General features: G+C 37.7%; 2 protein-coding genes across 2 annotated transcripts; one reads left to right on the top strand and one right to left on the bottom strand.

Moving 5' to 3' along the window:
• Positions 1–25,032: 25,032 nt before the first annotated feature.
• LOC113045771 (pancreatic alpha-amylase) lies at positions 25,033–28,819 on the bottom strand. Its single transcript, XM_026206406.1, has 10 exons — positions 28,605–28,819; positions 28,345–28,491; positions 28,060–28,257; positions 27,722–27,952; positions 27,513–27,646; positions 26,443–26,565; positions 26,246–26,345; positions 25,993–26,114; positions 25,424–25,549; positions 25,033–25,255 (listed from the first exon to the last, which is right to left on the bottom strand). Exons 1-10 carry the CDS (start codon positions 28,770–28,772, stop codon positions 25,066–25,068), a joined length of 1,539 nt encoding a protein of 512 aa, XP_026062191.1. The 5' UTR covers positions 28,773–28,819; the 3' UTR covers positions 25,033–25,065.
• Positions 28,820–73,762: 44,943 nt separating this feature from the next.
• On the top strand, positions 73,763–140,482 carry LOC113045770 (collagen alpha-1(XI) chain-like). Its single transcript, XM_026206405.1, has 67 exons — positions 73,763–74,151; positions 78,751–78,915; positions 80,393–80,606; positions 81,456–81,618; positions 91,028–91,153; positions 95,035–95,133; positions 95,789–95,872; positions 96,923–97,225; positions 97,945–98,004; positions 99,163–99,204; positions 99,344–99,406; positions 100,896–100,970; positions 101,384–101,467; positions 101,702–101,758; positions 102,945–102,998; positions 104,018–104,071; positions 104,610–104,663; positions 105,333–105,386; positions 106,139–106,192; positions 106,297–106,341; positions 108,218–108,271; positions 108,354–108,398; positions 109,412–109,465; positions 110,592–110,636; positions 111,157–111,210; positions 112,526–112,570; positions 112,789–112,842; positions 112,933–112,977; positions 113,710–113,763; positions 113,894–114,001; positions 114,345–114,398; positions 116,413–116,466; positions 116,631–116,675; positions 116,769–116,822; positions 116,916–116,960; positions 117,069–117,122; positions 117,680–117,733; positions 118,144–118,197; positions 118,301–118,408; positions 118,591–118,680; positions 120,350–120,403; positions 123,382–123,489; positions 124,096–124,203; positions 124,732–124,785; positions 125,301–125,354; positions 127,349–127,456; positions 129,137–129,190; positions 129,671–129,724; positions 129,804–129,857; positions 129,989–130,042; positions 131,134–131,241; positions 131,345–131,398; positions 131,841–131,894; positions 131,986–132,039; positions 133,848–133,901; positions 134,407–134,514; positions 134,731–134,784; positions 134,919–134,972; positions 136,020–136,127; positions 136,262–136,315; positions 136,687–136,722; positions 136,813–136,866; positions 137,012–137,261; positions 137,414–137,526; positions 137,638–137,706; positions 138,186–138,419; positions 138,786–140,482. Exons 1-67 carry the CDS (start codon positions 74,037–74,039, stop codon positions 138,930–138,932), a joined length of 5,442 nt encoding a protein of 1,813 aa, XP_026062190.1. The 5' UTR covers positions 73,763–74,036; the 3' UTR covers positions 138,933–140,482.
• The last annotated feature ends 3,697 nt before the right edge of the window (positions 140,483–144,179 follow it).

Raw genomic sequence — 144,179 nt, 5'->3', positions numbered from 1 at the left:
TACTGTACTTCCATCTCTGGGCCGTGTTCTAATAATGATAAGGAAGGGTTCTAGTTAAATGTGTCCAGAATTGTTATCATAGTTTTAGTGGCAATATCATAAATGATCAAACAAGTATGGAAAATGTCCAGAATTTTAATTTTAGTAGATTTTTAACAAAAATTTTATTTGTACCAAGGGGGAGTTCTGCCAAAAGGTGGGGTAAAATGCAATCAGCCTGACAAAGCAGTTTGCTTTATACGCTTACAGTAAAATCAGAGTACAGGCAGTTTTAGCTTAAAAATAAAAAAATATAGGATCAAGAATAGAATCAGTAGTTATGAATGACCAAATTATAATAGTTATAGTTAATAGTTTATATTTATGTGAGTAACATGAAATCATCCCATGTGTAATCTAGAGCTATAACGCAATGTGAATATTCGCTTCGCTTTTGGTGTGCACACACCCTTAAAAATTTGGATTATGAGCTCTGTTATCAGCCCTTAGGTGGACAATGGAACCATTAAGCAATGACAAAAGTTTAGCCCAATCATGGAAAAGCGGCTTAAGTTTCTCAGAAAAATGCTGGTTTTTGCAGGAATGGAAGACTTTCATGAGCAAACTCAAAATTTTCTAAATGAAAGCAAATGTTTTGTCAACAAATGGAAAAATCCTCAGAGCAAATAAGTTTCTTGGAGGAGCAAAAACGTATTCAAACAAATGCAAATTGTTTTATAGAAAAAAACTTTCCCTCTTTAGAAAAGTTGAACGCATAGATTTTTGGAGGAACAACATGGGTTTGCACGTGAATATAACGTGTCCCTGTGAGTTAGAAATGTTTTGATAATGGCCGGGGAACACAAAACTTTTGTAAGAGAATACAAATGGAAATGGATCATACATATTTCCATCACCATGTCTTTCATAGTGGGTCAGCCAGAAGCTTCTCATCCCATAAGGGGCTCTGTACTGTATATTAATGTGTGCTTCAGTTAGAGAAACTTAAGTAATCAAAACTTAACTCTGCCCATGTGGGCAATACACTGATAGTTATATTCATACATTTTTATGTTTGTTTGTTGTCTGTAGAGAGCCCTGTATTTCACTTTGCAAGAGTTAGTATCAGAGTTACTATCTTCATAACAAACTTAATAAAATGAATCATATGGCTAACTGAAAATTTAGTGGAACAAATCTGAGTCAATATCACAGATAAATGAAAATAAAGTAAAAAGCTAAAGACCATGTCAGACTGCTCTACTATTGAGATGGTAGTTTTCTGGTCTAGTGCCACTGAGGTCTTCAACTCCGCTTTCAAAGCAGCAGATCGACAGCACTATTGATTTCCTGATTAATGCAGCACACTGCTATGGGCACCGTGTGCTAAGGCACTGTTTTCATTTCTGCGTGATCTCTGCAATGCTGAATCCTACGAATCAAATGGCTCTGTTTGTACTTTCCTTAACAAACTTTAGCCATGCTCTTCAATTAACCCTTCATGCAACATCATGGGTTTGTGGCAGATTAAATCTGCTCTTGCACTGATGAATTAACATGAGGCACTTTGCCATCAGAATCTAAAAATCTTTCAGCACAGTGAAAAGAGAGTGGGCATCTTGGAAGCACTACAGATTACTATTAAAATTATTTTAAGGTCAAATTGTGTGTCGTGTCAATTCTTATACCTTGTTCCTGTTTAGGGAATTGTCATCTGTTATGATGTCTGCTTTCATTTCACTGAGCATACACGGAACAATCTTTGCAAAGTGTTCAGTAGCTAACAACGTTTGTCATAATGATTATGGTCTAAATAAGTTTAAATCTCTTCCAGTATTAGTTACATTAATGTCTTCTTTCCGGTTGTGTCTTTGCTGTTTGTTCTGTTCAGAAGCCAAACAACTTGAAGGAATTATTTTATAGTTCAACAGCACTGACTTTGTGTGTTTCCAGTAGATGGCAACAAGCCTCTTAATGAGCGAGTCACTGACTCATTCTTGGTTGATTCATTCGAAAACACTGATTCATTAGGAACGATTTCAGCTATGGATATGCGAGGCTATTGCACTGCAGCTTAATTTAGAAGTTTTTTTAATTTTTGGAGTAAAATAAAGAAAGGAACTGGCAAAATTGCTTCTAAAATCTAATTTACTCAATTTGAAGTTCTTGTTTATTGAACTGTCATACAGAAAACCTAACAATAGTGTTACATTTTTTGATATACTGTAAATATACTTTTTTGATCTTGTATCGTTAGTTTACGTTACATTATACAGTATTTGCATTTAGATACGACTTTGGTAATACTGTACACTGTTCATATTAAAGTGCATTTATACAAAATATTCATAACATTATTAGATGCATGTTTCCATATCATATCGCCATAAAGGTAGCCTATGGATCAAAACAATATGGCTTGTACCATTCCCTAAGTGTTAAACTGACAGTTGACAAAAACATCTATGAGTAAAATAATATTACAGCTATAATTATTTATATTTACATGTTGTTTGTAACAGAAAACTGGGGTAGTTGTTACACATTTTACTCCAGTGAATATGTGACAACTAGCCCCAGACTCCCCTATAACATTTGTGTAGGTTAAAGTAGACAGATTTCCAGGCACGGATTTCCAAGCACAGATTTCTGTGTCGGTGCCGCAGGGCCATGATGTCTTTGAGGGAATTAATGTTAGGGTGGATGAAAATGGTGTGCTGGGAATGTTTTAAATGCAGGAGTCGGAGAGGGTCTGCATAAAGATATTGATTACTGCTGGGATCACCGGGCAATGAGCATATCTCTGTCCAACAATGTAATCATCCAAACACCAATTGTAATTCACTAGATGCTATAGCCGTATCAAAATGAGCTGCATAATGGAGCTGGGGAGGGGGGCTGACAGAGGCTGAAAATGCATTGGCCCTCAGATGTCCTTCAGCTCATTAAAGTCTCATAGCGCATCAGTTTATTCTCCCAGCTTACAATGCCAAACTAATAGGGAACACATAATGACTATGGTCACAGATATATGTTTAAATATGTAAAATATGGTATTAACATATAGCCAACAGCCACACAGCCATCTGATTAATGTGTTTAATTTCTTTAGAAATATTATATATATATATATATATATTTTGATTAAACATATAGATCACTCATAAATCAATTTAAATATCCTACCCTCATATCATTTAAAACCTGTAAGAACAATAGTAGTGAAGTTTTTTTTAGAATCAGCACTTTTTAGATCGTTATTCTGGTGTTTAGCAACCCACTGGAGATGATTACCAATTGACCAATGATTTAAATTTACATTTTATCAAAGCTATGATTTTAGAAGCCTTGGATTATATTGGAATATTTGTTTTTTGCTTGGATGCTTTTGCATCTCATTTTCAGGCTTGAAAGCTCCCGTCCCCATTTTCTTTGTAACCGCATGGAAAACAGCAACCAGTACATTCTGTAGAGTTTCTCCTTTTGTTTTTAACCTAAGAATGAAAGTTTGCAACAGTGTAAGAGTGAGTAAATGATGTCATAAATTACAGTATGTTCCTTTTGGTTGAATTAATCCTTAAAGTCTCACAAAGTCTAATCTTCACCCTTAATTACAAAAATGTGTCAGTTAAACAAGATTATTTAGACTTTATGCCTATGGAATTATTTGACCTCTGAAAAGTGTACGGGGAGGGAAAAGAGATGCTTGCCTGTCATCAGCTCAATTGATCCCTTGACAGGCATCACCTAACAACAAGTCAATCCAAAAGAGTTGCAGGCAGCAGCGGATTGTCAATACTCAATCAAGAAATGCCTTCTGGTGGTTAATGCTCGGGCTTGATCCTGGATAATAATGATATCCAGCCTACAGGTGAGGGCGAGGTTGTGAAGGTCTATCCTCCCTGGGTGTTCTGGATTGGCAGCAGGAATTAATCCTCCGCACATGCACTCTTCCGACTGCCTCGTGAAACACAAAGTGTGGATTATGTGACCAATGTTTGGACAAGGGGGGAATGATTTCAAGGCTTGGAATAGGACAGAACTTTGCGTGTTTAAAAATGATAAAAGCAAAGTGTTGGCTGGAGAAGAAAAGGCGTAATTATTTTGCTGATAAATGGCAGGAATTTTGGCAAAACCCATAAGATGTTTTATGAAATAATCCTGGCTTGGTGACTGAGAATGGGACAAAACAGACCAGCATGTTCTCAAAGCTATGCTATAGTGATTGAACTATATGCAGCAACTGCTTTGTGCTGCTTACCTTGATGTTTATAGCTTGTGTGTGTTTGTGACTGTGTAGTGAAGCGTAGCTAATCATTTTAAGCATATTGCCCCTTTTTGATGCCCACTACTACATCTAGAAGGCATTTTGTGCCTAGAATATCCTTTTTTTTTTCATATGCTCATCAAATGGCTCTACAGTATTTCAGTAAAATGGCGCCTCTGTTAGTCAGGCCTGTCAAAGAAAAGTAAACAAACCTGAAACGCAGCTGTTCAAACTCACACGGAAATACACAAGAGAACAGAGCAAAACAAACCACCAACACAAATGCTGTAAAGCAGAGATTGTTCTAGAAGTGCTGTCATGCGCTTGAGCATTGGGAGATTCGGGGATATGTCATCTATTAGCACATCCACATCATATTACTTATATACTGAATATATTTATTCATTGGCGGATAATATAGCTAAATGTTTTTACGTTTTTGAAAAAATCTCTTATGCTCACCAAGGTTGCATTTATTTGATTGAAAATACCGTTTTCTATCTGAATATATTTTAAAATGTAATCTATTTCTGTAATGATAAAGCTGAGTTTTTAGCCACCATTGCTTCAGTCTTCAGTGTCACATGATCCCTCCAAAATCATTCTAATATGCCAATTTGGTGTTCAAAAACACTGCTTAATATTTTTATTGAAACCGTGACACGCTACCATTCAAAAGTTAATGATTTAGCAAGGATGCATTAATTCAGTCAGATGGGAAAGAAAATGTTATTTGCACTTTCGTTTCTATTTATTCTGACTAGAATCTGTTTTAAACTTAAGCTGTTTGTGTGACAAGACCATTTAGTTTGGTGCTTAGTCTGCTGCTTCTCAGCACTAAAAGGAAGTCACATTCACCACAGTGCAATGTTGAACTAGACAGCCATAAATTAATTGTTGCTGCAGCAAGGTGCTGTTTCTAGGTAGCATATTGATTGAATGGTTAAGTATGCAAAACATCGGTTACACTTTAAAAAGAAAAACATCACAGTATATAAGAACTGGCTCTGTGATTAATAGCTCCCTCTGCAGGAATATGTCAGCATGGCAAACTGAGTTTGGTTTTACCCATGAACTCTGGAGACTTGAGCTGAATGTTGAGCATACTGTGAAAGCACTAGGGGGGGGGGGGGGGATTTATTTTTGTTAGTTTATCATTAAGAAATTACATTACAACAGAACTTAGCCCACTCATTTATTAAACAGATATCATGGTTTAACAGTATATAGGCAATAATTAAACTACCATTCAAAAGTTTGAGGTCAGGAATTGTTTTCATAAATTCTTTTTTATTTTTATTTGTATTTTTTTTCAGGAAAGACATTTAATTGACCAAAGGTGAAAGTGAATACTTTTACAGTACATTGTTACAGAATTATGCTCTTTTGAACTTTCTATTCATCAATAATCCTAAAAGGATTCCACAAAAAAATATTAAGCAGCACAACTGTTTCCAACATTGATAATAAAAAGAAGTGTTGCTTGCACCAAATAAGCATGTCAGAATGGTCTCTGAAGGATAATGTTACACTGATGACAGGTGAAATAAAATAAAATAAAATAAAGCAAAATAAAATAAAATAAAATAAAATAAAATAAAATTAAATTAAATTAAATTAAATTAAATTAAATTAAATTAAATTAAATTAAATTAAATTAAATTAAATTAAATTAAATTAAATTAAATTAAATTAAATTAAATTAAATTAAATTAAATTTAAAAATGAATAACACAATTGCATTTTTTTCTTTTTGATAAAAAATAAATAAATGCAGCCTTGGTGAGCATAAAATACTTTTTTCAAAAAAAATAATAATAAAAAAAAAATCTTAAGGACCCCAAACTTTTTGAATGCCAGTGCTTATAGCTCATATTCACAGATTTGACAGTGCTGTAGAGATACCATTTCTTATGCACTTTTTCACATTTCTGAGTTTGAAGAAGAGGAAATAGCAGGGTCGACAGTACAGCTTGAACAGGTAAATGAAAGATCATAGCAAATGCAATTTCAAAAGAGCTAAAGTGAAGTTGTTTCCACAAAAGTAACAAGCAAGTAAAGAGCATATTTCCACACCTTTTTCACAAACCAAAAAAAAATAAAAAATAGATAAATTAGAGCAGTCACAGGAAAGGAAAAATAGACACATTTACTGTCACTTCCTCAGCAGCTCTATTTGAAACCGTATGTGATGATAGCATTTTGAAGTTGTGATTTTGTTAATTTTGTTGACACTATGAAATACATTTTTCTTACATCATATGTATCTAATTATATATTCTTATATTACATTCTCAGATAACATGAATAATTATTCTAGCAATTTAGCTAGTTAGCTAACAAATAAACAAGGAAATCAAACTAAAGCAATTTGGTATTCAGGCACCTGCTATCACTAATAATGTGGTTGTCACTAAAGACTATTTTTTTTGTGACGCATGGACTTCACTGTAGCAGTGTGTGATGTTTTACTGAATTTAACCTGCTAAATTAGTGTATAAATGTAAAAACGGTTAGGCAACTTGGTCCATTGAAACAGTTGACAGTTAACTAACGATTGTGTTTTGTGTGAACATCCCACCAGGACACCTTGATCTAGATGGGTAAAATAGCAAAAACAGGAAAGGGCTTTTGCACACTTGGGTGTGAAAAAATGAGTCATATTTACTTTGTACCTTAAAACAGGAACATTTTTTGTAGATCTCTGATATTTCCTGACATTTCTTACTGTGATGTTTTTCCATGTGTTCCCATGATTCCTTATCCTAGGGCCAGAGTGTATCTTCATCTCATCGGGGAGCAGAGCTGTGTCATCTTGGTGGGATGAGATCAGAGCTTGGTCTCTGCAGTGCTGATGCTGCTTCATCTCCTCACCCAGGTGGCATTAACATCAACCAGATCCCTGAGATGGCCTGCAGATGGAACCTCCGCTCATCTGCTGCTCAGGAAGCCATTGATTCTGAAGCTCAGCATGAGTAATGAAGAACATGATCACATATTCTCTTTGTATGCTTTTCCACCGTTCTGTGTGGACGACTTTTAGATTTGGAGTTCTAATGCAGAATCAACACAGTTATAGTTGCGATTTATCATAATTAGCAACCTTTTCTTCCATATTGTGAGTAATCTGAAAAGGAAAAAAAACAAAAAGTATTTTTTTTTTTTTAAATTTGTTTCTATATCGATTACTTGATGATTGGATGGAGGAAGACAGGACTTTGAGATTGTAGTTTATTGTAAGAAAAGCAGAGGATTTAAGTGGGCTAAATGATTGGAGTAGTCAGCCAACTCATAAGAGATTCAAATTCAAAAAAAATGTATTAGATGTTAGCAGTTTTAATCTTAGATCCGTGCTGGTGATATACTCTGACCCCACCCCCCCCCCACCCTCCTTCTCCCCCTTTTATTTATTTTATCTATTATTTATTTATTAATTATGGTTATTTATTTTATTTTATACATATGCAAACCCTGGTTTTGTATATAGTTAAGCTGTGTCACACATGTTGACCATGTTCTATTCTGCAATAATCTTTTATTAGATGTTATAAACATATATATATAAAAAAAGAAAGAAAAAAAAATAGTTCACAACGACTCCAATGTAATTGACCAATAAGAATCAAGTATTTAAATATATATATATATATATATATATATATATATATATAGTACAGACCAAAAGTTCAGACAAACCTTCTCATTAAAAGAGTTTTCTTTATTTTCATGACTATGAAAATTGTAGATTCACACTTAAGGCATCAAAACTATGAATTAAAACATGTGGAATTATATATGGAATTATATACATAACAAAAAAGTGTGAAACAACTGAAAATATGTCATATTTAGGTTCTTCAAAGTAGCCACCTTTTGCTTTGATTACTGCTTTGCACACTCTTGGCATTCTCTTGATGAGCTTCAAGAGGTAGTCACCTGAAATGGTCTTCCAACAGTCTTGAAGGAGTTCCCCGAGAGATGCTTAGCACTTGTTGGCCATTTTGCCTTCTGTCTGCGGTCCAGCTCACCCCTAAACCATCTCGAATGGGTTCATGTCCGGTGACTGTGGAGGTCAGGTCATCTGGCGCAACACCCCATCACTCTCCTTCTTGGTCAAATAGCCCTTGATGCCTTGAATGTGACTCTACAATTTTCATAGTCATGAAAATAAAGAAAACTCTTTGAATGAGAAGGTGTGTCCAAACTTTTGGTCTGTACTGTATATATAGTCTACAAAAAACACACTACTATTCAGTATATATATTTCTGTTTTTCTATGATTTTATTCCTTTTTATATTAAAGCTGTAATTTAACTTAGAGTTAAAATAATAATCACCCAAAAATCCAGGAATGTTTGTCTTTGGATGTGGATTACAGGTAACACATTTTTATAAATAACAACCAGTTTCTTGCACAGACTGATTTCATCAATCCAAAAGAGTTGCATTTCACTTTACAAGACCCTTATCATTAGGAGTCACAATTATTAGTTTTGTAGTCTAAGCATCCGCGCCATTCCATTGTGACGACTGGGTGAAGGAGGAGCAGAAAGCAAGTGTGAGGTTAATGTTTAATGAGAATACGGAGACAATACAAAACTGGAACACAAAGAACGCTGGGAGGTATGCACTGTCCAAGATAGTGGTGAGGAGTGATGAATCTGGAAGGCGGAGGAGAGTAGGCAGCAGGAGAGGGTGACACAGGAACTGCGGGGAAGGGAGCCAAAGGTAAGTTGTGTTGCTTAATGGTGGTTGCGAAGAGTGGACGGGGTTCCGGGTAAGACACGGACATCCAATGCAGAAACACACAGGAAAGCAAGGCACGGGTTACAAACAGGAAACAACACTCTCACGAACACAAGACGCTAGACAAGCCATTATATAGGGATGAGTAATGAGTGACAGCTGTTGCTGATGACAATTAAGGGAGACGCCCACAAACTAATCAGTGCTGACGCGTGACACACAGACTTCACCCACAAAGTGCAAAATAGAGGATGATGGAATACTGGCAATAACAGATAAAGAAAAGGCAACTATGTTGGGAAAGAAGTTTGCCAGTGTGCATAGTGGTGACCATTTAGATGATATCCATAGACTACATAAAGAGAAGGTTCTTAAGGAAAATAGGGATGTGTATATTAAAAAAGATAATGAGGAAAGTACTATGGATGCAGAAATGAATATGAATGAACTAGTGATAGTATTAAATGGTATTAGGAATACTGCTACAGGAGAAGATCAACTGAGTTATGTTATGTTCCAGAAACTACCTGAAAAAGTATTACAGATAATATTACAATTATTTAACAAGATATGGGAAGAAGGTAAAATACCCAAAAGCTGGAAGAGTGCGTTAATATTGCCATTTAATAAACCTGGGAAAAATTCTAATAATGCTGGTAACTATAGACCTATCGCCCTAACATCACATCTATGCAAGTGGATGGAGAAGATACTAGTTAGAAGACTTAACTACACCCTTGAACACAGAGGATTATTTGCACCATATCAAAGTGGGTTCAGAAAAGGGCGTTCCACAATGGATGCGGTTGTGAAAGTAAGCAACGAGATAGAGAAAACATTTAAAATGAAAGAAATAATGAGTATTGTATTCTTTGATATTGAAAAAGCTTATGATTCCATGTGGAGGGAGGGGTTACTAATTAAAATGAATAAAATGGGAATTAGAGGTAAGTTATATAACTGGGTATTAGAATTTCTGTCAGAAAGAAGATTTAGAGTCAAAGTGGGAGCAGACGTATCTGAGGAATTTGAAATTGTTAATGGAATTCCACAAGGCAGTGTTATTAGTCCAGTTTTATTTAATGTTATGATCAATGATATTTTTATGAATCTAGATAGAAGGATTGGGTCAGCTCTGTATGCAGATGATGGGGCCATATGGGTAAGAGGACGAGATGCCATAATGGTGAGAAGTAAAATCAAGGAAGCAATAGGAGAGGTAGAACAATGGTCGTATAATTGGGGATTTAAGCTTTCTACAAGTAAGTCTTGTCATATGATATTTACCAGGAAGAAAGGGATAGATAAACAGAAGCTACAGTTATATGGCCACAATATGGAAACAGTAGATCATTTTAAATATCTTGGTATTTGGTTAGATCAAAAGGGAACATGGAAAACACACATTGAAAAGGTGGAATCAAAATGCAAGAAAGTCATAAATTTAATGAGAGCGGTAGTGGGGAAAGATTGGGGAGCAAATAAACAATCATTAATGTATATTTATAGGGCTCTAATGAGGGCAACAATTGATTATGGATGTTATGTTTATGGAGCAGCAGCTAAAACCCATTTATTGAAGTTAGATAGAGTTAGTAATAAAGCATTGAGGATCTGTGCAGGTGTAATGAGATCAACACCAATTAAAGCAATACAGGTTGAGTTAGGAGAAGTGCCCTCAGACCTGAGAAGAGATAAAATCATGCTTACATACTGGAGTCGCTTAAGTGGATGTGGGTTTGAAAACCATGCTAAGAGCATTATTCAGGAATGTTGGGAGTATAGTTCTTTTAAAGGTAATGGTTTTGGATGGGTAATAAAGACTAAATCAGAGGAATATAGAGTAAATAATATATGGTTTAACTCCCCTACACCTATCAGTAATATCCCTATTTGGTTATTTCCAAGAACTGAGATAGACTTAAATATATTGGAATTAAAAAATGAATGGGAAGAGAGTAGGAAAGGACATTTGGCAAGTCAGTACATAAGGAACAAATATTACAGTTATTTAGATATGTATACAGACGGATCTAAAGATGAAGAGGACAAGGTAGGAATAGGAATATATATACCAACAATGAATATAAGCATTGGGAAAAGATTACCCGATCAGGCATCAGTGTACACGGCAGAGATGATGGCGATTATTGTAGGACTGCAGTGGGTTGAGGAAGTAAAACCAGACAGAGTGGTGTGTTGTGTTGACTCTGTAGCAGCTCTTTATAGTATTCAAAATATGAAATCTAATAGAGAAGATCTAATGCTAGAAATTCAACAAAGTTTATTTAGATTACAGAGACTACGGATAGATGTGAGATTCTGCTGGGTACCTGCCCACACAGGTGTACAAGGGAATGAGGGAGCAGACAATATAGCAAAAAAATCAACTAAGATGAACAATGTCATAAATATACCTCTTGGAAAAGGAGAAGCTAAGGCGATAATTAAAAAAGAAATGTTGAAGAAATGGCAGGATAGGTGGGATGTGGATAAAAGTGGAAGGAAATATTACAGCTTGCAAAAATCTATTAATGCTCAGGGTGTGAATAGAAGTAACAGAAGAGAGGAGAGTGTTTTAACCAGGCTAAGGTTTGATCACACAGGGTTAAATAAAACACTGTTTTTAATGGGCAAAAGTCCATCAGATGAATGTTTGGAATGTAGGTCCAAGGAAGATGTAGAGCATGTATTGCTATATTGTAAGAAATATAGAGATGAGAGGATGAGGCTAAAACAAAAGATAAGTCAGACAGGAAGGAAGTGGAACCTTGAAGGTTTATTAGGCACAACAGGAGATGGGGTAAAGGATACACAGAAAGCAGTTATACAATATCAAAAAAATATAGGGATATACAATAGGATATAGAATTTTTATTTTGTGTGTGTTTTTTTTTTTTTTTTTGTTTGTTTCTTTCTTTTTTTTTTTTTTTTTTTTTTTTTTGATATAAAGTAGTACCAATGGATATAGCTCATGTTACATACTCTGATACAGTAGGTGGCGGTATGCACCTTTAAAAGTCATGGTTGCAATCTGCCAAAAAATGAAAAGAAGAAGAAGAAGAAGAAGAACAAAGTGCAAAACCCAGAGATCATGGTTTACCAACCATGACACCCATGGCTTGCATACTATAATCACCAAGGATTATGGATTCAGCTAGAATGGATCTTTAGTGTTCTACTGAAGAAAGAATGTCAGCTTCTTTAATCCTTGATGCGCTTCCCATATCATTTGTTAGCTAACTATTGTTGTTAGTTCCATTGAACTCTATTATAACAGAACTTTTGACCATATTGCTTTTGTATGTTCTTGGGGTGAGTAAATTAACAGCAAAGTTTCATATCTGGGTGGACTGTTCATTTAATTATGGTTCAGGTCCTAAATAGTCAACTTAAAAATTTAAGACCAGATAAGAACAGATGTCTTGCCTAAATAGCAAAACAGTAACATTTATTCATTGTATAGTGAACAAAAATGTGTTATGTTTGAACATGCTTGAGGACTGAAAATATATTTGCATCAGTAATATAAAGTATTACTTCTACTATTATTATGCTTTTAGTCAAGCCATATATCACAAGCTGATTTCATAGTGCAATAGGTGTTGCTATTTATTGTTTTATGGGTTGGTAAGTCAAATCAAAAGGGCCTTTTTTATATCCATGTTGCACAATACAGAAGAAGCTATTTAATAAGATGACAGAATTTAAGAAATTATTCCTCGATTCTTGTAGTTTCAGAAAATCAATAATCATTATCACCGTGTAACTACATTGTGACCCACAAGCATCCAGGACTCAGCTGATGCTGATGTGAATTATTCAAAAGATAGCTGAAGAGAATAAATAGACTGAATGCCTGACAAGCCACTCCAATCTGAAGCCTGTAATGGGCCCCTAGTGGCTTTACCTCGCAGAGAAGATTTGCTCTGCTTACCCTTCCCAGCTCTGATAACATGCTGTTTTCAAAAACTTGACCTTGGGCACTCAGGCGTAACAAGTCAAATCGCAGTGTTTCAGTCCAGTCGGGTAACGTTTTATCTCAGGATGGGCCCGTAATAAATATTTGAAATGTTGTGGGGACCGCAGTCCAGACTGTTTTGGCCGTCTGATATGTTTGTGTGTGTTTGTTGGATGCAAAGGTTTACTTTACAGTAAATATCATTTGTTAACGGTTTATGATCGAAAACAGGTGCACAAATGGTATATGAGCTAAAGCTTTAACTTCTTTATTGTAAAGATTATGATGCAGATCGTGAAATATTTGAAGATTTCAAACCTCAGATCCTTTTTTGTTTGTGCTATTTGTTAAAGCAGGCCAAAATTCCCAATAAAGAAGCGAGAGTATAAATAAATAAATGAAATAATGAATGCACTAATGGATAAAAAGCTCATAAATAAATAAATGTTCATATTGGGTCAAAGAAAAGATGATAGACAGGTAGAATACTTGTTCAAAGTATTGTTGTCTTTTGGGGAAGCTGCGAAGAAGCAGTTTCCCTGACAACAACTCAGTCATAAATTATTGTGAAATTCCGTCAGTCTGTCAACCCCGGCGTTTTGGAAATGTTTTTTTTTTTTTTTTTTTTTTTTTTTTTTAAGACTTTCAAAAGTATCTCATTACAGACCAAATGATCATATCTGTCACATTTCTGTCCCAATCGCTCAGCTATTCAAAAATTCGGAATAATTTCCAGCAGACACAACAATGACATATCAGTCAGTGAACTGATGACACAGGCAGCACCTCACACAAATATAAAAGTAAAATAATATTCAAAACACAATGCTTAGAATTAAATGGTTATTTTTGCCTTGGACTTCATGCAAGAGAAGCGAACCACATTTGGCTTAGTTTCATGTAGGATTAACACAGGTGTGCAGGAGTCATTGTGAGTTTTCATTAAAACGTGTGTCATCTCCCACTCACCCCCCTTCTTCTCCAGCTTGCCCTGCTGTAACCATATGGACCCCATACAGAGACCTATTATACTGGGAGAGTGAATTAACTTCCAGAAGAGAGATAGTCTGCTTCATGTCTTTTCTATAGCAGATTTATAATCAGCTCTCAATAATGTGTGTGCTTTACCAAGAGATTGTAGACTGATTCATTTCCTCTGCAAAAAAAAAGTATATTGAATATGTTCTTGTATAAAGTACACTTTACTGAAGGACAGAACACACTGAGATAGTTGATAATGGCTAAAAGTGGTGATATTATATTGGAATGTCCATTTTTTTATATGTAATATAATCATGTTTGTGCATTGCACTTAAAAATTTTGCAGAGAATAACTTACAGTATAATGTAGCATAATTTTATTTAGCATGTTTAGACAACATGTTCAGTATTATGTATAGACCACAAAAATCAGCATGCCTTTCTTGTTTTTTCTAGTAAAAATGAAATGAAATAGTAATATAAATAAAAACATTCTGAAGACAAGATATATCAGTGCAGTATCCTTTTATTTGTAAATTGCACTTTGTTTAAAAAAAAGGGGGGATTGTTTTTCAGACATCCTGTCTTATTTTGGTAATAGGTAATATATGATATAATAGGTAGTACATTTTATGTCTGTATATATATATATATATATATATATATATATATATATATATATATATATATGTGTGTGTGTGTGTGTGTGTGTGTGTGTATATATATATATATATATATATATATATATATATATATATATATATATATATATATATATATATATATATATATATATATATATATATATATATATATATATGTGTGTGTGTGTGTGTGTGTATATATATATATATATACATATATATATTTCAAACGTATCTCATTACAGTCCAAATGATCATATCTGTCATATTTCTGTCCCAATCGCTCGGCTATTCAAAAATTCGGAATAATTTCCAGCAGTGTATGATGGAGAAATACACAACATATGATCAGACACAACAATGACATATCAGTCAGTGAACTGATGACACAGGCAGCACCACACACAAATATAAAAGTAAAATAATACTCCATATTCAAAACACAATGCTTAGAATTATATGGTTATTAAATGGTTAATTATATTTTTACTTTTGCCAAAAAATCACCTGCCCTATAGTGGATTTTAGTTGATGGCAAAAATTTCCATTATCTCAGAAGCAAATAGGATCAGCAGTGACCTGCCAGGACAGAATATGTCCCAACACCACTCTCATTCGGGCACCTGTCATTGAGGTACCAATCCTCTTAGAACTAATCAATCAAGCTGCCGGCATATAGGCTCTAAAGAGCAGCTCTTAGCAGAGACATGAACAGTCTTGAGAAATCAAATAAGTGCAGCAAAAAAACTAATGGAATGGAATTGGAATAAAGCATCATTAATCTGAAAAGAACATATTCTGACTATATGGAAAGATGTGAATTAGAGATATAGTTAATTGTGATTAAATAGATATCCTGGAATATCTGGTTAATGTTTGCTGGCACAATCTAAGATATTCAGACAAATGTACTTATATAGTACATATAAATAGCAATAATAATAATAAATGGCATGATGTTGTCACACTATTAGAGGTAAGCAGTCATCGTGGCCATTAAACAGAGCAAAATTTTATCAATAAAACAATTATAAAACATAACAGAATTCAGATTCTTTGTTCAAAATGTTCATTTATGCATATGTAAAGTCGCATATATAATATACTGCTTTAGCCAACAAATTTTATATGTAACCAATTTTACAATATTTGTTTTCCCCAATGACACACATTTGTGTAAATTGACTTCAGATCAGTGTTATTATAGTATCATTGATTATTATAATTTTTGTTGTTGTATTTTACATAAAAAATATATTTATATTTTCTGTTTTCATACTAACATTAACATTTTAGTAAATTTGCTATGTTTTTGTCTTTTTTATATGTCTGTATTTTAGTTGTTTTAATTTCAAATACTGATATTATTATTTTTTTAGATAAAAGCTATTTTACTACAAGAGGATTATTTCAGATACGGGTTCATCTTCAGTTGTTTTATTTATTTTTATTTTTAGTTAATGATAATAATCCTGAATCAAACCCTGATATCTCTCTCTCTCTCTCTCTCTCTCTCTCTCTCTATTTCCCCCTACTGTGTGTGTGTGTGTGTGTGTGTGTGTATATATATATATATGTATATATATATATATATATATATATATATATATATATATATATATATATATATATATATATATATATATATATATATATATATATATATATATAGTATATTTCTTTCAGCTTGTTGAAATTTATATTTTTGGGTGTATATGCACACTAAAAAAAATCTCAAATAATTTGCTTTTAAAGTTGCATGTGTTGGGAATGAGCATGGAGGTTTATACTGGTGGTAAAAATCATGTGGCAGGTACTGTATGTGCCACAGTTTATGTGTGTGAAATCTAAACTGCAGTATGCAGTGCGGTGTTCTGGATAGATGGGTCACAAACAGGTTTTGACATATTCTAAAGCTAGTGGACCGAGCCATGCAATTTTAATGTGTTGTGTTGCCGTAGGGAGTCATATATTATTGAAATATTTCTGTGGGCTTCCCTCTTGTTGAAAATAGCAAATTTGACAAAAACTGGTTGGAGATATAATTTTAAAACTGATGAAGCAGTCAGCATTATGTTTTGATTCATTTATAATGTTTGATATTCTTAAAAAATCAATGCAAGCAGATACTTTGTGATCTATTCCTCTACATGTCAGATACCTTCCATACTATTTACATTGCAATGTAGTATGTAATCTATCAGTGTGTGATCCACTGCTATGTGATTCTGCAGAGACACCTGTCATTGTGCGTCTGATGGCGATGTCATGATTCTGTGCAGAATTGCATTCCAAGTTTGTAATCACATTCTTGGTGACAACAAATAAATAAAGTTTTCCTCCAGGCTATTCCTGATCTACGAGACCCTGTTTTAATCTACCCACCTGCCGATATGCTTTCTGTGATTATACACGTTCATAAATATTTAACCTTTTTTTTTCTTGGCTCCAGTGGTGTCAAAATAATTGATCTGACAAGTCACAAAATAGTTGAGCTAGCTTTATTTGTGGTGTCACAGGTGGTGACAGCATAGACCTGATCTATTTTTGCACAGGCTCCAGTTATGTCAACTAATGATCATTAAAATCGACATTTTAAAATTGACTGTTATTCAACTGGGAGTCACCCCGTGAAATGCAATATTTACAGATAGAATTTCTCCATATATTTTTGGAGTGGTGACAGGCACATAGTGATACTTTTCTAATATCCACACTGTAATTAAATGGACGGTTCAGCCATTAAAGGGATACACAAATACAAATTCTCACCCTCCATTTGTTTCCTTACTATGGAACCAGGACTAAATGTACCAATTTTTTTATTTATTTTTATTTTTTTGGAACCAAAATAACAAAGAAAACCAAACTCACAAGTGTAAACACACCCAAAGTCAACACCGTAATCATCTAAAATCATGTGACCTTTGTGAGAGACGCCAGTGTGTGTCAAGCCACATGTAGTGTGTTTTTTGTGAAGTCAAAAAAGTAATAAAGCATCTGCAATATGTGGCTGTGATTATAACCTGATGGAAAATCATCTCACAGAAGTGTGTGATGGGGTTTTAAGCACATGGGTAATCAGAGCAGAGGCCGTGATGTGGGAGAGGTAGTGGAGGGTGGGCACGTGCTGCAGTACTCATGCTTCCATCTGCTCCTTCTCATCGCAGCTCACTCTGCAGAGAGCTCTACGGGCCCCAGGAGCATTTGGAATGGGGCCCAGGGTCCGCCTCCAACATCGCTGGCAATTACTGGATAAACACATTTGAATTAGTGCCTGTATTTGGACACCATGGTGTTGTCATATCAGCTGCTGTCGGCTGTCAACAAACAGTCCATGGAAACGGCTGTTCAAACAATGGAGAGGGGAAAAGCATGGCTAGACCGTAAAATCTGTTGAAAGTTCCTTGAAATATTTTAGCCACGTGTTGTGTAAATGTTTGAATAGTATTGGTAGGGCATATGGAGATGGGCTTTTTTTTCTCTCTCTATAAAGGGATGTTATGAAGGCAATGACCTTCAATGACATGATACTGGAGGTGATATGAAGACTCTGCATGCCAGATTATGGTATAATTTTGTTTGTAGAATAATGAATTCATAGTTTCCTGATATCTGAGTGGTGTGCATAAGAATGTCACACCTTTATGTAAAAGAAAAAAAAAACTGAAAAAAAAATATATATATAATTAATTAATTCATTCATTCATTCATTAATTCATCCTTTTTTGGAAAATCTTTTTATGAAAGGAACAATATGGTTTTACTTGTTTCTTCTTTCCACTTGATTTTTTCTGGGAATCAGCACCATTCCACCTCCACCTTTGACCCCTGTGTTGATTGTGAATAATGTTGTAGTGTATAAGGATTTTAGGTTTAAGGGTTTTTTTTATTCATATAAAAAAAAAGTAAAATGAAACTTGTTTTTTAATAAAAAAATAAAATAAAATAGTATTGTCACATTTTATTAATTACGCTATAAAAACACTTAATAAGGATAATTATTAAGTGTATTATTATTATTATTATGATTAGTAATAGTAGTAGTATATTACTTAAAAATACTATTATTATTATTTTGATATAGTACTTTTTTTGGCTCAACCGCAGTACTGGTGGTTAAAGTGGTGGCTCATTTCTAGGCTTGATTGTGTTTAGGGGCTTCAGTCTAATGTGTAAATGCTTAGTTTTTTTTTTCTTTTTTCACATACTTGTGGCTCAGTGTGTTTTGTGAGTGGCTAAACCACCCCCAGGACACGTCTAATGTCCTGCCCCTCACCTCACTGGCATGTGCTCTGGTTGTATTGTAAACAACGGCATCATTAATATCCCCTTATCAGTTTGAGCCTGATCAAGAAGCAGAGGATGTTATTGGAGAGGATCGTACAAAACCTGTGCAAGCACAGCTTTTAAATGGTAGGACTCATTTATTTGTTTGTTGTTGTCTCATACTTTTAAGATACAATGCTTATGTTAGCTTTTAATACATGGTTTTATCCTGATTAAAGCTTTAATACAGTACAGCAACTGCACTCATCCATGTTTAACTCTTCTCATAGCTACTGTATGTGAAAATAAGTGTTGGAACAGTTCATGGTTAGAGCTGAGCAGAATGAGAGAGAAAGAGAGAGAGAGATGCAGCACAGTGGGACGCACGGAACAGTATTAAGAAACGCTGCTTTAGAAAAATGATTTTGAAACTTGTGAATCCATTAGAATCGTTAGAAGACAGAATGGCAATTCATATATGAATAGATTTTTAAGTGCATCTCTAGTGCCACCACCACTGGCTGGGAGGCCACAAACAATGGGCACACAGTGTGGGGCGGTTTGGACAGGCCCCCAAATGCACTGGCACATCAACTGTCTAGAGATTGTAAACTCCATCACCAGAAGGTCCAGTTGATTTGGAGATGTTTTTGAGACCTGTTTGCCTCTCCAGTGACCTCTCACTGCTAGTTGTTTACTCCCTGAGTGAGGGAATATTCAGCACGGACGCACAAGCACACAGCTGGGCCTGCGCAACTATGTGTTTCTCCCAATGAGCCTTCTCACACAGACACTGTGCAAGCTCATGGAGGAATAGGAGCATCTCCTGCTTGTGGTACCTTGCTGGCCCACTCAGACTTGGTTCTCGGGGCTAATGCTCCTCGCCAAAGTCCCTCCCTGGCAGATTCCTCTGAGGAAGGATCTACTAACTCAGAGTTGAGGCACCCTATGGCACCTGCATCCAGACCTCTGGAAACTTAATTTCTGTTCCCTGGACAGAACGCATAGGTTCTAGGTGATCTACCCCAGAGGTAGATGACACCATCACTTCAGCGAGAGCACCATCTATGAGACATGCTTATATCTTGAAGTGGAACCTATTCATAGAGTGGTGAAGATGCCGGATCAGAGTTGTGATGTCCTTTTTGGTGCAGGTGTTGGAACGAAGGCTGTCTTCCTCTGCCCTTAATCACTATGTCACTGTGATTGCTGCTTAACATGACCCAATGCAAGGGAAGTTATTAGGGAAGCATGACCTGGTCATCAGGTTCCTTAGGGTGGCGACAAGGTTAAATCCTCCCTTGATCCCCTCTATACCTTCTTGAGACCTGTCACTAATGCTCAGATCACTACAGCAGACAACTGACCAGACAATGTTCTGTAACATTATACAGTGAGAGAAACTTGCTTGAATGCAATCTGTGTCTCATGTGTATTCCATAAGTAGTGCTGCTTCAAAGACTCAAACAAACAAAGTAGTAGAATGATAATGAATTATTGATTATAAATTTGAATCAGTACTTTATAATGAAAATAATATAATTATGTATTTGGCTTAAAATCAAGAGAGTTTTATAAGGTGGTCGGAGATTTAGTGATTCTGAATGACTCTGTAATATTGTGAAAAGGTTCAATATTGAAGACACCTGGTGCCACACTCTAATCAGCTAATTAACTCAAAACACCTGCAAAGCCTTTAAATGGTCTCTCAGTGTAGTTCTGTAGGCTACACAATCATGGGGAAGACTGCTGACTTGAAAGTTGTCCAAAAGATGACCATTGAAACTTACACAAGGAGGGCAAGACAGAAAAGGTCATTTCAGAAGAGGCTGGTTGTTCACAGAGCTCTGTGTCCAAGAACATTAATAGAGAGGCGAAGGAAGGGAAAAATGTGGTAGAAAAAAGTGTACAAGCAATAGGGATAACCACACCTTGCAGAAGATTGTGAAACAAAACCTATTCAAAAATGTGGGGGAGATTCACAAAGAGTGGACTGCAGCTGGAGTCAGTGCTTAAAGAACCACTACGCACAGATGTATGCAAGACATGGGTTTCAGCTGTCGCATTCCTTGTCTCAAGCCACTCTTGACAGACAGCGCCAGAAGCGTATAAAGACAAAAAGGACTGGACTGCTGCTGAGTGGTCCAAATATTCTCTGACGAAAGTAAAATTTTGCATTTCCATTGGAAATCAGGTTCCCAGAGTCTCGAGGAAGAGAGGAGAGGCACACAATCCATGTTGCTTGAGATCCAGTGTATAGTTTCAACAGTCAGTGATGGTTTGCGGTGCCATGTCATCTGCTGGTGTTGGTCCACTGTGTTTTCTGAGATCCAAGGTCAACACAGCCGTATGCCATGAAGTTTTAGACCACTTCATACTTCCTGCTGCTGACCAACTTTATGGAGATGCAGATTACATTTTCCAACAGGACTTGGCACCTGCACACAGTGCCAAAGCTACCAGTACCTGGTTTAAGGACCATGTTCTTAATTGGCATGCAAACTCGCCTGACCTTAACCCCATAGAAAATCTATGGGGTATTGAGAAGAGGAAGATGCAATATGCCAGACCCAACAATGCAGAAGAGCTGAAGTCCACTATCAGAGCAACCTGGGCTCTCATAACACCTGAGCAGTGCCACAGACTGATCGTCTCCATGTCACGCCAGATTGCTGCAGTAATGGAGCCCCAACTATGTATCGTGTGCTGTACATGCTCATACGTACTGTTTGAGTACATGACTTTCTCCGGGATATTGGTTTGTTTCAACTCAGAGGGAGTGTCAGCCACATTAAAAAAGTTAACAGCTTAAGTCATTTGTGGATTCATGCGTATTGGAGACGTGAACCATTTAGAACGATTCAGTTCGATTTGGTGAACTGGTTCAAAAAGATCTGGCTACATTGAATGATTCGTTTGCAAATCACAAACTGCTTTGTTTTGAACTCTCTCTCATAACAGACACGGAAGAGAAGACAATGCTGAACAAAGTCGTAGTTTTTGCTATTTTTGGACCAAAATGTATTTCCGATGCTTCAAAAAATTCTAACTGACCCTCTGATGTCACATGGACTACTTTGATTAAGTTTTTCTTACCTTTCTGGACATATATACCATACACACAGTTTCAATGGAGGGACTCAGAGCTCTCGGACTAAATCTAAAATATCCTAAACTGTGTTCCAAAGATAAACGGAGGTCTCACGAGTTTGGAACAACATGAAGGTAAGTTATTAATGACTTAATTTTGCTATTTGGGTGAACTAACCCTTTAACTACAACAGTTGCAAGTAAAATCATGATTTGCTACTTATTTATTTCGTTGTTAAGTTTAGGTATTGGGTAGGATTTGGGATGTAGAACATGCTCATTCAGGATATGTGCTTTATAAGCAATAATAAAGAGCCAATTCTGTATGTGTAACTGGTACGTGCATTTATTTAAAATAAATGTGAATACTTTGCCTCCTCAATTCAGAACTCCACTGCTCAAAAATCTATATTTAGAGAAGCCTTCACAGTATTAAAAATAGTGAGAAAAAAAAAAATGCAGCCAATCTAAATTCATCCATCTAGATTATTCAAATTTTTTGAATTTATAAGCATAATATTTGGACCTTCTGGAAACTGTTTTGCTTCTTTTCACACGTTCCCACCTTTAGTTGATTAGGAAAAAAAGTTTATGGTTAGGCAGTCCACCATATGTGCACTGACAGTCAAGTTCACTGTGAGCATAATAAATTATAGAGCAAGGGACAGGGGTGTAGGTACAAGGGACAGTGTTGACGGCGATGTCAAAAAACATCAGTAAAAATGACAAGTCCAAGCTTCTGACCTGCAACAGTGACACTTGAGCTTCTAATCGGAAGGAACAGCTCTCCCCTCTGTCCAATCCAGACAGACGCAGGGCAGTTCAATTATTTATTGAATCCAATATGGTGCCGTGTCACCTTATAATAAACTAAAAAGTAAAAAAAATAAAAATTATAATAATTAAAAAAATATATAATAAAATAGTATTTATAATAAAAATGTGCTTATATATAACATTTAATAAACTTAATGTTAATGTTCAGTATTTATTATTCAAATCAAAAGTTGTAATTGTTAATAGTGTTTACTGCTCATTAATAAATACCGCAAGAAATGTACAGTTACGTTAAAGAACAATAAATAATGAGACCTTATAACATGCTACCATATACACACAAACACTGTAAAATAATGAGTGTTAGAGAAACAAATGTTACTCACTCTTCATATATCTGTATAATAAAGTTATTGTTTTCTACATTGTCATCAGACCAGAGTTTCCATGACAACAAAGTGGGATGGTGTGGTGAATGTCACCTTTGCTGTCTAAGCTCTCATGTCTGGAGCTCAGGTGTGTGTGCGTGTGTATATGTCGAGCTTTTGAGTGTGTGTGACGGGGCGCAGAGGGTGGCCCCCTGGGCCCCTGCTGCCCTGACGGCCCTGCCACAGCTGCACTCAGGTGAAACCGAAGTGGTGGCAGCAGCATGAAAGCTCCAAAAAACAGGAAGAAAACGTCCCTCCAAGATCAAAGACTGAATTCTGTTTCCCGGAAGCCAAATAGCCGATATTGTGTCTAGATGGGGCTCTAGTAAAAACAACCAGAGCTCTGTTAAGGCTAAAACTAGGTGTATTGACTGCAATACAGTGTTTTGTTGTTGATTTGTTTTCTTTCTTTCTTTTTTTTTTTTGTCATTTTTTTTTTTCATGTTTTTTTTCATGTTGTCAGGGCTTACTGATAAGTAAATTGATTATATTTTTAAAATGCAATAGGCTTCCACTTTGAAGGTCCAGTAATGTTGTGAAAACATCATGGAAGTGTCCATGTTACTCCAGTGGTTTAACGTTAATTTTCTGAAGTGGCAATAATGCTTTTTGTGTGCCAGCGCACGTTCACAGGAGCTCTGCATTATAGTATTGTAGTATGGTAACACTTTCTATATAGCCAATATTCATAATACATTATAAGGATATTCTTAAAGCATTATAATGAATGCATAATTCATTGTAAAAAAAACAAAAACAAACTCATGAGTCATTGAGGTATATATTTTGCAGTAGCCAAAAAAAAAAACATTGTATGGGTCAAAATAATATATTTTTATTTTGTGCATTATGCATTCAATATAATGCCTTAAAAGAATACCTTCACAGTGTATTAAAAATATGGGCTATATAGAAAGTGTTACAAAAATGTCTTCAGTTGTGTTCCAATGATGGATGAAAGTATTAATCGACTGGAACAACTTGAGGGTGAGTAATTAGAGACACAATTTCCATTTTTGGGTGAACTATTCTAAACTTAGTACATTTACAATGAGTTCGTAACAGTGACTTAGTTGTTACCCTTGATGTGTTTAATGTATTTTAGGTGTTTATACAAAATTTACTGAAGACATTTGATTGAAATAATTAATATTAGGAAAAAATGGTGCTTATATATATATATATATATATAAGTAATGCTGGTCCCTACGCAATTAAAAGCTATTGTTTAAGGGGATTCATTTGTGTCGCTTTTGATGTTAGATGGGAAATAGATTATGCATTATCTCGGGCCCTTTGGGTGTACTAGTCCATCTCAGCATTCGTTAAGGCAAGACCCTGCAGACCTGCTAGGTTATGTTCTGCAGTGTGTGGCCAGTATCTCTGACAGGTCATTATAGGCCATCATGCTGAGTGATGGACTGCAAGGACCGAGCTTGCATTCATTTCTTTTGCCGTTTTTGAGGAAGCTTTTATTTTTGTCCTCTCTTTAAGGGCTTCTCTTAGGAATGATCAGAAAGATATTAAAAGTACAGTGTGTTCAGAGTATCACAAGGATTTGTACTGATACGTGAGACACAACAGCAGCCCATTATTGGACACAAAACTTATTTGAAATAAATTATAGGAAAGTTTGGTTATTGTACATTCACGGTTATTAATATATTTAGAATTACTTAAAAAATTAGCTACATGTTCATTTATTTTTACTTTTTAGGTATCATTGTAATTTTATAATATGTAGTGTGAAAGGAATTTGGAGTAGTTCTTAGTATAAACTCAGATATTTACTCAATAATAATACTCAAATTCTAAAGACAAACTTGAAATGCACCTTTTCAGCTGGAGCCAACAGGACGAAACCATGTAAAAAATGACAGTAGTTATAACTTGCATGCTACTTGTTTATTTAAGTAAGGTCATTTAAAGTTTGGAGTCAGCGTGAATGGCGATAAATGGGTCTTCTTCCTGGTTGCTGATTCTGAAGGAAGCACGTCCATCTCCTCCAACCACCACCTCTTTCCCAGAACATCTGCCGCTTTCCTTCTGACCAGAGATCACATCACAGTAGGTGCCTCCTGGCAGACCAGTGTTTAGGGTATCGTTCAGCTCCCTAAAGCACAAGTAAATGTTATAGATTTTATACTTTCAATTAACAGTGACTGTAACTATATACGACAGCACATCCTATAGTAGCTCGTTTTAAATACAGTTACATCTCCCAACAGAAGTACAAACTAAAATCTTCTCTCATATTGTACCTTTCTTAATAGATTCTTACCAGTCATCGTTGTTAATGACAAGGAATCCTTTATTACCACGGCTGAAAGCGATCTGGTTGCTTCCATTGTCCCACCAGTTAGAGAATGCCTGTCCATTTACAATATTACGGAAGGCCACCATGTTTCTGTGGAGTGAGGTTTAATTTTATTGTACATTCACTATAATAGTTATTAATTCTTAGGTACATTAACACGCAATAGCTTGGGGTACGATTTCTCTTATGCATCAAGGCTGCTTTTGTTTGCTCAAAAATACAGTAAAAACAGTAATGTTGTGAAATATTCTTACAACTTAAAATTAATGTTTTCTATTTTAATTTCTATTTTCCCATGTATTCATGTGATGGTAAAGCTTATTTTTTTAATATTTTCCTTTTAAACTTGAAAGGTTTTTAGTTTAAATAAAAGTCTTTTGAAACATTCATGTATGTTTTCTTAATAATTTAATGCATTCTTTCTGAATAAAAGTATACATTTTAAAATAATTAAATTATAATTAAATGATAATAATAATAAATCTTACAGAAGTGTAATGCGTTTCACAATTAAACTGTAGGATAAAACTCACTTGATCTGACGCCATCTGTGCTCACAAACCCAGCCATCTCCACAGGTAGAGTCGGGGTTGATGGGAACAGGTTTGGTGGATCCATCACCATTGCTGGGGGGTCCTTGCCAGTCATTTGTGTCCTAAATAATGAGAAAGTGAGCAATTATTACCAAAAAAAAAAAAAAAAAAACTCTTAAACCAATTTTTTTTTTTTTTTTTTTTTTTTTTTTTTTTTTTTTTTGACTTGACTTGACTAAGCTTAATAATCTACCTGTCCATTCACGATGTTGCGGTCCCACCGGTAGCTGGACATTACTCTGGTAAATCCATATGGATGGGCCAACATAAAGGCTACAGCCATTTTGTAAAGCCTAGAAAGAGAAGGATGAATACAGATGAAAGTAAATGTTATATTTTCATTTACCAAGAAAATACTGTTTTGTAAAAGAAAACAAGATGTGGTTGCACCTGGCATCCCAGAATGTCACAATAGATGCACCTCCTGCACCATGTCCTCTCTGGTTATCGTGGTTGTCAACAAACACCAGAGCTTTATCAGAAGACATGAAGCCCCAACCTTCACCCCAGTTCCTGAAACAAAGAACAGCTAATCTGTCAGTTTCAGGTTGCAAGAAACAATAAATGAAACCAGATGACAAAACAGAGCTAATACCCTGGGAACATATTTAAATGAACAATAAGGTTCATCTATTTATGCAATATTACACTCAATATCAACTTCTTGTTGTGTTTTGTTGTTCAAAAGTTATTGTTCATCTTACATAAACTATTTGTGTTACACTATTTAAATATTTCCAAATGCTGTAGAACTATTGTGTGCCTCTGGGGAACAGCAGTGGTGCATAATTCCTGCCCTTCCATGATTCTATTTCTTACTCATAAAGAACTGTCCCTCATATTACTCCTGGGAAAAAAATCTGTGTTTTAAACAGATTGGCAGAGTGAATTATTCAATTTCTCTATCTTAAAAGCAGTCACTTTTTCAATTCTGAACAAATCAGTGTTTCAAACTAATCGGCTGAGAGAATGATTCAATTGCTCAATCTTAAAAATAGTCACTTGTTTAGTTCCTAAATGAACCGGTTTTATAAAAATGGGCTCAGTGAATGATTTAGTTGTTTACTCATAAAAACAATCACTTGTTTTGAAAAAATGGGGCGAGTGAACAATTAAATTGTCTAATCATAAAAACGCTCAATTGTTTTTAAATGAATGTGTATTTCAAAACAAATCAGCTGAATGAATGATCAAATTGCACATGCAGTTTAAAAAGTGTCTCTTGTTTGTTCCTGAATGAATGAATAAATATCTTGAATAAATCGGTTAAATTAATGATTCAGTGACTCACTCGTACAATTACTTGACACCAGCTGGCAATGGCTTAATGTTGTAACCACTAATAGTACAACAGAATGTGCAAACACAGACAAGAGGAGTAAGAAAAACAGTTGAAAGTCCCAGTGCTATTGGACTGTACTGTATAATTAATAGTTATGTAAATTTGCAACTTTACTTACTTCAAATAGGACAGTTTTTCTCCATTCCATTTGCGGATGATATTGCCCAGCCTGGCACCATACTTGAACTCCGTCACCCTTCCAATTCCAGTGTATTCTCCTGATGTAATGGGCTCCCCACCGAGATCAATAACCTAATAACATATCAAGTAAGCCACAGACAAATTTTGCCACCTTTGTATATTTATTTTGGAAATGAATGAAAATACCTCTTGGAAGATAAAAGGCCTGGAACCAGATGAAAACCACTTAGTGTTCAGATTATTGAGACGGCCATAGACAGCAGAGAGATCACCGGGCCACATGTGCTTGCAGGCGTCCACTCTGAACCCAGCCACACCCATGTCAATCAGCTTGTTCATGAAGTCGGCCACCTTACCACGCACATAGTCCTTCTCCAAAGCCAAGTCCAGAAGACCAACCAGACGACAGTTTCTCACCTGCCATTATTACAGCTCTCAGATTTGTAATACGAAATGACAAGAGTCCACTCTGCACAATAAATTAATGGTTGAAATGAACACTTTGACATAAAATCATCTCATACTTGATTGATGTCTTGATAGTTCTCAATATTTCCACTGCCAGTGTTGCATTTGCCGTCATTGAAGTCCAAGTTGGAGTAAGGAACTGTAGGGAAATCCTTTCTGTTGGCATCGAAATACGAACCACAACTTGAGTGGGTACCGGATCCACCACCTGCTCCACACATGTGGTTGATGACTGCATCAACATATATGTTCACCTACAAAACAAATATAAGTCTATGAATTTTACACAGAAAAAAATAAGGTAATACATTAGTTATGCTCTATTTGTCATTTATATTTACCCCAACATTGTTGCACCTAGTGATCATGTCTCTCAGGTCATTTTCATTTCCTGATCTCGAACACAGATTGTAACCGATTGGCTGATATCTCTGCCACCAAGGATGCCAGGGGTTTGTGACAACAATGCTCTCACTTGGAGGGGAAATCTGAAATGGGAAATCAATAGGTTATTATTATTATTATTATTATTTTTCTCTCAAAACCACCTAAAATTATTAACTCCTTGCAGGCTTAATTATTATGCTGAATTTAAATATACCTGAACTCCACCAAAGCCATTTGGTCCAAGGTAACGCTCACACTCCGCTGCAATATCAGCCCAGCGCCACTCGAACAGGTGGACGATGGCAGTTTTTCCATCTCTGGTGTTTGGGTTAAACTGAGCAAGGCTCAGTCCGAGCAGCGTTGCCAAGATTAAAAGCTTCATCCTTCCCTGGTTCAGAGAAAAACCTACAACAAAACCTAGGCTTGTGTTCAGTTTATATACAAAATAGCATTTCCCCTCTGTCCAATCAGGGACCTCAAAGGTTCAGGAAAGCCACTTTGAACAGGTGAAAAACGCTGTCCATTTCCCATGGTTCAAACTAAAAATACTGATGTCTCTAAATAAACTTATCGGCATAAACATCAAGATATAAAACATTGTAAGGTAACAGATTAAAAGAAACTTGTAATATTTTTTTTCCTCCCACAAACTCACTGACATCACAAACAAATTAGACTTTAAGCTATACTTTATTTCATTACAAACTCTAATGCTCACACTGACTTTACTGTGGAGCTGCTTTGAATCAACTTGTATTTGGTGCTATATAAATAAAACTGACAATACTTGTTTAAATAAATCCTTATTGCCTACAATAAATGTAAATATACTAAAATAAATAAACTATATATTTATATTTGTGTAAAAAAAATAAAAATAAATAAGGGTAATTTTTTTGCCAAATTACAAAAAAAGCAGGGAAAATATGTTATTTTTCATTTATTTGTATATAAGTGAATTTTATTAATGAAACATTTATTTTTAAATAATATATTTTAAAAAATTCAATGGCCCTCAATTTAGCTTGATTTTTGTCTCTTTGTTGCAAAAAATATGGCCACAATATATATTATAAAAAAAATTAGCTATGTATATATATATAAGCCAGTGCTATTTTTCCCCTAAAGATAGATAAGTAAACACTTATGCATTTTTGTATGTGTATAATATCCTCTTGGGAGTGCAGTTAAACAGTTTATCAGGAAAAATCAAAGCTGACTTTCAAACTGAATGTTTTGCATCATTACTCCAGCCACACAATCCTTCAGAAATCATTTTAACAATCTGATTTTCTACAAAAAAATACAATATAAAAATAAAAATAAAAAATATTAAATATATATATATATATATATATATATATATATATATATATATATATATATATATATATATGTTATCATTATCATTATTATAATTAATGTTGAAAAGAGCTGAGAATATTTTTTTCAGGTTTTTTAAGGGGGATAAATTGCAAGAACAGCATTGTTTATTACATTTGTTACAGTTGCATTTATGTATTACATTTAAATTATTTACATCAATCTTTTGAATGGTATAGAATTGTATATTGTTATTTAAAAATCATGATGTTTCACTTGATTATACATTTAGTCAGGAACTATAGTTTGGAAAAAGTCTTTGGAAAAAGTCTAACTAATAAAATGTTTACACGTTATGTGAAAACTAGTACAAGTATATATATAAATAAAAAGAGACTTGCTCATGTTTATGATCTTTGCTGAATAAAGTGCTTCATTCATTTTTTCTGAGGAAATCCAATCACATCTTTTTGGTGTGAATTATGTCTTATTCATCTCATCGCGAAGCAAACAGTAAAATAAAAACTTGAAGAACAGTCTGGCTGCGTTGTCTTCTGTTGTGTGGGTGTATTCAAGCCGCGTGCTTCAGTGAAACATTAGAATCTGAATAGCGCTTTCAGCGCAGGGGCGTGGACACATTAGAAGATAATGAAGGGAGATGTGAAAAACGGATATTGCATTGTTTTCATATGGATTACTTTATCACAAAAAATATGTTTTTGGCAGCACTTGTGTAGTTTAAAAGTAGACATGTCAGACTTTCTATAGATATATCTCTCATGTCTCTTCGTTGAGTATTCACTGAGTTACAGTTCATTTTAATGGCGCATGTCTGAATGAAGATCAGCGCAGACAAAGGCTACAGACAGCAGACCTTGTTTGTTATCTTTATTTTACAAGTGCACAAAGTTTTGTTGTTCTTATATCTGTATACAAAAAAAGTAGACCCTTTACAGATTCGATTGATGTATTGCTCTTTTCTGTACGATCAAGATTGAAAGTGTAATTTAAGTTTTTTTCAGGGCTATTAGGAGAAAATGCCTCATAATGCGTATACGCGTTAATTGACTTCAGAGGGTTTAACATATTCAATACATTTTTGGGAACACATATGTACCCAGAAATTAGTAAAAAAATAATAATAATAAATAAATAAATAAAAAATTCATATTACAAAGCTTCCTAAAGCCTTATTTTTTTAAAAAAATCCTCGTTTGCAGGAATCCATTCTTAATGGAGAATTGAGTAGTTCTCTTTGGGTTTGAGTCATTCGTTCATCATGTGACATCCCCATAGGCTTAACCCTGAAAGAGAATTGATTAGTTCATCTTTTGAGTTGGGCATGCAAGTGTACCTCCTATCTCTTTGAATGGGGGAAACATCAAATTCTCCAAAACTGTTTACGAAGCTCACAATTAAATTTTATATTTGAAATCACCAAAGAAATCTGACAACAACTGTGACATAAATGTTTTTACTTTTGCTCAAATAGCATGATCAAAAGCTTATTTTCAGGCAAAATCACCCAGTGCGCAAGTACAGTCTTAAGAGCATAGGTGCATTCCATTCGACCGTTAGTGTACTGCGAAGTGGACTTCACAGGATATTCCGCCATCTTAGGAGAGATTCCAATCTGAAGGGAGCGAACATGTTCAGTTCGAAGGGCACTACGCACTGCACAGGGAATAAGGGAACATCGATACATCACACCACAGGAAGTGGAAAGCGATTATCCCCCAACTGTCATTGCACGCTGCACGTCATCACAGGTCAGAGCGGTCAACTAATGATGAAGGAGTTTACATATGTAGTTTACATTATATACTACTCAGTGTTTTTTTTTTTTTTTTTTGTATAGTGTACATATTTTACATGTGATTGTAAATAAATGTTCAAATATGAATGTAGTCCTATATATTTATTTTATATCATAATCTGCACGATCCCGTCGTTGACTTTCTTTGATGACTTTTGCAGGGCATTCCATATGAGCGGTTATTGTCAGTGAAGTACACTTCAACTGATATACCGTGCTCAGTGAGTAGGGAGCAGTGAACACTGCGTAGGGACCCTGTCGAATGGAACGCACCTCATGTCTCAGAGTGTTGAATGTTTCTATAGAAACCGAGACTACTAACGGCAGCTGATGTGATGCGCTCATAGATGTCTATGGATGCGCTGACTTGACCGATTAGCGATTGGCTCCTTTATTAAGGAGGTGGGGCTTCCTGCAATTTAGGCAAGTTGGTATAACTGCAAAACGGAGAACTCCAAAATGGGGTATTGAACTCCAAAAGTTGGCAGAACCTCCAAAATGGAACGGGGTCTCCTTTCCACAAAGACTTTGACCATTGGCTCTGGCTTCAGCCAACTGTTACTGACTTACATTCCCCAAATAAAACTTTATAAATTAAACATTTGTTTCTAGTTCATCTTAAATAAAATATGCAAAATAAATAAATGTTCTCCATGAGAGCAGAGCCCAAAGCTTGTCATGCACTCGTGTAACACAGCTCTAAGTGAATGAAAACGGTATGTGATATAAAGTTATTGTCTCTCAAAACAAAGAGTCTTTTGAACTTTTGAACTTTTGAAACATTAGCATAATGACTACCCTTGTTGGTCTTTTGGCATTGGTCAAAATGAAAATTCTAATTCATTCTTTGCCAATAAGTGCTGATTTGATTGGTGAGTGCAGGTGCGGGTGATCAGTAATCAGGTGACAGGGATCTGGAGTGAGTCGAAATGGTCACTGTGACTGTGATGAATCCCTTTTTTTTTTTTTTTTTTTAACCTTGCATGCATGTAAACAAGTTGTTGGGGACTCAATAAAGACAACTATATCAATGTATACAATTGCTCACTTACACACATATTCACTTCACTATATTTTATTAAAGTTGTATTTTGTCCCTTATATTAAGCCCTAGAGCACAACAGTACAATTCTGCTTATGTCAAATGTAATTTGCAATTAATTACATTAATTATTGTCACATCATGTAATTAATTTGATTTTTAAAAAAAGAAAAAATATTGACTGACAGCCTTATTAAAATCACATTTAACTTGTGATATGTGGTACAAAATGAGACATTTTTGACACAATATCTTACATTTATGGAGTTGTTGCCCGTCATCATATCATCAACAGTCAACTGTTCGAAATGTAAGATGACAATATAGTAATAAATGGAAGAATGTAACAATACATCAATACATAAATAAATAAAAATGCACTAACCACATCCACAACATCTGCAGAGGCTTAATCAGAGGATAAGGGTTAGTTAACTTTCACTAAGAAGGGTGTGTTTGAGGTTCTTGAAAGCTCATTGATGGTGTTTACAATCAATATTCAGATGTGCATTAATTGCTCCTATACTGGACATGGGAGATTCTTGCCCTCCCACCAGGCCTCAAGGGGTCACACCTGTCTGTAAAATATATTTCCCAAAGTATCATCATATTGATATGATATTAATATATATTACAAATAATTAGAGTAATATTAATTTTAAAAATTCTTCTTTTTTTAATAATAATAATACAATTATGTCAAACCAATGTCTACCAAATGCTAAAATGTAATAATACAATAACATAAAAATAATTAAATAATAATACACCATTATAAATTTAAGTTATAATATCATGTTGTTCCAAGCTGACACCATTATTGTAATAGTTATAAGTATTATTTAATATAATAATAATAATAATAATAATAATAATAATAATAATAATAATAATAATAATAATAATAATAATAATAATAATAAACACTTGATTTATATTGCATAAATATATTTATAGACAAGTACATTATCTTAATTTATGAATAAAGGTAAAACCATAATTCAAAAGTATATATAGTAGATTATAAAAATATTGACGTTATCATTATGATGAATGACATATTGTGACATTATGACATTATCATTAATCATGACATCTTTACATTATTCAAATTTTTTTAAAGTGACTACTATGAATTTGAATGTGTTGATCTGCAATGTGTCATTCACAAATGACATTCATGTAAAAAAGATCTAAGCATGTGAGAAAGTGCACCAGCGCCACCATGAGACAAAAGATAGTGGTACAGACCGCATTAAACATCTTGAAGTGATCATAAGACATACTGTATTGTATCAGAATATACTCACTGAACACATTTCCTTTGACTGTACCACTGTGAGCTTAGAATTCAGCTCAAACTGATGGATGAGAGTCTGCAATAAGCAAGTTAATGACTGGATGGCATCTGGATGAGGACAATGTCTACAAACTCTGTAAACAGCCATTAGTTTGACATCACACACAATCAGCAGCATTCATCAGTCAAGCGTTTGTTGTGAGATGATGGTAGTAACACATGTCATTAATTTTTACAAATGAGTCCAGAACTGCCAAAAAGTACTTTTATGTTGTCCCAAAAGGCATGATTATTTGCAACATACAATTAGTTAAGTGTCAATGCATTCCTTTCACCAACCGGTTACAGTGTTTAATGTTTCAGTTTAGTGAGGATTAAACAAAGTTATTATGGCACACACTTATATTATTTTGATTTTTGCTGAAAGGCTACGGGGTTCAAGGTTGTTGGAATACTTGATGAGTTTGACAAAGATTTTCATCATTACATCATGAGACAGAATATAAGATATTATACTGTTTACATTAGTATGGATTTTGGCTGCAGACGGATGGTAAATCTTTGTAGATAAAGAGGAATGTGCAGGAAAGGGGAAGAAGCATGTGCTGGTGCATGGAAAGTTATCCACAAATGTACATATGGAATCAATTTAATGATCTTATTTCATAGTAGTCAGCGGGAAACAGGCGCTTCACTCTTATAGACGCAAGCAGAAAGACATAGCTGAGGGAAACATTCCTCTTTTTCTCTCTTGTGTCTTTTCTAAAAAATTGAGCACACACTTGATGAGGAAATATCTTCGCTTTACACCTTGTTTTTTTATTTTTCTGTTGTAGCCTGTGAAAGTCTGTCCTGGACAAAAAAAAAAAAAAAAATCTTTCTTCATTTCATAGTGTTCTCTCTCCCTTTCTCTCTTTCAATTGGCCATTTAAAAGTATGTGAAAATCATGTATTGTACTATACGACCCTAAAACAAAAACATAATATGGATACAGCTATTTTGTAAAAACAGAAAATTATTGTCAGAAAAAAACTCTCTCCTCCTTTCTAACTTCATAGCTTTTAATTGAAGCAATTATATTAACACTAATGATTTTCACGCATGAAAAGATGCAAATAAAAGTGAAAGTGACGTGACATACAGCCAAGTATGGTGACCCATACTCAGAATATGTGCTCTGCATTTAACCCATCCAGAGCGCACACACACACACACACACACACACTGTGAACACACACCTGGAGCAGTGGGCAGCCATTTTTGCTGCGGCGCCCGGGGAGCAGTTGGGGGTTCGGAGCCTTGCTCAAGGGCACCTAAGTTGTGGTATTGCTGGCCCAAGACTCAAATCCACAACCCTAGGGTTAGGAGTCAAAATCTCTAACCACTAGGCCACGACTTCCGGCCTAGTAAAACAAAGGTCTTTCAGTATATAACCAGTAAAAGAACTGAGAGTACACACTTTTGTGTTTAATTAAACCAGCATAAATTCACAGTAATTACTGAAATGTTTTAAAACCATCTCCATTTAACTAACTAGTGGCCTTCCAGATATTATGTGCTGAGACCACTTTCGCCAACAGTTGTCATAAATGCTTTAAAGCCTTAACCAAAATGTATAGCTCAAACCCAATGCATTCATATTTTGACAATAGGGGATTTCGAGTGGAAAGGGCGTCTGGAGCGAACAGAAGCTGACCAGATGATTCAGTGACTGTGGAATTTATTTGTTTTTGATCATGGATACAGTTCACAGTATGTTCACAGTTTTGCCCCTTTTTGGTCCAACTTTCTGTCTTTGGCTGGCCCCATTCCCCTCAAACACACTGCCATAACAGTAGCCAAGAGCGGTTTCTGTCAGAATCACTGGCACTGGCGCTCAGTCTTCTCAAGTATGGGACAAAAAAAGAGACTCGCTTCGTACAGACAACACAGCTACACATAGTCTTCAATCTCTCTGCTCTGTACTTTTAAACTGCGTGGTTAGCAGTTCCTATAAATGTCTTTTCCAGTGGTTGTAGTTGATTGTACAATTCTTTTTCATTTCTCTTTTGCATCGTGTCCCGCTCCCTCTTTCTGAGTTCTGCTTTCTTTTGAACTAAAATAAAACAGCGTGGCTAATCCATGTAAAATACTGTGTAAGGTCAATGAACCCAATTTTCTTAACTGGGTCTCTAAATGTTAGTAGAAAGTAGATTTCTAGAAATGTATCTTTAAATGAAAATTTTGATCACTCTGTGTCTTTTTTCCCAGGCATCCCCTGGAAGCATGATGAGTGAATGGCCATCAAAGTGGGAGTATTGATCTTGCATGATCTGGCACTGGCATGAAGGTCGCGGTCAGTCAGAGGCATGATAGGGCTGCCACCAAATGGTCATCTAAGGTAACCTGAACATATGTGGTATTTCACAGCCACAACTTCTGTGTAAATTCACAGAATAATGTCTTGTGTTTATCTGATTCTTAAATTGTAATCAATTCTTTGGTTAACCCTATGTCTTTAAGTTAAATGTTTTCCTTTCTAAGGCAAGCCAATCCGAAAAGAATGACGACCAGTCATAGGAAAGGTATTTTTGTTTGTTTGTTTGTTTGTTTGTTTTTTTGTTTTTTTTTTACGTTTTAAACATAACCTTTATTTATTTATTTATTGCAGTTTAAGCAAAATTGTGTTACAGTATATTTATGTTAAAAAACAAAGGGCAAAATTCCAGTGATGTATGAAAAATCAACTGAAAGATAGCATCTCTTAAAACATTCTTGACAATTATCTTGACAAATTTGCCTTTCAAGTAAATGCATCTTGCCAAATTACAAGAAAGGTAAGGAAAACTGACTACTTTTTCATTGATATGTAGAGATTGTAAGGGACTTTTATACATGAAAAATGTATAAAAAAAAATTATAATACAAAATTTACTTTAATCTATAGTATGTGTCTTTATTGCAAAAGTTTTGGGCACATCTGACCTATAGATTGTTATTAATTTGCTGTATATAAAAACAAAAATCCAGTGCTATGTTCCCTTGTAGATAGCTAAGTAAACATGTATGCATATTTGTAGGTGTGTACCCATTTAACCATAATAGCAGGGGGAGCTGGAGCCCACCAGGGCGGAGCAGAGGACCACCACAAGCAGAGCAGATGAGACAGAAGCCCATCAGGGCGGATAAGAGGACCACCACAGCCGAGTAGACGAGACTGAAGCCCGCCAGGGCGGAACAGAGGACCACCACAGCCGAGTCGATGGCACAGGAGAGCAAGTCTGGATAGATGGGACTGGAAAAGTTAACATAGACAGATTAATGGTGGCCTCTGTGGTCGTGATAAGACAGGTAGAAAGGTCACAGATAGCCTCCATAGCCATGACAGGACAGGCGGTGAGTTGGTGGACAGCCTCCGTGGCCGTGACAGGACAGACAGTGAGTTGGTGGATGGCATCCATGGCCATGACAGGACAGGCAAGGAGTTCATAGATGGCCTCCCTGGCCATGACAGAACAGGCGGTGAGTTCATGGATGGCCTCCGTGGCCATGGCAGCACACAATGAGAGTACATGGATGGATACTACGGACACCTCCGAAGGTTCTGTAGCAGTAAAGGTCTACTTGACAGCAACACAACCGGCTGAGAGAGTTCATGGATGGATACTACTGATATCTCCGAAGGTTCCACAGCAGTAACAGTCTCCTTAAGAGCAACACAACAGGCTGAGAGAACATTGCTGGGTGCAACAGACAGGATGTGACGAGGCTCTGGAAGTCCAGCTGAGAGGTAACGAGGTTCTGAGTAATCCGTTGTGGTATGATGAATCTCTGGAAGATCTGTTGAGACGTGATGAAGTTCTGGAAGATCTGTAGTTATTTGACTAGGCTCATAAAGATCAACGGTGACTTGACTTTGTTCTTGAAGATCAACGGTGACTTGACTTGGCTCTGGATGGTCAGCGGTGACTTGACTGGACCTCGATTCTGGAAGATAGATCAACGGTGACTTGACTTTGTTCTTGAAGATCAATGGTGACTTGACTTGACTCATGAAGTTTAACTGCGGTGACTTGACCTGACTCTGGACAGTCAGCGGTGACTTGACTGGACCTTGATTCTAGAAGGTCAACGAGGACCTGACTGGACCTTGACTCTGGAAGGTCAACAGGGACCTGACTCGACTCTGGAAGGTCAACAGGGACCTGACTCGACTCTGGAAGGTCAACGGGGAACTGACTCGACTCTGGAAGATCAACTGTGGCTGCCATCTTGTGCAGTGGCTCTTGGTTGGTGGCCATCTTGTGCAGTGGTGCTAGGCTGGTGGCCATCTTGTGCAGTGGTGCTGGACTGGTGGCCATCTTGTCCAGAGGTGCAAATGGCCACCACCCATGGGACTCATCCTGTCATGGCTGCCACTCCAGAGCCACACAAAGATGGCCACCAGCCTGGCACCACTGCATGAGATGGCCATCTTTGTGTGGCTCTGGAGTGGCAGCCATGACAGGATGAGTCCCATGGGTGGTGGCCATTTTGTGAATGGATTCATGGCTCACATTCATTTTGTGGAGAGACTTTGGGGCTTCAACACTGTCCACTCCCTCTCCCACAGTGAACGGAGAGTCACATAATATCAGTGCATAGTCCATGATGTTCCTTAAACTACCCTTAAACTACCATCCAGCTAACAATGATTTAGTTGGTTCATTGAGTCCAAAACGGAACGTCCTTAAACAAAACTTCATCATGTAATGGTACTTGGTAAGACAACTCACAGAACTGGTAAACATACTCCTCAATATAGATAGGCCTCCTTGATGAAGATGTAATAGCTGGTCTACTGGGTTCATGGTTGAGCTGGATAGGTGAAACGCTGACATGAAAGTGGGAACAGATACCTCGTTGACGAGGGGATACTGGGCTGGATCCTGGTATGGCGAAGTCTTCTATAACAGGGAGTCAGAGACGTTCGGATCCATGTGCAGTACTTTATTAACAGAATGGTCAAACAGGCAATGATCAGAGGACAGCATCAGGTATGTAAGGAGATATCCAAAATCAGAACCAGTAACAAGCAGAGGTCGGGGCAGGCAGCAGAGAATCACAGGCGGTATAAACAATGCAAGATCAGACACGGAAGGAACAAACACAGGGAAAACGCTTGGAAATGCCAGACAAAACTAAATAAGACTTAGCACTTAATGAGAGTCCAAACACAGTTTATATAGGGGAGTGGTACAGGGGAACACCTGGTGGTGATTAGTCCTAAGCTTGGGATTCTGGGGAATGGAGTTGGAAATGTAAATACAAAATGCCAGAGTCCTGATTGGAGTGCCCACAGGAGTTCAAGGGCACTCCAGCTGATGATCGTGACACAAACGAACCTTTGGGGGTCAGACACGCTCTGCCATGGTTAAGATTGCCTACTGTGAGCACACATTGTCCCGCATCCTGAGTTTTAGGCTACAATAAATATTTTAACTGCTACTATGTAAAAGGAACACTGCTGTAAAAACCACCTTATTTGTTTAAAGTGTTTGCAGACCAAATGTTATTACACTTTTGTTCATATAGCTGTAGGCCTACTTTTAAATGAAAAAAAGTGCACAATACACTACTTTTGAATGCATTTTGTGGAGCGCATGCACATGAATGTGTGACATGACTGGTGAACAGCCAATCATGAGCCTTGCAACACAAATTAAGTTTGATTTACTTCTCGCGAGAGATTCAAAACTAAAGGTTAAAGGTTTTGCTAAAGGTTAAGATATCGAAGAATATGACAAATTTAAATGTCAAATGAAAAAATGAAGGAGGACACATAAAATAAATAATCTTGCTCTGTCAGTGCAGTGAAAAGTGAAACTTGTTAATTTAGTTTTTACATGTGAAATAGTGATAGAGACTCGAACATGTAAGGTCAGATATTTTATATTTTAAATAGTGCAATCTTTTGATACTACAGTTTATTTATATTACATGATCTGTATACATTAATATTAGTGGTTGGCATAGATTAATTTTTTAATATAGATTAATCTCACTGTGAACTTGAAATTAATCTAGATTAATCTAGATTAAAATGGCTCATTCGAATTGCGTTGCATATTTTTTTACGCACCCATGTTAACGGATTCCAGTTGCGTTCCAGGAGCGCTGCGTCTGCAGCAGTGTAGCGATCATTTACGTACCAAGTAGCAGAATGCAAACGCATCCTGTGTGAAAGCACATCGAGTCCGTGCTGCACCACATACGTAACACACACGGACTGCCTACGCACTGCAGATGGAGTATGTGTGAAACAGGCGTGAACAGGGCCGTAGCTGGAGTTGTAGGTTGTACCAGTGGGCCCTGTTTGAAATTGTTTAATTTGTATGTTCATTTATTTTTATTTATTTGTGCTATTTACACAATGTTTAATTTTTTTTTCAAGTTTGTAAGTGTCAAGGTACAGAAACCAAATAATGAAATGTAAAATAGCACTGGATAGTCTTCAATGTAAAAATGAAATATACAATCAAACCTACATTTTTTCAGACACCTTCAACATCTCACATTATTACAGTTTTGCTATATATATCAAAAATTATATCTGGTGTCTGAATAATTTTTGGTTTGACTGTTAAAACTCCAAAGTAATTCAGTCAAGAGCAGTGAGTGATTTTCATTTTCATTTTCTTGGATTAACATTACAGCAGCAAGTAGCTAAATTGCGTGGCCCGTCAACTGTCATGAGCATATTTTTAGGCTGGCCTCAGCCAGTCGGTTATATAAAATATCAAGGTGAAAGTCATTATAGCTTGCTTAGTATAGACCCAGCTCCCAACCCAACTTTCAGAATAGATTAACGGCGATATTTTTTTTTTTTTATCGCCCAATAAGAGTCTCACGTTAACGCAGCACAATAACGCCGATAACGACCCACCGCTAATTAATATTTATTTAAAATAAACAATTTATAATAACTGTTAAAATTGCTTGTGTGTAAAAGATAAATAATAATAATAATAATAATAAGAAGAAGAAGAAGAAGAGGAAGAAGAAGAAGAAAAAGAATCACAATAATTATATAAATCATAAAATGACTCTTCCAATTTTATTTAATTGTTTTATTTATTTAATTTATTTTTTTATTTTTAGCAATAGTGACTTTTAATTTGGAGCAAGATAAAATGGAGTGACTTTGTGTAAGATATGTGTCACTTCTCTCACATCTGATTGGTCCAACTTCAGTTTGAGATCTCTAACCCAGAACACAACCTGCCCCAGAACAGGTTAGCCATGGAAGTTACTATGGCAATGAATGCCACTAAAAGCCAAGCCACTAACGTGGTACCTAAAACCCATGATTGGTGCAAACTAACCTGAAACTTACCTGGCTAACCAGCTAATCTAGCTTCATGGTACAGTCCACAGGTATGCGGACACACAAACATTTTCTTATCTATCAAATTTTTTTAGATATATTTATTTTGGCATGTATATATGTATGTATTTATTTACTTATTTATCTGTCTAGACGGTCGTGTAGACGGTCATGTGTTCTCTTGGTTCATGTCAAATTAATTTTGATAAACAAGTTGCAGGACCAACCAAACTATGAAAAAAAGTGTGACTTATAGTCCGGAAAATACGGTAAGTGCTTTTGTTGTTGTTTCGAAATACTAAAACTGCTTAAAAGTTTTGTGTGAGGTGTAGGGTTATGGTAAGGGATAGAAATTACAGTTTGTAGAGTATAAAAACCATTACGTCTATGGAATATCCCCATAAAACTTGGAAACCAATGTGTGTGTGTGTGTGTGTGTGTGTGTGCGTGTCTACGTGTGTGTCCATCTGAGTGTATAAGAGAGCAAGTCTGTAACCATACGATCCAGGAAGTTCACTTTGGCATGAGGCCATGTAGCGTTTTGATAGAGGCTCTTGCAGATTTGAATTAGGAGACAGATAAATGTGAGAAGGAGGTACAGTTAGAAACAGAGCTTATGTTGGCTCTGCAGTTAGACGATGACTCCAAGCCACACAAAAGCATATAAAGTCAAATATTTCTCTCTCTCTCTCTCTCTCCATATGATCTTACAGAAGAAAAAGGCCCTGAGAAACAATGCACAGGATGATAAAAGCAGTCTGTTTGTGATAAAATTATTCAAATGGGGTTTGTTAATGCTGTCCTTGAAAACAGAGCAATCACTGTCCCAACTCTTTCCACTAGAGGACACTCCACACAATATAGTGCCATATACAGTAAGATAATAATAGTGAGGAGACTTCTTAGACTGCTTTTTTTTTTTTACATTTTAATCAGACAATGAAATGAATGGCTATTATTTTCCTCAAAGAATAAGAGAGAGAGAGAAAGAGACATACTTTGTACCCAAACCTTGCATTCCCACTGACTCATTCAGAAACGATCACTAAGATCCAAAACTTGACAGACTTCAGCCCTTGCCAGGCTCTTGGGAGGTGTTTCCCAATGTGTGCCAGGCAGTATTTAGCTTGGCACCAAGGTCTCTAAACCTCACTTAGATTGGCCAGACCATTTTGCATGTCTTCACTGACACACTGAACCACTGCTCCCCCTGACATTATGCATTTTTCATGACTACAGGTTTCCCAGGCATATTTAAGACTTTAAGACTAAACCAACCACATGTGTGCAATCTTTGTCAGGGCATTCATTGACCCGCTGGCATCATGATCATCCATCACATGGATTTTGAAACTGTATAAGCACTGCCTTTTATCCAAGACCATCATTAAGCAAGTGTTGCACATATTTGAAGCAAGCTTGACAAAACCACAGTAGACTGGAATATGGTTCTGTGGTTTCAAGCTACTAACTGAAGCTTCTGCTCTGTGACATCATGCCACCAATTACAGTGATTTGATTGCAGGGTGTCGAACAAACATGTGCTGCAGGAAAAGAAGGACATTTATCAAATGAAATAATGAATTGATATATATATATATAGCTCACCAGATCCTAAAATGTTTATGTAAACTGATTTTTTATGATTCTTTGATAAATTACTTAGACTTAGTTCCTCCAATATGTGGCATATCGGGCAGCAATCATTGGTTTTGGGCGAAAGCTTCAGGGTCGTCCCATACCGTGTAATGCGTCTGATCAGATCTTGTAACAACATTTTTGCCAGGTGCTCCGAGGGCATCCTCGTGGTCATTTGATGTCAACAGGGACCCATTACAAGGCCATCTTGGGGATCCTGTTGTTCTCAAGTCAAGTCAAGTCAACTTTATTTATATAGCACATTAAACAAAAAATATTGGGTTAAAGCAACTGAACAACATTAATTAGGAAAACAGTGTGTCTATAATGCAAAATGACGGTTAAAGGCAGTTCATAATTGAATTCATTGATGTCATCATTCAGCTCAGTTAAGTTGAAATAGTATCTGTACAATCATTTGCAATCAAGTCAATGATATCGCTGTAAATGAAATGTCCCCAACTAAGCAAGCCGACAACAGCAAGGAACCATAGGAAGGATGTGGCCAGCCAATCTGAGTCTTCTAAGGGCGATAATGTTATGAAGTTTGCACACGCCACTCCTTCAAAGTACCTCTTCATTGCTAATGTGATCATAAAATCAGATCTTCAGAATTTGGCATAGGCACATCTGCTGGAAGACTTCGAGCCTGTTGTTAATAATTTCGGATGCTTTCCAGGTCTCACTGGTGTAGATGGCTGTTGGAACCATGATTTAGGTGAAAAGGTGAAGCTTGACCTTCAACAAGGGTCGCGAGGACCAGATCTTCTTCATCCTCTGAAAAATGGCTGCCACCTTCCGAATGCAGCACTTGACGTCCGCCTCCTTGTCGCCATTCTGGGAGATCAAACTACCCAAGTATGTGAACTTCTCTACTTCCTAGAATTGCTGTTGTCCAACTTTGACTACCCATGTCTGGGCCTTGTTGCTCATGTGCATGATCTTGGACTTCTCTGTGCTGATCCTGAGGCCATTGGCTAGCAGATGCTGGTATTCAATGCACTGTTCTGTGATGTTACAGAGGATGAAGATTTGCTCGCTGCATGACCTTCCTCTATGGAAACCAGCTTGTTCTTTCCACAAGCGCTGATTAAGAGCACTCCGCAGGCATCGGAGGAGGACCACACAGAATGCCTTTCCAGGCACAGAGAGGAGGGTGATGCCTCGCCAGTTGGTACACCCAGAAATGTTGCCTTTCTTGGGGATCTTGACTTTGGGTCCCCTTTGCCAATCCTTTGGGACTTCGCCTTTCTGCCAGCAATGTTAGCTTCTCCTCCATGGGCTGCCCTCCATACTTCAAGATCTCCACAGTTATTTCATCCAAGCTGGCCACCTTGTTGTTCTTTAGGCTTTTGATCGTGATCTTCACTTCCTCGATGGTTATGTCACCAGGGTTCACCTGACACTGTTCTTGAGCATTCTCCACATCAAAGTTGTATGTGTTGGTCAGATCTGGGGTGGGTTTCCCATACAACTACGTAACTCGTTGATTAACTACCATAGTATGATGCATTGTTGAGGAAACAAACTAACTAGTCATGACTGTTTCCCAAAACCATGGTACCTGTGTCGCAGATCCATCGTTTAAACCACGTTGGTTTGAGCTGTCATGATGACGTTGTTGTTCTTATTCTTTGATCTAATGGCTGACTGGTGCTTTTAGCACATACCGCCACCTATGGTAATTTGGTTTTATTTTATCTTTTCTTATATAATAATGCCAGCCATGATGCTATATACTGTTAAACTGAATTTGTAATAATAATAAAAAAGGCGAATAAGGTGATAAACTTAAACCACAACTCTAAGTCTTTTAAATTGCTCAAAGTGATTGGTGAAATCTTCTAAAGTAATAGGGCATAGGGTCGATAACCTTGAATAGAACACACCCCAGGTGCGGCGCAATCAATTACGTTGACACAGCAAACTAACTACGACCTTTGCTTCTAACCACAGTTCAACAACACAAGTTTGTTATACAGTTTGCGATTGTTCATTTGAACTATGGTTTCGGGAAACACAGAATCATTGAACTATGTTGGTAACAATGGAACTTGTGACCATAGTTGGCTAATGATGCTTTTGGGAAATGCACCCCAGGTTGATTGAATGTCTCCCGAAAATGTTCCATCCTCCGCTGGTTCTGCTCATGTTGGATGATCAAAAGCTTCCCATTTTTGTCCTTGATCAGAATGCTAGAGTTACTCTTTGGTACAGTCAATTCATGGACTATGTGGTACAAGGCCATGGAGTCATTTCGGTCAGCAGCTTCCTGCGCTTTGGTACCTTTACGCTCTAGCCATTCCTTCTTATCCTTCTTACTGCTCTTCTTCACAAGTCTGTCCTGCTTGGCATATCCTCTGCTTCTTTCTTCCATCTTATCCTTCTGAATATTTTTCGTCCCAAGTTTGTCTAGCCCAGCGTATCCTCAGCTTCCTTCTTTCATCTTGTCCATTGTTTTAGTCTGGTCCCTTTTAAGCTTAGAGGCTTTACTCTCATCGATTAACTTCCATGATCGATCTTGGATCCACTGTTCCTTCCATCTTCCTTGATGCCTCCCAATGACATTTCAGTCAGCACTTCGTGGTGATATCTCTGAGGTGTCCCCAGAGTCCTTCTACATTCCCCATCTCTTCACGAGGGGCAAATCTGTTGTAAAGTTCCAGGTGGAAAGCATCTGGGGTGGAGGTTTTTTTAAATTTCTCAATTGCAAATGATCTCCTTGTTATGAGCTGCCTTTGGTTACAGAGATTAATATCTGCCCTTATTAGGTAATTATCAGTAGACCCTCATCTCTGTAGACCCTCATGTCACACATATGAAGTCAATATCATTGAAATCTTGCCCATCTGGTGATCGCCAGGTCTTCTTGTGGATCTGCTTGGAAGGGTTGGAAGTGTTCCCAATACACAACCCGTTATTTTGGCAGAACGACTGATGAGGGCAGATGACACGTGGGCACCAATCATGGTTTTGAGTTCTCATCGATCGCCTCCCAATTGGGTGTTGAAATCCCCAATCAGGATCTTCAGGTTGTGATTTGGGATATTGTCTAAGACATCTTGAAGCTTTTCATAGAATTCGTCTTATTCGTCGCTTTGGAGTGTCCATACGTGAAACTGGCTGTGGTGATCCAATCATTGACAGGCATCCAGGCTAGGAGTGCTTTCATCGCTCATTTGCTCAAGATAAGTCCTACTCCACGTTTGTGGTCACAGGTCTTGCCGTAGGGCTGTAGTAGTCTTGTAGTCTTGGACTACAAGCCCTGTGTAGCCTCCAAAGCCCTCTGTAGCCTGCACTTGCCCTACGGTTGCATCTGCTGTTGCTAGGCAACCATCAACTGCTCTCCATGAAGACGCAGAAGTATCAGCAAAAGATAAATGGATTTTCAGCACAAAAAATCCCTTGCAGAAACTCTGCTAATAAATTCTTTTTAAAAAATCTTTGTACTGCTATGATAGGCTGTTTCTCCATCTTGACTTAGCTGTCAATTTTGTTACGGCAAAGGATGTGCATGAGCAGCGGTGCACTTGCTGTGTTCTGAAAAGTTTAGATGTTTCTAACTTTATTTTCTACCTGTTGGATTGTTTTTTATTTATGTCTACACCTACATAGCCTTAAGCTTACCCATTACAATAATCAAATACGAATTAATGTTGTACAGTATAGGAGTTGCAAGACTACTGATTTCTACTAGTCGATTTTTTTATTTAAAAAATATGCGAGTCACTCGACTACTCATGGTTCATGCTATTGTAAATGAAAACACATTAAATAGTTGTTTTTTATCAATAAACATTTATTAATGTATAGCCTTATGCAACAATTACATATGTAAATTTAAAAACTTTATAATTATGACATTACATATTTACATTTTCATGTAACAGCCAGTATTTGTATCTGTATCTGTAACTGTAACAATCACAACATTTTTCATATCATTCGGATACAAAGTCATAGTTACTTAGTTACTTTTTTTTCATATTTATCACTGAACAAGTATGTCGTGTTAAAATAAAATAATGATTAATTTCTAAAATAATCATTTTCATGCAAGCAGATGTCATGACAAACATTTAGTGTTCATTTGAACATGACTGAATCAATTTAATGCACACATTTTCATTACGCAGAACTCTTTAAGTGAGTCTACAATGTTTTGTGAACTAAAAAAATGTGTGTGTGCCGCACAAACCAGCAAAAGGTAAAAATGCAAACATGTAGGACAAGTAAAAAATGCATCTGTATCTAAGCTGATTATTAGCCTACTCTTGACAGATAACTGGTTTGGTTTTTAAGAGACTGAGACACGCAGCGTGGCTGTTTGATTGGTGAAGGCGCTGTGCTTAATCCATTTATTGGTTTCATATGGTAGCCTAAGCTTTAAATCAATGTCTTTTAAATATTTGCAAATAATATAATGTGTATAATGTATTATTATAGGTTATATTACTCTTGCAAAGCTCTGATTTCTGAGAGATACACGAAGAGGCAACAGAAAAGCGGTGTTTGATTTGATCTTTTCACTCATAAAGTTTACATTCATTCACTTCACACTTGTGACTTTAGAGGTCTGTGTAAAATATTGCACTGATTCCCTGACAACTGTTATCTAACAAACACCAGACTGTGCCAGCTTCAGTCGAGTAATCAGGCAAAATCAATCCTTGTCCATTATTCATATTTGAAGACATTGTCCATGCCATTCCAAATAAGGTATTCGGCTTAAGGCACAACCCAAATTATTACATTAAATATTTTATTTTTAAATGCAACATAGATAAGGTCATAGAAAGTAACAGCTCCATGCAATATTGTAATCCTAAAATTAACATCATACTTGCAAACAATTTGTATGAATTATGGTTAATGCATGCTTGATTAAAATTTTTGATAGCAGCATTATAAAGTGTAAATAAAGTACATAAAAATAATTTGACCCTACAGCTCCAAACTCTGTCCTAGAGGACCAGTGTCCTTTAGAGTTTAGCTCCCTAATTATACACACTTGCACCAGCTAATAAAGCTCTAACTAGACACACTAGAGACTTCCAGATAGTGTTAAGGCCAATTGGAGCTAAACTCTGCAGGGCATTTGCCCTCCAGGATCTAGTTTGGAGACCCCTGTCCTACAGAGTTGTTACTTGGCACATGCTTTTTGATCATCACATACATTATCAGTAGTTTAAGTATGTGGTCTTGAAAAGGATCCTTTTTTGTCTTGACTTGGGCTCGAAACTTTTGGACTTGGACCTGACTTGGACTTGAACCTCTTTGGGCTCAGTCTTGACTCTGTCTCAACTAGTCCTGGACTTGGACTTGACTTGGACTCGACAAAGATGGACTTGACTACAGCTCTATCTTGCCGTCACTGCTAATTCAGATATTTGTCGTCCATCTGACCTCGCTGATGCCAAGGATGTCCAACCAGTAGTCATCGAAAGCCCATAGTAACTGAGCGAGTCATCCACTTTGATATAGAGTTCTTACATTCCACGTTCCAATTCTTGTAATATTTCTGGCAGAGAAAATAGTTTCCGATATCGGGCATTGGATGCACTGACCATTTTTTTCTGACATCGTTATACTGTATTACTCAGAGATGAAATCCCATTAATTGCACCAAAATATCCATTTGTTCTTGCCGTAGCAATGTATTTTTTTGTTAGTTTTTTTTATACTGGGACAGGTTGCTAGCCCAACGATCAACCCTCTTCGTTTTGCATCCGAGCTTGGGACAGGCATTGGCGGAGTTTCTTTGATAAACAGAAATAAATAAAAAACAGCACTTATTTAAGCACTCTTTTGACTTAGACAAAACATCAATATATATTACATAACTATATAACGTCCCCAAAGCAAACCCACCCTTTAAAGGTATAGTACTGTAAAAAACCCTATTGACTATGGAAAGTATGACATTTCATAGGAAAAACTGATTCCACATGAGGGAATGTGTCCTGTGATTTTTAACTGCTTCCAGATATGCTACATAGGCCTCTGCATGCTGTTAAAGTTTTTAAATCCATAACATCCATAATACATTTGTTCGATTAGAGCTGTGTCTGCTGACACTCAGCAAATTGCTGGCATGGCGGTAAGCCAGTTTTGAATATGGAAATGGTGCTGCTGTGTACATATGGTTCATTTTCCACTCACTGATCTCTACTTACAGATTATAGCCATATTATATGGTCTATATTATAGATGAGTGCTTCCACCATGTTTCAAATTAACGCATCCCTTTCAACATCACAACTCAGTAACTCTTGTATCATTTATATTACCACTTGTAAATTCCACTTGACTTCGCTTGTTCATTAATGTGCTTGCAGCTTGTAATTGTGATATTTCCAACTGCACTTGAAAAGCACATAATTATTGTAGAAATCATTGGTAGTATTGGTGCTATTGTGAAATGATACTTTGTTGGTAACTTGTATTAAAGGGGTCATATGATGTTGCTAAAAAGAAAATTATTTTGTTTATTTGGTGTGATGAAATGTGTTTATGTGGTTTAACGTTCAAAAAACACATTATTTTCCACATAATGTACATTATTGTTTCTCCTCTATGCACCGCCTTTCTGAAACGCTTTACAAAGCTTATCGTTCTCAATAACAAGATGTACACTGATTGGTCTTGGTGATACTCTACCTGACCTGCAGAAGACAGCATGGAGTGGAGCTGTGTCATGATGACTTTACTCTTTTAAACCTTAGAACAAATGCTTTTTTTTTAGACACACATTCATTTTAGTTGTTTCCCCCTTCTGCTGTTTTTTTTTTTATTGTCATAGCATCGTCTTCTTCTTCAACTAGTTCTTTAAATCAACGCCCCAACTGTGAATGTTTACACCTTGGGGACTTTGATACTGCCCATGTGTGTATTGCTGAACTGACTGCATGCTGCAGGTGCACGGTAAGCATGGATTATTCTTACAATCATTGTATGTGTCATGTTTATCTGTGTCATATTTTTAACACTTACAAACTCATTTATTTTTTTTGGCTGACTAGGACCATAGCTAAATTAAAAAACAACTGGCTGTTGGTGAAGCAGGACATTCATCGTAAAAGCTAATTAGATTAACATTTCCTGTGAACCAAGTAACTTCCTCCACATTGGAGCCCTCCATTTTTTCCCTGACCTCCACACTGGGGTGTCAAAGTCATAGGGTAAACCGTTCTTAGCCTTGCTCTTCAGCCCTATGGTAGCTAATTATTCCAACATCCTGGGGCTGAGGGACCTGGGCTATTGTCTGATGCCTCAAGTAGAACAGATGCTTGCTAGCTATCTCAGGGGAGTCTGACTCCGAAGTTACCAACAAAGATATTGAGAACGACATCAGCTTTGGTGGGTAAAGCTTATACAGTTGCATGACAGGTTTGTGCTTGTCTGCACACCATGGCAGTGTTGTAGGCATACAAAAATGACCTGCTCAAAGATCTTGATAAAGGAAAGGAAGTGGGCTCTGAAGATATCCATCAAGCTACAGATTTGTCTCTCTGGGCCACCAAGGAAATGGCCAGATCCATCGGCCATTCTTTGGCTATGGAGAGACATCTCTTGTTGAATCTGTCTGATATGAAAAAAAAAAAAGACAGGTCCTTCCTGCTGAACACCCTGCTAGTGCCTTCCAGCCTCTTCAGTGATGCAGTAATCTTTTTAATTGAGAGGGTTCAGGAGGCTTAAAAAAACTGAAGCATAAGGGTCCTGAGAGGTGAGGCTTCAGGGGTCAGGTCCCTCTGGGGAAAACCAGTGTCCACCACATTTTACAGTGCCTGTCTCCTATCAGTGCCCTCAGGCAATTGGTCTGGTAACCCTGCCTCCTTCGGTGCTTCATGACACAGCAGTCTCCATTGAGCTCAGTTCTCAGTGTCCACTAGGACACTAGCTCTGGGTGGCTTGTATCCATGAAGGAGGTTATTAGAGCAGTCAGATCAGTCATCTCTACCAGTCATCCACTTCATGGCACCGGACTGACTGCTCAGACTACTCTCGAGAGATTGATTCCTTTAATACAATTTTTGGCAGTGTCAAAGCATCTGCCAAATGTGTCTCAGTGGGCCCTCCATACTGTGGAGAGAAGCCATTGAAGGGGTCTCCAAACCTGCTTCTGGAGAACTACCATCATGCAGATTTCATCCCAACCCCAATCAAGCACACCTTATGCAGCTAATCAAGGTGCTCATTGTTACTTGATAATTATAGACAGTTGTGTTGAAGCAGGGTTGGAACTGAAGTCTGCAAGATGGTAGCTGAGAGACCACTGGGCTACAGAATCCAATTAGGTTCTTATCTACCTTGTTTCAACGTGGTCACACCCACATTGATGCATCTCGAGCTGGCTCTGGTAATGGAATAGGAAGTGTCTACTCTCTAAAGGAATGAGGCCATAGAGCACGTTCCCCCACTTGATAGTGCCCGGCTTCTACAGCCAATACTTTATTGTTCCAAAGAATGATGTGGGGTTGCGTCCTGTCATAGATCCGCATAAACTCAATAGTTCTGTCAAAATGTTCAGATTCAAGATGCTGACGTTAAAACAGATCTGAGGACAAGTTTGTCATTATAGAGTTGAAGGATACACATTTCCATTTTCCAATCAGAACAGACGGTTTGGCATTGATATGTCATAATCATCCATATGAACAAGCTGGGGTTAAGGCTGAATGCCAAGAAGACTATGCTGGGCATCTACGCTAATATTTGTCTGTTTCTCTCTTATTCCGAGGTCACCGTAGCCACCAGTTCCAGTCTGTATCCAGATCAGAGGGTCACTGCAGTCACCCAGATACGTATCCAGACCAGATGGTGGATCAGCACCTAGAAAGGACCTCTACAGCCCTGAAAGACAGCGGAGACCAGGACAACTAAAGCCACAGATACAGATCCCCTGTAAAGACCTTGTCTCAGAGGAGCACCAGGACAAGACCACAGGAAACAGATGATTATTCTGCAAAATCTGACTTTGCTGCAGCCTGGAATTGAACTACTGGTTTCGTCTGGTCAGAGGAGAACTGGCCCCCCAACTGAGCCTGGTTTCTCCCAAGGATTTTTTCTCCATTCTGTCACCGATGGAGTTTCGGTTCCTTGCCGCTGTCGCCTCTGGCTTGCTTAGTTGGGGTCACTTCATCTACAGCTATATCGTTGACTTGATTGCAAATAATTTCACAGACACTATTTAACTTAACAGAGATGACATCAATGAATTCAATGATGAACTGCCTTTAACTATCATTTTGCATTATTGACACACTGTTTTCCTAATGAATGTTGTTCAGTTGCTTTGATGTAATGTATTTTGTTTAAAGCACTATATAAATAAAGGTGACTTTGATTTTGACTTTCTTCAATTCAAGTGATCACTTATCCTGGCATGGTGTGGGATTCTACAACAATGCAGGCACATACGTCTCCTGCTCATACTGTTGCGACTATCACAGCCATGAACAGTGTCAGGCTAGGCCAGCCACTCACTGTGAAACAGTTTCAGAGACTGTTGGGTCTGATGGCAGCTTCGTCCAATGTGATGCATTTTGGCCTGCTGTACATGAGACTCTTGCAGTGTTTGCTCAGGACCAGGGGTTTTTTATTAAGGGGCAACTCATTTCACATGATCAAGGTCACACGGCAATTCCTTCATGCTTTAGTCATGTGGAAAACACCTTGGTTCATGTCCCAGGGTTCCAATGTTGGGAGTCATCAAATAACAATACATTGCATACAATGTAAGCATGCCTCACAAGCTGGGGAGCAATCATGAGTGGTTGCTTCATAAACTTCATGGAGATGTTTACCATTTTTTGAACATGGAAACACTTCATTCCAGACCACAGAGGCCATCACTGCTCTCTCTGAAGACTATATTCCTGGGCACCTCAATCAAGAAGCAGGCATCCTGCCGGCGAGTGGAGGCTCCACTCTGAGGTGGTGGAGCAGATTTGGAGGGTGATCAGCCAGGCTCAAGTGGACTTGTTTGTGTCTTGAGAAACCTCTTGTTGTCCACTTTGGCTCTCCCTCACACATTCAGCTCCTCCAGGACTGGATGCTATGGTACAGACTAGGGATGCACTGAATGTTCTGAAACAAAAATAGGCAAAAACTCCCTTTCAGTGTTCGGCCAAATAAGCAAAAAGGCCTAATAATATGTTCTGAATAATGACTAAAGCAATCAACGAGGAACACACTAATGCAGCAAACATGTCTGCATTGTGAAAGTATTTAAAACTATCAGAGAAAGATGCAGAAATCGTTACAAGCATGAAGCACAGACAGCGAGAGACTGTTTGGTACATCACATGTCTCCGATGAGAAGAAGAGGTGGCTGATGCTGGTGGTTAAGCTACTGTTTGATGATTGAAATTGTGATAAGGCCTCAAATGATGGCAGAATGCTATATTTTCTAATGCACGCACAAATCGCATGTATTTCTATAGCACTGCATGAGCTCGTGGCACCAGAGTTTAAAGTTCAAAGCGCAAGGAAATCTGTTCTGAAACTGTTGTCAGTTGCTTTTTTGAGAATTTTTTTAAAGTCATGTAACAATGTGATATGTGCAACAAACATCTTCCCAAACTCATAATTAGAATCATTTATAAATAATTTATGCTGTCAACAAAAATAAGCACTGTGATCTTCCTGCATGTTTCTGCCAAAATAAAACAGAGAAAAAGCAACAACTCCATCAACATTAATAAATAAAAATATTGTCATTTTACTGTTGTTCTGTAAAATACAATAAAAAAGACAATAATACTGATAATAATTACCCTACAACAGCTCTATAAATACATTTATTATAACATTAACACATAGTGTTAAAACTGGGATTGTAATATATTATGTTTTAAAATAATTATCTTATGCTCAACAAAGCTGTCTTCATTTATTTGTACAGTAAAAAATTATATACAAATGTATTTAAAAAAAGCAGGACACAAGAGTAAATAACACATTCTAGCTATTTAATTTACCCAATGGTGGAAAAAAAAACTATGATTGTGGCCTCTGAGTGTCACGGTTCATGAATCGGCTGTCTCACACTGAGGTGTCTGCTTGAGTGTAATTGTGTGGGTGTGGTTACTCGTTTTGTTGATTAGTGTCACCAGCTGTCGTTGATTTCACCTCCCTTTATATGCCAGTAATTTCCTTCTCATGTTGTGGTTGTTCCTTGGTCTGTGTCCTGTTCTCGTGTCTCATCAGCCCAGTTCGCTGTCTGAAATTCGTCAGTTCTTCATGTCTTCTGGATTTCGTCAGTTCCTCGTGTCGTCTGGATGTTCCACGGTTCCTGGGTTTCTCTACACGCTCTTCACCGCACCACCACCGGATCGCCATCTCATACCTGCTTCACCACAACCTGATTGTTTGTCCCCGACCTGTGTCTTAATTCTGACTTTCAATTATTAAACCTTGTTTACTTGCACCTTGCATCCTCTTGTTATTTCATCACAGAACAATCTGACCATACCATGGATGCAGCAAGCGCTTCTCCGCTCAAGGATTTCATCGCTCACAGCATCTCACGTATGGACCAACAAGAAGAAAACATTTCAGGCACAGGTCGGGCGGTGCAAGCACTCGTGAAGCAGGTGTCCGATCTCACCCAACAGGTACAGCTTCTACGGACTCCCACTGCGCTCCCCACGCCGCCCCTTCCCCCACCACCAGCGCCTGTAGCAGCAGAGGGACCAGAGCCACGCCTACCCACACCAGAGGGATATTCCAGTGAGCCTGAATTTTGTAGAGCATTCCTCACGAGATGTTCCATGCATTTTGCTTTACAACAACGCACTTTTCAGAGCAAACAGACGAAGGTTGTATTAACCCTGCTGTCAGGGAGAACAGCGCTTTGGGGAACGACGGTGTGGGAGAATGGACACAACTGCTGCACCTCGTTCCAGGCACTCTCCATAGAAATGAGGACAGTTTTCGATCGTGCAGTGGTGGGTAAGGAGGAAGACTGATTACTCACCGAATTGCGACCGGGAGAAGGCTCGGTGGTGGATTTTTCCATTCGATTCCCCACCCTGGCCGCAGAGTGCTGTTGGAACGAGGAAGCACAGAGGGATATGTTCCTGCATGGGCTGGCTGAACGTGTTTATAAGAAAATTTACGGCATGGACTTACCAGAGACGCTGAACGGACTGATAGAACTCGCCTTGAGAGTGGACGCTCGTCTGAATCGCGTGACCCAGCTGACGTAGTGTAGTTGTCCGCAGCCCAGCACAGAGAACCACCAGTTTCCACATGGAGGAACCTGATGGTGCATGCGCTGTCAGCCCCGCATTCGATCACGAGCCCATGCAGGTGGGGAGAGCTCGGCTTTTCCGGGAGAAGAGAGAGAGGTGGAGATCCCAGGGACTTTGCCTATACACTTCATCCACTCCTGTCCGGTAAAAGAGCAGGCTCGGTAGTAAGTATGAGGCTACTATCGGGTGGGATCTCCGCCGAGAAGCCCTCATCACCATCATCGACCCTCCTCCCGTTAAGACTGAGATGGCAAACGTCAACGCACTGCACCAACACACTACTGGATTTCGGAGCAGAGGGTAATTTCATGGACTTTAAACTGGTTGTTCAACTTCAGATCCCCATCACTCCCCTCTCACACCAGATCACAGTCAACGCACTCAATGGACAAGAACTTCCCCGGATTACACATTCCACTGAAAGTATCACCCTCATCACTTCTGGCAATCACACTGAAACCCTCTCATTTCTCCTCATGGACTCGCCACTTGCACCAGTGGTTTTGGGACACCCGTGGCTCCCCAAACACAACCCCCGGGTCGACTGGGGCACACAGTTTCCACATGGAGTAACCACTGTCATGAATCCTGTTTAGTGTCTGCCTGTCCATCTGTGTCTGGTTCTGTGTTTCCGAGTAAGGCAGCGGATTTGTCTAACATGCCTGTGGAGTACCTCAACCTGAAGTAAGTGTCCAGTAAGTCCCGTGCTGCTTCTCTCCCTCCGCATCGTTCCTATGACTGTGCGATAGATCTACTGCCAGGTAAGACTCTGCCTAAGGGCAAACTTTACTCTCTTTCTGTTCCAGAGAGGTGAGGCCATGGAGAAATATATTTCTGATTCTCTGGGTTCATCCAGCCTTCCTCTTCTCCTGCGGGGGTGGGGTTCTTTTTCGTTAGTTGGTAAAGAATTCTTATCCTTTGCCGCTGAAGGTCTTCAGCTTTCGAGTGGTAGCAGGGAGCATCCATTTTCACAAAACTGGACTTACGCAATGCATATCATATAGTTCGCATCAGGAAGGGGGATGAATGGAAAACCGCTTTTAATACCCCCAGGGGGCACTTTGAATATTTTGGTTATGCCCATCAGGCTTTCTGACAGACCAGCGGTTTTCCAGGCACTCGTGAATGATGTGTTGAGAGACATGGTAGATCAATTCATATATGTTTACCTGGATGATATATTGATCTTTTTTCTTCGTCTCTCCAGAAACACCTTCAACACGTCAGACGAGCGCTCCAGAGACTCTTAGAGAATGGGCTTTTTGTCAATGCGGAGGAATGCTAGATTCATGCACAGTCTGTTACCTTCCTAGGGTACATCATCTCTTCTGAGGGATTGCGCATGGACCCTGACAAAGTTAAGTCTGTGGTAGATTGGCCAAGTCCAGATTCCCGTAAGGTCCTACAGCGGTTTCTGGGGTTCGCCAATTTTTACCGGCATTTCATTTGCAACTTCAGCCAACTTGTCGCACCTCTGACCTCCCCCTGACATTTTGATTTTGCTCTCTTGTACCGCCCGGGGTCTAAAAACATCAAACCCAACTGTTTATCTCTTATTTTTGATCCATCTTAACACCCGGTCACTCCTGAGTGTATTTTACCTGAGAAGGTTGTCATCTCCACTCTGGTATGGGAGATCGAATCGAAGCTCAAGACAGCCTTAGAAGGGGTAACGCCTTCGCCTGGTTGCCCACCGAGTCGTTTGTTGAGGGGTTACGGTCCGACGTTATTCGATGGGATCATTGTTCCAATGTGGCTTGTCATCCAGGAGTGACTCGCACTAGTTTTCTAGTTAAGCAACGATTCTGGTGGCCACTAATGGCTCACGACATTCACGATTTTGTTTTGGCTTGTTCAGTCTGTGCCACTGGTAAGACATCTAGCCCTAGACGGGCTACTTTGACCGCTGCGTGTCCCTTCGAGACCCTGGTCCCACATCACTCTAGATTTTGTCACTGCCCTCCTGCCCTCTTAATGGCATGATGGTTGTTTTAACCTAGGGCTGTAGTACTCGAGTCCGGTCTTGGACTCGAGTCCGGACTCGAGACATTTTTCTGTCGTCTCGGACTTGTCTCGGACTCGTTGCATTTGCACTCGGACTTGTCTCGGACTTGGCCATTGGACTCGCCAAGTCTTCTAGTTGGCGCATGAAGGCCAAGGCTGATCGCCACCAGTCAAAGCCTCCCGTTTACGTCGTGGGTCACAGAGTGTGGCTTTCTACTAAGAATATTCCTCTCCGCTCCATGTCTAACAAGTTAGCTCCCAAATTCATTGGCCCGTTTCCTGTCACTAAAATTATTAGTCTGGTGGCAGTCCGACTCAAACTTCCTCCGGCGTACAGGAGAATTCACCTCGCTTTCCATGTGTCTAAAATCAAGCCCGTGTTTTATTCTCATATTCTCACATGCCCATCCCCCCCCCCTACCATCACTCCCTTATCGATGATTACAATCGACAGGTACGGTTGTCTGGGAATGCCAGGAGGCGTTCCTAGGGGTAGGGGTACTGTCACGCTTCATGAATCGGCTGTCTCACACTGAGGTGTCTGCTTGAGTGTAATTGTGTGGGTGTGGTTACTCGTTGTGTTGATTAGAGTCACCATTTGTCGTTGATTTCACCTCCCTTTATATGCCAGTAATTTCCCTCTCATGTTGTCAGATCGTTGTGGATGTTCCTTGGTGTGTGTCCTGTTCTCGTGTCTCGTCAGCCCAGTTTTCCATCTGGAATTCGTCAGTTCTTCGTGTTGCCTGGATATCGTCAGTTCCTTGTGTCGTCTGGATGTTCCACGGTTCCTGGGTTTCTCTACACGCCCTTCACGGCACCACCACCGGATCGCCATCTTGACCTGTGTCTTAATTCTGACTTTCAATTATTAAACCTTGTTTACTTGCACCTTGCATCCTCTTGTTATTTCATCACACTGAGGGGGCACAAATTATAGATTATAGACAGAGGTTGTAGAGACCATTCCCCACTCTGGAGCACTCTCCACAAACAAACTGTACACCCTGAAGTAGAAACTTTTCACATTTCATGGTGCAGATATCAACAGCTGGTTCCAGTTAACTGTCCAGTTGGTTCCGTGCTGGAGTTTCTACAAGAACAATTATCCATAGGGTTGACTTCCTTTACCTTAAAGGTATATGTGACATTTATATCTGCTTACCACACCCTTTTGGGTCATCAGTTATTGGGAAGAAGCCTGTTGGTGACACATTTCCATTTGGGTGCTTAAAGTTTTTAAGTTTCTGACACTAAAAACTGTTTCTATTAGGCATTTCATCTCTGAAGAGAGTTGGTGACCTTTAGGCCTTTTCTGTGGCCATGGCATAACTTGAGTTTGCACCGAGAATGGCGAAAGGCTGGGTTATGGGCCGAAGGTGCCCACTAATGTCCCATAGTGCTGCAGGCATTTTGTCCTCCTCCCTTCCAGGAGCCAAACCAGAAGAAGCTTATTTTAGTTTGTCCAGTTGAAGCACAGGACACCTATACCCATAGAACTGCCCTCTGGATAAAACTGACCATCTTTTTGTCTGCATTAGTCCCCCTAAGAGAGGCCTCCCAGTAACAAAGTAGAAATTAGGCATTAATCTTATGAGTCCTCTGAATTCTCTTCACCTCTGGGTTCAGAGCCTACTCAACTAGAGTAAGGACGGTATCCTAAGCCTTTCTGTCAGGTGTATCATTACACAACATTTGTGAGACTGTGGGCTGGTCATCGCCACTCATCTTTGTTTTATAACATAGATTTGAGGACCACTCCCGGCTCTAGAGTGCTCTTGTCCTAGAAGAGGTAGTATTCTCATTCCCAAAGTGCTTCTGATGCAGTGTGAGTTCCCTGAAGGAGAATGTCTCTAGGAGAATGTCTCTATGGGATTTGTAATGACCACAGAGAGTCAGGACCTTGGTTTAATGTCAAATCCGAAAGACGGTGATTTTTGACAGAATATTGTCCCCGTCACTACACTCGGGTGTTAGGAACCACACAGAACACAGGGTGAGCACCCCTTGTTGGCCTCACTAACACCTCTTCCAACAGCAATCTAGTTTTCCCAGGAGGTCACCCATCCAGGTACTAACCAGGCTCCACCCTGCTAAGCTTCAGTAGGCAACCAGTCTTGGGCTGCAGGTTGATATGGCTATGGCTATGGCTGAGGACTGGAATTGGAAATCGCTGATGTAGTCTATTGAAGTAATGCTGTCTCTGGTATTCTAGTCTGTTAGCGTATATGCATTCTGGGGGACGTTCATTTCAGTGCTATCAGGATAAAGTTAGCATTTTCCAAGATTTCCTACTGCACCTTTTGTCACGGTTGGTAAACCGTGATCTTGGGTTGTTTACACTTTGTGGTGAATTCTGTGTTTTCTGCGTCTGCACATATTAGTTGTGGGTGTCTCCGTTAATTGTATCAGCAACAGCTGCCACTCATTACTCATCTCCTATATAATGGCTAGTCTCACGTCTTGTGTTTGTGAGATCGTTGTTTCATGTCGTTGTGTTTACCCCTGTCTGGCTTCTGTGTAGTTTGCGTTTGGATGTCTGTGTTTCCCCAGAACCTCATCCACTCTCCGCATGATCACTCAGCCACGGACACTTACCTTCGGCTCTGTTCCCCGCAGTTCCTGTGCCACTCTCTCCTGCTGCCTCACGCCGTCAAGACCTGGACTCCACACCTACACTCCACTGCCATCTGGATTTCTCTAAACTCGCTATTGTTTCCGGACTGTCCTTTCACCAGCCGTCACAGAACGATCTCACCCAACATGGAAGCAGCGAGCACCAACACCCTCACCGATTTCATGCACCATAGCGTCAAGAGAATGGATCAGCAGCAGGAGAGCATCTCGAACACCGGACGCGCTGTTCAAGCGCTGGTGGCACAGGTGTCCGAGCTCACCCAGCAGTTCCATCAGCTCACGTCTCCCACTGCGCCTATCGCCCCGCCTGCGCCAACCGTTCCCCCGGGGATTCCCCAGGACCACTTCCGGCCTGAGCCGCGACTTCCGGCACCGGAGAGTTACGCTGGTAAGCCAACTTATTGCAGAACATTCCTTAACAAGTGCTCTATGCATTTTGCCCTGCAGCCCCGCACTTTCGCCACAGAAGAATCCAAGGTAGCGTTCACGCTCACACTTTTAACGGGCAAGGCTGCCTTATGGGGAACGGCGGTGAGGGAGAATCAACATCAGTGCTGTGCCTCGTTCCACCTCCTATCTGACGAGATGAAGAGAGTTTTCGACCGGGCCGCGACTGGCAGGGAGGCCGCCCATCGCCTCTCGGAACTCCGACAAGGACATTCATCTGTCACAGAATATTCCATCGAGTTCCGTACCCTGGCGGCTGCGTGCCAGTGGAACGAGGCGTCGCAGTGGGATAGATTCCTGCATAGGTTATCCGACCGTGTGCAGCAGGAAATCTACCTCCTCGTGCTGCCCCTACCCTCAACGGACTCATCGACCTGGCGTTGCGGGTGGAGGCCAGGTTTAATCGACTGGCCCGCCAACGCAGTCCTTCCAGACCTGCATTCTCTCCTGGTAGGGGGCGCTTGAGTCGAGAGAACACAGTCGGTTCTGTCGATGATCACGAGCCCAAGCAGGTGGGTCGAGCTTGGCTGTCCCGGAGGGAGAGGGAACGGCGGAGGTCCCAAGGACTATGTTTATACTGTGGAGACTCTGACCATAACATCTACTCATGCCCGGTTAAAGGACCCAGCCCGGTAGTAAACCTGAGGCTACTATCGGGTGGGATCTCCGCTGAGAAGTCCTCACCTACATCATCGACCTTCCTTCCGGTGAAACTGCGGTCACGCCATTCTGGACTCCGGAGCCGAAGGTAACTTCATGGATTCTTCACTGGCACATCAATGAACATTCCTGTCCTTCCTGTGTCTCTCCCCATCCATGTCACCACAGTCAATGGCCAGGAACTGCCTCACGTCACCCACCATACTGAACACATCACACTCATCACATCTAGCAACCATCAAGAAACCATATCCTTTTTCCTAATGGACTCCCCTGTTGCTCCCATTGTATTAGGTCACCCCTGGTTGTCCAAACATAATCCACAAGTGGAATGGGGTTCTAACACTGTCACATTGTGGAGTGAAAAATGTCATGTGTCTTGTCTGGTTTCTGCTTGTCCTGTTGTTCCTTTTTCTGTCTTACAGAAGGAGACCATGGCTTTTCCAAACATGCCTGTTGAGTATCTGGACCTGAAGGAAGTGTTCAGTAAGTCCCGGGCTGCTTCTCTTCCTCCGCATCATCCCTACGACTGTGCCATCGACTTAGTGTCAGGTAAATCTCCGCCTAAAGGCAAGTTATACTCTCTTTCTATTCCTGAGAGGGAGGCCATGGAGAAATATATTTCTGATTCCCTAGACTCTGGGTTCATCCGTCCTTCCTCATCTCCAGCGGGGGCGGGGTTCTTTTTTGTGGGTAAGAAGGATGGTTCTCTGCGACCTTGCATTGATTACTGAGAGCTGAACAACATTACTATTAAGAATACTTATCCGTTACCACTCATGTCTTCAGCTTTCGAGAGGTTGCAGAGAGCATCTGTATTCACAAAATTGGATTTACGTAACGCTTATCATTTGGTCCGCATCAGGAAGGGGGATGAATGGAAAACTGCCTTTAATACCCCTAGAGGGCACTCTGAATATTTGGTGATGCCGTTCGGACTCTCCAACTCGCCCGGGGTTTTTCAAGCACTCTTGAATGACGTGTTGAGAGATATGGTAGATCAGTTTATATATGTTTACCTGGATGACATACTGATTTTTTCTTCTTCTCTCCAGGAACATGTTCAACACGTCAGACGAGTGCTCCAGAGGTTATTAGAGAATGGGCTTTTTGTCAAGGCGGAGAAGTGCGTATTCCATGCACAGTCGGTCCCCTTCCCAGGGTTTATCGTGTCGTCTGAGGGAATACGAATGGACCCTGACAAGGTAAAGGCTGTGATAGATTGGCCATCTCCAGATTCCCACAAGGCCCTACAGCGGTTTCTGGGGTTCGCCAATTTCTATCGGCGTTTTATTCGGAATTACAGCCAACTAGCCTCACCTCTGACAGCCTTGACCTCCCCCAGTACTCCGTTCAGGTGGTCTGACACAGCTGAGGCTGCGTTCTCTAACCTCAAGAACCGCTTTGTTTCGGCTCCCATCCTTATCGCCCCTGATCCCACATGGCAGTTCGTGGTGGAGGTTGACGCATCAGAGGTGGGGGTAGGAGCAGTGTTGTCCCAACGTGCTGCTTCAGATGATAAGGTCCACCCTTGCGCGTTTTTCTCTCATCGATTATCTCCTGCCGAACGTAATTATGACATTGGCAATAGAGAGTTGTTGGCGGTCAAATTAGCGTTGGAGGAGTGGCGCCACTGGTTAGAGGGTTCAGGGATTCCCTTTATTGTTTGGACCGATCATAAGAATTTAGAGTACATCAGAACTGCTAAAAGACTCAATTCCAGGCAGGCTCGGTGTGCACTTTTTTTCGGCCGTTTTGAATTTACCCTATCGTACCGCCCGGGTTCCAAGAATGTTAAACCCGATTCTTTGTCACGTCTTTTTGATCCCTCCGCCCGTCCCGCTACTCCCGAGTGTATTTTGCCTGAGAGAGTAGTAGTCTCAGCACTCGTATGGGAGGCCGAGTCGAAGGTCAAGACGGCCTTAAAAGGGGTAATGCCTCCATCCGGTTGCCCACCGAACCGCTTATTTGTACCAGTTCATATCCAAATTTTGGAAAGAGTTTTGCAAGTTATTAGGAGCGTCAGTTAGCTTGTCGTCGGGTTATCATCCCCAAAGCAACAGACAATCTGAGCGAGCCAACCAAGATTTAGAAAGGATGTTGAGATGTTTGGTCTCCAAGAATCCTTCTTCCTGGAGTCAACAACTCTCTATGGTGGAGTACGCCCACAATTCGTTGCCAGTGTCAGCTACGGGCCTCTCTCCGTTTCAGTGTAGTGTAGGGTACCAGCCACCAGCGTTTCCCAGTCTGGAATCTGAAGTCGCGGTCCCCTCCGCTCATACGTTTGTCCAGAGGTGCCACCGCACTCTGCTCCGGGTGAGGGAGCGCACTAAGGCCAAGGCCGATCGCCACCGGTCAAAGCCTCCCGTCTACGTCGTGGGTCAAAAAGTGTGGCTTTCTACCAGTAACATTCCATTGGGATCCGTTTCTAATAAACTAGCTCCCAAATTTATCGGCCCGTTCACTCTCACCAAGATCATTAGTCCGGTGACAGTCCGCCTCAAACTACCTCCTGCGTACAAGAGGATACACCCCGCCTACTCCGGTTCCCCCACCACCGCGTCTCGTAGATGGGGAACTGACTTATTCGGTTAATCGTATTCTGGACTCGAGACGGAGGGGACGAGGATTCCAGTATCTGGTGGACTGGGAAGGTTACGGTCCGGAGGAGAGGAGTTGGGACATATTGGATCACTCCCTTATTGATGAATTCAATCAGCAGGTAGGCCCTTCTGGGAACTCCAAGAGGAGTTCTTAGAGGGGGGGGGGGGTACTGTCACAGTTGGTAAACCGTGATCTCGGGTTGTTTACACTTTGTGGTGAATTCTGTGTGTTCTGCGTCTGCACTGATTAGTTGTGGGCGTCTCCGTTAATTGTATCAGCAACAGCTGCCACTCATTACTCATCTCCTATATAATGGCTTGTCTCACATCTTGTGTTTGTGAGATCGTTGTTTCATGTCGTTGTGTTTACCCCCGTCTGGCTTCTATGTAGTTTGCGTTTGGATGTTTGTGTTTCCCCAGAACCTCATCCACTCTCCGCACGATCACTCAGCCACGGACACTTACCTTCGGCTCTGTTCCCCGCAGTTCCTGTGCCACTCTCTCCTGCTGCCTCACGCCGTCAAGACCCGTACTCCACACCTACACTCCACTGCCATCTGGATTTCTCATTGTCCATTGTCTCCCTGGAGTGTTACCGCCTCATCGTCTTTGTGTGTCTTTGTATTATATCTCATCTTCTCATTAAATCTTGTTAAACTCGCTATTGTTTCCGGACTGTCCTTTCACCAGCCGTCACACCTTTATTGTGGTAAGGTGACTAAGCTCGTGACTGACTGGCGATTGGGATAGTGACAGATCTGGTTACCTTGTGACAGCTACACTGTAAAAACAAAACAAAAAAAAAAACATTTCTGTAAAAATAAGACATTAAAATAACGTATTGAAATGAAAATGTTTTACAGATGTTTTACCTGTAACAAGGTTTGAAACAGTATGGCATTGCAAAGTTTAGCTTGAATTCTTTTTTTTTTTTTTACTTGGCCAGTTTGATATGAACAACTGATCCGAAACAAAATATTCACCATTGTTTGAAGCTTCGTTTAGCATTGTTTTCATCACTATAATCAATAGTCACGAGATTCACAAAAACTTAAAACTCTGACCTGACATCTGCATTTATATATTTATTTATTTATTTATTGTAATCTAGTTATTCCACATTACTTGCAGTTTGTCACTATTCAAAACTGTATATAGGGTACTACTTTGACAAGTGAGGGAAATTTCTTTCAAAACTAGTAATGTGATCTGGCTTCTTAATAAAAGAGTGATGCAGATCAAATGCTTGATATAACAGGCATTGGGTCTTGATTGGTTAAAAAAATAAAATGAGTAATGGTGTCTTATCAATGGCCAGGTAAGAAAATACATCAAAGCTACGGGAAAATTAGTCACAAACTATTGATGCAATTGGAGCTCTGTGGATCACCAGGAATGCAAATGGAAACAAAGCTTTGACCACATTGGTAAAGACCATAATGGAAAACCTGTGTGATTTCTTTCCAGTCAGACTGTTCCATCACACTATTAGAAGCAGATGCTTCAGAACAAGTAAAGTGTCATCTGATGAATTGGGGAGGACACTGGTGAATCTCCTGTCCTGTGTCTGGACATGAGGTAGTAGCACCTCCTTCATCCTCAGCTAATGGGTTTCTGTTGTGTCATGTCATACTAGGATCAATAACAGCATGCAACATTGCTTACGGGTATATTTTTGTGTTTATCTTAGTCACAGCATTACCTATAATCTGTTTAGTTGCTTAGACTCTCTCCCATTAAGTCCCATGATACTTCATGTTGTTAAATGTTATAAGATTTTTTTTCTGCTCTTCTGTGTCAAATATCCAGCATTCCACAGTTGTTTGATTTTTGCTGATAAACATTCTCTCTTTTCTCTCTGGGATGACCAGTGACCATTCCTTTCATTTTCCTTCCACTGAAAGTGATATGATTACGGTGTGGCTAATCCACTGCATGTGTTTTTCCAAACCCTTGGCCAGAGCTGCCTTTTTGGTCTTCAGCTTGGGTTTACTGCAATAATTGGAAAGAAAATCAAACCAATATGTTTTTAATTTACGATCTCTGTTGCAGCGAGAAAGTGACATCTTTAACTTTCTCTAACTTTCTCTAACACAGTTGCACGCCCTGCATTTTATTTGCATTCCTCTTGAGTAAATTTGTGTGTGTGTGTGTATGTGTGTGTGTGTGTGTGTGTGTTAACAGATGTCAAAAGGCAAATCCCTTGATGTGACAATTTACAGTTCTAAAATCAAGCCAAGCATGAGATACTGTAACAATGCAAGAATTATGACACCAAATAATAATCATCATAAATATAAACCATATTTATTGGTTTATATGTATAACTGTTATTTATTTTTATAATAAAAATATACTCTGATGATAGACATTTGAACCTAGTTAGACAATCCAAAGACTTTTTTCTAGATAATATAGAACAAATCAATAAAGATTTTAAATACTGCAAAAGGTTATTCTGTGCAACTTTTTTATATTACAAAAAAAAATTAATTAGGCCCATTGGGGGGGGGGGGGGGGGGGTTACCAGTCCAATTCACACCATCATTAGTCTTCTGCTTTTCAGTTTTATCTGGTAACACTTTATATTAGAGCACACTATTCACTATTAACTTGTTACTTATTACCATGCATATTACTAGCATTTTGGATGTTCATTAATACTTACAAAGCAAATATTGAGACGTGTTATGTGTGACCATTTTCTAAATCCCTTAACCCTACACAATACTTAAACATGACTACAACAACTATCTACATTAACTTACTATTAATAAGCGGCAAAATAGAGTTTAGCAAAATAGGAGTTTATTAAGGGAAAACACTTAGTTAATAAGTGAATATTGTTCCCAAATCTAAGGTGTTACCTTTTATCTTCTGAGAAAAGACCCTAGTATTGTGCATAAGTTTCATACAGTAGCTTATTTATACCACAAACAATAAATAAATAAACTTATGACTTTTTGTCTTAGAAATCTGTGATATGTAAACTCAGAATTAAAATGGAAAAAAGTCAGAGAAGTGTGGATGCAGGATGTGAACTCAAGATTGTCAAACAGACGCAAACATTTCTTATTATAGTTACAAAAATTTTACAGCTTTGTATTCTTACTGCATCTAATTGTATTTTTACCAAGAAATTTAAGGATAAATCCTTTTTTGTAACTGACTATAAATAATTTAACAATCAAAATAAAGTTTTGTAGGTGATTTATATTCCTAATAGAAATGTATCATTTGGAAGAGCTTTTGCTCTTTCCAGTTGATTTTCCATGTGTTTGGTTCAGTTCGAGATCAGTTCAAGGATGACCACATCCACTATGATGATGTCAGGCAAATAAAACCTTTTTTTTTCTTTTCAAATGACAAAGACAGATGTGGCAATTACTTAGTAATGTTACATTTTATTGCCCTCTATTATGTAAAGGTCATTTGATCATGAAACTTATGTCCTATTTGCTGAACTTCCATAACAATCCCTCCCACTCTAAGGACAACAGTAGAACTGAAGGATTTTGGTGGGATGTATAAACTGGAATAAGGTATGGTCTACAACTTGTCTAAATTTGTTTTTCTCTAGAAGTCTTTGAATTGGCACTTACTGGTCATTCTTGAACTTCTTGTTTAGTCTGTAGAAAGTGAATGGAGAGTTGTGAAGGAATGGGTTCATGTGTTTTCCAGAGCACCTAGTCTTAGAACCTGCAGTGTTAACTTTAAAATGTTCCTTGTTTACGTTTTCTTTGTTTACGAGATCTTGCTGAGTGTTTATTTCCAAAATTTCCATTTGTTTTTAAGCAGCATACTGATTCAAATGAATCAGTTTTACCAAATTAAGATATTGCTATATACAGTAAAAGGAAATATAAAGTAGGATTTACTTCTTAAGATTGATTTGTTTTGACTCTTGTGGAGTTCTTAGTCATTTGTAAAAGACGTCCCAAGTGTGAACATTGATTAACCTCCTCCAGTGACATTCCCTCTGTATCTGCAACTAAGAAAACAGGTAAGACTGGCCAGTGCTAATAGATGTAGAGCGTTACATCTATCTGTTACAGTCACTGATGTTAGTGAGTTGACTCTATTGCAGTCAGAGTTGTTTAAACGAGTCGTGTGATCATTTTTAAATGAATAGCTCTGCTATAATTAATGTACAGACGTGCTGTGAACACATGCAGAAAAGCTGGTGCTAATTATACAGTTTGAACTGATTTATTGTAAGCCATTTTCTCACTGAATATTTTGTCATGCTTTTCATTTCTCATCAGCCTAGAAAGTAAGATTTATAAGACGTTTGTTTGTACACTATGCTTTATTTCTGAGCTGCAAATCATGATAAGAACAGCACACTATATTATGTATTTCAAATGGAAAGGCTTCAGAGCACTGATGACATCGCTACATTAAACCTCAGTGAAAACCCTGCTAATAAAGAACATGTAGAGACACTTATATCAGAATCATTCCCTTGTTGGATTACTATAGCAATTTGTTCTTTAAGAGCAACTTCTGACATAGTACAGCAAAATACAGTATGTTCACATATGAACATGACTGACTTACATGCCGAACTGAATGAACAGCATTAAATCTATTCATTCCACAGATCCTCAGTGACAAAGGGTGACCATACATCTTATTTTTCCTATGATTTCCTTATATTTTGGCTTTGTATTCCTCTACAGTCCTCAGTTTATGCACGTAACTATGGTTCCTCGAAGGAATGAGATGCTGCATCGAACTCTATGGGGAATGCCTTTAGTGTGAGCAACTCTGAATATTGTGTGCAATCTATCCAATGGAAGGGTGTGATATCATGGGTGGGGTGACGTAAGCGACCAGGAAGCTATAAAAGTATGTAGCGAGCAGCTGGCATCAGCTTCGTGGAAAGAAGCAAGCGCTGGCCGGGGTACTGGGAGTATGGCTTCGAGACGCAGCATCTCGTTTCCTCATGGTTACATGCGTAACCTGAGACATTCCTCTTCAGGAACTTGAGCTGCATCCAACTCTATGGGGAATTAGGTACCCACAGCGCCAGACTTCCATATCCCTGCCTAGTGTGTATCTGAAGAGCACAGCTATGGTGAGAGAACAGAAGAGGCCGGAGTGGCTTGCATATCAAGGTCAAAGAACCTCACAAAGGTGGAGGGTGTGGACCATCCCACAGCGTTGCAAATATCCTGCATCGATACACCTGTAAAGAAGGCCTTGGAGGCCACCATACCCCGTGTGGAGTGAGGCTAGGGGAGATCCGAGATCTGAGATCCGAGATCTGAGATCCGAGATCTGAGATCCGAGATCTGAGATCTGAGATCTGAGATCCGAGGACTCATAGGCCAAGTTGATAGCCTAAACTATCCAACGGCTAAGGGTTTGCTTAGTTGCAGGAAGACTCCTTTTGGGAGGACCTTATCAAAAAAGCAAGGCACAGGGCAGCTCTGTGGATGTATGTGTCCAGCGTACCAGAAGGCCTGCAGCACTATCGGTTGTGGTGTGACAGTTAACACATGTTAAGGGGAAGTCATGGTTTAGTGGTTAGAGAGTTCGACTCCTAATCCTAAAGTTGTGGGTTCATGACTTGGGCCGGCAATACCATGACTGAGGTGCCCTTGAGCAAAGCACCAAACCCCCAACTTTTTCCCTTGGCACCCACTGCTCCGGGTGTGTGTTCACAGTGTGTGTGTGTGTGTTCACTGCTGTGTGTGTGCACTTAAGATGGGTAAAATGCAGAGCACAAATTCTGAGTATGGGTCACCATACTTGGCTTTATGTCACGTCACTTCACTTTCATAACTCACTCGATGGTATAGAAATGCTTTGGCCATGCTGGGCGCAAAGTCAAGATGAGTAGGGGCCACTGAGAGGGCCTGAAGATCTCCAACAATCAGGGGAAAAGCATACAAGCCTCAGCCAAGTCTGCACCATAGCGTTCAGTCCCAGGGGAGCTGGGTGAACTCTAGAGAACCCGAGGCGATGTCTCCTGAGTCACAAAGAGGTTCACCTGAGTCTGGCAAAACATTCTCCATGTCTGCTTCACCACCTCGGGGTGAAGCATCCATTCCCTGGGCCTTGGCCACTGTCTCAACAGGACCTCTGCTCCCACATTGAGATGTCCTGGAATATACACTGCTCAGAGTGAGGGGAGTTTGTCCTGGGACCACACAAGGATCTGGTGTGCCAGCTTGTATGAGGGTCGCAAACGCAGACCTCCTTGGTGGTTGATGTAAGAGACCACTGATGTGTTGTCGGTGCGCACCAGCACATGGTGACCTCTTAGGTCTGGGAGGAAGTGTTTCAGTGCTTGATACATGGCCAGCATCTCCAGACAGTTGATAGACCATGTCAATCGTCAATTTATTTTAGTATGCTGATGCCCTGCAGTCGCAGTGGAGCCAGAGCAGCATCCACACACTTTGTAAAAGTGTGGGGTGAGAGTGCAAGGCCGAACGGACGTACTTGATATTGGTATGCTTTGCCCTCCTGAAATCAAATCTCAGAAACTTCTTGTGTTGGGGAAGGATGTAGACATGGAATTATACGTCTTTGAGATCTATCGGGACAAACCAGTCCTCGGACCTGATTTGAGATACAGCATGCTTGATGGTGATCATCTTGAACTTTAGTTGCATGACTGAGCAGTTTAACTGACGCAGATCTATAATTGAATGCAACCCCCCCATCCTTCTTTCGAGCTATGAAATACCGGTTGTAAAACCCGGATTCCCTGTCTTGAGAAGGGTCCACCTCAATGGCCTCCTTCCTTAATAGGGTATTAACTTCCTGTGCCATAACCAGAGCCTGCTCGGGTCCGACCAATGTCGGAATAACCCCGTTGAATCTCGGCAGTGGAGAGCTGAATTGAATGCGATAGCCTTTTTCTATCGTGTGCAGAACCCATTGTGATACACTTTGCAGTAGTTTCCACACTGCTAAATAATCTACTGAGGGAATCAGTCTCTCGAGACTGACCTCTGGTATTATAGAGGCAGCTAGATCAGTGCAGGATTGACAGGGGGCAACTGATCTAACTGTTTTAGAGACCCCATTGCATTCAACATAGCTCGAGTCCCTGAAGAGGAACTACCATTTTATAGAAATATTTTAAGATATCCATTGAAGGCTTAGTAGAGGTACATACAGTATGCACAGTCATTTCAGTGTTCAAAACTCTTATAAAACCATAATTATAAAACTGTACCATACAATGAATGAGTTTAAAATGGAAAACTATGAGTTCATAGAGTGTGAATACACTATTTCCGTGGACATTGCTGCAATAGCACAACCACATAAATTTGACCACTTTTAAACAAAAAATAAATAAATAAAAAGATTGTATTAAGCAGCTGGTTATTCTTCAGCACTGAAATTCTTGCTTAGACTGGAACACATTCCAGAGTCTCGTGGTTAGTTCAGTCTTCCATAACCAACCATACACTTTTACTGTAAGTTCAGCCTACCCTCACAGCAACAGCTAATATCAGATAACGGTAAGTCTGACTGTATTAACCCTGTTGATCTATCCCAGTCAGCAGGATGTCATAATGCCACCATCCAGCATAGGATAAAACTGCGGTCTCATGTCGGGCCAAGACAGAAGTCAAGACAAAACCTCAAAAACCAAGATGTAAACAGTGACCTAGAACAAGAAACTTTGAGGTCAAGATCTGACCAAAATCAAAAGGTCTGGAGGAGCAAAAGCAGACAGAGATGAGAGAAGCAGCAGGAGTCATGCCTCAAACTTCTGGTCGATCAACATACAGTGTAGCTTCATTTCAGTTGCTTTTGAAGAGCAAACATCTAAAATGTCTGGCTTGAGCAAGTACTTCTTTTGAGTTAAATTTGAACTATAAATTAAACTAGCCAAACAAATTGAAAGCTTCGGGATGTCTAAAAACAACAAAAGTGAAGGTCATTTACTTACAATGGCTCAATTATAGAATAATTATACTATGCAGGGTATAACTTGGATGTATGTGCACTGATTGCTTAATCATATGGTTTATAGATAAATGAGCAATGCAAATATGGATCCTGCTGTAAATTGTACGTTTCAAACAGAATAAAGACTACTATAAAAACATTTAGAGCTGTGTGTCTTTATATTTCATCTTTTTGTTTTTGAACTCTTCTGACTGTCCCGGTTAAGGAGTCAGTGTATGTTTTTGGTTTGAGTGTGTCAAAAAGATATTTAATTTAGGGAAAAATGAATGAAAAGAAAAAAAAGTTGAAAATGATATACTACGAATTTGCATAATTAGCATTTAAAAATGTTCAATGGAAAATGCTGAAAACCAGACAGAATGTTCTGGCAGTTATTTCTCAAACCCCTATTGTGTACTTTGCGGAAAACGAAATGAATGCTGTCTGCATAAGGTAGTTTTATCTATCTGACACATGGAAATCTTTCCATGTTCCCACTCTCATTACTTTATACAAGCAGGAATGTTTTAAAGCTTGATGCATGTATTACTTTTGTCTTGTTTTTTAAGTATTAAACTTAAAAAAATAAAAAAATAAATAATAAAAAAAAACACTCAAAAATGAAATTTTCCAGATGAGTTTGAAAATAAGCATTACATCACTTGCTCAACAATGAATGCTCTGCAGTTAATGGGAACCATCAGAATGAGAGTCCAAAAAGCTGATAAAAAAATATAATAATCACAAGTAATCTACAAGACTCCAGTCCATTAATTAATGTCTTGTGAAGTGAAAAGTAGCTAGAAAAAAAACAAAAAAAACAATCATTAAGAAATTTTAAATTTAAACTGTCACTTCTAGCCAAAGTAGAATCAATAATAAGGCTTCCTCCAGTAGAATAAATAAATAGATAAATCTGATGTTCTCTCACACGATATTCATTCATAGAATGAAGTTTTGTAGATTACATCTCGATTATTGTGATGCTGATGGCACCCATTCACTATAGAGGATCCATTGGTGAACAATGATATAACTTTACATTTCTCCTTTAATAATTTATAATTTTGCCCAATAAGCATATTTTCTTACAGTAAAATAAGTGTTTGAACCCTGAACCTGTCCCATCTGTGACTGAACAGCTTCTATTTTTTTTATTTTTATTTTACAGCATTTTTAAAAGGAAGATACATGTGAAACAGTTTCTTTGTTTCAGTTATTTAATTGTTTCCCTCTGCATTCTCTGAAAGAATCTGCATGGTCCCAATTTATTGCGGGATAACGCATAATGATGGTTAATGTGTTTTGAATTTCAGTGACAATTCCCGCTGTTATGCTGTCAATTATCCATCTAAACATTATACTGTGGACTGACTCTTGGATTATACAACTGCCACCTGTCCGACGACTTTTAAAGAGTAATTATTTTCAGACATCTGTGGTACAGCAATCCCATAAGTGGACTCTTTCAAGAATGTTTCTGGAAAGAATTCTGACTTGGCCAAGAAGTCTCATCTGTAGTTCTCATTCATGTGGATGGTATCTTTTTTGGCTATCATTGCTTCTGGTGGAATTTTAAACGGGCTACTTCAGGCCAGCATTTGGTTTGCCTCTTTAAAATCTATTTTTTTCTGAGTTAAATTCTGCCTGATTTGACGATATTGACTATAGAAAATGTGTGTGCCATCACACCAATTAAATGTTAGTGTAATTCCAGCCATTTACACTTAAAAATAGTGTTTCCAACAGTTTTTATTTTTATTTTTATTTTATTTTTTATTTTTTACAAATGCTATAGACAACAATTTTAGTTTCCAAACTATTTTTGGTGTGAAAACCTTTTTATTAATCTAAAGACATTTTTCCACTTTAAAGGCTTTTTTTTACAATGGAAAGATTATATGGAAGTTAAAGGTTTTTTTCATGGACCCAGGGATTCCAAAAAAAAAAAAAAAATAAATAAATAAATAAATATATATATATATATATATATATATATATATATATATATATATATATATATATATATATATATATATATATATATATATATATATATATATATATATATATATATATATATATATATAATAAGCATATTTCCATTTTTTTGCGATGGTCTACAAATGTGTAAAGTAACAAAAGAAAGTAAGATCCAGTTATCCAGTCTTATATCACTCATTTAAGATGCAGAATGATAATCCGGGTAATGCGAGTCTCTCCTCAGGTAAACCGGTGTCCCTGCATCATTACGATATCCCTCAGAGAAGATACACCTTTGCTCTGAGTTTTCGGGGGAACGGTGTCAAACTTTTGAAGCTCTCATAAAAATGATGGGCGGATCTTTCCAAGACTAGCGGTTTCCCCATGTTCATTTCTTTTCCCTCACGGTCAGGTTTACTCCACATGTCCAGCCCTCCGAAAGACTTGAGCTCTTCAGGGAACAAACCGGTTTTCTTTTCTTTTTTTCATGAGAGCCCGTTTACCTTCAGTCTGAGAGGCTACTGGGCGGAGGGACTGAGAAGTTTGTTCACGACGAGAACAAATTGATTTTGTTTTTGCTCATGGCATTGCAGAAATAAATAAAAAATAATAATAATCTGGATTGTGGTAAAGGAACAAATTTTAAAATAAGACACAGTTGAGGGCGCCTGTCATGGATAAGGAAAGGTGGTCCACGAGATGGAAAACGAAAAACTGGCTCAGGAACGCGGCTTTAAGTGCAATCTTCAGTCTGACTTTTGTCCTACAGGCAACACATGTGAGAGCAGGTAAGGAAAGGTTGAGCAGCGTCCTCACGAGCCTTCCAGTGAGGCCAGCCTTCAGTATAAACCTGTAGTTATATACAATACTTTAAATGTGTAGTGAATTTCACTGTCAGAATATTATAAAATTAGCATGTATATATTATAAAATGTATTGGCTGTATCTCAAAATCTAGTGAGCTTCCTACCTAGACAGCCTTTATGGCCATCGTATGCTCGTTGCGAACTACAAGGCATTTCTAAACGTCAATCTAGATAACGACCATTTTAAATGATATTTAATAATAATGCCTACAACGCTGCTTGATGAGAAAAATCTTTGACTAAGCGATAATGCCATTGTTTTGGTATCGACTTACTCAGCATTTTTTTTTAAGTATATATGATTATATTATTTATAGATCTATTCAGGTCTAATAGCTACAAAATGCTTCATTTGAAATTTAGATTGGAAGAGTACCAAGACACTTATTTAAAGTTGGCTATTTCAAAGTGTGCTGTTACAAGTAGCTTCACCAGAGTTGTATTAAATGTTGTTAAATTAAATATATGGAAAGATTACATTTGTTTAAGTACATTTTACATACTGGTTTCACTATCACTGGTGACCCTGATCCCTGAAGTTTACATATATAAAACAACTGGCTATTTCCTAAAACAGCAGAAAGGTTCAGGTCTGTTATATTTGACCTGCTGCTGAGGCAGCATTCATGGTACCTGCACTACCCCGCACACACCAGTGAGGCACTCCAGTGCCCAGAATTAGTTTAGGAAATGTTATTGCTCAGACAGAGAGAGATACCATTTCTCCACACTATCCCAGTTCACACTAAAGTCCCATCAACTGTCAGAAAGCTACTGTAGATGTGCTTTCTGACCTGGACACATGTCTAACTTTAAACATGGACATTTGAGTGTTTTAAAGTGGCACTATCCATTATTGATACATTTAGTCTTCCTGTATAGGCTACTCTAAATAATAGGAAAAATGAGGGTATATTCTTTCTGACTCACCAGTAGGCCATACTGAATAAGGATCACAGATAGGTAACTAATTTTATTTTGTCTTTCTAGTAAAGACTAAAAATAGCCTGATCTCTCCTTCTTTAGGCTAATACAAAAACTAATAATTACTCTGTAAAATGAGAAAGAGTCTATTCCTTTGTTGCTGTTCAGATATATAACATACCTCTTTCAAAATGGCAGCCTGTTAATGTCTTCACCACATTGCACTTCTCTAGGCCAGTTTGGAGGTGGGGATATTTTGAAAGTGAGTTTCCACATTTTTGGTTTTATAAGAATCTTGACCACAATTAAATTCCATGCATGAAAGCTACCTTTTGGGTAATGAATTTAAATATGATATATCTCCTACAGCAGTTCACAAAGTTCACATGAGATATTGGCAACACCTGCTCGGATATTCTATTATTCAACCAATGAGGATACAGGGCTTTTTTTTTTTTTTTTTTTTTTTGTGCAGTTATTTTTTACGTCATAGAATGGATTGGGCTAATGTCAAGTACTGGGAATTTATTGCTTGTTGGATCAGTTTGAATGTTATGATTTTTCTTGCCTGACCAATTGATATTGCGTCTCTTGTGTGTTTGACGCCATAGACAGTTCTGCCAGATTTCTTCAAGGTTTGAAGCCATATTAGAGGCTGAATTACGCAGATGATAAATTCTTTTCTGCAAAATACTCTTGCCATATTTTATTATGAAAAATCTACCATGACATTATCCATGACACTGGCTCTCCCAGAGAGAATATCGGAAAAATACAAAGAAGCAAAAAATACATCCATTGCTTTTAATTTTGGATGTACATTAGGAGCAATGTGCTTATTTGCTGCTTTAATGGATTTTGGTTGCTGACATTTTTTTAAGAGCTTCTGTGAGAAGTGGGTCCTGTTCCTGCCAATTCTCCACATCTGGAATATATGAGGCCTTTAGGTATGCAGTAATGCTGAGAAGCATTCTAAAGAGCACAAAGAGACCTTTAGTTTAGTGTTAAGAAAAGAAAAAACAGTAGCACAGCATTTTGGAAGAGACTCGTAAGAGTTAGAGATGATTACCCTCTCCTTTGAGAGTTTGGGTGCCCTTTACTCTGTTTTTGCATCTCATTTAGAATGACAATGCAGAGGGCTGCTCTTTGTTTTGTCGGTGGGGGTTACGCTGAACGGAAACTCTCAACAGTCTGATTTGAAAAAGCTACATTAAGACCTCACCACATCAAGCTAACAAACGTGCACACAGGCTTTATTGTGTGCGGTTGTTTTAATGCTATAAAGAAAATGAGGCTGTTCTTGTTATTTATTTATTTATTGCAATAAATTGTATTACTGTGAATTAAGTAACATTTTTGTTTTTGAACAACATCTTTTTTTCTCTCTCTCTCTCTCTTAAACATAGTCCCTATTACTTTCCCAGAGTAGAATAACAGTAAATGTGTGCTTTCAGTGCATTAGGACTTGGTTGGTGGTACACTGAGTCAAAGTTATCTGCAGGCTGTACCATGCAGACACCATAATGTGTTCAGCATGTGCGCTAACCCTAAAAAAGCACCACCCTTCAGCTCCTGGCCACATATGTGGTACGGGAACTACCGGATCAGCACTTCCTGCAAGCTCTTACCATATAGTTACAGAAAATAATAATAATGAAGTCATTTTTTTTTTTTTTACTGTAGAACTACTGTAGCAAAAGAAGAACTCTTAAAACACAATTCAGTTTAATTGTGATGACCAGGCGTCTGAGTGACTTTTCCCCAGAGTCTATTTTTAACAAATGCAGCTCATTGTCCTTCATATTTTATAAAGGTTCTGCTGGTTTTATTGTTCCTTATGCACAGTGTTATAGGGCTGATCAAAAGACTTTGGTATAATTCTTCCAAAGTGCTTTCCCAGCCTTCGTTGAGTGCCGGGACAGGGTGGAAAATGAGCCTTTTTGTGATGTCAAAGCATATGAAAATAAAGCCCTGGTTTGGATCCAACGCTGAGTCCTGAGAGAGAGAGTAATGAGTCTTAGCAGCTAGTCATTCTGTTTATATGGTTTATTGTTTTTAGGCCTTTGAAAGGGATACTTCCTGTCTGCAGCCTGACCAGCAGACAAATATGTCCATTTGACCCGACTCAAAAGTTTTTGTAGTCTCTGGTAGCGGGGGAGTCAGAATAGGAGTATTTATGTGCTAGTCATCCACTCAGCCTCTGTTCCTATTCCCTTAAACCTCCTGAGAACCAGAGACTTCACACAACTCAAGGCATCCTTAACCACAACATTCGCAGTGGTGATGACAAACAGATGCGTCTAAAGGACACAAAGTTGTGTACGGAAAGTGATGGATGTAAGTAGCCCAGCTGATACTCTTATCTCCCTGACCTTGCATACATCCTCATTCATCAGTCTCAAGTGAGGCCGGAACTGTTCCTTTTCACGGCATCAAAGATGAGGCCTAAAAGTCTTGAGCAGAGCAATAAATCAGTGTGACATTACAGTGCTGCCCAGAGTCCACTTTACAGTACCAGCCTCTAAATTGCCATATTAATCATATCATAAATCTCTCAGCCTGTTTAAGCATTAGCATAGATTTGTTGAGGATCGTTAGAAATGAGCCATTTGTGGGGTGCAGGCTGAGCGAAACCAGAAACGTTCACATACGACATGAGTAGTAGCAGCATGATTAAGTGTAGTACCTGACGTATTGGTGAAGCTGAGCGTCTTGTAAAGTCTTGGTCATGCTGAGCTGCCATAACCGTAGAACTGTAGTCACCAGCACCAGTGACTTTAACTCCTGGAATGTTTGGCTTTGTAGATGGATCTGCATGTGGGGGGTCAATTATCCCTACTGGATATTTCTTCACATCTTTACTGCTATGCTGCTCGGGTTCCTTGTAAAAGTACAGTTGCTTCATTGGACGGTCACAGCACACATTCAGTGGCGGGGAATTAGCTACAATAAAACGTCAATCAGAATTAACGTTGTTGCGAAACGACACAGTGTGGCTCCAACAAGGGGAATTTCATGGGAATTTACTTGTTCATGTCCATATCAACAAATGGCGAGATGTGGCTGTAAATGTCCTCACTTACTGAACAATAATTGCCTCTAGATACTCACTCCACACCATTTGAGGCAGGATTAGGACAAATAAGCCCTGTTGCATAAGAGAAAGCGGTCTAATTGAGGTTAAAAAAACTGACTTCTTGTTTTTAAACTTGGATAGTGCAATAAAATGACAAATTAAACCAACTGTACTTGGAAGCAGATGTGAAGTTTAAATGGCTGGACATTTATTTTCATTTCACAAGTTTTTTTTCCAACAACTGTAGTTTAATTATGTTCTCATCTATATGAGAAATTAAAGGTATCTTTGTTTAGTGCTTCTTGAATTTTCCCTCATATAATTTCCCTTATTTCTAATGTAGCTGCTTGCTAACATAATTATTGTCTTTAGTTAAATTAGATGTATAAATAGAAATAACTGAATAAATGTTGTTTTGATTTAATGTAACAAAGCTATTGAAGCTTATAATGTTTGTTTACCAATGAAATAATGAAAATGACAAACGCTTTAATCATAGCAACGAACATTCTGCCTCACAGCTCAACCCGTGGATGTGCTCAAGGTCTTAGACTTTAAAAGTTCACCAGAAGGAGTGAAGAAAACACAAGGCTTCTGCACCATCCGGAGAGGATCCAAACCAGATGTGGCCTACCGAGTGGACAAACAGGCTCAACTCAGCACTCCAACCAAGCAGCTCTTCCCAGGTATGTGAATTGAGCTCATCTATGCGCCCTCATCCCTACTTACTCTTAAATACAGCAAATGTTCTGCTTGGGCAAGGCTGTAAATCACCTCTAAATGTTGTGTAATTGGTTTTCTCTTGGAAAGTGACATTTTAAGTTGTTTCTTTCTTCTCTTTGAAATGCACCCAACAGGAAGTACATAATGTAGCTTGACCGTCTCAGTTAAATGCATTTGGACTGTTTACAGTGCTAGAAGTCTGATGCCCAGACCTTGATGAAGGAATTAAAGCCATGTTTATTGTTTCAAGAAAGAGTCCATTAAGAAAAAAGAAAGCTCTTTGGCTACTCTTTTGATCTACACGGGCTCATTGGAAAAACGTGCCTCTACCCAAATTTGAGTAAAACTCCAAAAATGTATCTATACATACAATTCACTGCAGTTCCAGCTGAAATAAACACAAGTGAAAGTAAAACATTAATTAAAGTTTATTACTTTTTTTGCAGTTACTTACACAATACTGTTATGACCCCAGAACACTTTTACCATAGTGCATGATTTGTAAACTGATCCATTTTGACATTTGCATTATATAACCAGCTCCATATGTATGGATTTTCTGAGGTAGTAAACTTGCCCAGTAGCTCTCCTGGAACAGTCTTGCATTTGTGACGATATTAAGTAAAGATCATGTTCCATGAAGATATTTTGTAAATTTCCTACTGTAAATATATCAAAACCTCATTTTTGATTAGTAATATGCATTGTTAAGGACTGAATTTGGACAACTTTTAATTTTCTCAATATTTTGATTTTCAAATAGTTTTATCTCGGCCAAATATTGTCCTATCCTAACAAGCCATACTTATTAATTGAACACTTATTTATTCAGCTTCCAGATTATTTATAAATCTTAATTTCGAAAAAAATTACCATCATAACTGGTTTTGTGGTACAGTGTCACATTTGTTGTTTGTAGCATCACAGATGATGAACTATTACTTATTGTTTGAAATAAAGGCTGTTTGTCATAGAAATGCAAATTATTCACAAAACCAGTGTGTTTGGGCTAAAATAAAACCGGCTCCAAGCCCTATGATTTTAAGACTGAAATATTTTTGCAAACTGGTATGTTGGCAGAAAAAATAATCTCCTTTAAGGTTCCTTCAAAGTGAACAGCACTTCAGAGATAGACAGTTTGAGCTTTAGTTCCACTCCAGTGCTCATACAACCCGTTTAACTGTAAATCTGTTATGTCATCTGACACCTTGTAAAGTTAATGTGGCAACAGAAAAGACAAACCATTTCATACTTCATTAAACCTTCCCCTACAAATGATGTGAAGACTGCTGGGCTGTTGTAAAAAGGGGTACTGTATATTACAAGGTGTTTAGATCACAGTATTGTCTGATGTCATCAACATCCTGGAAAGGAAGACAAGCATGTGAATCATCAATAACAGCTGATGTTTAACCCACAATGCCTTTCCTGTGTCTTCAGGAGGAGTATTCCCTCAGGATTTCTCCATCCTTATGACGATCAAACCAAAGGCGGGAGTACAGTCCTTCCTTTTGTCGGTATACAACGAGCAGGGCATCCAGCAGCTGGGTGTGGAGGTGGGCCGTGCGCCGGTCTTCCTGTATGAGGATCAGCATGGGAAGCCCGCTCCTGAGGATTACCCCCTTTTCCGTGCCATTAACCTTGCAGATGGAAAGCAAGTTGACTCTTTATTTGTATATATATATATATATATATATATATATATATATATATATATATATATATATATATATTTTATCTTTGTTGAGGTTTTTGGTCTAAACAGATCTAAATATCTGAAGTAGTACAATACAATACATCAATTTCAGAAGTAATCTCATTTTAATGGGCCTTAAAACATCCTTTGTGTGTGTGGGTGTTTTGAACAAGCTGTAGTCAACTGGCCATTGAAAGTGCTTGGATAAGATATGCGATTTGCTTATAAATTTTTCCTAGCGAGCAGTTTAGTTTAGTTTATTATTGGTAGTATTTTCCATCTGCTTAATCATTTATTTATCTATATGGATATAATTAAATTAGGAAAACTGTGAATGGACAGCCATATGTAACTAATTTAGCAAAGCAAATATTTACTTTATAAGAAACGAGAATGGCAGTAAGCTTCTGTGCTTTTGATTAGCCACATTGAGGTTTACATGTGAAAAAACAATGGTGTATTCTCACAATCCATGTAATGAAAAGTTTTCTTTTTCTTTTTTTTTTTTTTTTTTTTCTTTTTTTTTATAATTTGAAAGAACATGGTGTTAAACAAAAACCAGCTTGTGAAATATTTATAATTGAGTCAATACGAGAGGCGGCGTTCAGTAAAGCGCCTTTTGAAATGCACATGGATTGAGAGAGAATGCTGTTTGTCCGTTCCATTTCAATTATTTCATTTAGGAACGTCTTGTACTAATACATGGCATTTGTTTTTCTCACTGTAAGAGTTTTGGTTATGCAAGGAATCGAAAACATATATTTCTTCTTTGCTGTCTTTCCCACACAATTTCCTCCCAACTGATAGGTGGCACCGTGTGGCTATTAGCATCGAAAAGAAGACCGTCACAATGATTGTGGACTGTAAGAAGAAGATCTCTAAACCACTCAGCAGAAGTGACCATTCAGTCATTAACACCGATGGCATCACTGTCTTCGGGACCAGAATCCTGGACGAGGAAGTTTTTGAGGCAAGAAAAGCTAATTTCCAAAATCCGTGGTGGATATAGTCCATTCCATTTATGATTTGTGGATCAATTTTAGTAGGCCAATGATACACTCTAAGAAATAATTATACAAGAGGTAACACCGAATGCGTAAATATTAGTGTCTTTTGAAAGTAACACCCCAGTGACAGATTTTGTACTTTTCTTTTCTGGGAACTGTTTAGTTACTAGTGCTTACTTTAATTTGGCCACGAAGAATACTCACACTGCTGTAGTGTGTGTGTTGTGGCCATACGAATGATACTATGCAGGAAAATTGGCAAATGATATGACTTACCGCTCAGTTAGATAATGTTTGTCAACATAATTTTTTGTTTGCCCATTAATCACCAAAAGATGCTGAATACGTGTTAGAGTTTTTATACAGAGCATTCCAGTAAATATCTTAACAATTAAACTACTCTACATATTTGGGACATTTGATCATATATGGAATGCTGTTGAGGCCAGTGGGAATTGCTTATAAACATAGTGACCTGCTGTGACTTTTGAGAGAACTGGGCTATTTGTGGTTGTTTGCTTTTAAATGAACAGTTTTTATTCCCCTTTTGAAAGAAAAGGCCAAATTGGGGCCAATTTTTTTACTTGCTACAAAAAAGCAACTCAATTCTCCTGAGCTATAAAACAGCAGTAGTATAAACATCTGCAGGAATATACAACTGCATGAATATACAAGTGGAAGTACAGTAATGAAAACCACATACTAAGCAAGGTTTACACAAGTTTGAAGTATTCCTTTCACATTTCTCTTTGCTGTACAAAGCAGCGCAGAAATCCTGTGTAATTCAGCGCGCTCGATTGAGTCTGTCTTTGATGTGAACTGAAGGAATGTTGTCTAATAAGAACAGCATGCAAAATTTTCGCCTCAGGTTAGAGATGTTGTACAGCACAGGAATCTTTTGAAATTCTGATCCCATTTCTCCCTCTTCTCTGCTAGCCCCGGTGTTAGTCAGGGGGCTATGATGAGCCTGCAAAATATATAGCCTGAGAGCTAAATCTGCCATAGTTAATGGGCTCATTTTCAGCAGTTGCTTAGCATCTCATCTCTGAATTCTTCCACTCACTGTACGGTTGCTCGTATTGTTGGAAACTATGTCAAATTTTGCTGCCCAGTGGTAAACACAGATGTTTCAATCAAGAGAATTGATTATGATGAAAGCAACTGTCAAAAGCTTAGCTAATAGATTTAAGACCTGTGAAATGAACTTCTTGTGGTTTTAGCTTTGTTTTTATGTTGAACATAAAATGCAAGTTTGGCTATATTGGTGTTTGCGTAAAGCAAATTATAAATTATGTTTTGCCTAAATGCAGATAGATTGCTTAAATGGGTAGATGAATCCATGTTAATCATATAACTATAAGTTAGAAAGTTTTTATAACCCCCAGGTTTATAACCCAAAACACCTGTAAGTGTTTTGCGGAAATGACTTTTGTGGCTTTTTAGTTTATGTTCTAACCTTTCCTCTAGATGGAGAGAGTATTTGCAGATGCTTATGCTGAATAACATTGAAGTTGTGTTTGTTTGTATATGTGTGTGTTTTGGAAGAGAACGCAAGGTTACAACCTACTCACCAGGGCAGCCAGACAAGAAATACATTCATATTAAACAGCCCAGGGAAGGAATTCTGATGAGTACTGTGATAATTCCTAAGAGTGTTTCTCAATATTGAATGACAAAAAATTTGTAGTACGAAAAAAAAAATATAATATTTTTTAAATATAACACTAATATGATAAATTACTAATTTTCTGAAATAAAAACTCTCCAACAGAAACACTAGCAGATAAAGTTACAGTGGGAGCCTGTGTCTATCTTGCCTCCCCTGAGCCCATTGAGTTTTACAGACCTCAAAAGTGTGCCGTTAGATACTTAGATACTTAGATACTTCAATATAACTGCTTTACCATATTTTTCGGACTATAAGTCGCACCAGTCCAAAAATACGTCGCACTGGACTATAAGTCGCATTTATTTAGAACCAAGCACCAAGAGAAAACATTACTGTCGACAGCCGCGAGAGGGCGCTCTATGCTGCTCAGTGTAGACCACAGGAGCACTTTGGACTGCTCTCGCGGCTTTAGACGGTAATGTTTTCTCTTGGTTCATTCCTCTCGGTTCATGTCAAATCAATTTTGATAAGTCGCACCTGACTATAAGTCGCAGGACCAGCCAAACTATGAAAAAAAGTGTGACTTAGGGCCCGTTCACATATCTATTCTATCATATCTATCGCTAGGCACGCCGCTTTTTTCCTTCTTTCCAAAGCGCTCAGGCAGAAGCGCTCCTGAGGCGTCTGCCTTTGCTAAGCAACCACGACGTGCTCTCTCCATGAAGACGCAGAAATTTCAGCAAAGGATAAATGGATTTGCAGCACTAAAAATCGCTCGCAGTAGCTCTGATACTAAATTTAGTAGCTGTTCCTTCATCTTGGCTGAGTTTTCAACGTTGTTACGGGAAAGGATGAAGCTGATTGGTTAGTTCTTGTCACATGACCCGCGGTGTGCTTGCGGCTATCTGAAAAGTTGAGATGTTTTTAACTCGATGCTGTGCGCTTGCGCCTGGAAAAAACGGGCGCGTCGCACCACGTAAAATGCTTAAAAACACTAACTTAATGAGATTATAATTGGCTTTAATAAAAATAATATTGATTACATTGATTACATGTAAAAAAAAAAAAAAAGTGAACAACAACAATATGAAAAATCTGTTAAATGTTAATAGTATAGGATCTAATAAACTGAATAAATGTATCAAACAATTCACAACCTGGCTTAAGAAATGTCTTAAACACAGCTTATGCATAAAAAATGCACTTGTCATGAGAACACAGCTCAAATCTTCTGTTAAAATCTTTAGCATATATTTGACTCTAGTCTGAATTTAAGTCAGTGTGATTTTAGTGTGTTCTAATTTCACTTTCAAACCCAGCAGCTATAGGTATTGTATATTAAGTTATTGTATGTTAAGATATTGTAACTTAAGTTTAGAGGACTGAATTTACAATATAACTCTAAATTAGTTTTTTTAAGTAGGTTTTGAAACCCAGAAAGCCACCACTAAAGAAACACATTTTTGTATATGGATGATTATTTCCAGATGGGATATATGCATTGTGATAACAAGAATTATAGTGTAAAGTCATTCAGTCTAATCAGATAAGTTTGAACAATTTTCCCTAAACTATTAATCATTTTGAAGAGATTTGATATGCATGTTCATGTTATTTTGCTAAAGTTCTTTGCAAGGACTGTTTGTGAAGTAAGAAACATATCTTGTCACTCTTGGCCAAGGAAGTAGCCAGGCTTAGCCAGCCCTGTGAGATGTGGCAAGGATTTAGGGATCTCTGGCCAGAAGTCCAGCATGTCACAAGGAATCCAAATTAGTGTTCCTTCGAGGACATGTGTTAGACATTGAGTGGATGGAAAAAAATCAAGCTGAATAACTCTGATCAAGACATTTTAGTAAGTATGATCATCTTGTTGTTGTCTTTTTGTCACAGTATAACACACAGGTGGAGTTTTTTTTCTCCATTAATTTGTTCATGACATCATTGAGGGACACATTTTAGTGTCTCTTTCTGCAGGTTACATTGCTACACCAGTAAGTGGTGATAAATTGCTGTTTTTATGAGTGAGTCAATGAATAATTTGCAACAGTATCTCATTTGGCTTTGTTTGGAACTATCTACATTGAAAGTAATTGTCTATTCATTTACTAACTGCTTGTTTTCTATTCTATTCTATTCTATTCTATTCTATTCTATTCTATTCTATTCTATTCTATTCTTTTTTAATTCTATCTGTTTTCTTTATATTTATTATATGATTAAAAAAACCTTGCTATGTGTACTACATTAAGCTAACTAAGCACGTGCGTAACGTATCACTTGCGTTGATTTTGATTGGTTCATTGTCCTCATTGGTGAGTCGCTTTGGATAACGCAAATGTAAATGTAAGTTGCCCATCGCTCAGATACGCAGATACACATTTCAGTTGCAAGTTAATGAAAAATTTTGTAAGATTTGATTGTCGTGGAAGATTAGTTACCAGGTCTGAACAAGGAGCATGCCTCATGTTGGAGCATCTGTGTTTCTAGCCTTTGCAGATTGCTTAGGCAGGTGTGAACCTGGAACTGCGATCGAGGGGAAAATATGATCAGAGTGTGCTATGACTTGGCCAAGGATTCACAGCTGTTTAAGAGATGTGTATTCACAGAGTGTTCAGCTTGTTTTTTGTAACGAAAATCTCAAGAGATGCAGCTTGAAATCACCTTTTTTATTTTCCCTAAACTCTCTCTCTCTCTCTTTCCCTAAAAAAAGGCTGACACCTTTGTACATAAAAGGTCTACTTTAGTACCTTAAAGGTCCATATTAGTACCTGAAGTATACATATTAGTACCTGAAAGGTACCACCTGTGGATATTTTGCTCTATTGTTTCCTAAAAGATGTCACTGTATGCTGTTACACATTTGGCCTTTACTTTATTTCTCTCTTTTTTTCATCTTTCTCTGTATCCTCTTCTCCCCCGACTGGCCCCTACCTGTGTCCTGCACACTGCTGGGAAACATATTTTGCTGTTTAACGGCTCCCAGTAGAGAGATAAGGTAACATTTGAGGCCTGCTTCAAGGCTTTCTAGCGGCTGCTGTTTGGAAGATTGCTCTGGAATGGGGCAAGCAAGTTGGGGGTGGGGTGTATTAAAGCTTAAACCTATTCATTTATTTATTTTTGCCTTTTTTTGCCTAATGTTATTCAAAGTGTGCATGGAATCTGTCTGCCAGTGCATAAAACACAGCTTTTTCCCACATCTAGCCACAGAGACTGTATTTCATGAAAATTTGAAATAAGATCTGGGGCGCATTAGATGCTCCACGTTTTCTGCATTTGACAGTCAGTTGTTGTTTGTGCACTTTTTAAACAATCTGCATTTTCCATGATATTATTCCAGTCTGTATTTTCTTCTGAATCTTTCCAAAACTCCTTGCTGAATATCTAGGTTAAACTGTCAGGAGGGATAACTACTGACTCCAGGCCTTGAAATATGGCTGACTGTGACTTCCACTAGAACAGGGATGTCTAATCCTGCTCCTGGAGGGCTAACGTCATGGTTGGAGTTCAGCTTCAGCCAGCTGCAGCACACTTGTCTGAAAGTTTGTTGTAGTGAATCTGAAGACCTTGGGTGCATCTCAATCATCTCAATAGCTCTGGAGCTTGTGATTCAGTTTATCGTGTTCAGGAATCCGGGCTCTAGTAATGACTCTGGCTCACTGGTTTTTGTGATGCATTGTGGAAATTTTCAGGGAGCGAAAATTCCAGTGCACTAGAAGGATTTTGCAGTTGAGACCGACTCCTCAATCAGTGCCATGACTAAACAAGGGAACTGATTGAGACGTAGACCCCTTGATAAGCTGGTTCTGTTGGGTTTGTTTCATTTGGATTGGAGCTAAACACTTTAGGAAAATGGGTCTCCAGGCTGGCTTGGACAATCCTGCACTAGATCCCGCATCTTATATTTTTTTACACAAAATCACATTCTGTGTCAAATGTATATTTTAGGTGTTGTAACTACACTCTAAAAAATGCTGGGTTAAAAACAAACTTAAATTTGGCAACCCAGCTCTGGGTAAATATTGGACAGAAAACATGCTGGGTTATTTTATTAAATGTTTTATTTTGTTATTGCTGGCTTAAAATGGGCTAGAAATTCAAAATCTCACACAGAATTACTATAGGCACCAGCAATAATCAAAAGATGAGCATTTATTATTAAGCAAAACATCCATAGACAAAATACAAGACAAATTAAATTTATTTGGATGAATACAGTTGAGTTTACAATATTACATACATTTAAAAAAAAAAAAAAAATTATAAGCATTTTAGACACAAAAGGGCACATTTAAAAGTAGCATTTTTGTTTGACTGCAATCACTTTTTTACCAAAATTGTTTAATTCTCGTGCTGGTGTGTCACCAAAAATCTGAGCCGGTGAAGGGCTGCTGTTCCTTGCGTTTCACTTGTAGCTAAAATATACCATGACCAAAACCTGCCCTTAAACAAACAGTACTGAAATATATTTTATCAAAATAAATTAAACTCAGAATTATAACAAATAAAATCCATGTATGTTATGCAGGACAAAAGTAGTTTCCATCTTGCGAAACAACCACTGCTGACGCAACTGACTGACATCTCGTCATTATGTTGCGTTGTGTAAAATAATATAATTTATACCACATTAAAGACTTTATAAATGAAATAAAATTGATTAAAATATGACCCAGCATTTTTTAGAATGTAGTCATCCAGTACATTTTAAACAGAGGTTGTCAGCAGTTTTTGGTCCAATACCCATTTTAAGTGACCCTAGCATTTATTTCTATTTTAGTTACATTATTGAACTGCAGTATAGACATGTAAACACATTAATCACATTATTACTGTTGTGTAGGACGTTTTGCCGCATTTCGCAACAGTACACAAACGGTGGTGGTCAACCGTGTGACGGCAAACAAAAGAGCATTGCTTCAACAATGCCATCATCTGTTTGCACTTACAGCATGACAAATAATGAACTGCACTTGAAGCTTTCTAAAATAAAAAAACATAACTGTATATCGCACCATAACGAAGACGAACTATATGTTTATATGTGAAATTCTGGTGGGGGTGTCGCGTGGTGACATATTTGCCATTAGGGGAAGTCGTGGCCTAATGGTTAGAGATTTGGACTTGTAATCCAAAGGTTGTGAGTTCGAGTCTCGGGCCAGCAGAAATTATAGGTGTAGTGAATGTACAGTGCTCTCAATACCACGACTGAGGGGCCCTTGAGTAAGGCACCAAACCCCAACTGCTCCCCGGGCGCAGCAGCATACATGGCTGCCCACTGCTCTGGGTGTGTGTTCATGGTGTGTGTGCACTTTGGATGGGTTAAATGCAGATCACGAACCCCCAGTATGGGTCATCATAATTGGCTATATGGCGCTGCTGATTGCATTTCAATGGCTTAAAATCACTTGTTTGCACCACAAATCACAGCAATGCTTAAAAATGCTTGCAAACTAAATTTTCATGACCACGTAGCACAGCAACGTCACATGAGCTTGTAACCGTGATAGTGACAGTCCAAAGTCAGTTGACAAATTTCTACTGGTTATTCGGGTCTACAAGTGTATTGCCCACCCTTACTGCCCTACATTTTTTACTTGTACATGTACACCACAAAAGAATATTATTAGTATCGCAGCAGGATAGTCAAATGTCAAAGGTTGCTGTTGTAATGAAAGGACGAGTATGGGAAGCAGATGAAGCTTTTTCAGAATGCATTAGTTAAGGGTGCAGTTGTCCTGTCCGTGTACATTTATAGACAACTTCAAATGTATTTACATTAACACTGTTTTAGCTAGCCATTTGAAAAAATCTGTCTGATTTGGGTACTGAAATTGAGTTAATACATGGTACTTCTGCAGAACGTCTGAACAAGTATTAACTTGGTATTTACGGTAATACCAGTTCTTCTGACATCTGTAGCCTGGATCATATTCAATTCCTGCCAGTTTGAATGTTTTTTATATTCTAAGCCTGAACAGACTTAATAAAGCATGTAACTAATACATGTAGAGATTGTGAGTGGACCGGTGACGCACATGAACAAAATTGAACCACAACAAGTAGCTGGTGGGGATTTTGATACCGATCTGTTGTTGGAAGTTTTTGGCCTCGTTTTCAATATTTAATATCCAGAATCTGTAATTAGCTCACTGTGCTGTACAAGGAGTTTTTCTCTTTGAAAAGAATGTGTCTGTTATGAATTAACACAGTACTCTGCAGACACTGTAAGACAGGGCAATCCCAATGGATGCTCAAGTATTCAAAGTAGATTTATATCTCCCTGTTTCCGCCAGTGTTTACTCCAGAGCCATGCTAGTATATTATCTATGTTCTCAATAGTGAAGAAGAAGATGTGCCAGACGCTAAGAAAAACAACTCCTGTTCAGTGATGGAGTGTCATTGGACGGGACTCAGACTAGAAATAAGCCGAAAAGGGAGATGTTTTTGACCAGAGATGGATGTCAGTAGTGGGCCAACACATTTTTGACTTAATGTTGAACTAGGTCAGGTGTGTTTGTATGGTTAGTCTGACTATGTTTGAATGGGGTCACTGAACATCAGTGTGCATGTATCAAGGGTGTCATGATGTACTGATTTTTTTGAGGGGACACCGGCGCTCTGTTATTTTAGTATTATTTTTATATTATAATATTTTTAAATAGCTTTTATTTTTTTATTTTTACAGTATAGACAATATATACATATTTTACAAAATGGGAAAATCTGTGAATTTCTGACTTTTATGTAATTTCTGCAAGACTTTTGAGAAAAGCACCTTGTAACATTTACTATATATATATATATATATATATATATATATATATATATATATATATATATATATATATATATATATATATATTGCATTTAAAATGCATTTTTCTCCTAAAAATGTGTTAGTTCTTAATCGTGAGATGTTTGATGTATAGAGGGATATCAGAGCTCTCCAGTGTGTACAAGGATTTATTGGTCATGCTTGCAGGAAGCATCATTTTGGTACCATAAAATGTCTTCCAGCGCCCTAAGCTCCTACAGATGTAGACCCTGTAATTTAATGTTGTCTGCATGTTAGCATTCTCCTCCACAGGCCACCCTGCTTGACTTGACTTTACACGCCAATCAAATCAAAGAAATCTGTGTGTTTATTTACCTTTGCCCTCCTTTGACTTTTTTTTTTACCTATTTATGATGCATTATATCAGTATGTCACGGGGGGTCCGAGTCTGCGCAGGTCAGCAGAGATATTCTGTGGTTTCTCCAGCAGTAGTTTACATTCTCAACAGAGTCAGACAGTTCCCGTTTGAAGAATTCCTCGGGTTCGGCTTGTGCTCGGAGCTGTTTGGCCTTTGTGTCGAGGTGGGAGAAGGGATCTTATTTCCTTTCCCGAAATTTTTATGAAAAACAGACGGACTGAGATATTTCACATCAGCGCGGGTGATGGTTATTTTTCTTGCCATTCCTCAGTCTTTAACGTAGGATGCTCTGTGAAAGGAGACTCACTGTAGAGCACAAAAGTGTTTTTTGAATGGGACTCAGATTAGTGTCCGATAAAAAAAAAAAAAAAAGCTTTCGTTCTTCCTTGTTTTTTCATCTGAGAAACACGTCTGCCTTCTTACGTCTGTCTATCTATCTGTCTGTCTGTCTGTCTCTCTCTCTATCTATCTATCTGTCGGTCTAGAAATGACGTGTATCATTATTATGTTTAGACATCCAACATATATAACATATATAGTACTGAAAAATGTCTCTGTGATGTCATTCAGGGAGACATCCAGCAGCTTCTTTTGGTGGCAGACTCTCGTGCAGCCTATGACTACTGTGAACACTACAGCCCTGACTGTGAAACACCCCATCAGGAGACACCACAGGCCCAGGAACCTGAGGAAGAGGTCAGTACGTGTCTGGATCTGACCCAGACGAGTGTGTTGTGTGTGTGTGTGTGTGTTTGTGTGTGTGGCTGTGTGATGATATATTAATGGATTATATATGGTCTACACCCACAGCTTCTGTCTGGGGCTTTCTTAGGCCTGGGTTCAAAAACATTGCCAAATATCTGAATTATCCATCTGTGTTTAGTAGGGCTATATAAGTGTAATCGCCTAGTTGGGTTTTTGTTCTGCAACAACTAGTTAAACACTGTTGAAGCTCCTCAGATTGATTTCCTTTGGTGCTTTTGCATTGTATCCAGAAAGATCAGAAAGTATATACTTTTCTAATAAACGTCTCATCTCAACGTCACATATCAGTGTTACAAATAAATGCATTAGGTGGCGCTGTGGATAATTGATGGCAAGGTTTAAAAAAATAATTTTTATTACATTTGTAAATAATTGTTTGTTTGTTTTTTTTACACATATTCACATGTGTCATAATAATGTTGGTTTATATATATATATATATATATATATATATATATATATATATATATATATATATATATATATATATATATATATATATATTTTAAATGTCCACCGATATTATTCAGTCTATTATTGTGGTACAGAATGTTATACCAGAGCTGTAGGTCTGAACAAACTGTCCTAACGGAATCTATTGTGATTCACAAGTGTGATCTTGAGGGATTCAATTCTTCTGCTAATCCCAAATTGAAACAGTGCGGTTTGTCTGGTTTTCGATATGAAGCTTTTTCAGTACGTCAATGTTTTCCAATAGTATTTCATAGAATAACCGGTGAGCTCACGGTGGAAACTATTTTTCCCCCTGCCACAGAGTCTGAGCCCACTTTTGAGTGGCGTGGAAATATATTTTTCTTTAATGACTCCTGCATGCTTGCTGGGAAAGCCTGGTTTCTCCCTCCACAGCTAACTCTGGGATACCTGGAAAAGTGGAGTTATGTCTCTCAGCTGTTAAAGAGCTCCTGATTGTAGCATGCTGATAAATCACTGTAACGGCTGCTTGGGGTATTGAGAACCACACCACAACAGGGGATGGAAAATGTAGCTTCACGTATCGCAGAAGAAGCCAGAGCAGAACCAAATAAAGAAATCAGCGAATTAATACAGAGAGGTAAAAACAAATGAAATAACTATATAGTCAGCTTTTTAAAAGCAGATGATATGTAGCTTTATAATCCGTGTTAACTTTCTAGTGCTGTAACTCAGTCCAGCATCAGCAGCCTAACATCTATATCTTTTAGGAAAAGCAGAGATCTTTGGATGCAGGCCCGTTCTTTTCCCCTGCAAGGAGCTCCCCTGCGCCGTACCAAATGCTTTAAGACACGTGTGGGAAACGGGACGCGTTTTTAATGGCCCAGGATGACATTTATGCCTTTCATCCAGCTCGCCGGCTACAGCCATGGCAGGCTCCAAGCCTGGCAAGACCCTTTAATACCGTAAACCGGCTCGCAGTTGGATATTTCTTTCTTTCGCTTCTCTTCTGCAGCCAGTGGAATGCAGCCAGTCCACCAGGCCTCAGTTCTTTTTTTCTCTGTTATTTTTATTAGCTCAGCTGATGCATAGGGACTTAAATTCATCCCTTTCTGATGGACATACGCAAAAGACAAACTTGCTATACCACTACAATCGAATATAACTCGCCTTATGCCCATGCACCTTATTACAATTAAAGAAGAAAACAAGCAGAGAATTGGAATCATATGTTTATGATTGCTTATTTGTCATAAACAATGCAAGTAATTTATTATTGGGAAGGACTTAACAATAGTTCTTTGTTGAATTGTTAAACTGACTGCTATTCAACAACTTTCAAAAACAGTTTGTGTGCGAGTGGCTTAGGAGTGTAACATTTAATTAGAGCGCTTTATTAGAAGCAGAATTATCCAATAAATTAATTATAAAGTGCAAACTGCCATGTGTTACATTCACAGTGAATACCATGAGCACTGTTTCAATAAAAAAAACAGGATTTTCACGCTAGTTGCTGGGATAATTTTATATTGGCGTTACTATACGTTCTGCATCAACATGCCGGAATGTACAGTAATTACATTTTTACGTTAATTGGCAATTTTGAATTATGTGATGATGATGATGATGATGATGATTATTATTATTATTTATTTATTTATTTTTTGGAGGGGGGGGGGGGGGTAATTATCAATAATTCTCTTATTTGGGTACTGAACATTTAAATACAGTACCAGTGGAGTGTTTTACAGTGATATGGCAGGTGGCTCAAAATTATGATGTAAAATAGATCACTATCTGGCAGTCTTATTATATTATTTCAATACCCTTTAGAAACCTTTTTTTTTTAGCATTTTCACTGTCACACACCCACATGATCTGAAATTTATAGGGGTTGAATTTTCTTTATCTTGTGTACATTTTCACCAGTGACAAGAATACTTTGTACTGTTTACTTATGTCTTTTTTTTTTTCTAATTACATGTTACTGTTACTCATTGCTTATTTGGGCACAGTGTTAATGCATGTTATCATTAAAAACAGATTAGGGGTTTAATCTCCAGTAGGGATGGGGAGTTGCACTATAATATACTCCATTATTATGTTCATGAAATTCACAAGATTTGAATTCAGTTTATGGAATTTGATGTGACTGGATATGTACAAATGGATTTCCACAGGAATTCGTTCTGCTTTGTGTTTCATGAATGAGGTCTGGTTGGGCTCAAAGCATTTATTTTGTGCTTTTGTACCATAAAATGCTTTGAATGAAAAAAAAAAAGAAACATTTGTTAAATGATACAGTTATATAAATAAGGTATTAGGTAAAATATGTCATGTAAATCATCAAATCAAACTAAGCCTTTTGACATCACTGGTTTGATGGTCTAAATATATGTGAAGGTCAGAGAAATTAAAGGATTTTGTAGTTCACTGACCACCCATCAAAAACATTTTGCATGATTTATATACTTATATTTGGATTATATGTGATATGCCAATAATGTACCTTACAGTGATCCCAAAAAGCTTTTGAACACTTAAAAATGTAACCACACTTAAAAATGTATGGACATTGTTGCATTAAAGTGCCCCTATTATGGATTTTTGAAAATAACCTTTCATGCAGTTTGTAACACAGCTGTAAGTGAATAAAAACATCTTTAATGAAGTGCACATTGTATAAAGTTATCGTCTCTCAAAGGAAAGTCAATTCTGAATCATTGAAATGAGTCATTTCTAAAACGAAACCCAAGCCTTTCATGTTGACATCAACAGGAAACAGCATATTACCTGAATGAAAATGCTAATTCATTCTTTGCCACTAGGTGGCACTTTTGGAGCAGTAAAATTGCTGTTTCCCAGGTAACACTGTACACAAAGCAGTACTGCACAAAGGCTGCTTTATCAGGCATAATTAAATGAAAATGAGACCAATCAGGCCAATCACCGCAGATTAGCGTCATGCAAAGGAGGGGTTTGAAAAAATGAATCGTTAAACAAGTCATTTGGGAGTCTTTGAGCAAATAAGGTAAAAATAAATGCACATCATAAAACAATGAAAATTGACATTGCATCCATGTCAACCAGTTGTTTGGGACTCCCAAAACCAAAATGTGAACCTTTCATTCTCATGAGGGCATTTTAACAAAATACCAAATCTAGTGGTGTTTATTAAATAATAATAATAAAAAAAGTACAAACATAAAAAAAAAAAAAAAGTTCAGTGGTTTTGGTATTTTATCTATTTTTACACTTTTTTTTTTTTTTTTTTTTTTTGGATATCAGGTATTCAAAAAGTGTTCAAATGTGTTTTGAGGACTGTATAAGGGTTTTGAATTCAAGTCTTTCTTTCTAACATGCAACTATCTCTATTTCAGTACAATACTGAATACACCGATTATAATGAGTTCTATGACTACACAGAAGAAGGGACTGCCACTGAAAAACCCACTGACAATGTCGTTACTGAGACCAAGGTAAACCCTCTTGCTCATCTGTATGGCCCAGGTGCATGTCGACCACTGTGAGATTTTCTTCAGCCTGCCTACTTCCACACTGTGTGATCTCTGACTTATTTCCCCAATTCTCATGCTCCACTGTTCTGTTATTCTCAGTCACTTTGCCTTTCTGTCTCCTCATGTGCCATCACTTTCATTTAAATACAAGCTCCAAATGTAACTTTTTGCTACATCTACAGATTTTTAGAAAATGTATTGACCATGCATGTAACTGTATTTCCTACTGTGTTTGTCAAAAAAAAAAAAACAATTCCACTGTCAGAGACACAAAAACAAATGTTTACATAGGATTTGAAACAGTGCAACTCAGTGTACCTCAATCTCAATTTTTGATTATAAATGTTACACTGAGATTTGTTTTTAGTTATTGTTCCCCCCCATTTGTAGACAGTTTGATTTCTTTTAGAGTGATTTAAATCATCCACTATTATGTTGAAATATATAATAAAGTTACCGGCCAGCTGTTATCCACTTGCCAAATCTAACTTTTACTTCAACTGCTCATATTTCAAATTTGGATATAAACAGCTTAGAATGAGCAGTTGTTTTATAATGAACAATAAATGAAAAATGTTCTTCATTCTGAGTGATGTGAATCTCTTGTGTGATATAGCCCAGCACTGCTGACGCTGGAGACTACTATATTGAGCAAGACTATGGCACTGAAGTCCCTTCTGTTTTAATTCCAGCCAATGAGGTAAAGATCTGCATGCTCCTAATAGTTATTTTCTGTTGTGTATTTTAAGTGGGTTTCTATTGAAATAGCCTTCTTTTGGTAAAACTTTTCTGATAATTTTTTTGCGCCTTATTTTTTAGATACACTTAAATAATTGCTATGTTTAGATCATGTCATTACTAAACTATGAGAGAAAAGTAGAAAAGCATCCACATTTGAGTTGCCAGCTATACTCGAGGTGGTTCACTGTGGTTTTCCTTTACCAAATGGTTTTACCTAAGTCTGATTTTTATGGGTAAAAGTCAAATAAAAACCACTATTCCATGTAACAGTTTACGTTCAGCATAAAGCAGTGAAATCATTGCATTTTCCTTATTTATGTTATTTCAATAGTTTGATGATTCTGTCACAGTTTGTTCTAAAACATCGCACAAATGAAGTCTAAATCAAGAACATCCAGCTTTAACTGGAACAATATGTCTTGAATTTAGTGATGGCCAAACTTCTGCTTCAAATGATGCACCTACATGGGCTGACGCGGCCTCATAAAGCACTCCTGTATACAATACAAAGACTGGGATTAACTAGAGAAATGTTAAGTACTTTTGTTCACTGCATAAAGGCCCCTGGGTGAGGAAAGCTGTCAAGACTTAAAGCCAAAATAGTTCTTCAGTAAAACAAAACAGAATGCTGGAAGGCATATGATGTACAAAGTAAGAGGCGAAACCAGTGCAGCATTATCACATGTAAGGTTGTCGTGGGTTGTCATTTTATTAACAAGAATGATTCAGATTTTTGAATACCCCCCAAAATTTGTACATTTGTATGGTCATATCATAAAATACACGTTACAGAAATTAGTCCAAATTTGTACATTTGTGTGGTCATATCATAAAATACAAGTTACAGAAATGAGTCCAATAACACATTGTCATGTCTAAAATGATCCCATTGAGTCTACTTATATTTTCACATGTAGAACCTCATTAAATGAGTTTGATTAAGTGTCTACATTGACTAACCTCTGTGTTCCCTTCATTCTCTGACCTCCTGCCTCCCCGGGCTGGGCAGAATCCATCGCCAAAAGAGGAAATAGTAGACGACTATATTACAGGGATAGAAGATGTTGGAGTGGATGCCACCATTGCCACCAATGAGAATGTTGATATACTGGAGTCCAAAAGCACTAATGGTGCAGAAAACGAGAACTTTAAGGAATACGACATTAACGAATATGATGCAAAAGAGATAGACCCAAGCATTTATGATGATTCATTCTATGACTACAATACTGGAGCTAAACCCACCGGATCAACCTTTGAGAGCGAGTTTGGACCGGGCCGACCTGCTGAAACGGAGGTCACGGAGAGCAATGTAAGTTGACTTCTCCGTCTTTATGTATATATTGTATATACTATATACATATGTATATATTCTGTCTTTAAATATATATTATTAGTAGTAGTATTGAAACTATATAACTGTAATTCTAATGCTTCTAATTATTAGGAGTAATGTCCATTTACCTTACTGCATTTCAGTATATCTGCTGACACAGCAACACATGCAAGTCTCTTAAATGTAGCCGTTTCGCTTGCGGTGTGTGGGAGACAGGAAATGAAATGTTAGTTGCGTGATTGCAGTGTTGATCTGTTATAACTTGAGACTTATTTTCACAGCTCAACACAAGCACTCGTTCACACAGACACTTACACACATGCACACACTGACCACAGTGGCTTTGTGCTCCTTTTCTTCATTCCTGGAGGGATATATCATCCTGTTCCACAAATATAAAGCACATATGCACACACTAATTTAATAGTTGTGTTAAACGACTGAATAAATATTGTCAAATGACTTTCCCTGCGTGTCCTATAAGTCGATGTTATAGGAAAAGATGGAGTTTCCACTTAATTTCTAATCATCCTCACATAAATCACTGAGTATATTCGCCACTTGGCTTTATAGGGTTATGCAGTCCATTTTGGGCATTAGCTGTAGTGCTTAATGTGCTGTTTTACAGTTGTTTGGTCTACAGGAGTAGTACTTCCTCTGTCATTAAATCTCAGTTTGTTTTGCCTCTGTTGTAGGTTGGTGGTGGCTATGGTGGTGAAAAGGGGCAAAAAGGTGAACCTGCAGTCATTGAGCCGGTAGGTAAACTCTGCGTGAAGCTTTTACAAGTACCAAATGAAATGCAACTAATAGTAATGCATCATATTTTTCCCTTCAATGGTGTGTCAGTTTGAAAGGCACTTCGGGAAGGGAACGCCATTTATTTACAAAGGGTCCTTCCAAAAGTCAGTGAAGGGAACATGCGAAGGACACTTCACGGAAGTGATTTCTGTTTGTGATCATGTGATCTGCAGTTAGGAGATCTTGCGATGCTTTTTAAAGCAAAGTTGGGGTTGATTTCGAGTTCAGATACAAAGTAAACAGAATAGGCTAATTAAACGTACACCCCGAAACTTGCTGCTGAACGAAACCAACTGTGATTGGTTGTTTGACATGTCAGTCAAATGGCCTCATTGATGGGCCTTGGCCAATGAAAGCTCCCATAGATTCAATACCTTCAGACTAGGTGGTTCTTGGCCTCCATGTCGTGCATTTAAAATCCTTTAATATACAGCAACCCGTTATCATTCAAAATTGTAAAGTTGGGAGTATTTTTAAATGTTAAATTATTTTTGTGAAAGTCTTATTCTTACCAAGGCTGTATTTTATTTGATAAAAAATATAGTAAAAAACTGTAATATTGAAATATTATTATAAGTGAAAATAACTCTTTTCTGTTTTAATATATTTAAATCTATTTTATTCCTTTGATGGGAAGGCTACATTTTCAAGAGCCTTCAGTCTTTAGTGTCACATGAAATAAATCAAAATCTTTTTTTTTTTTTTTGCAAAGTAAAAGTCTTTGCTATCACTTTTGATAAATGTAATGTATCTTATATTTTGGAGCTATAGTATGCCAGTGTAGTCATACCTCCCATCTATTTATTCTTTGTACAGTTATACAGAAAAGGGAAGATGTTAGAAGTCCAGGAAAAAAGATTTTTACATGAATACTCTCAAATGTCAGCGTATTATTCATCTGATTTTGACAGCAGTTGCAGTATTAGCTTTTCCTGAATAGTGAAAAAAGGCGATTGGTTCAGTTGGACTAAATGAACCACATCTTTTGGGTTCCTCTTCACTCTTCACTGATTTTCTTTTTATTTCCATACTGCACATACTGTGAGATTTACGGCCTGCCCAGCATGCTACCAAACTCATGTTTTTCTTCCTCTCTCCCCTTCAATTCTTTTCAGGGGATGCTGGTAGAGGGACTCCCAGGACCACCAGGTCCCGCTGTGAGTATCACCTTGTTCCGCACTCTTTTCACACATGGCGAGACTCCATAGGAAAACTTGACTTTATGCAAAATGGCAGCATAGTGTGTTTCTGTCTATGTTACATTGCCTTTGACGTTTCACATGTCCTTTTTGTCAGGGTGTCCCCGGCACTCCAGGTATACAAGGCTCCCCAGGCCTCCACGGAGATCCTGGAGAGAGAGTAAGTTGACATTTCCCAAAATATCATCCTTCATTTTGGTTACTTACTATCTCTTAATCCTATTTGTGGTTTTAAATTATCTTATTCACGTATATACACCAGTTATAGGTAACTGTATCCCTGTCAGAACTTTCACAGTCCTTTTTTCACTTTATTGGAGCAGTTAGACTTCCACATAAAGACAATAGTAAAGTATACATTGTTAAAAGCATCGAGAGAATCAGCCAATGAAATGCAGTATGTCATTATTAAACGAGCAGATGTGTTCATATTACAAAGACCTGAGAGGCCATGTTGAAACCAGATCTGCCTATAAATCCTCACTCTAATAACACTTCCAGAGGAGCAGCAAAGCTTATAACCTCTCGTACACATTAACACATACTCATTCTCCCATAGATTCATATGTTTTGTGCTGTTCGCACCATTTTTCAGAATTGTAAATGCTCTCTGTTGATTACAGCACAGAGAAAAGCTGTCCACATATTAAAGAACAGCTGGATTTTTCCCCCCCACTTTACGGCGGTGCAGCTCGGCCTTTTTTTCCTCAACCTCCTGCAGAGTTAACCTTTGCAGTGCATTCTGGGAAGCGGACAGCTATCCCACCATCATTGACCTGCGTCTCCCAGAACAGAGGGCTTTTTGTCTGTGAGAAGTGATTTCCCACTCGCTTTGATCTCCATCAGTTCCTCCTCTTATGAAGCCAAAATCTGTAGCCGAAAATGCTTAATTAACAATGACGGCCACTTCCCTCGATGGCCAGCACATCCTCCCTGATTTATATACAGAAGCACATGTGCGCTAGGTGTCAGTGTATATGTTACATAGAAAGGACGTTTGCCCAGCCTTAAAAAACACACACATGCACTCACACAATTACACCGTCATATGGGAACAATTTAAAGTGAGCCGTCTACAAGAGGAGCGTGACATGCCTGCTAAAGAGATCTCTTCCTGAAACTACCCTAGCAGGCATTCCATCATATGAGTCCTCCCCGCTTTTCTTGTGGGGTGTAAGTTTCATTACGAGCGCGCACACAAATAAACAGCGCACTGAAAGGAACTATAAACAACACAAAACATACATAAACCTCAGTATAAATATAAAGCGAAATAAACCTAAGTGTATTATTATGGGATAATGACGGGGCTTTTAGCACATTAGCTATTTTTGATTTCGGGCGTAAGTAACGCCGCGGAAATCTCCTGCAGTTTAGTCGCAATTTGCGAAAGCGCCACAGCATTTTTCTCTAAACTGTTCAGTCAAGCTTTTGTTTTTGTAAACTGTCTATTCCGAGATGATTTAGGTGACCTAACCGACAATTTAAAATGAGCCTACAGTATTTTTCCTTTATTTTAAACTTTAAAGAAACATTCTCTCTTTCCATGCCTATTCTACAGCCATTTACACATTCGTATCCCACACACTTTATGGCTCATTTCCTTCTGTTTTCCCTCCCTCTTTTCTCCTTCTCTCTTCTTCTCTCAGGGCCCTCCTGGTCGTCCTGGTTTGCCAGGCGCAGATGGAGCTCCGGGGCCCTCTGGCACCATCCTCATGTTACCGGTAAGCTTCCCCAACCCATACATTTCCAGTGATTCTGATTAAGGACAAGATTTTCCAGCCCGCAATCTTAGAAAAACCACTAAACTTATCTCAAAATCAGCTGCAAATGGCCACTTCCTCGAGCACTGGACAAATTACTATCATTGTACACGTCCAAGCAGGTTATGAATTGTTACAGCTGTGAAAAGCCCTAACCCCACCCTGTAACCCCACTGCAGTCACGCTACACCCAAAAGTCTATGTTAATTCTACACAAACTGGCACTTTGCAGCCCAGATCCAAAGCCATAATGACAAGACCGCTGAGGCCACTTTATTTTGTAGTGACTCCAGTGACCCCTCTAAATTCCAGCATGCAGTAAAAGTACGGAAATAAACCTGCAACTTCTATGTTTGTGGATGCTTCTCTGACAGTTCCGCGCTGGTGGAGAAGCTCACAAAGGTCCGGTGGTGACGGCGCAAGAAGCTCAGGCCCAAGCCATACTCGCCCAGGCTCGGGTGTGTACCCTTGTTTCGTGATTTTGTATTTCTTTTTTTTGGGTGAAACGAGTGAGTTAGGTGCGGGGAATGTATATGAGCAAGTTTATAGTGACTGTTAAAACTAAGAAAGGTTTGTATTTCTCATAAGACTGACTGTATGTAACATATAAATGTACAAGTTGCCAGTAACAAAACTTATGTACTCTACTGCAGTGAATGTCAGGTTTGCTAAACTTTACTTTATCACTGCAGTTGACTATGAGGGGACCACCTGGCCCAATGGGATTGACGGGACGTTCTGGCCCTGTGGTGAGTGTCCCATTTTTAAGTGACATTTAATAATGACTATATAATTTGAGGAAAACATTAAACAAAACGATTCCTTTTCAACAAAATTAAACTATGTTCTATTACTACTGTACCACTTTCACTTCATATGCTGAATATATTTTTAAAAGCTTTTTATACAACATACTGTATGCTGGGGAAGCATTGGTAAGTAATTGTAATGCAACATGATGTGAATAGAGAGATATATAAGTCAAAATATATGTCAAAGTATATCTATAAAAAAAAACGAATGAAATAGTTTTCATTAAAAGGTGAGGTTAGATATTTAAAAAATGTCTTTAATCATCCTTTTTTTGTATTGAAAAAAAACATGAATTATTTTCAATTTCAATTTAATTTTATAAACAGTTTTACAAACCTAAATATATTGCACAAAATGAAATTAAGTTGTGAATAATAAGTTGAGGTATTGTGATGCTTGTTCAATTTATATGTTTAAAATTCATTATTGTTGCTGTTGTTATTTTGTTTATGAAAAACAATAATTATTTGTAATGTGAATTAGTTACATTTAATTTAATAAACAGTTTTGCAAACATACATATATTCAATGTAATGAAATTAAGGTTTAAGCTTGTTCAATTTAAATGTATTTAATTCATTTTTATTATCATTGATGTTATTGTTATTAGTTTTTATGTAGATGAGGGGCACAGGAGAGCATATAAAATAAACACGATTTAAAAGACACATGCATGCAAGATTTACCTTCATGAATGTCTCTTTTCTTTTCCCATGTCTTCCTTTCAAACCCAACTTCCTCCAGTTGACATTACACAAACACTGATAGGAACATGTGTTACTTTCATCTCGCTGTGATTTATGACCAGGAAATGAACAGTTCTTCTGTGCTGATGTGCTTTCAGGCTGTCCGCTGTTTGTTTCCATGTTCTCTTCTCAGATTTCTTCTGTCACATTTGTGTTTCTGAATTTCATCCTCTTGAGACGAATATTAATAAGAATGCCACTAGAATTTCTCTCATTCTTTTCAACACAGCAACCTCCAAATCAAATGCCCTTTAAAAGCAATGGCAGAGGAATGTGTTTGGGTAGCCAGAGTGTGACCCAAACACAGCTCCACGCATGTGATCATTGGTGTTTAGAGAGGTGTGTGAGATGTCTAATTCATCTGTGTGTGTTTCAGGGTGGTCCTGGTGCACCTGGTGCTAAAGGGGAAAGTGGAGATCCTGGCCCACAGGTGACTATGTCTCTTTTTAACAGCTTTAATCCTAATTAGAACAATGATATGAGTATTCCTGAGACTTAGTATCTGATCATTATTCCTATTTTTAAAATAAATTTATATTATTATTCAGCAAGAATGCAATTTTAATTTAATTTTTTTTTTTTTTTTTTAATAATCCTGAAAAAATTTATCATGGTTTTCAATTATTTCAAATTATTCTTGAGCTGCAAATCAGCATATTAGAATGTTTTCTGAAGGATCATGTGACGCAGAAGACTGGAGTAATGGCATCTTCCGAACCCAATTTTTTTTTTTTTTTACTTTATTAACTGTTATAAATGCTTGTCACCCTGAGTTGAGATGATGTTGTATTAAATGTGCTGCACATTTGATATTCACATAATCGGACTACTTTTCTACTCATTTAACATGTGAAGCCTGCAGAGTTGAGATAATTAGATGTATATTAAAAGCCATAGTTCTGTAATCTGGCTTTTCATTTTTGGGTGAACAGTCCCTTTAAAAGTGCATTGCATTCGAGTCAGTATTGTATTTAATGATTTGCATCATGCTTATAAGTGACCATCCTGAAAAAAATGCTGATTTCTAAAAATGCTGATTTTAAATGACAAAAAAAATAAATAAATCCTGTTACCTGTTGTAGATTAATTAATTGAATTAGGGTGTTACATCATGTTACGTGTGTTTTGCTCTGCCTCGGAGGTGCAGCTGCCATAAACTTTAACTAGCGTGCTGCTTTTCATGGTATAGCTTAAATGCAGTTAAATGTAAAATATGCTGAGGGGCTAAACACTCGTCCACAATAAAATAGCATTTTCTAATGTAAAAAACATGCGCTTCTACTCTAAGCAGAGAGAGTCTCAGTCAGCTATGGTGAGGAAGAACTATATTAGGCTTTATGTGTTACGTCATAAAAAGTAACGATTTAACAATTGCTTTTACCTTAATTTTTAACACTGCTTTGTCATTTAGCAGCACGCTTTCATTACAGAATTTTGTGTGTTTTTAAGGGACCAAGAGGACTTCAGGGCCCTACTGGACCACCTGGAAAAGCAGGCAAGAGGGTAAGAACAGGAAAAATCTACTCATGCTGTGAATTGGTAGTGTTTGATGTTGGCATGATATTGAAAAAGCAAAAAGGTGGCATACATAATACATCTGCGACACTGCTGCTGAAGTACTCAGGCAAACTGAAGCTGAAAGGCTCTACGCAAGAAGCCCACTGTTCACTCTCCAACCGCGCACCAGATTTTCCGTGAAACTGTCTGTGTCTATTAGCCTTGACCTTCATTTACCTGTTTGAGCTTAACTGAATGACATATGTCTGCCTGGATTCACATTCACATCTGCCCGGTTTAATGCCAAGCGTTTCTCAGATTCTCCTTTGACACAGTTTATTCACAGTTTTGTTATAAATGAGTCAAATTGCCACAATAACTCAATCCCCAAACGTGCTGTAGACTCAACACACCTTATTTAGGTTGTGTGTACTCGCCCGCTTCACGTCATCTCCTCTCTCACATTAATTCTGCAGTTGTTTAAAACATATGTTAAGCACATTAACCTGCAGAATCGGGCTGATGATGCGACCTGGTTTTACAGGGCCGAAATGGAGCCGACGGAGCCAGAGGAATTCCTGGAGAATCAGGAGCCAAGGTAAAATCACCTCTGACTGAAAACCTCCACTTAAAACCCAGTTAGCACTGATTGAGGTCTCAGAACTGCTTCTTTTGAATTGAAAACTGGGAGTGGGAGTGTTTGTTATTGTGTTTGGGTCATAGCATTACTGATTTTGAATTAATGAGTTTATCTATACTATCTATAATAATCATTTAAATTAAAGGTTGTTTTAACATTGATAATGTTGTGGGATTATAACAATAATTATCAGATTCATGTTTTGGTTTAATTTAGTAACAAGGAAATTATAAACAAAAGGAAACACTTATTTTAAGTTCCAATTCTCACTATTAACCATTAACTACGACGTTTGCCTCAATAAACTCCTAATTTGCTGCTCATTAATAGTTAATAAAGTTGTTTTTAAGTTTAGGTATTGGGTTAGATTATGGATTTTGAATAAGGTCGCACAGAATATGTGCTTTATAAGAACTAAAGTGTTACCAGACAAAAACATTGCTCTGATTATTTGCAGCTCAGGCCTAACTAAATTGCTGTAAGTGGCCATTTTATCCTCAGAAATGTATTGTTTTTGAGGAAAATACATGGACAGAAATAAGTAACAATAGATGCATAAAAGCAGGCATTTAATTTTTTACTTTGACAGCCCTATTTTTTATTCTCGTTGTAATTACCATCTAACAGGGGGACCGAGGATTTGATGGACTTCCTGGTCTTCCTGGTGAGAAAGGACACAGGGTAAGTGCTCAGCTATTCTCAAGAAAACACATACATAGCTTTCTTTCATTGTTGTAATACTTGAAATGAAAGCGAATTGTTCTAGACAGCAGAACGCACGCCTGACCACCACCCGTGAGAAAAAAAAAAAAAAGTATTTTTAATATTCAATTATCAAACTTCCAGCTTGTCTCGAACAGCGCTTTATGATTATGGGAACAATTCTTGCCTGGTTTCATTTTATTCCTCAGCAGCAGTTTTCCTACAGAAATCTCCTAATATTGCGCTAACTCGATTTGAAAAGCTTCTTGATGGCTCCTGCCAAGACCGAGTGCATTTTTATAATGTTCCATGTCTGCCGCTGTACGTTTTGTTTAGCGTTCTGACAGTCGTAGTGGCAGGAGAAGTTGACCTCATTATAATGGCACTGGGGGTTGTTTGGCGTGCTTGCGTTCCTCTGGCAAACGAAAGCTGCCCTCGCTAGGCACAGCAGAGTGTGGCTTGCTTGGCCTGGGCTAGTATAGTGAAAGAGGCCCGCAGATCACAGGGAGCTGTGTATATTTCCAGCCAAAGTGCTGTCCTCCTAATCCTGCCCTGGGTAATTACAGGCCCCGTTATGTTATAGCCTCTTCTTATAGGGATGCAGTTTTATAAATAGTGGTCATGGGCCCTAAAAATGCATGTAGCCAAAAGCAGGCAGGCAGGCAGGGACAGTAATAATACATTTACTCTTTTTCTCCCTCTGTCATTTAATCTTTTTCGTTTTCTTTTAGGGTGAGGCAGGTCCTATTGGCCCACCAGGCCCTCCAGGAGAGGATGGACCGAGGGTGTGTTTGTCCAAATGACTCATTAATTTCTTGTTCTGATTCATTTGTACTTGCATATGTGTATGCAGACATGTTGGCAAGTGTGTTTGTGCTGTTTTCTGCAGGGCGAGGATGGAGAGATTGGACAGAGAGGAATGCCAGGAGAAAGTGTAAGCATCTCTATTTACATTTTGTATTCTCTTGTCATGTTTTCCCTTGAAATATTTTTACGTGAACTGTTCAAAGCTCAGTAGAAATAGTTTGAAGCCTCAACCGTCTTTTGGATCATGGAAATATGAAAATATGAAATATGACTGCTTTCCAGTATGATGAAGTAATTTCTCTCTGAAGTCAGTTTGACTCAGACAAAAGATTAAAAAAAAAAAAAAAAGAATAAAAAAGAATCCTAAATATGCTAACATGTTATGTTTTTATCTAAAGTGACATTAATATTAATAGATTTTTGTATTATTATTACTTTTTATCCAGAAAGAATCCTGGAGAAAAAAAAAAAAAAAAACATATCACAGTTTCCACAAAAATATCAATTAATAAAATTGTTTTCAACTTTAATTTATGATAAAAAAAATTTTTTAGCACCAAATCAGCATACTAGAATGATTTCTAGTGTTTACTGTATTTTGATCAAATAAATGCAGCTTTAGTAAGCATAAGAGATTTCTTTAAAAAAAAAAAAAAAGGAGCTCCAAATTTTTGAACAATTGTGTATTTTTAAATTATGAAATGTCTAAGACCACAAGTAATGTGACCTTTTCATGTAAGGTATGTATTAGCGAGTTTTGTATATAGCCCAATTATGAAAAGTGAAGAATCAAGTTAAAAAAGGTAGGCATGTTTCTGAGTTACTCAAATGTGCCTCGGGGCTCTCAGGACAGAACGTGAGGGTTATTAACTTCACTTCATGCCTAAAAGACCATGACTGCCCACTATAATCACTCTTCACGGCCCACCCTGCTCTTTCTACCTCAAATCTCACTATTTGTTGCTCATTGAGGCAATGGCTCTGTATAGGAAAGGAGCACTGCAGTTTTTATTTTTATTTTCTCCAGCTCTCTTTCGTTCTCTGTTTCTCACGACACATTAATAGTCTCAAATATTTTTCTCGCTCTTTGACTAAATACTCCATCAGCAGAGATCTAACAAATAACAGAATCAGCCCTGGAGATGTGGAACCTAATTGGATTGAGTCCGACAGTTGATGGAGCGAACCTCTGGGTCTACAGCAAAAACCCAGAGTACCTTTGTATTACGTTGATATTTCTAAATCATTTTGAATGAATTATTTAATAAAAAACATATTCAGGTTGTCCTTTCTTAAACTTTGTATTCTGTGTTGACTGTTCCTTTAAGATAATGTTTAATACGCCTGTCTGAGATGATCCAAACACAGTATGCAGATCTTACTGAAGCTTTAGTCTAGATCATACTGTTGAAAAATGTGCCTGCTATACAATGTAACTACGGGGGTCCACCAATTATTCAAACTTATTAGTGAATAAATTACATTTGCATTAAACAAATGTATAATATTGAGATATTGAACTTCAACAAATTCAAATTGAACATTTTTTTTTTACTTTCCACTTTAATTTAATTTAAAATTTAAATGTACAATTATTTGAATCATCAATAGTGATAATATTATAATGATATTGTGATTTTTCCTGCCATGAATCATCACAAGAGGGGGTTAATATTGATATTAATGTTAATGTTAGTTTTTTTTTTTTTATATCAATTTTAATATAATATTGTTATATATAATGCAACATTTACTTTCAGCCCACTGCCCTCAGTGAAGTTTGTTTAATTGGCTCTTTATAGTAGAATGTTTGGCCAAATCTCTTAAAGAAGTATACATAAATATGGTTCTTGTCGTAAGTCAAAATATAACACATATGTAAAAGGTGTCTATTATTCATATCTCTGTCCACCGAGGGATCTTTTGGCTTGAAGACCACTTGTGGTCAGTATAATGGTCTACTTAATTCTCATGATGACATGCCTCTTTTATTGATTTCCCAGGGTCCAAGAGGACTGCTGGGTCCCAGAGGTTCTGCTGGGACCCCTGGACAGCGTGTATGTACCACACTTGCTTAATTACAACTGTACAAACAGCAGGAAATTCACAGCTAAACACTTCTGATTTATACACATGCAGGGTCTTGCTGGATTGGATGGACCACCTGGCCCTAAAGGAAATATGGTAAGGACTTTCTCTCCCCTGCTTTAGTAGAGTACCTTTCACAGATGAGATACCTCATGAAGGGGGTCTTTTGCTGACAACCTCTGACCTCTGTGAAACATATTTGTTGTCCCAACTCCCAAGCGAAGGTCTTATCTAAATAAGGCTATTAGATGAGAGAAGCGCTGTAGGCCTGGCAGGAGAGAGCTGATGTCACTGTTACTGTGGCAGCAGGGGGGTGATCTTTGACCTGGAAGCGCTGAAATTTAGAAGGCATGAGGTCTGCCACTAAAATATGCAAGACGGGACGTGTAGGGTTCTTGTAGGCATACAATGTTTTTACCTTGATCCTATTCATTTCTTATTCATGTGTTGACTAACTGTGGTCTGTGAAGAATTTCAAATTGAAATTGAAAAATGAATGATAAAAAAAAAAATCATCATAAAACAAAATGTTAAAAAATAAAACTAAAAGGAAGAACCAAAAATGAATTAACTAAAAAACGATCTTAACAGTGACTCATTGTGTTTTCATTAATGTCTCACTTCAATAATGTTGATTAAAGTTATACATCATAACTTATTAGCTGGCAAATAAACTCAAAAAGGTTCATTAAAGACTCACTGGAGTTCATTAAAATAAATAAATATATTTATATAAATATGAAATTATGTATATATATTTTCCATTCACTCAAGGTCTCACTCTAACCGCCCTTCGTAAGCATTTTTATATAACATATATAAAATGCGTACCCATCTCTATGTCTCTTCCTCTTTGCCAGTGGTTTAAAGCTGCTATAATAGATTTTATTACAGTAGGCTGTGCGATTCAGGAAGCACGGCCAATGGAAAAAAGATGGATTTGCAATTTTCACATGTCTGTTGTTTAACATGTAGAGTATTTTTGGAGTTTGAGGTATTGGGACTGTTATTCATATCTTTATAAAATGTCATAGGCTCCCTGGAGCAGTGAAGCGTAGGAATAATACTAGTGTTGTGTACTAAAGGGCTTTTGTTAAATGTTCTAACAGGGTCCTCAAGGAGAGCCTGGACCTCCTGGGCAACAGGGGAACACCGGTCCGCATGTAGGTATCAGTCAAATGATCACTGTCAGTCTGCTCTCTCTTTCTCTCTCTCTCACACACACACACACACACACACACACACACACAGACACAACAAGATTGTGTTTTTCTAATTGAGAAGCTTTAACTTGCCAATTTCCATGACGTTTTTGTGGCCTTAAGTCTTTGTCTATTAGCTTTGAAGCAATCTATACACTACTGAACTCCTAAAAGTTGACAAAAACAATATTTTGTTGATATACTATATATACACTACTATTCAAAAAAGTCAGTAAAAGGACAGTTTCTTTAAAAGAAATGAATGCATTTATTTAGCCATTTCAAATAAATGTTCTTTTAAACCCTCTATTCATAAAAAAAAAAATACACTTAACTATTATGCAACAACTTTTTTCAACACTGATAATAATACATGTTTCTCAAGCAGCATATCAGCATATTAGAATGATTTCTAAAGTGTCATGAGACACTGAAAACTGGAGTAATGGCTGCTGAAAATCCAGCTTTGCATCACTGGAATTTGAAAATATATTCAAATAGAAAACAGTACTTTTGAAGGCTAAAAATAATTAGCATTATACTGTTTTAGCATATTTTTTTATCAAATAACTTTGAACAGTAGTGTAAATAAGCCAAAAAGATAGATGATTCATGTTCATGTACTGCAAAGAATTTCGTCCAATCAGACGCTTTCCAGATTGAGAAAGCCCCTCCCCCAGTACCACCCACAACTGACTAGCAATTAGCAAATCATGTTTATGACTGTGACATACATTTGCTATAGCTTTTTGGTTAGTTTAAAAGAAAAAGGGAACCCACGCCTCTAATATCTCCCACACAAACCTCCTATTTTAATTGGAAATATCTAAATTTATGGCATGCTCTTTTATGCATTTTCTGTTGCATTCAGTTAAAGGTGGAGCTTATTTAACTGTCATGACAGAAAAGGTAATGAGGAAAGAGAAAACTTGTATATTCACACAAGAATAAAGTATCCTGTTCGACATTCTTTCTCAGATTTGACTGAGAAGTGCTCACACAGCTTTTTCCAATATAAACTTTACTATCAGATTTCCCCTGAAGAGCCCATCTTGTACTGTCTGACTTCTGAAATCTTGTCTTGCAGGGTCTGCCTGGACCTCAAGGCCCGATCGGTCCACCTGGAGAGAAAGTGAGTTTGCCCCGGCAGCCATCATCTTTGTTATTACAGACGGCGTTTTTCTGCCCTAACCCTGTAAACGATTCAACAGACTCCTAGGTTTCCAGGCTGTAGGTTGCTAGCAGATCAATGCTGACTAGAGGAAAACCACACACACACACACATCAAGACTCGCTAATGTTTTGACAAGCAGGAGATATGCTTACACACATAACTGCCATTGGTCGGTCTCTCAGACAAGCGTTTTCTCAGGGCTCCTGGAAGTAGACCAGAGAGTCTGAAATGTGACTCCAGAAGTGGTGGAGTGTTTCCAGACGTACCATATGATTAGATCTCTTCTTTACCAAGAGGAAAAAGATGATGATGAAGTGCTTTAGGATTGAACTGCTTTTAAAAGTTGCCCAGCGAATCACTTGGGCACACCAGTAATTGTGTGTGTTTTTCCTCGCTCTTCTCTTTCTTCCTTCTTTTCTCACTTATCCTCTCTCTTTCTCTCTCTCTCTCTCTCTCTCTCTCTCTCTCTCTCTTATAGGGTCCCAATGGGAAACAGGGGCTCCATGGACTGGCTGGTGCTGATGGGCCTCCCGTAAGTGGATTTTTCTGTATTTCATATTCTCCCCTCCCCTAAATCTCCATGTTTATATCAGAAATTCTTTGCATCATCAGACGTCATTATCCAGTAACCTGCTAGGTGATATTCCTGGTATGAAGGGAATACATTTTACATAGTATAATTAAGAATTAAAGTGGCGGGTGCCTTTCAATCCAGGAGTTGAAATTTGAATGACAGGAAGTGGAATTTACTGAATTGCAGTTCAAAGAAATTAAACACAGACAGGACAGAGGACTTTCATTAATCCAAAATGAGCAAAAACAGAAACCTTCTTTGATTTTTTTCTTTTAGCCAGTTTTATATGGATTGACTCCATTTTTAAGCATTCTGCCAAATGAAACTGCCGATGAAATTCCACTGGTCCATAAAATTATGCATTTATTTAAATATATAGTATTTCTTTATCATATTACTTATATCAGTAACCAACATAACTAAATATCTAATATTTATATAATTAAAATTTAAATTGTATGAATTATTTTTTGAAAAGTATTTATTTTAGGAAGACAAAATATTATATTGTATATATTGTATTGAATATCTATGTTTATGTATTTTAATTGCATTTATTATAATGTTATTGAAATGGGAGTTTATGTCACAAATAATAATATACATTATCGTTTAAAAGTTTGGGGTCTGTACATTTTTTAAAATAAATATTTTCTTTAGCTACTCATAAATCCACCTTTATTTGATTAAAATATAGTAAACACTATAAAATTAAATACAATATAAAATATATTTTTTTTCTATTTAAATATATTTTTTTAAATATTATATAATATATTTCTGCTATGGCCATTACCCCAGTCTTCAGTATCACATGATCCTTCAGAAATTCAGATTTGCTGCTCAAGAAACGTTATTATTATTTTATTACAGTATAAATGTATTTACTGTCTCATTTGGTTAGTTTAATCATGTTGATGAATTTATTAACTTGCTGAATAAAAGTAAAAATAAAAAAAATGTATTTATTTATTTTTACTTTCACGTTACAATTTTTGTATTATTCGTTATTATTCTAATTATTATTATTAATATTATTAATGTTTTTTTTTTTTTTTGGCTATCTGAATTCCAATACTAAGTGGTGTACAACCCCTAAAATGTTATTCTTACAAAAAAAGACTATTACACTGGAATAATCTCAACACTGGCGTTTGTAATACTCTGAATACTCTAAATGAATGTAAATCCACAAGACCATACCCAGCTGTATTTTCCTCATGTTACTTTTCAACTTTCAATGAACATGCTTTTGTTTATAATATTTGCACAGGGTCATCCTGGGAAGGAGGGTTCTCCTGGGGAGAAAGGAGCAGCTGTGAGTGTATTTTTAGTTTGTCTCGAAACGAAGTTTTAGTTATTGACCACATTTCAAGTACAAAGCCACTAAACACCTGTAAGGCAGCTGTCTAAAAGTTCAGTATTGAAATTAAAGCCATTTCTCTGTCTGTGATTACACTTTAGATGTTTAAAACCTAATTCCCCTCTATTACTCCTGACTGATTCAGTGTTATTACATTTACTCATTTCCTATAGGGCCACCCAGGTCCCCAGGGGTCCATTGGCTATCCCGGTCCCCGAGGCGTGAAGGTAAACAGCCTTGGTTCTCTTCATCTCACTGGTTCTTTATTATATGCTTTTATACTATTAGAGCCTCTTTTCATTGTTCTGGTCATTTAGGGTGCAGAGGGTGTTCGTGGCTTGAAAGGAGGAAAAGGAGAAAAGGTAAGCAAATTACCCGTCCCCTGTCTAACCATTGCTGAGCTCTTGGGTCAGCCTCTAAAATTAGGCACACAGATGACAGGTCAGCAGCTAAAAGTGGAAGGCCATTTCAGGGACTATTTGCACCAAAATGGCTTTAGTCAGGTGTTATGATTGTGTGCTGTAAACCAAAGCCATACAACTGGATGTCAGTAGAGATTTATAAGCAGAAAAAAATGATAGAAGAATTGTAATCTGTAATAATTGTTTTGTAAGTAATCTGCTTCAGGCTGCATCCTCTGCAGTGGCCACCAGGTGTCAGTGTTTCATTCATACAATAGCCAACAGTTTTGTTTCTAAAATGTATCGTTATTGGTATGAAATATTAAGTCTCAAGCTTAACATTTAAAATTCAAGAACTCTTTTATAGTTTGTTAAATAAACATTCAATCGTAGATATGACTTAATTTCTCAGACTGAACTAGTTTGAGCCAGCAGTTTACTCTATGGCCACAAGATGCCAGTATTTAGCCATTACGTTGTTATGGAGTGTTTTGAATTATATGCAAATTTTTTATAGTTTGTTCAGTATTTTTAGTTTTTTTTTTTTACTTTGGAATTTTGAAAAGTTATGACAATATTAATGAAAATCGTTTTTGTTCTCACATTCATTTATTCATTTGTTTATTAACATAAGTTTTACATAAACATAACATAAACATTTTACCAAAATAAATGATCTGAGTTTGATTTCAGGGAGAAGATGGTTTTCCTGGGTTCAAGGGTGACATGGGACTCAAGGGTGATAAGGTGAGTAACTAACACGTATAGTTACATTCAATTTCAATTATCTCTTATAAACACTTATTTGTTATTTATTTAAGGTGAGGTTTCACTATTCAGTCTAATATGAAGTTTGTGCATTGTTGCTGGTGTTCAGGGAGAGGTGGGCGTGTTGGGCCCCAGAGGAGAAGACGGACCAGAGGGGCCGAAAGGTAAAGCAGGCCCCACTGGAGAGGCTGGTCCCCTGGGCATGGCAGGAGAGAAGGTCAGTTTGAAGCTCATTATGTTCAATATAATGGCAAAGTACTTGAAATGACCAGCCCTGGAAAAACCAACACTAGGGTTTTCGGGGCACTTAAGTTTCTGTCAGGGATTATTAATACATGCGTGAATTAAAACGTAAAATGACACCGAACTCATAATCATAAATGGATTCTGAGTGCCAGTTTTAAATGTCAGCCAAATACTCCATTACAGCTCCCATATGCTTTTACAGTTTACGGAGGGTGGTTAAATGCTTTATTGTGACTGTATAGCGCCGGATGATTATTTAAAGAAATCAAAATGGCAATGTGCTGAGTCTGTACTTTTTTCTTTTTGTGTTTTAGGGAAAACTTGGTGTTCCAGGTTTGCCTGGCTACCCGGGAAGACAAGGTCCTAAGGTAAGTACTGAGATGTTTTCCTCTATTTCTATTTAATTTTTCATATTAATTAATTTTTAATTACATTTTTTTATTTTTTTATTTTATTTATTATTTCAAAGCATCTCTAGGATTATTGTCTGTAGATTCAAATAAAACTTTAAAGTCATCATGTCTCTTAAACAGTGCCACTGTCCCTACTGCTTTATTTATATTTCGCCGAGCACCGCTTTTGACACGCAAGGCCTGCTGTTCTCTGATAGCCTGTGTTAACAGGATAGTTAATAGGATAAACTCATTCTCCATGACGCTGACTGCTTTATCTCTTGGCCACCCAGCATGCAATAAGTACAGGTTTGTGAACAGCTCAAGACTGTTGCAGACACAGTTTGTGATGTTTGTCAGCTTATTCATTCAGTTCAGGCTGCTGACTCCATCAAAACAAGCATTTGATTCAGTGTAGGGCTGGTCCACTCAAATAGCTTGAACCCCCCGCTATTTATTCATTGAGTTTTACTTTGGAAGTTTTCTTCTGAAATGGATCCTGCTTTGCTTGAATAGCAAGTGGTGCAAAGTGACACTGAAGTAGTCTACATCCTGCTTTGTCAGCTATTTCAGCTCTGGGTTTACAGTTGATGTTAGGCCTGTTCAGGGAGTGTCTGAGCGTGGAATGAAGAGTGGAATTATGTGATGATGATTATTAATATTATAATTATTATTTTTATTATTTCCTATGGAGTGAGGGTTTTGTTTTGCTTTGTTTTTATTTGCTTTACTTTTTGTTGTTTTTTTTTGTTTTTTGTTTTTTGTTTTTTGAGTTCCAGGGACATTGCTCATTAATGGGTATTTTTTATCAATATTCTTGATATTAATATTTCATTATTTTCCTCTCATTTAACCTATAACTTACTACTTATTTTTATTATTATTATTATTATTATTACTACTAGATTATTTGCCATAATCTATTACACACTTAAGGTTATTTTTAAAACGCTAATAATTTCATAGTATTGTTAAATGTAATCAAAAAATAATAATCAAATTTCAAATTTAATACCCATTTTTCATACTGTAAATTCTGTTATAATATAAGTAGAATGTAAAATGTTATAAATGTAAGTAGAATTTAAAACAATAGATTTTAGTTTTAATTTTTTTTTTTATTTATACATTTTGATATTTTTATATACTTATTTAGACACTGTTGAAGGGTTTAACACCAAAACGTTTTGCAATTGGCTATTTTTAATGCTTTTAATGGTGCATAATATGAAAATAATAAGTGGCTTATTGTGCTTCCAACAAAAGCACAATATGTTAATGGTTTAATGTTAGTGTTTTAATGACACATTCAATTTCTCCAACTGCAGTCTGTGTGTGTGTGTGTGTGTGTATGTGTATGTGTGAGAGAGAGAGAGAGAGATTCAAAATGAGATATTAGACATTTTAAATAAGGTATCAGTTGTAAAAGGTAAAAATCAGAGCGGAGCTGGAGCGTTGCGTTTAGTGTTCACTTTCAGCGATGATGGGAAATCGCTGTCGACCTTCTCTAATCACTTCCTCTGGTTCAGTCAAACTGCAGTGTTCCTTTTTCTGTGTGTGTGTGTGTGTGTGTGTGTGTGTGTGTGTTTGTCTGTTTTATTTGCTCCATTATCCTGTGCAGGCGACCATCCCATGGAGTAAATTACTGATGCGTATCCATTGTGCACAGACCGCTTCCCCTTCTTTGCCTGCCAAAATAATTCGACCTTCAATTTCATCGCCTGTCCTTGTGCTAACAAGCACACACCGCTCATGTTTATCAGCTCCAATAGCTTGCCCTCTGAGTATCACCCACATAACATTAGCATTAGCAGTAACCATGTTGAATTATTCTTCAAGGACACCCTCTCTCTGTCAACACAGCTTCACTTTTGCTCAAAAATGCATGTTTTAAAGGATATTGGATACTTTTAAAGTGAGCATATCATTTACATGGTATCATTGAAGACTGCTCCCCTCAGTGTGTCTAATAATCTGTCTACATCTACAGGGCTCCACTGGTTTCGTTGGATTCCCTGGAGCCAATGGTGAGAAGGGAGCAAGGGTATGTATGAGGCCCCTTTGACTTCACTCAAATATTAGATTTTTTTACAAGCTACACTATAGCCTGAAGAAGCCATTTCTATCACATCTCTCTGGTTCTGATTGCAAACATCTACTAAAGCTTAGTAATTGTAATGATAAGATTGTAATTGTTTTGTTTTTTAGGGTATTGCTGGTAAAGCAGGTCCACGAGGACAAAGAGGACCAACGGTATGTCAAGCTTGAAAATTTTAAGTAGAACACTTTTTTTCCCACATACGCTAGTGATGCACAAGGCATATCACTAATAACTCTTGTCCTCAGGGTCCCCGTGGTGGAAGAGGTGCCAGAGGTCCAACAGGGAAACCTGGAGCAAAGGTCAGGCTTCATCAGTCCAGATTCAGCTGAACTTAATTAGTTATTGGTATTTGTGAATGCTTAAAAATGCATCTTAAAATTGTCTTTATTTAGGGTACAGCAGGGAATGATGGACCAGCTGGTGGCCCTGGAGAGAGAGTGAGTGATTATTGAATTAGTTCTACCTTTCAGCTGCATTTGTCAACTTTCCAGATCAAAACCTTTTGCATTACCTTTCCCTTACATGTTACTTTCTTTCTGTTTTAGGGACTCCAAGGACCTCAGGGCCCCGTTGGATTAACAGGCCCTAAAGGACCTCCTGTATGTGGTTTTATCCATTTTAAATACTTAAATACATTTATAAAGGAGAGAAAAGTCAAAAATGAGAGAAAAGGAAATAATTACTTTTAAAAATGACTTTTAATGTCTCATAAATTCTACTTTTTAACTTAATTTTACTTTTTAGTCTACTTTATACCTATTTATAGTTTTATTCAAAATTAAAGGAACTCAAAATGATGAAACCCTAGGTATAGATTCATTATTTGTCATAATTGTGACCTAATTATTAACTATAATTCAAAATTATGACACAAAAAGTTTTGATTTGTCATGTCACAATTGTTTATTTTATTTTATGTAATAATTTCTGTTTTTTATGTATTTTGATTTTGATTTGTGAAAGCATTTTAGTTTTTCCTTATGTGTCTGAAATTGGCTTTCATACATCAGACTTACTTTAATATAGCTCAAATAATAGGTCTAGCTGCAACTATTAAATCACAAAACCCAAAATAATAAGCCTCAAGTCTACAAGTCTATTAAATAATAATTACGTAAATATGACTGAATCACTATTAATTATGTAATTCTCTCAGGGGCCTCCTGGAAAGGATGGATTGCCGGGTCACCCTGGACAGCGAGGAGAGACTGTGAGTATCAGTTTGTCTTCATAAGTGTTTTCTGTCTCTTGAGTAAAGAGGAATAAATGTTGTGGACAGTGTTTATATGGTGTATTACCTTTTAGCTGCCGACTAAACTGCTCTTGGCAGGACTATCTTTCTGTTTCTAATCAAGAGCGTCCGACAGATGGAGTGCTGAAAGGAGAAACTCATTTTATCTTAAAAGACTCCCCTTTGTTTGTTTTTTTTGACACTTGACTTTATATGATTTAAGTGAAAAAAGTGGATGTAACAATAATAAGTGGTGCTGACATTTCTGAGGCTTGATTTGTACAGTTTAGTGATTTTTACATAGTTTCCATCAGGTTTTCCTTTTCTCCGAGTTTGCTTCCAGAAATGTGATAACTATGCCCACAATGACTATACTTGTGCTCAAACAGGGTTTCCAAGGAAAGACTGGACCTCCTGGACCTGGAGGTGTTGTTGGCCCACAGGTGAGCTATAGAAGTTGCTGTTATATGAGTAGAAAAAAAATGAATAAATAAAAACCTGCTGTTAGACAGAAGTTAAATGAAAAACCCTGTTTGAATTTGAAAGGGCTCTACTGGAGAAACTGGACCTGTTGGAGAGAGAGGACATCCTGGATCACCAGGACCCCCTGGAGAGCAGGGTCTTCCCGGAGCTGCTGGCAAAGAAGGTGGAAAGGTACAGTGTGCTAAACATGCTCACTTTAGATCACTCAAGGGGAATGACTGGGGAAAAAATTCTGTAATGTTCAGTCCAATTTCACAATGTGTAGGTGGATGGTAAGGCCTACAAATAAGCAGCTGTGGAGCTCGGTGGTTTTAAGTTCGAAGACTAAATTCTCATCGTCTCTCTCCTTGAAGGGTGATCCAGGTCCTCATGGCATTTCTGGGAAACCTGGCCCTGCTGGACTTAAAGGGTTCCCAGGCCAAAGGGGCATTCCTGGCACAGCGGTAAGAACAAACGAGTTAATGTTGTGTGCCCCACCAAATGGTCATTAGCTGCTTAACCGCCTGCTGTTCATGCAAATGCTCACGCTGGATGCATGCCTCAGGAGAGGGTACAGTCCTAACTATGAGACTGAGGCTCATGGAGATTAACTGACATATTTAACATGCATTTAGACATTTAGCAAGCTTTTTGAAATGCGTCTGTAACCCTGCAGAGAAATTCCAGTGTAGTGTATGGCAATACAACCAAGGATATACAAATACGCAATTTTGATTTATATTGACTTTAATGTTCAAAAGTCCATGATTTACTGCATAGAAACTTGTGTGCACCAACATAATCTTGTTGGAGATTCATTTTAAGAAAAATAGATCAGATTTTACAGTCTCACAGCTGTATACTTTATTAATGATTAGTTTATTAGTTCTAATTTAAGTGTGGCATTATTTACAAACATAAGTTATTTAATTGTCATCAGAGGTTCATAAGATCATTTAGAAAGGGTAAGAAAATGATTAATAATCTATTTAAATGGAATTTTATACATATTATTTAGACATATAGTAATAATGTGTTAATAAATGCTGTATTAACACGTATTCGTACTGTACTTAATGATTAATTTAGGTAATTATAAAACCTTGAGTAGTTGTCAGTTAACTGTTTGTGGGAGCCAGTCTAAAGTGAGGACTAGATCTAAATGATCGTAGGAACCACTGACCACTCCTAAATAACCGGTTTCTTAATAGTGTAATACTTAATTTTGAAATGATATATTGATCATTAATAAATTATGAAAACACAAATATGAAACACATTTTAGATATGCTCATAAATCAAGAACAAAGCATTTATAGCTGTATTTATAAACTGCTTACTGACTATTAATGTAGGGACAATGCTTAATAAATGATGATTTGACTATTTAATGCTGAACTAATGGTTCATAGAGAGAGGTTATTATAAAGTTGTACCAAATAAATGCTAACATGTATCTCGTGAAATGCCTGACTTTAAGTACGTTTCAAAGATGCAGTTTGACACATTTATTGTCCCTCTGATGTGGAACTCCGTGGGCTTGTAAATGACTTTGTACATAACAAACTGCCACAGTCGGCCAACTCAAAGCAGGCATATGTCACAGGGACTTGGAAATGTCTCTACTAGTTTTTCTTCATTAGGAGTATTTAAAACTGTGGGACTGAATATAATCAAAAATGGTTTTGTTTCTAGTTTAAGAAACAGCATCTGCCTTCTTGATGAACGTCAGCCTCCACTAGTTATCTCTTTCATGAATCAGTTGCTGCTGAAAGTCACATTTGAAACACAAAGCCAGTATGATTTCAATAAACAGCAGTTGATTTTGCTGTTTTGATGTTTACTTTTAGCTGGCTCATATGTTTTTCATGACTCAGATGGGAGGAGAGTGACGTGTCCTTGGCGTCACATGTCAATGCATTGCCAGCACTTGTTTCTGATGTAGGAAATAGAGGTTTTGCCAGTTGTATAAACACCCTGGGCTGTATTTCCAGGAGACATATAGTACAAACAGCTGCCAAACACTGGCACAAACAAATGCAAGCGCACGCAGAGTTTCAGATGCCACTTTGACAGATTCTGAAGCACAGCTCTCATTAGAGAATTAAACCGCTCTCTCTCCTTCTCATACAGGGTCCATCTGGTCTGAAGGGAGGCGAGGGTCCACAGGGTCCGCCCGGTCCTATTGTAAGTACCTGTGTTACCATGGAAACTCTGTCGCTGCGAACGATCAATCTGCAAGCTTCGCCTGTATTAGTGAAGTGACATCAGGCAAATTCTGGAGCAGGCACAGTCAGCAGGTGGTGAATTTAATGACCAGTAATGTTGGCACTGAGAGCCCGGTTTGGTGTGTGATCTGATCCCACGCAGTCTGATCACGCTGAATGAGTCAGGCCTAATCAGTAAGTCCGTCACCACTTCAGAAATTGCATTTGAATCATACATGAAATATGCTTAGAGATTCAGACCCTTGTCATCAGGGATGTCAAAAGTACTGCGATTTTGATACGGTACGTGCTCAGTGTCAGTATATTGGACCTGTGTATTACGCCTATAATGAAAATATTGAAAAGGAAAGAGAAACATATTTATTTATTAAAACGTCAAGCAACTGTATTGAAAAATATGTTTTATTGTTATTTTTTTTTAATATTACAAAAATATAAATCATTTATATATACTTTATATTCATACCCCTTAATTTGTTCACATTTTGTTATGTTTATGCCTTATTATAAAATGCTTTAAAATACTTTTTTTAAATGTTGTAGATGAAATTTTACTTGAACATTTATGTAATACTTTATTATGAATTTGATGAAAGAAGAACATGTTCAATAGTTGAATCAAGGGCTGTTGAAAGTTGTATCGATAATAATGCTGTTTCACTGTTCTTGCTATAGACATTTTTGAATTTTTTTATGACAACCCTGTGATGGTATAGAATGTAGAGTAAAATAGATCTTCCGTCCTGCATAGAAATAACATTCTCCCATTAAAGTAACTGATGTCTGTATTCTCTCGTAGTGCAGTGGAGGCACAGCAGTACAGCTTGAATCCATCAAAGCTTCAGCTGTGCGCTATGTGAAGCCCTTTTCAGCTTGAGGAGGATTGGTGTAGGGATTCATTGTCTCTCTTGTATAAAAAGCATCTGTACAGCCAGGCAAGAAAACTCCCTGAAATCAGAAGGATTTTGAGTCAGTGGCCCACCCACGCCGATCAGCCATCTTATCTTTGCCTAAACAGACCTCCCGCAGGTGTCTGAATTGAGTCACCGGCAGCAGAGTACAACTCTTCTGAGAAGTTTCTAACAAAGAGTTGAGTCAGTGTGCCTCAGTGTGTTTGTGAGGTGGTATATCAGATGAGAAGTGAGTCAGGGCTGTCTGTTGTGTCAGTTTGACTGGTCATAGTCAGTGGCGATATTTGACCGTTCATTGTGGAACTGAGCAGAACTGTTCATGCTTCATTGTTTGTATCTGTAAAACCTATATATAAAAACCTTTTTGAAAACTATAATTAAGATGTGTGCACTGCCCTGCATGTAGTGCCAATATGTTCTCAGTATGATTCCCCAGACGTTGGCGAGTTGGGAATGAGAATGTATTGGTGGTGCGGTGTGGTGTGTGCAGTGACTTTGACCCCTCCTGATGTATAGAAGCACTATCACTGCCGGCTAATGCAGGCGGATGTTGTTTTAGCATGTGTTTCTGTGGGTATGTGCATGCATGTGAAAGCAACCGGATGTCTTTAAGTAAACGGTGAATAAAGCCCTCGTTCTGAGAGCTCTCTTCAGTGCTTATCCTTCAGTGCTAATAGATGTGCTAATGGACTGTTTATGAAAAAGACTGGTTTTAAACCAGAGAACTCGCTCTCTCATAAACTTTTGTCTGTCAGTGAGACCCACTGATACAATCTAAAGATGAAATGTATTTAATGTGATACACAAATGTGCCTTAGTGTTGTTCAGTGCAGAAAAGGATCTGAATGGGAACATGTTCCTCAGAGCCAAAACAAACTACAGAATAACACGGTTCTCACAGAGACGGAGCACCTGGAAATATCAGTGACATTTGGAACTGTCATTTCCAGGCCTGGAAAAGTCGTGGAACTTCTTTTTTTTTTAAATGGTTTTGTTTAGCTCGAAGCTATTTAAAAAACTGTAAACAGTGCCTTTCAAAAGTTTGGGATCAGTAAGATTTTTATGTGTTTTTCAAAGAAGTTTCTTATGTTCATCGAGGCTGTATTTATTTAATCAAAAATACAGATTATTATTATTTTTTTTTTTTTTTTTGTGAAATATTATTGCAAATTTAAAATAACAGTTTTATATTTTGATTTATTTTTAAATATTATTTATTCCTGTGAAGGAAAGCTGAATTTTCTGCATCATTACTCCAATCTTCACTGTCACATGATCCTTCAGAAATTATTCTAATAATACAATGATTTTCAGGATTCTTTGATAAATAAAAAATGAAAAAGAACAGTGTTTATTCAAAATAGCATCATGCGACACTGGAGTAATGGCTGATAAAAATGCAATGCTGCATCACAGAAATAAATTATATTTGAAAGAATATTAAAATAGGAAACCAATATTAGAAATTGCAAAAACATTTCACAGTATCACCGTTTGTTCGTTTTTCTCTTTATTTTTGATCAGATAAATGCAGCCTTGATAGGCATAAAAGAAACTGCATAAAAAAATAAATAAAAAAAACATTACAAATCTTAATGATCCAAAACTTTTGAATGGCATTTGTATTGTATTATACAGGCGTTTATGGCATTTAATAGAATTTAAATGCAATACATATTTATATTTGAAAGCGTGTGTGTGTGTGTGCATGCGTGTGTGCGTGCGTGCGTGCGTGCATGCGTGTGTGTGTGTTCGTGTGTGTGTGTGTTTGTGTGTGTTTGTGTGTGTGTTCGTGTGTGTGTTGGATAGAAAGCTCCAGCAGAAGAACAATTGCTGTTGCTAGCAAATTATGTTTGTTAGAGGAACTGCAGAAAATTGTTAATTTGTGTATGCAAAAATATGTTTACATTTTTAGGTAGCCCAAGACATGATTTGTTTTTACCTCAGAATGCTCTTTTTTGGTTAATAATCTCTCCTGGAATCCAGTTGTGTTCCTGTCAGGTTTAATGGGATGTGTGTGTCACAGGGGTCTCCAGGAGAGAGAGGAGCAGCTGGACCCGGAGGACCCATTGGTCTAACAGGACGCAATGGCCCTCAAGGACCCCCGGGACCTGCGGGAGAGAAGGGTGGTCCGGTGAGTGCGCATTGTTTGAATATAAAAAATGCCAGTGTTATCTTGTAAACTATCCAAAAGAAAAAGAAATAATGTGAATTTGAGTAAACTGGGCTACTTTTTGTTGAGATGAATAGCAAAACATGGTCTAATTTACCTGAATTCACCCTAAAGAAAGTAAAATAGTGACTGAGCTTTTATCAGATGCTTGGATACATTAAGTGTTGCACCAATGTCTAGAGATTTCTGTGGGAAACAAAAGGGGTGAGAGGAAAAGAGTTATGGTTCATTAAAATTCATCTTTTCAATAAACACATCTAGCACAGATAGCTTAGCCAATTTAATGCAGCATCCAAACAGAAACTCAATTCAGTTCATTTAGACTTTTACAGCACACAGTTAAAGCTGAAATCAATTAGTTGACTGAAAGGTTCTATAATAATATTGAACATATTCCTCTCCACAGTGTATAAATGCTGTTAATTAATTGCAGTGGATCTGCCATTAGCTTTGTTTGCTCAGCCTGTCTGTATTTACCAGATTAAAGTATTCCTCATAGGATGTAACTGTTTCCTAATCAGCACTCTCAGACATGTGTGTAAACTGTTATGTCTTAACTTCACGCAGGGTGAGAAAGGACCTGCTGGTCCTGCCGGCCGGGATGGGATCCAAGGTCCAGTCGGACTCCCGGGCCCAGCCGGACCTCAGGGTCCACCTGGAGAGGATGGTGACAAGGTGCAGTACTTGAATTCTAAAGCATGACGTTTTAATTAACAGACATCATGCCCGTCTCACATCGGCACACCATTAGTGACAATTCAGACAAAGTTTTGACTTATCCATCACTATAACCAAACAAGACACAAAATCATTACTATAGTGAAATGTTGAAACCAGGGAAATCGAGGCACGTCAACCAAGTAAACAAACGTGCTTTGAGGCTAATGTATTCCAGAATCCATTATCGCCCTGTTAAATGTAGAATAGTGCTTTTTTAGATCCTTATCACGTCCCAAGCCACATTATTCTTTTCAGCTGTGGCGGCAATGGTGTTGGAGGGGCCAAGTAATCAATTAATTGCAAAAACATCCCAAGGTCTTGGTTTTACTGGTGAATTAAACTCTCTGGAGTAAAGTTTACTCTGCTGTTGATGCTGTAGTGACCTTGAGAACATTTTGATGACCAGGCAGCTAGGGAAAAGTTGTAAATAGCTTGAAGTTTCTTGATTTTAAAAACTATTTTTATTTATTTATTTTTTTCCAGGGAGAAGTTGGAGAACCAGGTCAAAAGGGAAGCAAGGGTGACAAAGGCGAACATGTAAGTTGAAGAGTATTGATAATAAACAGAACATTCAGAGAACACAGGTTGCATTAGTTGAATGCTTTGACATTCTTGTAAATCAGTCATATGCCACTGTTGCTACATTGTATATATAATATATTTGTAACAGTATTTATCCATATTTGTTATCGTTATTAAAAAATACAGCAGTTTATGGTAGTTCATGTTAGCCCAGGTCCATGAAATAATATTTACAGAAAAAAAAAATCTACTTTTGGTTTTATTAGCGCATTAGTAAATTCTAAAATGACCAAGATAACTAAAATTAATAAGTGATTTTTCATTGTTAGTCTATGTTAACTATTGAAACTTACTGAAAAGTGTTACCATTTATTTTATGTATAACTTTAATATTTAATATTTAATATTATTGATATTATATTATCACTTATGCCTATTTTTACACAAACGAATACTATCTTTGGCCCTTCAGATGTTCATTTGAGATCTAGCGTCTCTAAAGTTGTCCTGATTGTCTTTTTTTTCGGTAGGGTCCTCCAGGTTCAGTGGGTCCTCAGGGTGTAATTGGAGCTCCAGGTCCTGCTGTGAGTATTTACAACCTTCGGTTTGAGCCGTATAGGATGAAACCCTCGTTTTTCCATTCATCCTGGAGTAGTTGTCACACAAATATATCATTTTTGCTTCTCACACATAAAAAGTATCTTCACTGCTCTAGCTTTCTTAGCCTAACTTCATTGTTTCTTTTTGCACAGGGTGTTGTGTATTAGTGGTTAGCGATCTGGGTTGTTTTTTAAAAGGATGTAGGTTTAAATCTTGCAAAGGGTGAGGCATCAACCTTGAAACAATGTATAAACTAACGTTTTATGTTTGCAATGCATAAAAACACTTGCATGTGGCCAGATCATTAGAAAATGATAACTACTGGCCTGGACAACTGGACAAAAGTTTCTTACATTGGGTCATCTTGATTGTTTAACCCTGGTCTTCACTGCTCCTCGTTGCACTATAAGTTGCTTTGGATAAAAGTGTCTGTTAAAAGACTAACTACTCACATTTGCTCAGTTTTGCCTCTGTCAGGCAGCCTGCTGAGTTGATAAAGCAGCAGTGAGAGTAAGTAGTCAGGGCCAGGTGGCACACAGTTGAATATTTAAAGTTTATGACTCAAGCTGAACACTCCCAGCTGGGCCTCTCTGTTTCCTTGATACATTAGCTCTATAAAAGCTGATAATTACACCTATTCTGTGCAGTTATATGAAGAACATTCTTGGAAACTGTGTGGCTTTTCTACTGAAAAGGATATTGCAAATTCGGAAGCGTGCGAGACGTTACATCTATTAGATTGCATAATGATGTTAATGCTGATAAAAGATCTTAGTCACTTAAATATAAGCAATATTTGACGGATCCTTCTTTCTTTATATGCATACATCATTAGGATTGTCAATCGATTATATAATGTAATCAAATTAGTTAAATGCAATGATGTGATTTCCACACAAATTAACGTATTTACTCACGTGAAACACAAAATTATACTGAAACATTCATTTGAAAACGCAACACAGCGACCATATTCCCATATTTGTGATAAGAATAATTTGCATTAAATCATTAGCTTTTAGGTATCCCTGTAGTTTTCCACTAAAATAAGAAATCTTGTTTTGAAAGCAAAGAAAAATTAAGACTACTTGCAAGGTAATTTTACTTTTGTGCTGTAAAATTATTTGATTTATTTATTTTTATTTTAGAAAATGATTTTAGAACATTTTAAGGCTGGAGTTTCCTTTTTTTTTTTTTTTTGTCCTTCATTTAGTCAATGAAATTAACTAGACATGCATTTGCATCAGTAATTTCTAAGAAAGCCCTCATAATAATAATTCAAAAACATTATGGCAGTCAAGTTATAGTTAAATAGACATTAAGTACATTGTGATCTGTTCTGTTATTTTTAAAGCATAAAAAGCATAATAAATGAATGTGTTAGACAAACATAATCGATAATTTGTAAATACACTCATTACTATATTGTATCTTTTCCATGATTTAATAATGCTTGTTAGCCATCATGGTGAAGTCTGTCCTGTAGGTCCATCAATACTACATTCCCTCATAGTCTATAAAACAAACACTCATCATATCCTGCAGTGACCTCCCATTCAGACATGTTTTCCTTACAGGAAGCGCTATTACCTCACATTTTTTTAATAACTTCATCTTCGTTCCGCATTTGTTTGAACTGTGCTGAACCCCTCTTTTCCCCTTCCACTGACCCTGTAGAGCAAGCAGCGTCAGAAATGAGGGCAGCACATTCTCGCCCTCAATAATTCCCCTGGGCGTTCATCGGAATGGCACGTCTTTTCAAGCTTGACTTCTGATGTCTCAGGGGGTAGATCTCATTTCCATGCTTGTCTGCGCTATACACTTGGGTATGAAAGACATTATGGGGTCAGCAAGTTGACTTTACATGTACAGAGAGTGTTGTAGTGCACTTCCCCACCTTCATGTTCAGAGTTTGTATCAGCTTCAAATGTTAATCATCAGTGTTTTATCATTTATCTGACTGTTTTTTCTTGTGTAGGGAAGTGACGGAGAGCCCGGACCCAGAGGTCAGCAGGGTATGTTTGGGCAGAAGGGAGATGAGGGGGCCCGTGGTTTCCCAGGTCTTCCCGGTCCCGTTGGACTGCAGGTACAGTTATCATCTTTACACCAATCTAAACACACCTGTTATGGATCTGCTGCAAGCCGGTTATTTAATTTACACAAAGCTCCACTATTAAATATCATAAAGGCAGGATACTTGAGCAAGGAAAGCAATAGCCACTTTTAAAATCTGGATTCAATTATGTTGCTCTAAACTTGGCAGATAGATTCCGTCACTTTCAGTTTACTTGGCGTTTTCCAGGTAAATTGTAATTTTTTTTACCAATAGCGCCACCAATTGGATTTGCAAAAATAATAATTGCTTTTCAAATGGTTTTTTTGAAAGCTTCCTGTCTTCCATTGGTCGGTCAAACAGAGTCACAATCCAACTTCCCAAGTTTAGTCCATTGGTTGAGCCATTTTTGCAAACCAAATATTTTGGTAACCACTTTTCTGAAAAACAACTTCCAATCAAAATTTTGAGGTTTTCATGAGTCCATAAAAATATTAAGCATTGTTAAATTTTTAGACATTGATAATAATCAGAAATGTTTCTTGAGCACCAGATCAGCATATTAGAATGATTTCTAAATTTACATTTTTAAATGTAGTAGTATTCCACGACACTGTTGTTTTTACTGTGATTTACTGTGATTTGTTTGAGTCTAATAAATACAGTCTTGGTGAAAACCAATAAAAAAGTCTTACTGACCACAAATTGGTACTGTAGATGTCTCTGCATATTAAGAAATTATTATAACATCAAAAAATGACACCCTTAACCTCCATGGGAATAATGAGGGGTGATTTGCAAATGGAAACAGATATTCCAAAGTCACTCAGAGCAATTGACTGGTGATCAAAGGTAATAGTGATTCATCCCAACTGTGCTAATTGTTTTTTCATCTCACCGATCTACCACGATAGTGATTTTTGATCCGAAGAAATTAACCATCTTAATTTGTTTTCTCTCAAGTTTTAAATAACTTGCTAAAGAAGAATAATTTGACTTTATTATTAGAATGGAGACTTTTCATTAGCTCTTCGAAACACACTGTGAATATAACGTATAAGCTGTTTTGGCAGTTGGGGAAATGGTTCCCCTTAAAATGTCTGTGAAATATCACTTCTGTCCTTTTATAGTAACACAACATTTATCACAACAATAAGCAGTAAGATATGCATTAGCGGGTACCAAAGAGCATGTCTGCTAAATACAATGACCCAGAATAGCCTCGTAATTACAGATGTTGGCTATGAACAATGGAGAGACGTCTGTTGGTATTGTTTGGTGATAATGATCTGAATACCATTCAAACCTCTTTAGTCAAGCACAATTATATTGCAAAATGAATTGCTTGCCAAGCTTTGCCTCTTTTTGTGTTTTCATATTTTCAAAGTGACACTGGGTGTGACACATTCGCAGGGACCCAAATGCAAATGCATTAATTGCCATGAGGTTCCTTCTACTGCTAATTATCAAAAATTGTTATTTGATTAATAGTGTTTACCCGATGGCGCAGAGCTGTCAATGTATAATATTAATATTTAACACTGTGAGACTGATTGTTATTCTAAATTGTCACGTTGTTCATGAGGTAAGAGGAAACATTAACGTATCCTCTATTTTTAATAACGGTTTTAGCATTTTGGAAATTGTAATAGGTCAACTCTTATGTAAACTGGAGTTGTGCCTGATTAATATGTAAAACTTGTTTTCCTCTAGGGTTTGCCAGGACCTCCAGGTGAGAAAGGAGAGAATGGAGACGTTGGTCCAATGGTGAGTTTGTAGTATCTTAGTATCTATATTTTTGTCGTAATTAGTCTCAACTATGTACTAAAAATGAAAAATGTACTTTAAAAAATAAAATTACAACAGAAGTTTGCGAATGCACTGTATATCTTTATTTTAAGATAAGGTGCAGTTGCTTGTTAAATAATGTTCTTGTGGAATATAGTCATTTAATTCACTCGTGTTCAAGTTATTTGTGCAAATTCACCACATTGACCAACAAAAAAAACCCACTTGGTTTGAAAATGACGACTTCTGCTTCACGCATTGTCACAGTATAATTGACATTCTACAGTCAGCCTTCTTTTTTTGCCTGTGATTTTGGAGAAATTTGACTAATGTGACCACACCTTCACATTATTAGCGCTAATGCCACTGATTCACAAACAAAAGACATGCAGATTCCATTGAATCTCCCAGAGTTTAGTATCTTAATTGTTTGACAAGTTGTTGTTTTTGTTCTTACAGGGTCCACCTGGTCCTCCTGGTCCCAGAGGTCCTCAAGGTCCTAGCGGAGCAGATGTGAGTTTAACTGTGCCATATTTGCATAGAAACTCCATCAGAAAGATTTGAATCAGCAGTATTGTTATTTGATTGACAGGGTGCTCCTGGCCCTCCCGGAGGTATCGGCGCTATGGGTGGAAATGGTGAAAAGGTGGGTACTTCCTGAATAAATCTCTTTAAAAACATAAATGTACACAAATATGTATTGTAGTTATTAAGATGAATGTGAATAGATGTTTCGGTGTAATCAAGACTAGGTAAAACTTCTTCTCTTCCCCTCAGGGTGAGACCGGTGAGGCAGGTAATCCAGGACCACCAGGAGAGCCTGGTTCAGGAGTAAGTATTTGTTTGTGTTTAAGAGTTGTTGAGTCTGATTTGGTGAGTGTTTACCAGATGTGTCTGGCCTGCGTGTAATTGAGGCTTAATCTATTGACATTCAAGAAGCATAACTACACAAATCCTTGTTTTTAATTTAGAACACATAAAGCTAATGACCTCTAAAGGGATAGTTCACCCAAAAATTTAAATGTTGTCATTAATTACTGTTCCAAACCCGTAAGACCTTCGTTCATCTTCAGAACACAAATTACGATATTTTTGATGAAATCCAAAAGCTTTTTGACCCTGCATAGACAGCAACGGAACTACCACATTCAAGGCCCAGAAAGGTAGTAAGAATATCTATAAAATAGTCCATGAGACATCAGTGTACAAACATAATTTTATTATGCTACAAGAATACTTTTTTGTGCACAAAGAAAAACAAAACTTCTCTTCCGTATCATTCTCCACTTTGCATTCACAAGAGTAGCAGGTGAAGGCTGCTACAGTCTGTTTTACCACTGGTTTAGAACGGCAATGTGAATATTTTCCTCTCTCTCATATATGATGAGGTGAACATCACTTGCATTCCAGATGGTTGCTGCCATCATCATCCTTTTTCACCCAGGGACATTATTTCAACCACTGCCTGCTGCACAAACCTGTTTATGTGATATCAGCATCTTACATGCTGATGTTTGTTTGTTGAGACTAAAGAAGATAGTAGCGTTCTGCTTGCATTAGTTAACATTCAACGTTAGTTTTGACAATCTTTTTTTCAGCTTATGATGTTGCACTCGTTGCACTGATATGAACTTCAGTTTAAGTCTACTTTTTTAAAGTCAAAATACGGTTCACTTTGTTGGCTACTTCAATTTAAATACAGAAATCCAATTCAGTTGTGAATGATGCAACCATCCAAAATGGCCTAGCAACCACTAAGCAATAACTAACCATTATAATGTCTTTTTAGCCAACATATTTACAGTTAATCTAAATTTTTGGCTTGAGAACAACAAAGCATCAGCTTTGAATTAATTTTGTTTAGCACAATCATCATAGATGGACGAAAGCAGGATGTTGATAGTTGTTGTGTCCTTCCATAGGGACCCAAAGGTGAGCTTGGAGAGAAAGGGGAAGCTGGCCCTCCTGGAGCTGCAGGACCCGCTGGTGCAAGAGGACCCCCTGGAGATGATGGTCCCAAAGGAAACCCAGTAAGTCACCACCAATGACATCCCAGAAGGCTCCTTTCAGCTATTCCGCTGAAACAATACTACATGATGACTGAACTGATCCATCATTTCTTTTGTAATTTAGGGTCCTATTGGCTTCCCTGGAGATCCAGGTCCTCCTGGTGAGCCCGGAGCTGGAGTAAGTTCACTATGGAGACATTCAAATACAAGTTAATTTGCTTTGCGTCAGTAAAATAACTATTTCTGTGGGGAACAAATGTATTTTAAAATGCTGGAGGCAGTAGAGCGAGGGGGGAAAAGTGTGAAACACATTTCCAAAGCACTTTATATATAAACATTTCATAGAACGCCATTTAATGCGCCCAGGTTTCCACTCAAACAACCTTTTTTTGCACACAATGTTCAGCATATATTACAGGCTTTTCATTGTTTAAAGAAAAACATTGCGTAAGGTGGAGAAGATCAGTCAAATAAGTAATCAGCAAGTTGTCAAAATAGTCGTTAGTTACAGGCTTAATGTCCAGCGTATTAAACAAATGTTGTGAGGAAACTATAATATGATGCTTGATGGAAATGAAATATTATGGCAATGTTGTGATGTAATGTCCTGTCTCACACAGGGACTGGATGGCCTTCCCGGAGACAAGGGAGATGATGGAGAGGCCGGTCAGCCTGTGAGTGATGGTTGACTTTCATTGAAAATCATATTTTATGTTAAAAACATAATGAAACTTGCTAGTAATGCATTGGATTTTTGCACCACAGGGCCCACCTGGTCCATCTGGTGAAGCTGGTCCTCCAGGACCCCCTGGAAAGCGAGTGAGTACTTTACCAGACATTGTTCATTTGGTTCAGTGTTGGATAAGATACTTTAAAAGTGTTAAAGGTTTCCAAGTTAGATGCTACACATAATTTTAAAACAATTTAACTACAGACAAGTAGTTAGTTACAATGCAAATTACAAATAAAAAGTAGCTTACTGGTTTTAAGCTACTTAAAGGGACACTTTCTTATAGTTATTTGTATTTGTTTAGATTACATAAAAACTACAAAATATGCTTTTCAATTTAAATGGCTCTTTAACAAGTCTCTGCTCAAATATTATAAATATTATAACAAGTAGTATACATTGTAGTAAACTAACTAATTATTCCAACAACTCAGACTTATTGTTAGATATGTGAACATACCCACTGTGAGTACCAAATGTTTGGTGTGTAACACTTTTCATTCTTTATATTTACTTGTTTGCATTACCCGTTTTGTTCCTTTGTTCCTATATAATCTGCTGAGACACACATTTCCAAAAAGGTTTATGAGCTTCCCTTGTAACTTCCTGCTCAAAGTAGCCTATATTTTATGGGTCACATTTATATATTGTTATACCAACAATAACTCTTTAAAAACAGAGCACAGTCAGGATTTTACTGGGTCTTCCCACAGTAAATTGTACCCAAGTGAGAAAAGAGTGCATGCTTTGCTTGGGAAAAGGCAATCCTGTGAAATCTCAGCATAACATAAAACCTGTTTGTAAAAAAAAAATCAGTTTGCATTGCTTAAGAGCAGCTGAGCTGAGGCTGACATTTAGACAGTCCTATTATAGAACATTGACCGAAGTGGGTTGAATGACAGCACTGTGACGGCAGTGTGATAGCCGAAAGGAAATGAAGTTGTCATTGTCAGCTCTGTTGCCATCCTCAAGACTTTTTGATTACTTTTTTAGCTCGAACACATCTTCTGATGTATTTACTGCAGTAAACTTTTAATTTTCAGTCGCTGACTCATAACTTCAGAGAGAATTTCATTTCAGCTGCTTTTTAAAAGTGAGTTTTATTGCCATATATATGTCAGGAACGGAATTAAGACGGTTTTCAATATGTGAACAAGTCAGGCTTTTAGTCTGAAAAATTGAATTTTCTCGTATCAGCAGAGCTGTTAGTAGCAATAAAAAGGCATTACGGGGCTTTCCATTTTCACCCAACTTTAAGTGGATCTGTGCATGAAGCTGATTCATTCGGCAGACCTCAGCCTTCTGTGTGTCTTCAATTTAATGTGCACACCCATATTGATCACAGACTTCTGAGCAACATATTTCAACTTGTGTAGTGTTCATTCTTTCACAAATTACTATTAGTCTGAATAATCATATTATAGGAGTTTAACAAAGGTGTGGACAGTAATGCTAAGTATCTGGATGCCTGCCCGAGCCATTAACCATTGCTATCGCTAAAACCTTAACTTCAAAAATAATTCTCTTAATCGTTGTTTTGTTCCTTTTCATTTAAAAATATCTAAACATCTTTAAGAATCAATATAGCGTATGAAAATAAATCTGGTTTCTGAGAATCTACAATCATGTTATTGCATTAGGAAATGGTAGTGCATTAACAATAACAGAACCTCTGAGTCATAGACGTCATAAATGATCATAAGAGGTATAAAAGTGTTTATATGTGGTTTCCGGAGTATGTTTTGGTTTCTGTGAGATATCGCGAACAAAAATGATGTGTCATGGTGATAGAAAAGAAAGCCATGGTACATTTGGATGCAGTACTTTTTTGATTGTTGATGACTTTTTCTAAATATCTGCTGTAGGTGGTTTTGAGTTTTATTTTTCTCTCTTCAAGGGTCCTGCTGGCCCAGCTGGTACAGAAGGCAGACAAGGCGAGAAGGGCGCAAAGGTAAGCTAGTTTCCGTTATTTAAGCTTAGCACCTGAAGAACCAATCAACATGATTGTCATTTGTTTTGCAGCGTAAATCGTTTGTCCTTCTCAAAGCTTGATTTGTTATCTGTCCATGCTTTTGTGTGTTGAATCCAATCTCTCACAACACTTAGTGGTCCAGACTTTTAAAATCCTCATTGAAAGATCTGAGCATGAGAAAGCCTAATTGGATGCCACAACAAGTTAAGCTTATACTACAGCTTCTATCAGAGGAAGTGACAGGAAATCTGTATTTTCCCCGTAAAGGCTTTTGTTCAAAATGATTTGTTGATCCAGTTCATCTTATCACATTCACATAGACATAATAGTTCTTTTAGGACACTTGCATTGAAAAGGTCAGTTTAATGACCAAAAACATAAGATATATATACATAGAATGTTCTTTACAAATATTTTTCAAATCAATTTTACTGTCTTTTTTTTTTTTTTTTTTTTTTTTTTTTAATTTACTTTCATCACACAGGGTGAGGCCGGTGCCGAAGGACCAGCGGGCAAAACTGGGCCTGTGGGCCCCCAGGGGCCTCCTGGAAAGTCTGGAGCTGAAGGCTTACGTGGCATCCCGGGGCCTGTGGTATGCATTTGGAAACTCTGATATAGTTCAAATTGCTGCCTAATTATATTAACTGAGCAGAATAGTAGACAAGAATCTCTTCATTTCAATAATTAAGCTTTTCGAGTTGAATCACTCTCCTTGTCTAATCAGTAGATTTGACTATATGTGCCGTGCATAAATCTTTGCTATTATAGTATGTATTAATGGGCTTCTGGTTTCTGTCTGCTCTCTCAGGGTGAGCAGGGACTTCCTGGAGCTGCTGGCCAAGACGGTCCTCCTGGACCATTGGTAAGAAGATACAATGAGGCACCATTATGTTGTTCATTCAGACTAATGAATATCACTTGTATATTTCTTTTTGTTTGTTTTGGTTTTTTTTTTCATAAAGATAACTGTGACATTTATGTGTCTTGACAATCTAGGGTCCTCCTGGTCTTCCTGGCTTGAAAGGAGACCCTGGTACTAAGGGTGAGAAGGTATGTTTTAACTAGTATTTAACTAGTACTTTTTTGCAAAGCACAAAAATAAAGACGGCAAATGGAACACATCAGTAAATAATTTTAGTAATATAATGTTTGTGTGTACATTTTACCAGATCAGCATATTAAAATAGTTTACTGAAGGATCATATGACACTACGACGTGTGAAGAAAATTCAGCTCTGCCATCACAAAAATAAAATACATTTTAAAATATATTCAAATAGAAAGCAGTTATTTAAAATGTAAATTGCAGCAAAATTCTACCTTTGTTTGAGCTTAATACATTTGTTAAACATAAATTGCATATACTGTATATGTAATAAACGTCTCCATGGAGGTTCTACATTTTAAATATTACTTTCTTAAATCTATCTATGTATATGTACAATTAAGCTGAGTTGAAAGTTTACGATGTGTGAGCAACAGGCCTCCCTGGCATCTCTATTTCACATAATGACAAGGTATAAACAAGCTCTTAGTGTAGTAGATTAAATACAGTGTCCGACAATAATTAAACTATTACTCTGCCTGTGATACATAATCAATGCAGTATACATCTGTAAATCTGTTTTATGAGAGGAGACCTGCTGAGATGTGAAGTATAATATTATTTGGAGAGGCAAGTACAGTAGCTGTGGCTGTAAATATCAGGCATTGAATAGAAACGAAAGCACTTGAGCACCTCTCAGATTCGGTGCCTTGAATAAATATGCGCACTGTGGACTGTGGTAGCAGAAGATCCAGAACAATCATTTGTATTTAGTGCATGGTAAAATAAATGGTTTGCCATTTCAGCCTTAAAATTGAGATTTGCATTGGTTCTTTTACTGAATAATGCATTCCATTGTTCCACTGAACATTTTGGCAATACAATTTCATAGTCATATGTTTCAAATTGAATGAAATGATTCTGGGTTAAATACTTACACTCTATCAAAAGCATCCGTGGAATGCAATTTATCAGGAAAGTGTGACTCTATAGGCATATACACTGTTATTAAAACCTGTGACTTAGTAATAAAGTTCCCTTCACTCGTCTAGGGTCATCCAGGTCTGATTGGTCTGATCGGTCCTCCCGGTGAGCCAGGAGAGAAGGGTGACCGAGGACTGCAAGGACCTCAGGGATTTGGTGGAGGCAAGGGTGATGCTGTGAGTGATGTGTGCTCTTTACATGCACCTGAGTCAGTTCAGAGTCTGGCTGTGCTTTTGTCTCCTCCTCATAAATGCTGTTATTTAAGTTTTGGATTTGCCCTGAAAATTATGAATTGTTTTGTTGACTGCAGGGAGTTGTTGGTCCTCCTGGTCCCCTCGGTCCCCCAGGTCCTCCTGGTATTCCTGTAAGCAGTTTTTTTCTTACTCTATTTTCTGGTCAAACTTTTTTTGTTCTGAAAAGACATTTACATTCTCCACAGCTATTAGGAATATTCTTCAAAATGTTATCATCTTTTGGCAAACCTGAAGATGCTTGTCCACTCTTGCTATTTATTCCACTGAATTTTAATTTTTAATTTCATGAATGTTTTCTCTTTTTTTTTATTATATGAATATTTTTACATTCATTAAAAGAAAAGTGCATGATTTCATTAATGCAGATTCCAGGAATCTCATTCTGGTCGTGACAGTTGAGTTAATGCATTGTGCGTGTAAACATGACATTTAACCTCAATAACATTTGCTTAATTGACTTCCTCTTTGTCTCTATCTTCAGGGAACACAAGGACAGAAAGGATCTAAAGGATCAACTGTAAGTGCTGAACCTCTCCATTGCACATGATTATTGAGGAGGTGAATTATTTGTTCCAGTTTAAATGAAGCGTGTTTTCTGTTTCCCCAGGGTCCAGCTGGCCAGAAGGGAGACCCTGGCCTGATAGGACCACCAGGTCCTCCTGTAAGAAATCTATTATATTGCGTGAAAATAAATTGGATTGTATTGAAAGCTGTGCTGAAAATCAAATTGGACTGAAAGTCACCAATGGAATTGAAGCCGACCCTATAGAATTGTCATTGACTTCTTTTTGATTTTCTATCACTAGGGCCCAGCTGGTGACATCATTCAGCCCCTCCCCATCCAGACAAATAAAAAATCCCGGAGGTCACCTGACATGCAGGATGACGAAGCAGCGGGAATGATGGATTATGGTATGGAGGGAATGGAGGATGTGTTTGGATCCCTCAACACCCTCAAGCAGGACATTGAACGCATGAAGTTCCCACTGGGAACCCAGGATAACCCAGCCAGAACCTGTAAAGACCTGCAGCTCAGTCAACCAGACTTCCCTGATGGTGAGAAAAAGTTACTTTAGCATAAATTAGGCAGTTAATGTCTGAGGTAAACAAGAGTTAATAATCAAAGATAAAAACAGATCTGGAGAGTTACTTCTCTATGTATCTGGGGCAAAAAAAGAGAATTTTAACAACCATGTTTTTGACTGCAGGACATTACTGGATCGATCCAAATATGGGATGCATGGGAGATTCCTTCAAAGTGTACTGTAACTTCACTGCAGGAGGAGAAACTTGCATTTACCCCGATAAAAAATCCTCAGGGGTGAGAGGAACTCATCTCTGCTAAATTGCATGCTTGGTAGTAATATAAATCCAAAATAAAGAACTGTATTATCTTAGGGAATTATTTGATCCCAGTTTCCATTTGTTCCAGGTTAGAATATCAAACTGGCCAAAGGAGTCCCCGGGATCTTGGTTCAGTGAATTTAAGCGTGGAAAAATTGTAAGTGTCCATCATAGCTCAGCAATTAGGTCATGAATGTCTTTATTGCTTGAAGAGTGACAGTAGTTTAGGGCTGGTGGGGAAAAATGGTTCTTATTCAGAAGTTTTTTGGCGGGGGGAAAAGGAAATGGATTATTTTCATAAAATTGGGTTCTTAAATGTCAGCATTTTTCTGCCAGTGCAACCTGAATGGAAACTTCCCAAGTGCTTCAGTTAGCAAATAAATTGGTCTGCGTTTTTTAAAGAATAAAATCCGTATTGTGTTCATGTTGTCAGTTTCAATCACTTACTAAACCAGTCTTAGTATTTTTATGTACGGACTAATTATTAAAAGGTTATTTCTCAAAAGTAGTACTAATAAAATCAAGAAACGAGAACCATTCACATCCTAACGATTTCCATCCATGCAATACTTTGAAACGTTTTTGAAAGATCTTCTTTAGGCCAGATGTTTGACCCATCTGTTCCCTGTGTCTCAGTTGTCTTATGTGGATGTTGAGGAGAGCTCAATAACCTCAGTCCAGATGACGTTCCTCAAGTTGCTCAGCTCTTCTGCCCGGCAGAACTTCACATACATATGCCATCAGTCTGTGGCCTGGTATGACGCCAAGGCTGACAACTATGACAAGGCGCTGCGCTTCCTGGGCTCTAATGATGAGGAAATGTCGTATGATAACAACCCCTTCATCAAGGCTCTTTCAGATGGCTGCTCGGTGAGAGTGCTGTTGATCCGTCTTCTGGTTATACTGTATATTAGGGATGCTCCAATTGGTAGATATCACTTTTTTTTTTTAGTTATTATTTTTAGTTTTTAGTTTAATTTTTTTTAGTTTGAATAATTTTAGTACTTATTTTGAGTAAGCTGCCAAGTTTTAGGTTATTCATCTAATATTTATATTTTATTTTGGTTATATTTCTATTAATGTAACTTTTTGGTAATAGCTGTCGTTAACAGGAACAAGTCTGTGAAAAACTGTGAAACCTCAGTGATCTTGGACTCTTGCCACTTGCCACAGAACGAATAGTTGCAGAATTCTGCTTCAACAGTTTCTAACACATTTCATCTCCTTCTCTTTCAGCTAAAGCAGGGATATTCGAAGTCTGTGATGGAAATTAATACTCCTCGCATCGACCAGGTGCCTATCATCGATGTCATGTTGAATGACTTTGGGGAATCCAGTCAAAGGTTTGGCTTTGAGGTAGGCCCCGTCTGCTTCCTCGGCTAAAGGACACCCCCTCTTACCTTTATGGCAAAGGTCAAGGAGTGTGGCCAGCCAAGAGACCCCCTGCCTGCCCCCTCCTTGCGCCATAAACACACACACCAGCACCCGCACTGTGTAATCAGAAATGGAATATTCATCGAACGACTGAAACCTGCAATTGGAATAAACCAGAAAGAGGACACAAACTACCTGGTGGACAATGGCGCACTTTCAGGAGAAGGAGGAGGACCCATTCCTTTACCATTTGACCACTCTAGAGCCTGTAGGAGCCTTTTCCAAACTGTTTTTTTTTCCACTTGAACTCTTAAGCCTTTATCCCAGCACCATTTACTCCTGATCCCAGTCCTTCCCCAAGCCCCAATCCAATGAATTCCCAATCCCGTTCCCGCCTGTTTTCCCTGTATCCATTACAGATCCTCCTCCAGGTGCTGCTCAGAGCAAGACAACCACAGTGGTGTGCTCTTGTTGTAAACACCCAAACACTTAAGGTGCTATTGAAAGTGCATTTTTTTGGTAAAACTGTAATTATTATTTTGTACAATACTGTTCTTTAATGATTGCCTTTAAACCTTGCATGTGCATCAAAATTGATTTGATGAAATATTGATAACTATCAAGAGTGTTTTCTCTATAATCTTGTTGTTGTTGTTGTTGTTTTCATGTTTGGAAACCAACAGTGCAACAGATTTCTTCACAAGATGTCAACCAATCAAGTGTCCCTGCCAACTATAAAATAAAACAAGCATTTCAAACCATCCAAATTTGTAATTATAAAGTATCCGTTTTGTAAATATTGACCAATTTAAGCACTTGAAGTTTCTTTTTTTTTCAGTAATATATGGGCATGTCTAACGTAGTGAAGGGTTAATGGTCTTCCACTAGTCTTCCACTAGTAGCAATGATGCTGTGCTAATCAGTGACTCTACAATGCTAAAGAAACTTGATGAAAAGTAACTTGATGTCAGATTGAATTTTTTGACACTATACCTCAATCTCTTAAAGTACGTATCCGATTCAAAGATGTTTAACCCTGTACATACAGAGCCTTGGTTAGAAAATCAAGTTTATATATTTGAGGCAGGGAGTTTTAAAATAAAATAAGACTATTTGTTAAACTTTTGTTTGGTTCTTTTGTGAATTTTATAATTAACCCTTATAGATCTAAAGCAAAAACAACTATTTTGAGGTGCTTTTCATCGATATTACAGATTCTGGACAGTATTGTATTAAAATTGATAATTGTTTACTGTTTGTTTGAATCACATCTGTGTGATTCCTCAGTCACACTTTTTTTTTGTGCTGTATGAGCAAAAGCTTGTTGCATTTTTTTTATTTCTCTTCATATTTAAAGTTTCTGTGCTGAAATGTGTTCAGGTTTTGTGGTTCTGTAATGCTCAAGCTTTTTCTTTTCTTATGCTTCCATTGTTTTTACGGTTCTGTCTGTGTCCCTGAAAACCCTTCAAATATATGGCAATAGACTCAGAACTTACACGTCTGTGTAACATACTTATAATTTATGTAAAACTTGGAATAAATGATCGATTACATCTCAAGTAGATAATCTACTCTGTTTCAGTTTTGCCCGAACTAACAAAGATTTATCATTTCAGTTCAAATCCACTCACTCAGTCAATCATACCATTTAAGCCATAATGTCACTGGATGTAAAGCATGTTTGGTTTTTGAAGCATGTCTTGTTGATCTTCTACTACCTCTTTTAGTTTAGTGCTCTCAGAATGATGCTGAAATCTAGAATAGGGATTTGCAGTTTCATTGATAGCTGACATTTCCATGATGCTATAGGTGAACAGCTCATGCAGAAGTGATTATTCAGCTGCTGGTGCAGAAACTCACCTGATGAGCAACACACAGCTATTAGCACCTGCATGTGTAGTGCCTTGGATGTTAACAGCCATGCATTTAGCGACCCTGTACTAATGGTCTGTGGTAGGAAATTACTTTTTGGGATAAAATATTAGTGCACAAAGCATGAAGTAGAGCTCATAAAGGGGTAAGGAAACAATTTGATTCTAAAGAGGTTTTTTTGTTGTTCTCTGTTTAGACAATTAAAATTATTCTCAAATACGTTTCAGGCCTACCTAATCTCCCATTGGTCAGACAAACCGATAGTCCCTCCCCCAAATCAGTGCCACGCTGATCAAAAGTGTTTACATTTGTTGTGCAAACTGACCCACAAATGACATTTAACATCAACAGAATCACACACTTTACCATTACTTTAGCAAATTTAGAATATGAATGTGGCAAACCTGGACATTTCAGGGAATTTTAAAATGGTGGTTTTCAGTCATTGAGATATAATTTTACATGACTTCTGTACCCAAATTAAATATAACTAATAATTCCAACTGGTACATACAAATGGAGATTCTCCCCAGTAATCTCCATTATTTATTTATTTTAGTTTTTAAAAAGCTATGCAGTGTATGAATGACTGAAAAAAAACATGACGGCTTACATATGAAAACAACTACCTATATTCCTGAAGTGGGGTCAGTGCTTTCATAATAGTATTCATCAATCAGGGTCAGTACAGTAAAATGTGAACAGCTACTCTGAATTTAATCTGTACTTCTGGAATAACAGTTATTGAATTACAGAGGTACATTCAAGGACCCGTCGTTGCATAGCCTTCACTGTAGTTCTTCTCTTTTGTGCCGTTTGATGGATGATTTATGGTGTAATTGAATTTGAATAGCTTGAGGTCATCCTTCTGTCAAAAAAAAAAACAATAACAAAAAACTGATTTGCAAAGAGCAATGTGATTCTACAGTGCTAAATACAGTATTACCTGTACAAATAATCATATCAATAATGACTAAATCTTGAAGCATACTAATTACAAATAAAACACTTACAGTTTGAAATAAGTTAAAGGGTAATAGGAGGAGGAATGTTAGCAAGACTGAGCATTGTACGTCTGTTAAAATTGAATGTAAGGCTAACAGACCAGATATAGCTCAATAGTGACTTGCATTAAAATGTATTCAGAAGAACATTAGCATATTATTACAGAAGCTGCCAAAGATCATCAGCTAAGACTGAAATTGCTCATCAGAAAGATCAGAAGAGAGAGTTCACCCAAGAATTTAAATGAGATTTTCTCTCAAATGGACCCTTTACACTCTATCTACAATCTCAAATAGGAGTGTCAATGGTCCATTTGAGAGATAGGTGGCTGTAATGCACTTATAAGTCTGCAATCCACTGTAAAGCAAGAAGAAGAAGAAGATGATGCCTTATGCACAGACTGAAGAAGAAGACGCAAACACGCTCAGGACAATTCAGACATTGCATTGGTATCAGAGGTAAAAAAAAAAAAAAAACGATTTGCTTGTTTGTGATTCTTCTTGGGTTTCATAATTTTCATTAACAACTTTTGTCTTTGTGATTCGTATATACAAGTATTTTATTTATTTTTTTAGTTAGCCACCACAAAACAGTATAACTCTTGATAACAAGGACAGATCATTGCTCATATAAAAAGAAAAAGAAAAAAAGAAAAGAAAACATCATCAGTGTAAGCTGAGCAGATCTAGCTCTCAGAATGCTTATGTTTAATAGAAAAAGATGTCACATCAAATAATCCTGACATCTACTTGTGAATGATTGCCTTCAAATACCTTTTGTTGCATTATTCATTCATTCAAAACTTCAAAGGTACTTGATCACTTTATAAAAGTGATTGTCATGTCCTCAAATATTCAACTTTCAGAAGTCTTTCTCCTTGAGCCAGTGAGATAAATCTATTTTAGGCATATGTGCCTAACATACTGAGTAGAACCATAATACCTTCATCACAGTAATAATGAATTTGCTGAAAGTTAAAACAGTGTGCTTAATATATAGATATATTTTTTTATGAAAGAAATAAGCTAAATCTGTATTGAATAATTTTTTCACAGCTAAAGGTTCTGCGACCCTTTTAGTCTTGACTATATTCACAATCTCTTTAGGTGCATGGTTATTCCAGCAAATGGAGAAAAATAACTGTCTTTATGTGCAAGTGATGGGAATCAACACTGATTTATTGAGTAATGAAACACCACTACTGTCTGATGCTCAGAGACAACATTCACATTTTTTCATTCTACAGTGTCTTCTCTTGAAAAGAATTCTGTAAGCAGAGCAAAAAACGAAAAAAAGACAAAGTAATGTAAATAATATTTGTAATAATTTTTCAGGATTTTTTATTAAGAGAGTTCAAAGAGTTCATGTCATATTATAAATGTTTTTTTTTTTTTTACTTTTACTTTAAAATCAATTTACTGCATTCCTGCTAAATAAAAATATGAATAAAAAATATATATATACTGACCCAAAATTTTGAACGGACAGTTGTTTAATGTAATTTTTAAATGATGCACTTATTAGTGCATTATCATGCCACAGACAACCAAAACGAATATATGAATACATAATTCAAAAACGATAACAGAGTGAGAAAAAGATCTAGGGAAGGACAGATTTGACGAAGGAGAAACGAGTAAATGATGAGCAACTACACATGACAAAAATGTTTATTTGTCCGCTGTGAGTCACAGCTCTTATCCAGATCCAGAACTTGTTTAATCATCATAACATTTTCTATTTAGTCACGGCTGATATATTTTACAGTTAGCTCATTTCACAGGACACAAATTTCTGACAGAGGCTTAAATCTTGTTTATGTTTATCATGCTCATTAATTCTTAAAAAAAAAAAAAAAAAAAAAAAGATTTTGTATTCTTTCTTGCAATGCTTTCTTGGGTGTTGACAGGTTCAACAATACCACATGGATTAAGTTAAATACAGCTTACCACATACAAAGCTCTATTGGGAGAGCACAGCGATATTAATATGATAATGAAAATGGATTTATATCCCAATGTTCCATGAGCAGAAAGTCCATTATCTTTGGCTTCCCTGCCGCCTCCATGTTTGATGTGCCTAAGTGTCCAAAATAAATCAGCAAAGCTTATTTGCCTTTATTGAGACAGCTCCTGAGTAATGACTGGTGAGCCGCTCCAGCTCATGAATAACATCTCTTCGTAAATGTTCTGTGTGTATATGTGTGTTTGTGTGCCTGTGTGTGTATGTCTGGCGTCCCACTCCTGTTGGGAACACCTTTCATTCAGAGCTCTAGCTGGCAGCATTGGTGGCCAGATGCCAGACACAAACGTGCCCAGAGTTAATGTGTTAGCGTGATTCAGGCATCGCACATTGCAGCCTGCTGGGTCAGTGTCTCCG

This window comes from Carassius auratus, chromosome 27, assembly GCF_003368295.1.
Source record: "Carassius auratus strain Wakin chromosome 27, ASM336829v1, whole genome shotgun sequence".
NCBI classification, from domain to species: domain Eukaryota; kingdom Metazoa; phylum Chordata; class Actinopteri; order Cypriniformes; family Cyprinidae; genus Carassius; species Carassius auratus.
This window is presented reverse-complemented; position numbering and strand designations above follow the sequence as displayed.

Coding starts and splice junctions, on each gene's coding strand:
- LOC113045771 (XM_026206406.1), bottom strand. CDS start 28,772: ATGAAGCTTTTAATCTTGGCAACGCTGCTCGGACTGAGCCTTGCTCAG. Junction 26,346..26,442: donor GTGACATTCTGGGATGCCAG/GTGCAACCACAT, acceptor TTCTCTTTCTAG/GCTTTACAAAATGGCTGTAG. Junction 25,550..25,992: donor CACAGATGGCGTCAGATCAA/GTGAGTTTTATC, acceptor CTCACTCCACAG/AAACATGGTGGCCTTCCGTA.
- LOC113045770 (XM_026206405.1), top strand. CDS start 74,037: ATGGATAAGGAAAGGTGGTCCACGAGATGGAAAACGAAAAACTGGCTC. Junction 101,468..101,701: donor CCATACTCGCCCAGGCTCGG/GTGTGTACCCTT, acceptor TTATCACTGCAG/TTGACTATGAGGGGACCACC. Junction 101,759..102,944: donor CGGGACGTTCTGGCCCTGTG/GTGAGTGTCCCA, acceptor TGTGTGTTTCAG/GGTGGTCCTGGTGCACCTGG.